Genomic DNA, 128,573 nt, shown 5'->3' on the forward strand with positions numbered 1-128,573 from the left:
TATCAATGTAACAATAATAACAATAAATAATTATTAATACTACATTATAATAGAATTATTTTAGAGTAAATATAATGGTAATATATATGTTACAATTTGGAATAAAATTATTAGTTTTATGTAAATAAATTTACAAAACATATGTATATATTTGATTAAGATGTAATTATTCTTATATAGAGGTATACTTTGTTAATACGGGACTTAGAAAATGTATAACTAATTACAATTTAGAATTAGAGGTTATTCTTGAATAGAGTATTCTTAAATAGAGGTTCTACTGTATATATAATAATTTAATAATGAAAAAAAACTTATATATATAATAATATGTGATATCATAATTATAGCATTTTTAAAAGGTATTATACCATTGGAATGTTTTTAAAACTAAATGTGTCAAAAATAATGTGAAAAAAAATAAAATAAAATATTATATTTAAAATGATGTAGAGATATAGAACATCTTTAAAAATACTACCAGTGAAGATGCTCTAATAACCATGCTTAAATAATATAATATGGATAAGGAAGAATCTAATACGGAATGAGAACTTTTCAGAATTTCCCCAAGTACACGACGTACTCACAACACACATTTACAAAATGCATATAAGTTGACTACATTCATTAAATCCCACCGTCCATTTTCCCACCATCAAATCATCTCTACCGTCAAATCTTCCACTCAATCAATATCAGCCGTCAAATTTCGATTCCATCTTTTGGTCCTTCCTTCCACTTTTTTTTTCCGGCATTCGGGCCCTCTACGGAATCCAAACTCTTTTATCAAATTTAGTTTAATTCTCAAAACAAAAAAAAAAGTATTATCTTTCATAGCTTACCCTCAAAAACTCGCTCTCTTTAGATGCCACGTCATCATACAATGGGTAATTACGTAATTAAGTCCTTAATCCACCCACAAATTGAAATTACCATTATAGCCCCCGAGGCACAGGTATATATAGAAACGCAAGCACAAATTTCAGAAACACGGCGTGAATCTGACGCTTGAGAAAACTCGTTTGAAATCGGGAATAGGAAAAGGTTTTTGAGGCGATCATACGATGTCGGCGACTGGCGGCGGAGCCGGCGGAGGTGGTGGTGGTGGTGGTCAGGAGGAAGACAAGAAGCCCGTCGACCAGACTGCTCACATTAATCTCAAAGTCAAGGGTCAGGTATGATTTTGAAATTTGATTTTTTTTTTGTTTTGTTAGCTTTGCATGCGATCTCTTTGTTGATTTTAGGCTGTTTGGATGTCGAGAAACCGCGGGAAATTCCGATTGAGGAGGTGAAATGATGTTGATTACGATTTTTTTTTTACTACTAATTTGTGTCAGTTGGTACAATGGTGGTGGTAGTGGGGTTTCGAGGTTTTAAGAGTGTTTTTGACTTTAGGGTTAACTAGTTGGACCATATGGTTAGGTTGGTTGGCCAAACATTGTGCGGTTTTAGTAAAAGGAAAAATTAAAGTTAGCTTATTTAACCATGAAGGGATTTTAGTTATATGGTCTGTTTGGGGAGATTATTTGAGATGTAAGTGAAAATGATTGTATTAGGAAAGTGTTATTTTCATTAATTGGGAATGTAAATCATCCTGAAAGGAGTAAAGGGTTGGAAGGAATTTGATGAAACAAAACAAGGAGGAGTTTTCCTTAGGCATGGTCTATACATGTGAAAAGAGGACACAGTTCCCTTTTTCTCTTCCCATTTATTGATCCAATGTGTATTATGAGATTGGGTTTTTGATTGGTCCTTAAATAACCTGTTGGTTTTGTTTCAAATCATTATATAGGATGGTAATGAGGTGTTCTTCAGGATCAAAAGAAGCACCCAATTGCGCAAGCTCATGACTGCATACTGTGATAGGCAATCTGTGGAGCTCAACTCCATTGCATTTCTTTTTGATGGACGCAGACTACGAGTCGATCAGACTCCAGATGAGGTAAACACTTTAGCTCATCATGAATTAGCTAAATCATAATTATACTGAATGTATAGTTTAAACACTGTATGATTTTGATCATTCAATATGGATATTGGGCTCATGGTTTATAATTGTTAATAGCTTGAGATGGAAGACGGTGATGAGATAGATGCAATGCTGCACCAAACTGGAGGGAGCCCATGAAGGTGTCTTCAACCGGCTGCGGACTCTGCTATGCCATAATTCGAAAATGGAGGTGATAGATTATTGCTTGCGGAATTCCTTATTTTGCTATATATGTCCAAAGTTACTGTAAATAAAAATGGATCTGATCTGGTGCATACTCTAAACTAGACTATGAAGTTTTTTATTGATGATCATCACTATTAATGGATTTATTATTATGCGTGGTTGTTTATGATTTTTGACCATTAAATATTGACAGTCTATAATTGTAGCGATCTATATTTGTTGTGACTTATGTTGTTTTGCTTATTGGTTCCATATCCATATTGGAAAAATTCAACATATGTTTGTTTTTTTCATATAAGCAAAAGAAGACAGAATCCAAATAGGTTTGGCATATAAATCATGGTAATAGTAAAAATCCAAAAAGTATAGAATGGATATTGGTGATGAAGTGGAAATGGCAATAAAATTAGCCAAATTTTTATGGGTGAAAAATACTGCAATGAGGAAGCAATGGGATTTTTTCTTTCTTTTTTTTTTTAACCAACAATAATGAGATTATGTAGCCAATAATATAATACGTAATAAATTGTGGCAAAACTTTCAAAAATTTTATTTTGTTAGTAATTAACCTTTAAAATCTATTTTTTCTTGTGGCGAAATACTAAAACTCATGTTTTTTTAGCAGTTTGTTGTATCATGTTAGACTGTCTACGTGTACAAGTTTAAGGAAATTAGGTTTTTCGTTTGGTTTTTTATTTTTATTCGTTTATTTATTTATTAAATTTAATTTTTATTTTAAATTAATTTATTACAAATTTAACTTTTTTAAATATATTTATATATACCAATTAAATTGTGTTATGTGTACATAATGTCTATGTGAACCGTCACTGTAGTATAGGGCTAAACATTGGGCGGGTTAATTGAATTTCAAGTTCACAAATTTTGAGTCCAAAAAAATGAATTCGGACTCGAAATAAGGCCAGGTTGGCGAGTTGGCAGGTCACAGGTTGACCAGGTCATTTTTGTAAATATTTACACATAGTAAATGTTGCGCTAAATTGCATCATACACACAATTGAAGCATATTTTTGTTCTAAGTTTAACTTCGTATCACTTATTCGTTCTAAAAATGACAATTGTCACATAGTATATGTTTTAACATTTTTTTTAAGACAAAAATTACATGAAAACTTAAAAAAGACAATTGTTAAAAAGTATATGTTTTAACACTTATTGCATGTTTACTTAAAAGGAATGTGAATGAATGGTATGGTATTGATTCCCATACAATTGTTTAGGGGTGAAAATCGGTCGGTTATGGTCGGTTTTTAAAATTTTATAACCGACCGGTCGGTTACGGTTTTTATTTTACGAAAATCGTAACCGACCGTTTAGAAATTATAACCGTATAAAACCGACCGTACGGTTTTTGGTGGTTTTCGGTTTGGCGGTTTTTGGCGGTTTTAGGCGGTTTTGACGGTTTTTTGGTTAAATTCTTTTTTTATTTCAAAAACCGAAACTGACCGCCATGTCAAAAAAACCGAAACCGAAACCGACCGCCAAATTCGGTGATGACGTGGAACCGAAAATTCGGTTACGGTCTGGTCGGTTTCGGTTTTTCAGTTTTTATGAACACCCCTACAATTGTTTACTAAATTTTGGAAAGGGAGAAACTAGTGGGACCCTCACAAATTAGAGAGAAAACAAAGGGAAAGGTTCTCCCCCCATTTTTATAGGGAATGCCTTTCCCTTTCCTTACTTAATTTATTTTAATTTTAATTTTATTAATTAAAAATGAAAAAGATAAATATACCCCTTAAAAATCTATAAACAGAAAATAATTACATGTTCTAATAATGGCAATTTTGTCAAATTAAAGCATTCCGATTACCTTTCCTAGTTATTGTAAACAAAATAATATGATTATCGTTTTCTTTCCGGACAGTTTAGTAAACATCATAATAAAATATTGTTTCCGATTATTTTCTATTTTAAACCGATACATTTCTCACATTAATTATTCTAATTCCAATTAGAGTTTAGTAAACGCGTCATTAGGGTGAGTTTGTTATGAGTTTTGATTCGTATGGGGATATGAGAAATTACTTGTGGAGGAAAATGAAACTGTATAAAGATATTCATATTACCCACTAAAAATTTATTGAGTCCACAATATTTTCATATAAAAAAATGCATCAAATAAGAGGTTCCGTTCAAATGTCTCTACATCCCAATATTACACCGACAACATGAAAATAATGAGATTTGAGCTACTCCCACATGGGAAAAGTAATACATGAAATATATATATTCAATCTTATATCTTATTAAATATTTATTATCTCGTAATGAATATTAAAACTTTAGAATTAATCTATAAATTTTGGAGTGCATATAATTAATAACATAATATATTTTCTTAAATTAGATTGCATTAGTTTTGACATGTTCATTATAAAGGAATCAAAACTCAAAGTCTAAAGGTAAAATTATTTGAAATTTTTGTGTGTAAATCATACCCAATTTAATGAAGCATGACAAGATTTCAAGTCTTAACAAGTATGATTTATATCATAATTTATCATGTTGTGACATAAGTTGTTGCTAAAAGAAAAAAGATTGTTAATGTGTTGAATTATAGAAAAGCACAATTAGCCAAATACTTGAATTGCTTACCCGATTCTAATTATTGTTCCTGTATATGAATAAAGAAGTTTTTCAATATTAAAACTGATGAAATCTCATTTTCAATTAACTATATCTCAAGAAAATTGAATGATTAATTTGACTATATTTTTTTATTGAGAAAGATATGGTTTGATTATAAAACTTTAAAGTAATTTTGCATCAAAAAGTGCATATTTAATTAGTCTAAATGCATATGTATTGATTAGTAGAAACATTGAATTTGTAGTTGGTTAGCAGGTGAAAGATAAGGGAAACTTACAAAAATACTGAATTTTTGGTTAACTTTTACAAAAATACTGTCACACGGAAATTTTTTCAAAAATACTGTGTTTTTATAAAACACCAGTAAAACACAAAGCAGTATAACTCAAAACAACAGTAGAACACTAATAAAATACCAGTAGAACACCAGTGAAACTTAACGCAGTATACTGCAGTATGAAACTTATAAAAAAATACAGTAAAAAAGTAAAAAATACCGCCTGGCAGTATTTTTATAAAAAAATGGTAAAAGTTAGTATACCATGTAAATTTCCCAAAGATAATGATATGTGGGCTTTTAATTCAAAATAAATAAGCTTGTTTTTTTCTGGGGAAAACCAAAATCAATAAGCTTTTTATGTATTGGTTAATTGAGAAATAGTTGTTTTCTAAAAATATTATCATGAAAACTTAAAACAAACAACACTTACACTGTATATGTTTGAAAAAAAATGATATCTGGGCACCTATAAATTGTACTGAAAATTCATGACTGGGACAGTTTCACATTTGGGTCATATACACTCCCAAGTAACATATAACAGTTGTTACTTCGAGAAGAAATCATGTGAAACAGGCAAAAAAAAAACAGAGTGAGAGACACTAGCAAAAAGGGTGCAAGAGAAAATGCAGTTTTGCCACAAGCATTGGATGAAATCCTCCATATTAAGCTTTGCACTGCCACATTGGACCGGACGATGGAAGGTTAAACGGTGTTCAAGCTGGTAACTGAAGCTTTTTATTGTTCTTCCAGCTGTGATAAAAATAAAGGCATATCAGATATTTTCAGCAATACAAAACCCAACCCAATACATTAAAGTCTAGGATTAGAGTATTCTGTTCACCTGTGGAAATAATAATAGAAGAAATCTCCATATAGCAGTGTTTGGAGGAGCCCTGCAATCCAAGCTGCAAGAAAGAAGAATCAAAGAAAAAGGGTTGGTTAATGAGGCTGAGAGCTTATTCAATAACATGAAAAGTGATATGGATGACCTTAAGTTTCTAAAACAGATAATTAATCTTCTTCAAAAGTTAGTAGTGGTGAGTTTCAGCATCATATGATAGTTGAAGTCAGTCGATATTATGTGAGCAACGGGAATGACTATTGTAAAAAAGGGATACAAAAAGAAATCACTCTCTTTCTAAAGCTATGGTTGTGTTTGGTTGGAGGTAATGAAATGGAAAAGAGCAATTTTTAATTCTATTATTTAGTTTGGTTGCATTTAAAAGTTTGGAATGACTTTTCTACTATTTTGGTGGAATAACTATTTCATTTTGAAACGGAAGAAAATGCCATTCTAATGCAAGATGAAGAAAAAAAATATATAATTTTATCAATTTTTTTTATACATTTTAAATTTTATTCCATTCTATTCCTTATTCCCTATTCCCTATTCCCTATTCCCTAGTGTTTTCATTCCTTCCAAACAAACACAATCCAAATGTGTAAACGAAGTCTTATAACATCAAATATTTGATCAACAGTTGTGGTCATTAAAGTAGAACACATGTGGACAAACACAACAGTACATTTTGTGTGAAAAAAGAGTAAGAGATAGAAAGAAAACGTACGAATCCAGTGAACATAGTGTGGCTCAGTGAAGTAGCGGTAAATCCAGTTGAAAATGTAGAATGCTCGGTATGCCCTGCATCAAGAGTCAACACAGAGATGGTAAACAAGAAAAAGAAACAAAAGTAGTACTTATTAAGCAAGCATAGAACAACCAAAACTCTTCACAATGTATAGCAGTGTTCTCCAAAAGTACATTGGAAATCTTAGCATACCCAAGAAGGAATATATATTGCCCAGTCAAGTTGTCAATATTTCTTGTTCTCTGTAACAACACCAGTTGAGGAAGAATAGCAACAGCTTCTAAGAACAATGAAAATGTCCACAAAACCTGAAACATAATGCAGAAGATCATTAAGAAAGACAAATCAATAGTAAGAATCAAAACATAACAACTAACCCATTGTGAGAACTAACCTCTCTAAAGGTGAACTTCTCATTAATGATCATGGCCAAGAGTAAGCATGGCACAATGAGGAAGTAATGGCGAAATGTATCTTGGTCTTTATCATAAGACCTACGTACAATCTTATGGCTCCTCATGTACCAAACAATCGAAAATGAGCTCCCCAAGAATACCAATTTCATAAAGGTATTGTATAGAGATATGAAATCCGTAAAGATATCCAAGTAACGAGTAGCAAAAACAATGGCATACAGTTCTTGAGTTTTCAATGAAACACCTGAAGAAAAATTTAAACCAATGTTAACCCCAATTCACAAAATTGTACATTTATGTTTAAGAATGAACCTCTCCTCTCAATTACCCTCCTCTAATTTCAGCATTCATAGTTTTTCTAAACCAAAAATGAAACCTAGAAACTCAGCTGGAGTAAAAGCAAATCTAGAGCTAAAACCTAATTCAATCTTCCACATCGAAACGGGTAACTATTCGTAAATGCATTACAGACACATTAGGTAAAAGTAGAGCGAAAATTGGTGGATATAGAATAAAGAAGGAATTGGATTGGATTGGTACCAGCACAGGATTTGATAGTGTGGATCTTGAGAAGCAAGACGAGGACGCTCGCCAAGTGGGTCATATCACCGGCGAATCTGAATATATTCATCTTCTCCGATTGAAATGGGATGAAATAGATCTCAGCTCCGATCAAGCTCGTTCTCTTCGGATCTGCTACAATTAAACAAACCCAGAATCGATTCTTCTTCCCTTTATTTTATATTTTATATTATATAAAAAAAAAATACAATAAAGACAATGAAACTAACTAGAAATAGAAAAGCACTTGAGTTTTCTTAATTTACATTTAATTCTATTTTATTTTTTTAGATTTGTTTTTAGACATCTAACGCTACCGTTAACTCGTTTTGTTTTGTTGTTCGTTTTACCACATTTAATATTATTTAATATTTTTAAGTCAATCTAGATCCCATATAATTATATACAATAGTAGATGTTAAATTTTTTTTGTTTCATCTAACCTAATTAATTTTAATCATTAGATATAGTATTTGATCGGTTTTATCTATTTAATGTATTTCATATATATTTATTGGTTTAATTTAAGATTATCAAATATTTTAGACTTAGTATTTTTTTAGATTAGATCAGATTCATTTAATATTTTAAGTCCAGTATAACAGTGTGTATTAGATTAGATTAGGTCATCTAATCCAAAAAAAAAAAAAAATTTAATCTAATTTTGATATATACACATATATTTTAAGTATAATAATATAAATTTAATTACTTATCCAAAATAAAATGAAAATACTAATTAGCTCGATTAGATGTTGGATGTATTAGATTTTTAGACATCCTATCTAATATATTGTGACAGTCAGTAGTCCCGTGATCCGTAAGGAGAAATACCGGGTAAGCTGTGCAATCCCACATCGCCTGGGAAGGTCAAGTGAGATGATTCTGAGATTGTGTAGGTATGAGACTACACAGTTGAAGAAAGATTAAATGGATTGATTGGTACTAACTATATCAACAAGGTGTATCTTGTTTTTCGGTAGCCCATCTCGAAAGAACTCCACAGTTAAGCGTGCTTAACCTGAGGCAATTTCAGGATGGGTGACCTCCTGGGAAGTTTTCCCAAGAATCGTGTGAGTGAGCACAAAGCACGCTGGAAACACTCGTGTTGGTCTGTAGGGTCAGTCGTCATTCCATGAAGCAGCCAGAGTGGCGCACTCGTGTATAAGAGTCATTCATTCCGTGGGTGTAAGGACCCAATAGAGGCTTGAAGCGGGGACGTTACAAATGGTATCAGAGCCTTGACCCAGTCGGAAGTGTGGTCGACGAGGGCGTCGGACCCCGTAAGGGGGGGTGATTGTGACAGTCAGTAGTCTTGTGATCAGTAAGGGGAAATACCTGGTAAGCTGTGCAATCCCACATCGCTTGGGGAAGGTCAAGTGGGATGATTCTGAGACTGTGTAGGTATGAGACTACACATTTGAAGAGAGATTAAATGGATTGATTGGTACTACCTATATCAACAAGGTGTATCTTGTTTTTCGGTAGCCCATCTCGAAAGAACTCCACAGTTAAGCGTGCTTGACTTGGGGCAATTTCAAGATGGGTGACCTCCTGGGAAGTTTTCCCAGGAACCGTGTGAGTGAGGACAAAGCACGCTGGAAACACTCGTGTTGGTCTGTAGGGTCCGTCGCCATTCCATGAAGCAGCCACAGTGACGTACTCGTGTATAAGAGTCATGATCTTGTGGGTGTAAGGGCCCAATGGAGCCTTGAAGCGCGGATGTTACATATATGACCCGATCCAATTGGATATTAAAATAACATCCAATCTGAGCCGATCATGATTAAATATCCAATGTTTGGCGGTAGATTATAATTGGATCGATCGATTGTCATTGGATTAGATCAATTTATGTACACACCTAGCTAGTAGTAGTAATTAGATGTAATTAAATGGTTGTTTAGGATTTTTAGCCCCGAATTATAGCATATGTACTATTGTCACTACTACAAAAAGTATAATTCACGTCGGTTTTTAAGTGTCACTTAAAGAATTTACGTCGGTTTATAAAACCGACGTATATACCGTAGTCGCAAATAGTTTTTATTAGCGTCATTTTCAAAACGACGCAAAAAACAATTTTCGACATTTATAAACCGACGCTAAATACTTACTTTTCTATTTTATTTTATGTGTCGATTAAAAAATGACGCTAAATGTTTCATGGCATTTTAAAACTGTCACAAAAAACTTATTATGTCGGTTCAAAAATGTCATATCAATTGTCAAAATACTTTTTTTTTTTACCTATTGCGTCATTTATAAAATGAAGCACAAGTGTAGGTAAGGAAAAATTGTAAATTTTCATGCAATTTTTCCCACTTGCATTATCAAATTTTAGAATAATTCTATATAATAGTAAATACATAATACAAAAAAAAGTTATAATAACATTTTTAAAACTTATATAAAATTAGTAATCGACTCTTTTAACTAATCACATAATACCAAAATTGTGTTAGTATACAAAATATTCCTTTTGTCATTTTCTTGTTAAGTACACTGAGTTGAGTCTCCACTCTGAAATTTCAGCTACAAATAGTAGGAAATCCCAAGATCACCAAGCATATGTAGCTTGAATCCAAGAGCGCGTCAAACACAGTGCAGGATGCAGTGTCAAAGTTGAAGAGCCATTAACTTGTATCGGCTGGGAACAGCTAGAGATTTCAAGAATAGCTCCAGTCATTATTAATGGCCATTTCCAGTGATTTCCTTCGAATTCTCCTCTTTTCTTTGTAGACAGTCCAACTTCAATCGATCTATCTCTTCTCTTCACATATATACAAAACATAACACAGAGAAAAAAATGAATGGCATACCTGTGGATTCAATGAATACTATCTCTTCTTTGAATAAATACTTAATGATAATCATAAGCTTATTATCTTAATAAACAATGAATGGCATACCTGGGGATTCAGAACATCCATCCGATTGATAATTTCATCCCAGCACAAAAAAAAAAACAAGTAGACAGTAAACATTAGTCATCACATTAATTAATATATATATAATACATTGAACAGCTTATAACATCGTAATATTTTTCTTAAAGCTGGATAAATTATACAAATGCATTCAAATCAAATCTCATTAATTAAAAAAACAAAAAACTTATTTTTGTATTATTATTATTTAGGAATTTACTCATTGATAATCTCTGGCTATATAAGGCAATGCACCAAATTACGAATATACAAGCTCTAAACAACTATATATAGGTGGTACTAGCTAGAATTCTAATAATAAAGTCTCACCACATTACATGAGAGCCCTTTTCATAAATATAATGAAGAGCACCAGTGGTTCTTTGTTTTTGATAGCCTATATTTTCTTAGTCTTCCTCTATAGGCAGGAGTGAAGTAAGTACTAAGTACTAATGAATTCTAAGCAAATATAAATATATCTAAGAATTGATCATGTATTTCATAATAAGACTATAATCTTTTAATAGTTTGTTGTGTTCATGTGTGTATAGGTTCACATAGTTTACATGGGTGAAAAATAACACCATGATCCTGAGCACGTAACCAATATGCACCATGAACGTATATGTATTTCATCAAGAATTTAATTAAAAGAAGGAAACTACTACAACATCAACAAACAATAATAACAATAATATCAGAAAATTAAAAAAGAGTAATGGAATGGATTACTAAATACTAGTTTTGATTGTGTTCCAAAAAAAGAGTAATGAGAAAAAAAAATAGGAAGAATAAAGTAATTATCGGCTAATGGCTATGGTATCAATTTTTCTAACTTAAAATTTGCAATTATTGAAATACGTTTCTCCACTTAAAATTCTATTAGTCTTGAAAAAGCAAAACTTAAGGTAAATACAAAAAGCAAAAGAACAAAAGTTGAAAGAAAGAAAAGAACCGAATAGTTGAAAGAAAATAATGAGGAAGCGTAATTATGTGTGTAATTAGTAGGCTTTTAGTATTTCTTCGATGTGGTCTACTCTATATCTTAAGATCAGCTAAGTGAAAAACTACTCCGTGAAAAAAATATGTAGTTATAGATTCAGATTAATGCAGTAGCTATATAGCTAGCTTATATTATTTATGCATCAAATATAAACAAGTGAAAAACTACCAAATAGGCCAACAATGTATTAACTAATATGGGACCAATTGTCCCCAAAAAATATGCAAATATATGGTAATTACAAGTGAAAAACTACCAAATAGGACAGCAATGTATAAACTATTCAAATTTCAAACACTAGTATAATTTTGTTTACCTTAAATCTTAGTAATATCAAAAGACAAACCTGAGAAATGTAGTATATTAGACTAAGAAATTATGAATTCAAACCTTATTTTCACTTGACAATTCGACGAATCTTTTACGCTCTGAGCAAGCTCCAACTGTTCATTCACATCAAACACACAACGATACAAGAACTACAATCAGATCAAAGGGATGAGAACAATACTTGCAATGATAAATAAATCTTATGCAAAAGCAGTTTACCTCAAACATTGAATGCACACCAAAACAAATGACTAAATTAAAAATTAAGCACATATCAAGAGAAATGCATGCATGGCTTATACAAAATCAGAGGTAGCATATCACAGTAGAATGAAACGTATATAATAACCAACTCAAAATTTATATTCGATATATATGGCTAATTGAGTAATTTTTCAACAATAATTAAAATCTCTGGTTTTACAAGAAATTGAAAAGCGACATAATGGGGGACTAACCTAAAATCAAAAGAAAGAAAAAAAAAATGAAATAATGATCTTTTGTGAAGGACCAGCACTCATGATCTACCAAATAATGATCCTCAATCAACATGAATATCAATAAGAAAAAGGGACCAAGGCTATTAAAAAATTCTTCAATACTTTATCAAATCGAAATTTCAAAATAGCGGAGAATAAATAGAGTAATGAGTAAACATTGAATTCCATAGAGTACTAAACTGAATCTATGGTCCGCCTGTGCCATCGACGACAAGAAATGGGCGTCAGAGATGGGTTGGAGATGGCAGAGAAGGAGAGAGGGAGAGCTTCAGGGTTTGGGAATGTTCTATAAATCTCTAAAATACTTTTTCTGCCCTATGGTTTTGGGAACTCTACAACTTAAAACATTTAACTGCAACAACAAACCCTTTTTAACTGAATTCATAAATAAGGCCCTAATAGTTTCTCAAGTCATAATGGAACATCAGCAAATAAATTTAAATTTAAGGTGATGGTCGAATTCAAATAGCTCACCACTATATACTACCTCTGTAGTTCCAAAACTAATATTTCCAGGATGTTTAATCTCAATGTTCTTATTATTGCCTGCAAGTTAGAAAATAAATTAATGCTATTATCAACACAAGCCAAACTACATAGGAAAAGTACGAATAAACAAGCGTAATATAACCTGAATCATTAAATAGACCTAAATTTAATTTCTCTAACTAGTATTTTCTTGATTATACAATGAGCTCATCTTATGTAAACATACAAACAACACAAACTTGAGAGAATATCTAATCGATATTACCCTGAGATTGAAGTACCCTTTCAAAACTCACGAATGTAATAGAGCCATCCATAAAGAAAGAGCTATTGTCAGACATAATCAAATCATCCAAAATTCTAACTTGTGCACTCCACTAAGAGGGCCTTCACCAATGAAGCAAATGAAATTCCTACTTCTAAGGTTTCGAAAAGGAAAAAAAATCTCATAAATGAACCCAAACAAATTATAGAAGTAACTAAGAGGAAGGAACCTTAATACCTGTGACATGGTCCTCTGTGAAGGCTACTCCAGCGGCGGCGGCAGACCAAGAAGCAAGGGACACAAAATGCGAGTTGGTTCGAGAGACGGAGTATGCGTTTAGGGTATATCGACAAAATAGCGAGAGAAAAATGTGAGGGAGGGAGAATCACGAGTGAGAGGAAACCAACTTTTAGGGATTACAGTTTTTGAAGTGGATGAGATGGGGTGTAGTTGAATCCACTCGAGCCCTTTGGTTCTCTTCGACTGGGCGCAGTATCAAAGAGGTCAGAGGAGCCGCCTGTTTCGCCAGAGCAAATTTGAAGAGAGTTAGGTTGTGAACAGTAGGCATCTGATTAGGTTTTAAGGATTTTACATTTTATTACGTCGGTTGCTGTCTCTTCTATTTCATTTTGTGTCGTTTTTAAAACCTAGCTAACACAATAGTCGAGTGTTAATAACAGACGTAAAATGAAAAGTAATTTTAAAATTTGTTGCTTTATTCTCGTCAGTTAATTTTTTACCGTCATTTTTTAAAAGACGCAAATAACATATTATTAGTGTCATTTTTAAAAAGACGGGTCAGTTATTTAGGTACTATTCACGTCGGTCAACGCTATGAACAGTAGCGTTGACCGACGTGAATAGTGTAATTTGTAGTAGTGTGTGCTCCCTGAATTTTTTAGCTCGTTACAAATGGTTAGTGAACTATTTACAATATTATAAATTAGTTTTTTTGTCAAATTTTATCACACGTGACAAAAAAAAAATGATGACATGATTACTTAATCAATTGTCACATCAGCACCACGTATATAATTTAGCACTAAAAAAATAAAAAATATACATTTTTAAAAAACCATTAAAATACATCATCAAAATCTAACTTTTTATATTTTACCTCGCATATTTACATTAAACCATACATATGGTGATCTTGAGGATGTGATACGATATTAATCTATTAATTTTTATTATGTTGCGTACTTAATTTAGTACCATAAAACCAATGAAATCTCATTTTAATCCACTTCATTTATCTTCCCTTTATCTTTTAAGATAGTTTTGCTCAAATTGTTTGTTTTAGGTCAGATGGCTTTATTATACGGTCTTAAGTTATTTTTGTGGTAATTTAGTTTTATATAAGTTACTTTGTTTGTAATGACTCATAATTTAATTTTATATATTTTTTGGTCAAATAATTAGCTTGTTGGCTAAAAGTCCATTTTCTACGATGCTTGTCGTATTTTGATTCAGATCAATTTGTCATTGGATATGCTAGATCAATTCAATCAGGTAGCATTCTACAAAATTTAATTATTGGATATGCTCTAAATATTTAAGTTTAACACTCGGTTGCAGATAAATATTTAAATTAATTTTTGACGGTAATAATGATAAAATTATATTTTTAAAACTTCGATAAATATTTAGTCGTTAAGTATCAAGTCAATGTCTACATGACAATTCTTGATTGATCTGTATCATTAAAATTTTATTTTTATTTAAAAATTAATTTAAATATACCAATAATAAAATAACACACAGATAATAACTTTACACTTAATGATTAAGTAAGTTTTACGAATAAAACTTAAATATTATTAATTATTACTGTCTAAAATTAAACTTAAATATTTATCAATACACTTAAAAATCAAACTTAACTATTTACCCCATAAATTACTCAAACAAATAACTAGGAAGTGTGGTAGCATAAAAGGAATTCACATATCACGTGACATGTGCAATGAATAATAAATAGGAAGATTGTAATGTTTTGGAAATAAATAAATTCAATTAAATCTCACAATATATTTATTTACAAGAGAAGTGAGAAAGAGAAACATCATATCTTTTGTCGGCAATTTAAGGAAGCCACCAATACATTTGGCATTATTCTATGTCTTGTGTATGGAAAAACACTTAAAAAAAAGACACTAAAAAACAAGGTGTGGCCTTTCTCTTCTCTCCAATTTTTGCTCATATTTAATTTTAGGCTAATTAGTAATTTTTCCTCCTGAACTTTAACATGTACCAAATCGTGTCCCTGAACTTTTTTGACCGTTAAAAATTTCCACCGAACTATTGAGATTGTTAAATTTAAGGATTTTTATCTAATTTCATTCAATTTTACTGTTTCAGTAATTGTTTATGTACTAAATTGTAACGTCCCCGCTTCAAGCCTCCATTGGGCCCTTACACCCACGGACTAATGGCTCTTATACACGAGTACATCACTCTGGCTGCTTCATGGATTGATGACTGACCCTACAGACCAACACGAGTGTTTCCAGCGTGCTTTGTCCTCACTCACACGCATCCTGGGAAAACTTCCCAGGAGGTCACCCATCCTTGAAATTACTCCAAGCCAAGCACGCTTAACTGTGGAGTTCTTTCGAGATGGGCTACCGAAAAACAAGATGCACCTTGTTGATATAGCTAGTACCAATCAATCCATTTAAGCCCTCTTTAACTGTGTAGTCCCATACCTACACAGTCTCAGAATCATCCCACTTGACCTTCCCCAGGCGGTGTGAGATTGCACAGCTTACCCGGTATTTCCCCTTACGGATCACGGGACTACTGACTGTCACAATCACCCCCCCTTACGGGGTCCGACGTCCTCGTCGACCACACTTCCGGCTGGGTCAAGGCTCTGATACCATTTTGTAACGTCCCCGCTTCAAGCCTCCATTGGGCCCTTACACCCACGGACTAATGGCTCTTATACACGAGTACATCACTCTGGCTGCTTCATGGATTGATGACTGACCCTACAGACCAACACGAGTGTTTCCAGCGTGCTTTGTCCTCACTCACACGCATCCTGGGAAAACTTCCCAGGAGGTCACCCATCCTTGAAATTACTCCAAGCCAAGCACGCTTAACTGTGGAGTTCTTTCGAGATGGGCTACCGAAAAACAAGATGCACCTTGTTGATATAGCTAGTACCAATCAATCCATTTAAGCCCTCTTTAACTGTGTAGTCCCATACCTACACAGTCTCAGAATCATCCCACTTGACCTTCCCCAGGCGGTGTGAGATTGCACAGCTTACCCGGTATTTCCCCTTACGGATCACGGGACTACTGACTGTCACATAAATCATACTCCCAAGACTTTAATATCTACCAAATCATGCCCCTCAAACTTTGATATGTACTAAATCATACCCCTTGAACTTTCATCCATGTTAGAATTTTTTTACTAAAATTAGACAAAAGTCCTTAAATTTAACAATCTAAATAGTTCAGGAGGAATTTTTAACGGCCACAAAAATTTAAGGGGCAAAATTTGGTACATATCAAAATTCGGGGAAAAAATTACTAATTGGCCTTAATTTTAAATCACCCATATTTTCATAAAGACATAACTGTTATTAGATTTCTTTAATCCTTATGGACGTGTTCGACATTAACATAACTTAGTAAATAAACAATAATTGATTTGTTAGTGGTGTCGTTGTGTCCTATTAACTTACTATTGACCGGTTTTTGCTTTCAAGAAAAATTATTTAATTAAAATGTTTCTTTTTTTTTTTGTTGGGAAAATAGAAAAATTATGACAGTTGGAGTTGGAGCTTGGAACACAGAGAAATAGACATTTAATACTATTATTATTAATATGTTTTTAGTCAATTGACATAATATTGTAGCCGTCCATTTTTAATGGGGTGTGAATTGAATTCTCAATATGTACATTTACCAATAATCCAACCAAAGGATCTCTCAAAAAAAAAAAAAAAAAAAAAAAAATTAATCCAACCAAAGAAATTAAAAATGATCGAGTTCCCTATAAGTGGCATGCGTTCCCCGATATTATTTTACACCGAACACATGAAGGAGAAGTAATCAACTAATCATAAGACCATCTCAAAATCAAAAATAAAAAAATTGTGTTAAATTTAGCATAAAAAATAAATTTGTGTTATATTTGGTTCACTATTTACAATTGTCTACAAAGTGTAAAATAAAAAAATAAAAAAATTAATTATATTAATAATCATTTCATATTTTATGAAGAATATACAAAAATTATTATTTTTTATTCTTTAAATAATGGCAATATAATAAATAAAGAATATAAAGTTTAGTAAAAATTAATGAATTATAATAATTAGTGGTATTATCGTAAATAAAAAAGTAACATTTATCGTGTACTAAATTTAACAAAATGCTATATCTTGTGCCAAATTTAATATACTTTTTAGAACATCATTAGAGCATAATTTTTCTTAGAGCATCTCTAATGGAGTACTAAAAATGTAGTGCATGGTTATATATAGCACACTTAACAAAAATTATTGCTTCAATAGTATTTTTAAAAGTGTGCTAAATTTGGCACATGCTAAAAATTGTGTCAAATTTGGCACAAGATATGGTATTGTATCAAGTTTGGCCCGCAATAAATGCTATTTTTTTATTTACTATAATGCCACAAATTATTATGATTCATTGACTTATCTAGATCCGATCTAATTATATATTAGATGTTGAATTTTACTATCCGATCAAATTCAATTAATTTCAGTCATCTAATCGATCAATCATCCATTGAATGTTGGATTTGATCGATTCTATCTACTAGATGTTTTTCATATATATATTTAGAGAAATGTTAAAGGGCACCAGTGGTGCCTAGCACCCTCCTATGTGTCAGTATTGCTATTGGTCCAACTAAATATCGGGTCCCACATAATTTAATATAATAATTTTTATGGAGTATCGCTAACCAATCGCAACGTGACATGTCGAGGATGTGCTAGGCACCACTGGTGCCTAATAGCAATGCTCATATATTTATTCGTTTAATTTGAGTTTATTTAATATTTTAGACCTAGTATTTGTTGGATCCATCCAATATTTTAAGTCCATTATTTATTTGATTCGATTGGATCCAAAAAAAAAAAAAAAGTAAAAATTTAATGTTAATTTTTATATATACATATATATTTTCTATATAACAATATAAAAAATGCTACTCCAATAATGTTCTAAAAAATGTGCCAAATTTAGCACAAGATATAGTATTGTGCCAAATTTGGCCTACAATAAATTTTACTTTTTTTATTTATTATAGGGCCACTAATTATTATGATTCATTGATTTTTACATAACTTTATCTTATTTATTTACTATATTACCATTATTTAAGCAATAAAAAAAATAAAAATGATGATGTTTGTACATTTTTAATACAATATTAATGATGATCAATATAATTATATTTTTTTTACATCAGAAGTATAATTATAAATAGTAGGCTAAATATAACACATATTCAATTTTTGTACCAAATTTAGTACAAATTTTACATTTTTCATTGAAGATTGTCTAAACACTCCTATGATTTTTTTTTTTTTTACGTAATGGATAACATGTACCGATATATCCATTTTTAGAGGAGACCATAAAATTTTTCCAATATTTATAATTAATTTCCCTCATTTAAATATATTTACTACAAAAAAAAAAATGAAAAAAAAGCTTGTGTTTTGTTTTTTTATTATTGGTACACTTGTATGACGTGGAGGAATTTCCAAACAACACGGACAAAAGAATTGGGCCAGGCGAGGCGAGCCCAAACTAAAATCTGGTTATTGAGCCCACAATGATAATGGGGTGTAGTACTCTGTATTTTCCACCACTAACTGAAGACACGTCAGCAGCGCAAGTTAATATATTACATAAGAAAGTGGATAAAGAGAGTAACCGGATGTGGGGACCACATGGAGCGTCTTCCGTCCTTTCTAACTGCACCGTCAAATCATGCACCTAATTGCCACGTGAATTTTCTTTATAATTAATTTCACTTCTCTTCATTTTACTATTATTTATTTTATTAATTGAAAATATATTCACAATTTCATAGTCAATAGCTATCTATCTATCTATATTGTCAAAAATTAAATAAAATAAGATCTTATCTTATGTTTAAATTTATATACCAAAAAAGTCACATATTATTAGCTCTTTCTTGATGTTGAATGATAGGTTTCAAATGTTCAAAAAAGAATGACAGTTTTCTTCGAACAATATTTTGTGCTATATAGTCAAATTTCACTGCCAAAAAAAGAATGAAAAATCTAATCAAAATTCATGCATTTTGTTTCACCTTATTATATAAGTAATTGAGTATATTTTATTATATAGATTTAAGAGAAAATAAGGTAAAAAATTATGGGAAAGAAAAATAAATTATTGAAGACATAATAACTTTGTTTTCTCAAATACATTTATTATTATTATTTTTGTCAGATCAAATACATTTATTATTAATGAATCTTTCATTAGTTTTTTTTGTAGAAAAAGGTTTGTACATTAGAAATCTTTAAAGAGAAAAAAAAGAGGTTAATGTATAGGAGAGTAGGGGTATTAATTATGAGCTACACAAACTATTTATTTTTTTTTTAAAAAATAATTTATACATTAAATATTATTCCTATCATTAAAAAATGGACTTGATTTGCATCGACCAGATAGGACACATTAAAAAATGTAATTATTTGTTTAAGAAATATTAAAGAAATTAACACCTATGTCACCTAATACATTTTTTAATATAAAAATATGGCAAGCAAAAAATTCTTGGACTTTATTTAAATCTAGGTGACATATAAAAATATAAATACTTATAAATCTACTCCCTTCTGGCTTTCCTAATTATATATTTATTTTCACATACAACTAATAAATCTTATATTTTATATACATATGACTAAATAATTAATTTTTTTTTATATAATACACCAAAAATTAGAAAAAAATTTATTGTCACGCAGAAACAAACACACTAATTATAGTTGGGGAGCCTATAGCCCCAGTAAAAAAATTAGTGAAAATGATTTAAATATCTTCCATTTAATTAAATAATTATACAACAAAATAGTAAAAAGCCACCATAAAATGATCATAGTTTTTATGTAATGTAAATATAAATAATTTTATAACAATTAAGCCGCGCAGGTAAAAAAATTCTATATCCGTCAAGATTGAACTTTTAAATTTACAAAAATACAGACTTGACTTTAGTAGATTGTTCGATATTCTCTTTTGATTATTTTATAGTATTTATATATAATTGTCTTGAAGTTGATTTTCTCATTATTTTTGGTTGTTTTCTAATTATTTTTCTAAAATTTCTTGTTATATTTTCGTAATTTTAAAACTTTAAATTTATATTTTTATAACTAAAAATTTTAAGTTATAAAATTGTAAAAAATCCCTATAATTTATTTATTTTTTTTGCTCTCTAAGACAAAATTTAAGTGCCCTAGTCTAAACCATAGTGTAAAATTATTACTATTAAATTTGATAGAAAATAATTATTTAGAAAAAAAAAAGATAATATATATAAGAGGAGAGTGATGGGTCCCTCACTCTGTCAAAGCCATGGCCATCGACTTCAATGTTTTTATTTTTTTTCCTATGCTTTGGGATATACGAAATTTCGTGTCTAAAATAAAAACAAAAATAATTTTACACTAAAAAATAAATTAAAATTAATTAATTATAATTATTAATTATTAATAATAAAAAAAAAGAAAGAGTGGAGTAACGAAATGGAGGAGAGGTGTGTGTAGCCCTTTTTAATGGTCTATTGTTGAGACTAGCACACATCTCAACAAGCCCAGTACTACCAGAGAAGCAAGAAAGAAGAAGAAGAAGAAGAAAAGAAGAATGAGATTATAAATACTCACTCACCAAATACGCCTTCTCCTTCCTCTCTAACGGCTATTTTTTTATCTTCTTAAGGAAAGAGGAGACCTTCAACTGTAAGAAGATTGACTTGACTCACTTCTCTTTCTTGGATTCACCCAATGGACTGCGATAACGACAAGTAAAATCCCTTTTCTTCTTTTTTGGTTTTTCATATCTATGATCGGTTTTCGTATCTGGGTTTTGCTCAGAAATGGTTTTTTTTTTTTATTATTTATTATTGTTATTGGTTGTTGTGGTTTACTGTCTGTACTTGATTCTTTGTGGTTTGTGTATCTTTGGTTTTGGTTTGTATTTTGAGTTTTTTTTAGTTAAATGTGTGAAGATGGTTTGGAGTGTTTGGACTTATTCTGCAGATTTATGGAGAATGAGTGTGAATGAATGGGTTATGTATGGATTATGATTACCCTTTTAATAAGCAATTTTTTGTAGCATTGCCCTTTTAATTTTTTAATTTTTCTTCTTCATTTTGGAAATGTCAGTACTGGATCCAATTTTCCACTGCTAATTTTTTTATCTTTTTTGTTATATATCTAATTTCTTATTTATTTGTGTGCTTTAATTACCTGAGAATGAGATGACTGGTTCTTCACCACTGAATAGTTATCTATTTTGGTGATGGTTTTCATTGTTTTTGCTTATTGAGTTTGATGTTGAATTTAAGCCTTTTTCATTTTGTAAGATTCACCAGGTGAAGACATATATATCAGAAAGAAATGCAGTAGCAGTAGCTGCAACTTACGATTCAATGAGCTATATTTGTAGTTTAGGTTCTGAGTTTTGTGTTATGCTCTTTGTCTTGTCCTTTTTAATTGGCTATGGCTTTCATTTATTTTGTTTTTCTACTTGTTTTCTTTATTAAATTGTTTGTTATCTCATGTTATGATCTAAATTGGGCAGAAGTGAGCAATGGGGTTGGGAAAAGGATATTCATTTCCAAAAGGATCCAAATTACGGTATGTTCAACAATGTGGCTTGAAAACTTACTAAATGTCAACATACTTTGGAAGATATCGGATTTTGTGTTTGACTATTTTATGGTGTGTGACTGATGAACAGTCATGTCTGAAGGCCTTTGGAATGGAGTGGCTCAAAATGGAGAAGATATTTCTTATATGTTTGATGAGGAAGCAACCCCAGTTAAGGCCTGTATGGATTTGGAATACCACGGTGACCACAACGGTAAATATCTATTCTTCTTGGTTTTCTTCCACAATGTGTATTGACATTTAATTGCAACTAAATGCCCCTATGTATGCTCTTTTAATGTTGGTAAGTGCATGTCAGATAACTTGAACAAAGAAGTTGAAAAGGAGTCATTTTCACAAATGAAGAGGCGCCGGATGCTACAATTTACCAACGAAGACATGGATAATTCCCTTCTCTGTGATGAGATTTCATCGGTCTTCCTTAACTCAAATGTTTGTTGACATTATCCCTCTGCTATGGATTGCTATTTTGAAAGCATTTTGAGTTACTACACCGAGCCATTTTTGATCTTGAACATATAAATTGAATAAAATATAATGCTCTCTTCATTTGTATTGAAATAGTTTTCATCTCAGACTGAAGTCGGTGTTACCACTTGTGATTTACAGTTTTCTTACGTGCTTATTTGTGGTGTATGATGCCCTAGTGTTTCTAAAATGTTAAACAAGTCAAGTTTCAAGATTTTCGTGGAAATTATGCCTTCTATTTGTTTAAAGAGATTTTTTAGGACACAAACTGCATGTTTTTGGTTCCTCCTATAAGTTTGTCTCATCTTTTTCTGCTCTTTAGGAAATTGATTCCCTCGAGGAGGCTCTACCCTCTGTTTCCGATTGGATGTCTGGATTCACAGGTTTTTTTTCTTTTCTTTCTGAATGCTATTCCGATATAATATGTACAAATTGTTTATATTAGATTTTCAACATCTAGTGTAACTTATTTCAGAAGAGACATCTGCGTCTGCCTCTGGATATGAAACACTGGATCATTCGTCGGATGAATGGATTACAGACTGCCTTAATGATAGTTCGATGCATTTGAGCTCCGATACTTTGTATGCTTCTTTCTTTGGATCTTGTTTGGATGTTTTTCCTTTCCTTGGCCTAAATCTTGTATGCATGGTTTGATAAAACTACTTCTAACTATAATGATGGCTGTGTTATGTGAAATTCAGGAATACTTCTGGCACATCTGATTTTCAAATTAATGTCTCAGGTACATGACACTTTGTCTTCTCTTTCAACTTGTACCTAAATTCCTTTACTATTCTTTTCCAGTCTGCATTTATCTCGTCGATGGCTCTCATGTGTACTTGGTTTTGATGTTGCAGAGTTTTGTGAGACTGCACCAGAGTATGAAAATAACTTGCCTCAACAGCCTGTTTCTACTCCACAGAAGATAGTTATCAAAGGTATGTCCTTGTTCTTGATATTTCTCTTGTTGTCTTATTTTTCTGTAACGAAAATCTGTTTGCACACCGCCTAGGAAGTATTGGTCATGAAAGAAATTCATAATGTCATTGTCAATAGATTTATGTTCTTGATTGTTGCAAATAGAAGGAACTAATATTTAGATGGTTTGTTTTCGTGTGCCTTAGGTAGAAAGTCTTTCATCCGAACTCCAACTAAGCTGGCTACTTCAGTGGCATACCCGTTTGCCTTCATTAAACCCTCAGGTGCCCATGGAGATGTAACTCTGAAGGATATAAACCAGAGAATCCGAACTCCACCACCTTTAAAGTCAAAGAAAACGTACGAAGATCCAACCATTCCTTACCCCACTTCAGCCTTTTCCGGTAAGCCTGTTGTTGGAAAGACTAAGATTCGTACCGAAGGAGGAAGAGGTAGCATCACAATTATGAGAACAAAAGGCTAAGCAGAGGTAGATAAATGTTCTTTAACTTTCTTTTTTGCGGCAACCTTTGCCTTACCCCTCCACTAAAATTATTGGGGTTGAGTTTTTATTCCAGGGCAGTCAGGTATAGGAGTTTTCTAGTGCAATTTTTTGTTGGAGTTGGTTTTGCAAATGCGTAAACGACCGACTCCGTTTATGCAACTAAGTGATGTATTAGGTGTCTTAAGTAGCTGTTATTATTTTTTACATGTTATGACTCTTGAGTAAGTATGAATCTCTATGCCTAGTAGATCCTATTTACTCTGTTTTGTAAAAAGAACATTGATACCGTGCGCGCTCTCCCGGCCGCGGCCGGGCCCTTAATTCCTAAATATAATCCTTATGTATTGGAGTTATTATATGTATATGAAAAGTTGTACTTGAGAGATGAGATGGAAGAAAATGCAACATAGACATGAGTTAATTGTTTACATGCATGTTTTGGTAATACTTTTACTTATTGTTTGGTATGTTATGATATGCACTTTAGTGCAATATTTAGGGGACTGATACTGTCTGGTAATTTGTGCAAAATTTCAACATTTTATTACAACTTTTTTCTCAACTTCTGCGTTCCGAAAGATATGCCGAAATATTTCTTTTATTGTCGTGGTCGTTATAGTTATGTTACCCCTTTAAACCTTTTTAAAATTCTGAATAATTTACAATATCAATTTCTGATATTTCAAATTTAAACTTGTTTTCGACACTCACAATGTTGTAACCTATAACGAAAATTGCTATAGAAAAAAAATATAATAAATTCCACATGTATTTTGGGTTTTGAATGTTGTAATAGAAGATTGTAAAAGTACATGATTTATTTTTCATTCACACAATAAAATAGTGCAAAATTTATAAGGTGTAGTCACATCTTATTTTCATCTGAGCTAAAAGTTATTACCTTAAGAACCCATACCATTGATGTTGAGAGAACAATGAAATTGATTATAGAAGTGTAGAAGAAGCAAACTAAGTATGAATGATATGATACCCTTTTTTAGTTGTTGATTTTTTTCTTCTTTATAACAAAGAAAAAGGTCAATAGTGAGTGAATAGGAATAGGATGATACTATACTTTTTTTTTGTTGGTATACATACCGACAGAATGCATTGGAGACCTTGGTGTGGTCTTAGTAGTCCTACCTAGTCCTAGGGAATGCTAACAAAATTTCAGGGCATGCTTGATTTTGTGGCAGCCTTTAAAATTAAAGCAAAAGATTTTGTGGTATCTAGTCTTCTTCACATGCCCTATTATCCTACTTTCAATGCTTATTAGTATTTTTATTTTCTACTCCTCATAATTTACACTTTTTTCTTAAGGAAAAATAAGTTGTTAAAAGAGTTGTACTAGTGGGAAAAAAGTGACAAAGAAGATGAAATAAGTGGTAGTTTTTTTTTTTATTACTAAATGATCACATGGAGATTTTTTCCTCGCTCTTTTAGTAATTTTGATAATCTCGGAGATTACTTGTCACCTATAAGGAATTTTTTGTTTTCCATATTAATAATTTTGGAGTTGGAAAATACTCATATTGATTTGTTAAAATTATGCAAAATAGTGGGGTGTACTTTTTTTTTAGGATAAATACTTATTCATTTACAATAATAGAATATATAGGTGGAGGAATAGACTCTAACTAATACAAGCTTCGTCCAACTCTAAAAGCATATCTAGCCAAGTCGTGAGCAACAATATTATTTCACGAAAGGTGAAATATATAATTATAATTTTGGGGTGCTATATAATTTTGTGGAGTGTAAATATTAGGTGTGTACATCAAACCGCTCAAACCGCCCGCACCGTAAAAACAATGCGGTTTGAAATTCTTTGCGTTGCGGTTTGAATTTTTCCCAAACCGCGCGGTACAGTGCAATTTGTGGTTTTGAATTATTAAACCGCGATTCAAACCGCACCGCACCGCATGTTTTAAAATTTTAATTTTTATATTTATTTAATTAAGCCCATACATATGAGCCCAACCCAAGCCTATAAATCTTAGGGCAAAATCCATAACTCTTCACAAACTCTCTCTTCTTAGCAACAAACCTAAGCCCATACATGTGTATTGAAATTTGGAGTTAGAAGTCTGTTTTATTTTTAATCTATTGCTGAAAGTATGTTAGTTGTACATTTATATTGTTGTTGGAATTTAATTGGTTTCAAGTTTATTATTTTGATTTAGGTGTGTTGTTGAAACTTTAAAAAGATTATTGACTTATTGTTGTTGTTATAACTTTTATTAGTCTCAAGTTTGTTGTATTTTCTTAAGTATTTTGGAATAATTATATTAATGATAGTTTAATTATTTTATGATGATTTCAAAAAAAAAAAAAATTGTGATAGTTCAAACCGCATAAACTGTAGAAAGCGCACCGTATCATTTTTTGCGGTGCGGTTTTTGCGGTTTTTTAGTATCGCGGTGCGGGTGCGGTTTGGAAAATTGGAAAAACCGCATGTGCGGGTTGGTTTGAAAAAATGGTTAAAACCCGCACCACCCGCACCGCGAACACCCCTAGTAAATATAACTCCCTTTTAATTTTTTATTATTAAAAGTTGAACGATAAATTTACCCTGAATAAAAAAATAAGGCTAATTAGTAATTTCTCGTCCCGAACTTTGACATGTACTAAATCGTGCTCCCTGAACTTTTTTGGCCGTTAAAAATTCCCCCCGAACTATTGAGATTGTTAAATTAAGGACTTTTGTCTAATTTTAGTAAAAAAATTCTAACATGGATGAAAGTTCAAGGGGCATTATATATAGTACATATTAAAGTTTGAAGGGCATGATTTGGTAGATATCAAAGTCTGGGGAGCATGATTTAGTACATAAACAATTATTGAAACAGTAAAATTGAATGAAATTAGACAAAAGTTCTTAAATTTAACAATCTCAATAATTCGGAGGGAATTTCTAACGACCAAAAAAATTCAAGGGGCACGATTTAGTATATGTCAAAGTTCGGGGGGAAAAATTACTAATTAGCCAAAAAATAATATTCATACATATAAATATATTATTTTATTAAGAGTAGTTTAGTCAAATTAAAATATTTCAATTATCTTTCCAAATTATATAAACATAACAATATGGTTTTGATTTACTTTTCCATCAATTTAGTAAACAATATAATAAAATAATAATTTCAATTACTTAATATTTTATTCTCTCTCCTTTATTCATTCTAATTATGAATATACTTTAGAAAACTTCATACTATCTAATTTGTTTTTTTTTGTTTGAAGTATTATTTCGAATTAATATAAGGGTAGTTTTATTTGCACCCTAAAATTTTATAAAGACACCTCATTTTAATAACTTTTATATATCTTCAATTTATACTAACATTTTAATTAATTTTTTCTTCCTTCTTATATTCTTAAAAAAAATACATACAAAATAAAAATAAAAATAATTTAAATATTTAAAAAATATATATATTTGAAAGTTAAAATAATTCTGAAAATCAACGTAAAATAACATAAAAAATATTAAAAGTTATTTTTAAAATTTATTTTATTTTTGATATTGGAGTGTACTTATAATTTTGTGGACTGCAAAAAAAACATTCTTTTTTCATTAAAAAAATAAAAATAGTCTTAAAAAAACGATAAATACTATTTTGAATCCTATATTTTGTAAAAGTTACTGATTGAACTATTTGTTTTGTTAAATAAAACTTTAGACCCTCTATAAACTTGTTTTCGACATTCACAACATTGTAACTATAACAAAAATTATTTAAATACTGTTTTTTATATTATAAATTATTAGGTGTTTGCTCTATTATATTTATTTTATATTAAAGTTCTTAAAATTAATTTAAATTTTTAAATCTAATTATTTGAATATTAAAAACTAATAATAATAATACTTAAAAAAAAAATAAAGATTAGTTTTGATTGATTAACTTTAACAAACCGACGAAATTATTGTGCGAGTTATTTTAAAAAATTTAATTGGGCGAGTTACAATTAAATATTTATAACCCATAATAAAAATATGTTATAACTCTTCCAAACTGATTGAGGTACACTCCTTTTTTGTATTATTTTGAAAAATAAATGATTTGAATTAATAAAATAAAAAATATAATTAATAACTTTTATAAAACATAGGATCTAAAATTATATTGGAGTTTTTTTTATTTTTACACTTCAAAGTAATTTTTTTTTTTTTTGCATTTTACGAAAATTCACAGAGCAATCTACATAGTAACTAACATAACAATCTAAATTGTACCAAAATCTTAAAAAAAAAAAAAACTACATAAAAACTATCCGAATAACCCAAATGTAAATTTTTAAAAAATTAAAAACAAAAAAATAATATATTCAATAATTCTCAAATTATATTTACCAAAAAAAAAGGTAGAAATAATTATGAAATTCCCATAGTGAGGATAGAGAAAGAAGGGAACCGTTCTTAAATTATTAAAATAAATAAAAAGGCGCGCAAAACTGCTATTAACTACTCACAAATCGAGAAACTCGCCACGTGTCACGCAAGTACAGCCACAATCATTTAAATATTTTTACAAACATTAAAATTAAACTGTTTTGCATAGTTTCGGAAAAGCTTACGTTCGGAATATTCCTTTGTTCCTTCTCAACATTCCCTCTCAAAACTCAGCTATGTCTTTTCCCAATACTTTTACTAACTAACCAATCCCATCAACACATCAATCAAACCCTAGTTATGGCTTCTCTGTTTCATGCCCTTCTTCTTCTCTGTTTTGCTTATGGTTTTGGTCTACTCATCACTTCTGTTCGGGCTGCTATTCCCACCACCTTGGAAGGTCCCTTTGACCCTTTTACCGCTCCTTTCGATACCAATTTACGCGGCAACGCTGTTGATTTGCCTGACTCTGACCCCCGCGTTCGTCGCAGGGTTAAGGGTTTTGAGCCAGAGCAGATTTCAGTCTCCCTTTCCTCTCATTACGATTCTGTCTGGATTTCATGGATTACAGGTTTTCATTTCGTTGAAATATATTTGTTTTGTTGATTTGGTTTTGTGTACTCATATTGTTTGATCATTTGTTCGATTGCTAATAATATCATAGTACGTGGACTAAGATTAATGGAACATTCTTATAACACTGTGCCAACTTTTTAAAGATTCGTTTTTTATTAATGGGGGTGTTTTTGTATGCTATAGTTTTTCTGGTAATAGTTTAGGCAAATTTGGCTTATAAAATTGTGTTGCTCTATTGTTGGTTTAGAATGGTCTTTCTTCCTTTTCAATAGAATCACATTCCAAATGTAACCGAATAAAAGAATGGAATAAAAATTGATTCATTTCCGATTCATTTTCAACTTAACATTCCTCTGACTCGCGTTCATAGCCGGGTTAAGCGTTTTGAGCAAGAGCAGATTTCAGTCTCCCTTTCATTTGATTACGGTTCTGTCTGGATTTATGGATCACAGGTGTTTATATTGTTTATGGATCTTAGTCACTGCTTTTGTTTGTACTTTTGTTGGCTTGTTGATTTGGTTTTGTGTACTCATGTTGTTTGATCATTTATTCGATTCCAAATAGTATTATAGTAAAAGGATTAAGAGTAGTGGAATCATGCAACACTTAGTGCCAACTTTTCAAAGACTCGTTTTTCTTTTACTTAATGTGCTATAGTTTTACTGGTGATAGTTTAGGCAAATTTGGTTTATTAAAGTTTTTGAGTGATTGAAGCTACTTAAATATGTGGGGCAAGATATTAGTGACTATTAAGGATGTTTAGTTAAAGGTAGTTGGGTCTTGGCTTATATATATAGACAGACCAACTCAAATCATTTCAATGAGGGTATGAGATGGAGTGTGAAGAAATGAGGGATGAACCAAGTTTTGACTGTTTAAGTACTTTGTCATTTCCATGTGAGTTGAGTGTTTTCTCTAATAGAATTAACTGTTTCTCCATGCGTCTCTCCAAGAGAGTTTAGTGTTTCTCCATGTGAGTTTTAAGTTTAATCCAAGGGAGTTGAGAGGATTTTGATGTACTATTATGAGCCGAGTCTTTAAGATTTCTTTGTTTAGTCTTAGTTATTTGTAATTCTATTTTTGAAAGGAATAAAGAAGAAAGCTTAGTGCTTCTTCCTCCGTAGAGTAGACTCAATTGAGTTTGAATCACGTAATCTGTGTTTTTCATTTCTAGTTTCAGCTGTGTAATTTGAAGATCCATTTGGTTTTGAATCTTGATTTGGTTCATGGTACATTCTCAGTTTAGTTTGATGCTATTGATCAGTATGATTTGTCTTAAATTACAACATAAACTATGTTGCTCTGTTGATGGTTTATTAAACAAGTTAATTCATTTTTGGAACTTTTTTTTTTTGTTTTTGTTTTTAGGGGAATACCAAATTGGTTTTGACATAAATCCATTAGATCCTACAAGGGTATCCAGTATTGTTCATTATGGGCAACTAAGATATCCAATGTCATATGAAGCAGAAGGCTATTCTCTCGTTTATAGTCAGCTATATCCTTTTCAAGGCCTGCAAAATTACACTTCTGGGATCATCCATCACGTTCGCCTAACAGGTTTTAGCCTGTTTTTAGAATATGAATCTTGTTTTTGAGAAAGAAAAAGAAACCCCTTTATTGAAGAGTTTCTCATTACTCTGAATCTGCACATATATAGGATTGAAACCAAGTACACGATATTATTATCGATGTGGAGATCCCTCTATACCAGCCATGAGTCAAATATACAATTTCAAGACTATGCCAATGTCTGGTCCCCGGAGCTATCCAAAAAGGATAGCTATTGTGGGAGATCTTGGTCTTACTTACAATACATCTACAACTATCAGTCACCTGATTAGTAGTAAACCCGATCTTGTTCTTTTGGTCGGGGATGTAACTTATGCAAATTTGTATCTTACAAATGGAACTGGTTCGGATTGCTATTCTTGTTCTTTCTCAGATACTCCAATTCATGAGACCTATCAACCTCGCTGGGATTACTGGGGAAGGTGAAAATATGTTTTCCATTCTATTTCTATTACTTGCCTTTTGAACTCATGCTTATTGGAAATTTGTTTTGATTTGTTGCCATGATGTTTCTTTTCAGGTTTATGCAGAAATTAGTTTCTAAAATTCCCATAATGGTTATAGAAGGTAACCATGAAATAGAAGACCAGGCTGAAAACCAGAGTTTTGTGGCTTACAGTTCTCGGTTTGCATTCCCATCTGAAGAAAGTGGTTCTTCATCTACATTCTACTACTCCTTTAATGCAGGGGGAATCCATTTTATCATGCTCGGGGCTTACATCGCCTATGATAGGGCCGGTAAGCCCAGTTTTTATTTATCCTCGTTTTGCTTGCACATTATTTGCATATGATTCTTGAGTCTACATTTTCTGTTTAAAGTTTGAAAGGCATATGCATAGCTACTGTTGGTTTTTATACTTTTCATTTATGTTGCAGCAAACCAGTACAAGTGGCTGGAGCAAGATCTGGCTAATGTGGACCGATCTGTAACTCCATGGTTGGTAGCTACTTGGCATCCTCCTTGGTACTCTAGCTATAAAGCCCATTACAGAGAAGCAGAGTGCATGAGAGTGGAAATGGAAGAACTACTTTACTCCTATGGTGTTGACATAGTGTTCAATGGACATGTAAGTCATCATAATCTATAATATCATTTGTGGATAAAAGAATTGAAACATATGAATTCAAAATCTAATAATTTTGATAAACAGAAAAATTAATGCAAGCACACTGCTTCAAGGGATGTTTTTTCTAATTTTCATTTAATGACAATGCATGCATGCATGCATGAATTCATCATTAATGTTTTTTTTCCTTTACATTTATTGCTTTTGAGAATACTGAGCTCTGCTATATCACCCAAAACATTAATTTTGACAGGTTCATGCTTATGAGCGGTCAAATCGCGTTTTTAATTATACCTTAGATCCTTGTGGTCCTGTGTATATAACTGTTGGGGATGGAGGTAACCGAGAAAAAATGGCTACTGAACATGTTGATGAACCGGGTAATTGCCCCGAGCCATCAACTACGCCTGATCCATACATGGGTGGCTTTTGTGCAACAAACTTTACGTCTGGCCCAGCTGCAGGAAAGTTCTGTTGGGACAGGCAACCTGATTACAGTGCTTTTAGAGAAAGCAGCTTTGGCCATGGAATCCTTGAGGTGTAATTTCTATTCTTCTGCAGCTTTGATACAAAATTTATGATCTACTTGCATTTACAATGTTGTTTTGGATAAGTTGATTCAAGATAATGTTTGATGATGTAGATGAAGAATGAGACTTGGGCTCTGTGGACTTGGTATCGAAATCAGGACACAGAAAAAGAAGAGGGAGATCAAATTTACATAGTGAGGCAACCTCATATTTGCCTTGGCCAGCAGGAGTCACCCGAACAGGGGCATTCAGACATTTGAAAGCTGACTAAACGATTCGGGTTTTTCCATTTCTTCACTCAAAGTGTTACAACTGACTGTTTAAGACTTGTTATGAAGAACCCTAATGCGTTGTGTTAACCTTTGCGGCATTGGGAGTGCAAGGAAGTTCAGAGTGGTTATAGATTGATACAGAGTATGTGAAAGACTCTTCAATGAAACTTTTACACTTTCATTCATGTATAACTGATTTGTATTGTATGTTGTATGAGTAGTCATGTATATTTAGTAAACAAAATATTAGTTTATTGGAAACAAGCATTAACTATTGTACAAAGGCTTGAGTGATTTGCATTGTATCCTGTAAGAGAACATATTACAGTTTATTGGAACAAATATCAGCTAATGTACAATTTTGTAATGTTGATTCAGATTTCTTTAGCGTATGTTGGCATTTGTTCTCTAATTGTGTATTAAGCTATAGTAGTGTCAAAACAATTAGGGCCCTATTGGCCTATACAAACACAACATGATTAACTATTAAATGTAATTGTTGTATAAACTGATACTAATACTACAATTTTAGTAAAGAGTCACATCACATTTATCTCCTTCAATGTTCATTCCATTCATCAGTTCTTAGAAGATGGCTGCTAGCCTTTGCAATGAAAAGGGTATGAACTAAAAGAGTCTTACTCGAACACCGACACCTCACCGTTCCAACTACAAGAAGCAATAACATTAGGCAAGATGGGGTGAACAGCAATGTCAACTGATGCTTGCTCATAAGCTTTGATTTTCCTCACTAGCTCGGATGATCTATAGTTGTAGAAGTATATAGAACCATCTGAAGAGCCAGAGATAAGTCTCTCTCCATCCAAGCTGAAATTGCACTTGATGGGAAATCCTGATACCCCATGGCTTTGATATCTCTTGTACTTGTTTAGCTTGAAAGGGGGACTTGAAGAGAATAGTGCAATGTAATCTCCGTTTGACTGGGCCACAAAAACTGAATCAGAGGGGTGAGACCTCACACAGGGACAGGTATAAGCTTCTACATAAACCTGATACAGCAGCACCTTAGTTAACACACATATATGGCAACTGAAGAAATGCATAATTCATTGAGATCTATCACAGCCAACCAAAAGAGAAAAAGTAATGAAATTGTAGGACACTGCTAATGATCTGCATACTGGTATGACATCACGCTATCCTCGTTTCATTTTATTGAGCCATCGCGGCTAACTAGAACTCAAAGTTAACATACTACTTAGTATAAAAGAGAAGGTAATATTCACATCAATCTCCTTGCCAAGACATCAGTAAAAGTTCTCTCATTTCATTCCTTTTAAATTTCTAACACAAATTGTTTGACTTGAATCACATTTGAACTATTCATGAAGTATGTAATGATTAATTTCATAGGTTTGAATTATTTTTTTGATCCTAGATAACATTATGAAAATCTCCCCTTAAACAATGCAAATGCTATCAACTATGATAAACTTTACAATTAGGTTATTAGTTTATGAAATTTATAAGAATATGTATTTATTTGATAAACTTCTAATGCCACACATTATGATCCTACTTAAAGGAGAAAACTTTAAGTTTTAGATTCATATCAGGCTATTGATTGGTACTAGTAATTTATATATATAGTTTTGAACCACTCACATATGAATAATGGAATAAGTCTTTTACCTGATTAGAAAGAGGAACTTGTCTTGAAACATCCCAAACTACAATTGAATTTTCACTAACATTGCTTCTTGAAATATCACTAGATGATATAATTTGTCTGCAATTTCGGGTGAATTCAACATCAAGAATAGGATCGTGACCTCGAGCAAATTCATGAACCGCCTTCCCATTTCTTATATCCCACAACCTGATGCGCCCTTGTGACCCTCCAGAGAGAAAGAGATTAAAATTTTCCTCATGGAACTTAACAACACCAACCATTTGATCTTCCTTAAAAACCTGAATCTCCACTCCCTTCTCTACATCAACCAACCTTGACGAGCAATCGAATCCACAAGAAAGAACAGAGAGTCCCTGCAAAGACCATTTCACATCTTTCACAGCTGCACTGTGAACGTTTAACTTCCTCGCTATCTTCTGATCACTGCTCCATGGGTTCCATATGCATATCGAGTGATCCATCCCAGCAGAAGCAAGAAGATGAGCTGTAGACTAACTCTAACGAACAGATCAATAAAGACAGCAATAAATGCTATTAACACATAATCACTTCATATAAATTTATAAAATCATGGAAGCAATGCACAACCGATATAGTTGAGCATATGCCTAAGCTCAAAACCAGAGCCTCCATAGTTTTAGGGAAGCATGAAACTTAGGGTTATCCTTGCATAGGTCACCTTATAGCTTCAAAGCACTGTTGGTATGACTCCTACACAAAGAGAAGCATTCCAAGTATGGTAGGTCCAATGTCCAAACTAATGACTATAAACTAACTTCATGGTCCAATTTCTACCCTTCTACAACTCTTCCTATTAAATAACCACCACACTACTAGAAAAAAACATTGAAACTCATAATGATAAAGAACTCAATTCAGCATATGAGCCACATGCATTTATACACATACATATCAAAGAGAATAATAGTAATGAAAACAAACTTTCCAACAAGGAAGAACTCACCATGATTTGGTGACCAATGAATAGCATTAACAGCTCTTGAATGGCTAGATAGAGCAATAGACACCCTTTGAGACATTTGGCCTCGTTGTTGTACACTACTCCTCTTATTCCTCAGCAATGACAATATATCATAACGAATATTTGAATCCAAAATACTCCCAAAAGCTAAAAGAAAAAAAACATTCAGCATACCAACTTTTTTGATAGATTTAATCACACCAAACATAGCCTTTATCCAATTACCAAAACGAAATTAAGTCTTAAAAGCTACTAAGTGTAATATAAAAGAGCAATTTGAGACAAAACACATAAAAGTTTCTTTTTTGATACAAAAACCATGCTTGAACTAAGAGATAGATAAGGCAACACAAAATTATACAATGATAAAAAATGGTGTGGGATTAAACAATTGAAGAAAGTAGTAGTTACCAGGTGAATTAGAAACTGGGTGTGGTGGGTGATGGGCCGCAGGGGGAGAGGCGAAGATAGCTCGCTCTCGCTTGGATATGTATCTACCGGGAATCGGAGAATCCAGTGGGGAGTAGGGTAATGGGGTCATTGGATTGTGGGGTTGGGACTGGGTAATTGGGATTTCGATTTTGGGTCGCTTAGAAGAAGGTTGGATGAGTATTTGGTGTTTAGGGGCATCATCATCGTCTTCGTCGGAATCATTGGAGTACGCGTTGCATAGAAGATCCATTAATTTACAATAACGAGAAAGGATTGTTTAGAAAATAGACATAGTAACACACTTAATATATATATATATATATATATGTATATATATATATTTTTGGAGCATTTTTACTAGCCATCAAGTTGCCTAACATCCTAGATAAAATAATTAACGATTTTTTATAATCTTTTTTAAACTAAAATAAGTGGTACCCGATATTATCTTATTGATATCATGCTTATCGGGTCTTATATCGGACTTTACAAAAAAAATTAAAATTATGAGGACCATCGTGCCCACTATTGGGCTTTATACCAAACTGTTAGAGATTTTATAACAATGGAAGAAAATCAAGATTTATTACAACTCTATTGTAAAATAATACAAGGACTAAAATAAGAGATTGATTAAATATATGTTACAATACATATATATACACTATATATTATATATATATGAAAGGTAGAAGAGAAGATTACAACACATGTAATATAATATATGTATATATAATAAGAGAATAATATATATATACACTCACTCACAACCTTGAGTGTAGATTAGTGGGGATCACCATGACTTGAACAAGGTATTACACCTTTGTCCAAAAGCTTATTTCCCCCTAACTCTAAGCACTAAGGGAACTCTCTAGGAAATAGCTTTGGGAATTATCAAGCCTTAGGGTTTTCTAGCAATGTGCTTTTTTTGATAGAAAACTTCATCTCTTACAAATGAGCACATTAGACCCCTTTATATAGTGTTTAGGTGATCACACTTAGAATTCAAACTCACCATCTCATTTCTCTCATATAATGAGCATTAATATAGTTTGTAACAACTATATTTCAAACTATTTGAATCCTATCATCAAATTGTGTAACATCTCTTTTATTACACAATATTATGATCAACCAAAAGAAGTTACAAAAGCAATTAACTTTGTAACTCTTCTCCATGTTATAAAGTGTAGGTTACAATTTTAGGTTAAATAAATTATATGTTACCACATTTTAATCTACATATTATTATATTAAAAATAATATAACAATCCCCCACTAGATTAAAATGTGTGACACACTTGTAACACACTTGTAACATTTATTTAATCAATCAAAATATTATATCAAAATATAACATTCCCCCACTTTGATTGAATAAATACACACTTTTAAAGAAGTCTTGCTTAGGTGCATTAGGTAAAATGTCTTTCGACTTGAATTTTACCTTAGTGTAGTTACCACAAAGTTTGATGAAATTTTGGTTGTCGTAGCATTGAACCATTATTCCTTTAGTACAAACCGGTGATAACACACACACCCTCGCTAATGCTCACTTGAGACAACATGTCTCGCTCTTGCACCGTTAATGGCCATGTGCAAAATTCCAATTCATGGACTCTCTAGAGAATACTCCCAATTCTCATAAGAGGCGGCACCACCTCTAGCCCATATAGGTGGAGTTTTAGTGTCTCACCACTCTTTAGACTCTTCTTAAGCTTAAGTGAGTTTTCTTAAGCTTAAGCTCCATTAAAAACCTTTTGGTTTTAACCCTCAATTTTCACAACATGTACTCATTCATAGATGAGACAATTGAGTACCATATTCACTCTATTGACTTGTTATTACCTATTGAACTTAAGACTAGATGTTTACTAGTGTTAAGATAGGTTACCATCAATGAGTAAAACACTAAGGGAGTTTAGGTCTCATCCCTCGAAAATTCATGCTTTAATCTTGTACGGAGATTAAGCGATTTGTTATAACCTCTCACTATTGATTCCATGTGAATCATGCATGCATGCCAAAATATAGTGTTCACTTTGTGACCACTTTTCTCCTTAAGTACTTAAGCTTTGAAAATTCAATCATAAAAGATTAATTTTCACACAACTCAAATTCTCAATAATTTTGATACCAAACATATCAAAAATACACCAATTTAGACACCAAACATGTCTAAATTTTCATATTTTATTTTTAGACACCAAGTATGTCTAAACTTTCTCATATTAGAGTATACACCCCCACACTTTCACATTTCATTATCAAGACAATATCTTGATTTTAAAATATAGAAGACCACTTTGTCTCTATAATTCTTTTAATTAACTTTCTTCTTGAAATTATTTTTACTTAACTTTGACACCAAAATATGTCAAAATTTTACATATACACATAGCCAAATTTGATTTAGAATTTGAATTCAAAATCAAATAAATTAATCAATAATGTCTCAACACATTTTGATTAAATTTGTGGCTCACCCCCACATTTTTACCATAATAAAGTGTATATAAAATATCACTTTTGTGTATTTTCCTCTTCAAATGACTCTTTAAGGCCATTTTAAAAATACCATTTGACATTTTTAATTTTCTCAACAAAACTAAAATATCAAACTCACATTACTACTCATAAAATAATGTGATTATTTTTACTCATAATTTTAAGGTTATCTCCTTATTGAGATTAGCCCAAAATTATACCAAAGTTAACAAAATTCTCATCAATTTTGTTTACAACTTTGATTATTTAAGATTCAAAATTGCTTCACTAATTTTTGAATCCATATTGATTCATTTACTTTTGAGTCCAAAATTGATCTTCCAATTTATGGCTCATTTCACAAATTTGGATCCACTTTTAATCCATTTGTTCTTGCTATGACAAGACAATTCTCATAAGTGTAACTCTCATATAGTTCACTTTTCTTATCTCAAAATATGAGATGATTATCTCTTATAATCCAATAAAAGATGCAACTTCTCAAAAGCCATCTTTTATTATCTCATAAAGTAAGATGTTCACCACCAAATTAAAAAAGAATTTAAAATATTCTTTATTCACAAAATAGATGATAATAATTTCCACATCAATAGCAATAAACAATATTATATTATTACTATCAACATTATTATCATACTATATAACATATATATTAATATAATATGTATGTTACTAATCAACATCTTATATGTAACATACACATGAGATCAATATTAAATTCACAATATATATGTTACATATCTCATATACATAACATATATACTATAATATACATATATATCATATACACATAATATATACATTAATTACACAACTATATATGTTACATACCTCACACATATATAATATATATATACACATTAATATACATGATATATATTATATACACATATATAACATATATTATGTATGCATGTCTCATATAAATACATAGAAAATAAGTATTTCTACATATTTAATCTCACAATATATATATTATGTCATATCTCATCATATATGTAATACACATAACTCATATACATGTTATATATTATATATCTCATATATATACACATACAAACATGTAATAAATTCAAATATCATATTATATATCACTATATATTATATGATATAAACTCATAATCACATATATGTCACATATATATAACTCATATATATTATATATATTACTATCATATAAAATAGTAAATCACATAATATACACCACCATACTCACCCATGAATGGTTTTCACATAAAATCTCTTATTCTTATATTCTCAAAATCTTGATTTATCACTTCTTCCATTGAAAAGGGATAAGCTTTTGATTGTTAGAGATTTTATAACAATGGAAGAAAATCAAGATTTATTACAACTCTATTGTAAAATAATACAAGGACTAAAATAAGAGATTGATTAAATATATGTTACAATACATATATATACACTATATATTATATATATGAAAGGTAGAAGAGAAGATTACAACACATGTAATATAATATATGTATATATAATAAGAGAATAATATATATATACACTCACTCACAACCTTGAGTGTAGATTAGTGGGGATCACCATGACTTGAACAAGGTATTACACCTTTGTCCAAAAGCTTATTTCCCCCTAACTCTAAGCACTAAGGGAACTCTCTAGGAAATAGCTTTGGGAATTATCAAGCCTTAGGGTTTTCTAGCAATGTGCTTTTTTTTGATAGAAAACTTCATCTCTTACAAATGAGCACATTAGACCCCTTTATATAGTGTTTAGGTGATCACACTTAGAATTCAAACTCACCATCTCATTTCTCTCATATAATGAGCATTAATATAGTTTGTAACAACTATATTTCAAACTATTTGAATCCTATCATCAAATTGTGTAACATCTCTTTTATTACACAATATTATGATCAACCAAAAGAAGTTACAAAAGCAATTAACTTTGTAACTCTTCTCCATGTTATAAAGTGTAGGTTACAATTTTAGGTTAAATAAATTATATGTTACCACATTTTAATCTACATATTATTATATTAAAAATAATATAACACAAACTTATCAGGCTATTTTCTTCAACCTTCAACTTCTTCAACATTAACCTACCATCGAACCTTATATTGTCAGGCGAAAATCACAAATTCTCTCTAAAATACAGATCCGAGCCTAAAAACTACAAAAATTATATATTATCCTCTAAAATGACTAAAAACATAGACCTAACCTTAAATTAAATTAGTTTAACCAAAATCATGAAAAAATAAAACGATTGCAGTTAAAAATTCATAAAAAAATTAGTGTTTACTTTGACGAACATATTGTCAGCGTTGGGTGGTGTGGTCGCGGTGGTCCATTGGTCATGTGGGTGGTGTGGTCGTGAGGTTGAGGTGGTTCGTAAGTCGTGAGTCGTGTGAGTGGTCTGATTGTGTGCTCCTTCGTGTGAGAGAGAGAGAGAGAGAGAGAGAGAGAGAGAGAGAGAGAGAGAGAGAGAGAGAGAGATAGAGTTGTTCAAATGGGAGGGGTAGAATGAGATTTTAGGAAAAAATAAATTACTCTACTAATATTATATAGCTTAGATTTGAGAGAATAGTTTTGGCTTAATAAATACATAATTAAATTTTGTGAGAGTACTTCTATAAGAATAGATAACACTTTTTGCATTTTTATTATTGTTCATAAATTTACTCCTACCAAGCTATTTAGTGGTTCAAAGATGAAATTACCTATTTGTATAAGGGTATTGATTTGACTTTCAATAGCTTGATTAATCTTTATTTGGTAGTTCTTTGAGGTCTCCTAATCTAGGACTGTTTTGTGTTATACTAGGCACAATATATTTTATAGTATTATATTAAGTGTATACTGTCTAATTGGTCTCTCTATAGTAATCTTTATTCAGATATATGTGTATTAGACTTTAGCTTAGTTTCATTAATGGATATTTAGATGGGATACTATACTTACTAGTACTTAATTAAGCTTTTATTGTTGAACAAATTGGAATTGGTATTTGGTATGAACCATTTGTATTAGCTTTCTTCGTTTACCAAAAAGGGTTTTTGTCCAAGTGTACTTCAAATTGTGTGTTGGATCCCAAGAAATAAATCAAGAAAAAATTATAAATTCCAACCCATTTATTTGATGTTTCTTTTTTAGACCACTGTCTTCTCAATTGGATCACCAAAATATTATTGGTGAGAATTTTGACCAAAGTTAGATTTTTTCTGTTTTTTTTTTTTTCATGTTAATAGTGGCACTTTTGACTCCCAAACAAAAATTGTGACAAGGTATGAGTTATCTTAACTTATATTGCAATAAGTAATATAGCTCTAAATACTTGTAAAACTATCAACCCAAGAATTTTTCAATTTATTATATATAAAGAAACTTATCTTCAAAAAGAACTTACAAAAAGAATAAATCATAGTGTTTGATTCATGAAGTTCAACTTAGAAAAACCACAAAAATGAATAAGATATTTGGGAGTTTAGATGAGATGGGATGAGATGAAATGATCATTATCTTATTTGGTTAGGTGTTTATTTGCTGTTCTTTTGTCTTTTATTTCATCGAATAATAATCATTATTATTATTATTATTTATTAAAGAAAAAGTTAATTTTGTATTAGAGGATAAAACATTTGGATGGGGCATCATATTTTTGGTTGGTCTGTTTAATCAAATAACATATAAATAGTAGACATTTAAATCAATTGGAAATGGGTCCCAAAAGAATGGGAAAATGATTCATAATTACAAAGCAGCTGACTTTGTAGCATATATAGCATCAACATTTCAGTGTGTTAATTGAAATGGTCCTACGCAGAGCACTTTTAATAATGCCTTACTCTTTTATACAATCCTCATCTATTATTATTTTATAGTCATTTATAAAAGGATAATAATGAGAAATATTTTCATAAAAGAGATATTAAAATGTAGATAATAATATCTAAATATTAATATGATCCCTCTCAAAAATATATAATATTCCAAATAGATAATTAGTAAGCTATTGTCAATTTGTCTGCACCATCAAAAGTCTATTTTAAAAGGATTACAAGAACTAAACATCCTATATTGACACATATGACATAGGGATATGAGATAAATGAGTTTATTTTAAAAAGTCTATTTTAAAAAATCAATTACTTGATGGAAAAAAATAGTTTATTGATGAATAATTTTCGATGAACAATCCATCAAAAAAATTAAGTTTACATGTACATAAAATAATAAATACCATAAAATAGTTTAAAACAAATAAAAAATATCATACAAAATAACCAAACTTAAAAATTTCCATATCTAAATAAAAAAATCTTTTAAAACCCATAGTGTAAATTCTTCAACATTTTTTAGACTCTAAAAGTCTTAAAGAGTGTAGTGCTCGATTTTAGGGTCTACTTAGGTAGAAGAGTTTCTCAACTTATAATAATGTATTGAGAATTGTTAAAGGATACTATTAGTGTCTAGCACTCTCTTCGGTATCATATCGCTATTAATATAATTAAATATCAGGTCCTATATAACTTAGGAAAATAATTTTTAAACAACATCGCTAACCAGTCGTAAGGTGCTACTTATGAGACGTGTTAGACACTGGTGCCCAATAATAATGTTTTAATATATTATAATATAATGTTGTTTTTCTGAAATTTCATAATCAATTCCCCTTATTTTTTCAAAGGAATTTCATGAAGAAGGAGAAAACATATCAAGTAACTTTTACTTTCAAACCCATGCAACTAGCTTTAAATATCCATACCAATATATCTATGTATTTATTTATTATTATAATTTTTTTTTTTTTTTGATAAAATGTATTTATTTATTTCATCAAGCCATAACTAACTCATCAACTATATGGTGATTCATTTTCTAAAATGTCAATTATTCAAATTCAAATATTTATCAAAGAAAAAAGTAACAAAGAAGAAAGAAATTTTGGCATTGATAATGCTTGTGAAATACATTGCAAGTTGAAAATTCAACCTATTACAATCTTTTATAATATATACTCTAAAGAATGAATAGATTAAATTCCAACCCCCCAAAATAAAATTACAAAAATGTTTAATAAAAAAAAAAAAATTAAAACCCACAAATTATTTTGGATTAATTATCAGAAAATATCAAGAATTTCCAAAATGAAACCATTGCAAAGAGGACAATTCCCTCTACTAACCCAAAGCTCCCTAGAACAGAGTCTACAGAAAGTATGACCGCAGGGGATAAAAGCCGCGCCCTTATGCCTTACCATGCACACGCAGCAATTCTTCTCAACTCCTCCTGTTCCACCACCTCCACCGCCGGCGGATTCTTCTTCTTCTTCTTCATCATCCTCTTCTTCTTCTTCCAATCCATTCTCATCTTCATCCTCATCTCCAATCATGTATCTCGATCCCACAAATCCCATCTGACGGTCTGTTTCTTCCAATAGGTCCATCAACGACATTCTCGCTGGCTGACCGGAATCCGTCTCCGGCGCCGCTTCTTCTTCAACCGTACCGGTTGTTTCCGCCTCATCAGCTGCCGCAGCGGCGGCTTCAGCCTCAGCCGCTTCTTGAGCCGCCACTGCTTCTCTCGCAGAAAGCGATCGCTCCTCCGCCAAAATCACCGAGAGTCGCCGCGAACCTTCGCGCATCGGCGCCGCCGGCTCAGTTAGATCGGCTACAGGACTGTTGCTGTTATTATTCTCCTCCGACATTGCCAGAGAGTAACGCGTGGAGTGGCGCCGGGAAATTTGGTGCCGGAGACTCGGAACATTTGGTTCTTCATTCTCTTCCTCGTTCGGAGAACAGTCGTACATGGCGGCGGCTCCGAAACGAGTCGAGCTTCGGCGCGAAATCTGCGGTCTGTTGAATCGACTACCGCCGCCGTTATCGGGAGACGACTCGTCGAGTTGAGTCATGTCGGTAACTGAGTCGACAAGGCTTCGTTCTCTAGCCGAGTTGTGGCGAAAAACTTGCGATCGCGAATTAGGTATGAGAATATCAGAAGTCGGAGTATGAACAGAGGAAGTCCAGGCGGCACCGGAGCCGGAACGCTTTAATCGGAGTCGATCCTTGAAAGATTTCCAGGATTTCTTATCTCTAGAAGCAGCGAATTCCTTACAAGAACCGGATTTAGGATCTTCGTCTCTGATAATATCTAAGAGAGTCCGAACCACGGGACCGGGAATAGGTGGTGGCGCGTGAGGCTGACGCGGTGATGAGGAATGTAGGGCTCGTTTTTCAGCGGTTAAGATGTCGTCTAGAGTTAAGCCTGTTAAATCTCGGCCGTCCGCTACTGCTGACATCTGATCGAAGAGAGTAGTTCTTGGGCGACCACCACCACCACACTCAGCCCTGTTATTAGTACTACCTCTTCTTCCACCTTCCATTTTAAATATTTCTCAGTTAATTAATTAATCAAATGTATATAGAAATAAATAATAAAAATCAATCCCTAGAAAATTGAAATTAAGAATCGTTAAACATGGGAAGAAAACTTTGAAGAGAACGGAAACATCTATGCTTGGTTTCCGCGATTCAGATTTCTCGGGAAAATGAGAGCCATAGCTTAGTTCTCTCTCGACCCCAGTGTAATGACTGGGCTCAAGAACCAAACATATTAGAAGCTTTGAGTCTCTTTATATATATACCCACAAATAATATTTATTCAATTTCATAAAAAAAAAAAATATAGGAAAATTCTCAAATACCCCTTCTTTAAAAAGGTACATCTATTTACTTTCATAAATTATTTATTTAAAATTGATAAAATTTTAAGAAATTCGTAAAAATTTAACATACCGAAAATAAAATTCAAAGAGTATGTTAAAACTTTTTTATTAAATTGACGGTTTGAATATTTATTTATATATTATAAATTATTTTGAATTTTTTAAAATTTTACAAGACTCCTTAAATAATTATAACGCACATAATTATAAAAAAAGTTAGACTAAAAATTTTTTATAGATTATATCAGCAAAACTATTTTAATGAGATAAATTGTAAAGGCTAATTAAAATTTTTGCCCTTTGAATTTTGACATGTACGTCCCTGAACTTTTAAGGTCGTTAAAAATACTTTTGAACTATTGAGATTGTTGAATTTAAAGACTTTTGTCCAATTTTATTCAATTTTACTATTTCAGTGATTGTTTATGTATTAAATCATGCTTTCCAAACTTTGATATCTACCAAATCATGTCCCTCGAACTTTCACAAGTACTAAATCATGCCCTCTTAACTTTCATTCATGTTAGACTTTTTTTTACTAAAATTAGACAAAAGTCTTTAAATCCAACAATCTTAATAGTTCAAGTCATTTTTAACAACCTTATAAGAACAAATATCGTAAGTATCCAATTGTAAAAGCATCCAAAAAAAAAAATATATTTACAAATATTTAAACTTTATTTTTGAATAATATATAATTGAGAATTTTTTAAAAAAATATATCATTGATACTAAATATACCGAATAAGAAAAAAAATATACTAAGGATCCTTTTAAAAGTAGAATATTAAATTACCCTATCATTTTTAAATAATAAAAAAAAAAGTTCAGATCTGCCAAAATGCAAAGCGAAAAAAGTAGAGAGTGAAACCCAGATTTTTTTCTTTTTGAGAAAAGAAAGAAAGAAAGAAAAAGGCATTGGATACCTTACCTGCTGTGGCAGTTATATACAAGAGAACAGACCTCAATTATTACTGATCTTAATCTGCAAAGCTAATTTCACATTAATAATTATTATATTTTTCTTTGAAGAATGAAGAAACTAATCATTCTCTTGTCGGAAATAACAAACAACTTCTAAATTTTCTATTTCATTTTAATTAATAAGAAAATAAAAGAAGAAGAAGAAGACAATGTATGTGTAGCCCAGGTGCTTACCAAAAGAGCCAGAGGGCAATGGTGGTGATTACAGGGTGGGTCTTCTTCTCTTCTCCTATATTTATATATAGTTTTTTTTTTTTTTTTGTATTGGTGGATCCTTCTTTTTGTTTTGTTATGTGTATTTTTTGTTTGTCTGGTCCTAATCTATGTGTGCTCTTGTGATGTGAAGAGACTTTCTTTTTTGGTATTTTTTGGGGTTTGGAATGTGTGTGAGAAAAAGAGAGAGAAAAATGAATGAAGAGTTGATGGAAGAACGACTTTTATGGAGAAACAATTAAAGGGTCCCTATAAGCCAAGAGTTTTTGGTCCCCTTTGTCTACGGGTAGTACATCCAAATTTTGGAATTTTACTTTCTATTTTATCTTATTTTTGGTTTTTGTATATGACCATTATTATTTCACTAAATTGGTATAAAATTTTCACATTATTTTATATTAATGGTACACTAAATTCTACATCATTAATGATATTGAATTTTGACTAATTAGTAATTTTTTTTCTTAAACTTTGACATGTAGTAAATAGTGCCCCTGAACTTTTTTTGACGTTAAAAATTCAACCCGAACTATTGAGATTGTTAAATTTAAGGACTTTTGTCTAATTTCATTTAATTTTATTGTTTCAATGATTGTTTATGTACTAAATCATGCTCCCCAGACTTTGATATCTACCAAATCATGCCCCTCAAACTTTGATATATACTAAAGCATACCCCTTGAACTTTCATCCATATTAGAATTTTTTTAACTAAAATTAGACAAAAGTCCTTAAATTTAACAATGTCAATAGTTCGGGAGAATTTTTAACGGCCAAAAAAGTTCAGGAGGCATGATTTAGTACATATCAAAATTCAAGAAAAAAAATTACTAATTAGCATTGAATTTTAAGTCTATACCAATTTGATGTTAATTTTTATTCAATCTAATCCTTATTTTATTTTAAAAATTAATCTTACATTTTAATCCTTAAATTAAAATCACAAAAGTAATAGTTGATTTAAAGCACACTAACATATATTTTTTTTTTTAAAACAAGAATCACACTAACATATTCAAAATACAAAATAATAATAACAAAAATACTAATATTAAATAAAATAAAAAAATACATTACACTAAGTTATAAAATTAAAACAACAATATAAATAAAAATAAGGATTTTTCTTCAGTTTTAACCAAAAAAATTAATAATATTGCACTAATACTTCTAGTTTGCCAAATAAACAAATATACAGCTCAAATAAAAAAAAATTACACAAATACTACTTACACACACCTTTAACCTAAGATCCATGCTTCCTGGGCAACTATCGTGCGACCACGTAGCAACCCAATGCAATCGAATCGAAAATTCCACCAGAAAGAGAACCACTATTAATTTCGGCTACTTCACCTGAGAAGACGACCAGAATCAATCAAAATTAGGCTATTTCGAATTCATAAAAAAAATGCAGAAAAACTAGTACGAAACTGAAATTCAACCGGAAATTCAGTTTAATTTGCATAAAACTAATGTTCTGACTTCAATTTTCAAATCCATGAAAGACAGATCTCAAAAAGTTGAACTGGAGGTCCCAAACAATCCAACTCAAGTATGAGATCTATTACTAATAAAATTACAATATATTATTTCTAAAGTTGATTTTTTTAAAAATCGGTATGAGCTCTGTTATTAATAAATTACAATATATGTTAATCATATTTAAAAAATTATTATAATATACGATTATCTATTATTTTGAGACTTGAAAACCAAATTACAGAAAGAAAAAAAAAAACAAAAGTCAACGACTAAATTGCCAAAGAAAAAATCTAAGAATAAGAACAACAATTTGTGTTCGCGGGTCATGTTCATGTCATGTTAAGACTCTATATTAGAGGTATATAATCGATCCAAACACGACCCGCATCAGGAACGGAGCTATTAAGCGACTACGAGGGCCTTTCCCCCCAAATATTTTTATTTTCAATTTTTTTAGTTATAAAATTGTAATTTTTTAAAAATTTAATTAAAAATTTATTTAATGGCCACCTTAAATTATTCTTTTTGCACTTTGATCCCCTTACATAAACTTTTTACATCCGTTTCTAACGACCCGTTTAATAATCATGACGAAAAATAAAATCTAAAAACAACTCGTTTATAAATAATTGATACGAGACGACTGGTGTAACCCTTTATAAATACATTTTGTTTAAATATATCAACTCATTAATTTATTAATAACATTTAACATGTTTATGATCAATTTATAACTTGTTAAACTACTAAAGTAATTTTAAATAGATTATTAATGAATTAATTTCGTATTAGTCATGTTAATTTAAACACGACTCATTTGTTAAATAAGTTAGATGAATCGAATATAACCCAAACCTACTAAAAAAACTCAAACCCATTAATTTTTATCTGAGTTTCGAATTAAAATAGGATGTCTGATCTGTTTTACTAGCCCTAATCTTATAATTATTATTTTTTTTATCCATTTACTTTCTCACTTTGCTATAATATTTCACAGTGTCAGTATAATAGTCTTTCGAAACTTCAATTTTGTTTCCACCCTAAACAAACTAAGAGTTACGAACACACAATTAAATTAAATGATATTCACCAACTTTTGTCTTCTTCTTATCTGAACATTTTTTATTAATTATTATCTTATTTGAATGTTGTAGCAGTTGAAAACTATCATTGAACTCAACTATATTAAAAATAACAATAAATTATTATAATTATATCCAAAGGTTGAGTTTTACGAAAGCTGTATTAATAAACACAAAATTTATAAGTAAAGTGTATAAAAGTATCAAGTAATAATACAAACAAAGACTATTTATTTTTGTTGGTTTAATATTTGTTGACCACTAGTATATGATCTCTACTTATCCAATGTAGAGTAGATGACTTCACATGCATCTCTGGCTTTTTCTTATTTCTTTTTAAATAATATTAAAAAGTATATATCACTATCAATATACGTGTTACATAAATGTACGTTATGTATATTAAAAACAATATATAAATTCAAATATATATAATAGAGTTTTTTTAGTTAAACCATCTCAACTATTATTCTATTTACACTTAATTTTTTAAGTTTAAATTTTGATACTATTAATCTATTAGTATATTTAAAATGTCATATATTTTTCACAGTTAACTGCTAATATTAATTACTTATGGGCTCGTTTAGTACTTCGTATAAGAGTCGTATTATATTAAATAATAAATAATAATATGTTTGGATTAAGTAATATATTGTATTAATTATTACAACCAATTTTTTTAATACAGTGTATATTGTATTATTTAATACATAATAAATGACCCGTATTAACTTGTATTATAATATTTATAAAAGATTTGGGATCAACACCAATCGCCAATCCGGACCTGGACCTGGACCCAGACTCGGACCTAGACCCAGACCTGGACCCGGGACCTCGAACCCGGATACGGACCCAGTACTCGGGACCAGTAGTTGGTGTTAGGATCGAGTGTATTAAAAATATATTATAACTTTACACAATCAATTAATACAAGTCAATACCAAACATTGTATTGTATTAAATAATACTAATTATGTGTATACTTTTATACATGCAGTACGTTTATATTAATACATTATTTAAAATTTATATCAAATTATTTCAAAATTTATAAAAAAAAATTAATAATTATATTTTATTAAAATATACCTACTTTTATAGGTAGATTTCTCAATATACTCTCACATTCCACTTAAGTCTAGCACATAATTTACATTAGTTTAATAGGTATAATAAAAATATCATCTATAAAAGTAAGTATATCTTAAAAAATATAAAAATAAATAAAAATTAAAACATATAAAATTAAATGGGTATACATATAATTTTGAGAAAATTTAATTCTATATTTAGTTAGCTTGCTTATTTTTATTTTTACTTTTATTTTTATATACTTTAAGATATACCAATTTGTATAGATGATATCCCTATTATAACTTTTAGATTTATATAAATTATGTGCTAGACTTAAGTATAAGGTGAAGATATATTGGGCAAATTACTCACAAAAATAGGTATATTTGAATGAAATATAATATGAGAGTATTTTTAATTAATAAATATAAAAAAAAAAGTATTCCTCAACTTATCCCAATAATTTTATAGGGAAACTTAAAAAAATACAGAAATTTGGGTTAACTTTTACAAATATACTACCACACAGAATTTTTTTCAGAAATACTGTGTTTTATAAAAATAACAGTAGAACACAAAACAGAACAACTGAAAACAACTAAAAAATAACCGTAAAATAACAGCGAAAACTTAAAACAGTATACAATATAAAACTTACACAGTATTTTTTTAAAAAATTTCATCTACAGTGTGAAAAAATAAAAAATTTGAGTATGTAAGTGTAAATAATCCAATTTTTTAAGAACAGTTCTCAACTTCTCCCAAAGCTCAGTATGTGTAATTGAAGGGAAATTTACATGGTATACTAACTTTTATTGTTTTTTTACAAAAATACTGTCAGGCAGTATATTTTACTTTTTTACTGTATTCTTTTATAAGTTTCATACTGCAGAATACTGTGTTAAGTTTTCATTGGTGTTCTACTGGTGTTTTTTAGTTGTTCTACTGCTGTTTTGAGTTGTTCTGTTTTGTGTTTTACTGATGTTTTATAAAAATACAGTATTTTTGAAAACTTTTTCGTATGAAAGTATATTTCAGTATTTTTGTAAATTTTCCTAATTAAATAACTTAGAGGCCCAGTCTAAATCCAACCGGACACACCTATTGAGCCTAAGGATTTCATGGACATTGGACACTAATCAGTACGTCGGCCAGACACCCTTCGATTTAACAAGCCATGAAACAAAATGAACGGTTGGATTTAAAACAGGCTGGCATAGACCAACCTCGTTGCCGTCTAGATGGAAATATATATTTTTTAATTTCTTCTACAAAATAAGAGAGAAAGAAAGAATCTCTGGGTTCTATTTGAATATTTTTTTTTGTTGGAATTTTTATAAAAAATACTGACAAAAATTTATAATTTCATATGAAATTTTTTATAAAAATATAATTTTTTTTATAAAATAACTGTAAAATAATAAAATAAAATAATGGTAGAACAGTTAAAAAATAATTGTAAAATAACAGTAAAAATTTAATACTATACATAGTATTTTTTTTAAAAAATAAAATATTTTTTAAAAACTATTCATCCCACAATAAAAAATTTTAAAATTTTAAAATTTCAATAGTGTAAAAATATTTTTCTCCTTAACTGAAGCGAACTCAGTAATCAAAGAGCTAAAGATCGGGAAATGGCTCAAGCTAGGGCAGGTCTTTTTTTTTTTTTTGAATGAAAGCGTCTTAGATTAATAAGAAAGGTTAGACCTCACGGTCATTACATAAAATGTTCAACGGTATGGTGGATAGGGCAGGTCAAAAAGTCCAAAAATCCGTCAAAGGTTTTTTTTTTAAAAAAAGTTTAGAATAAATTGAAGAATACTTCTTTTTTGTATTTATTAATCAAAAATATTCTCATGTTATATTTTATTAAAATATAACTAATTTTATGAGTGAGTTATCTAATATACTTTTACTCTCTAGTTAAATCTAGCATATAATTTAGATTAACTTAAAAGTAGACATTATATATAAAAGTATATATATCTTAAAAAAAATATGAAAATAAAAATAAAAATTAAAATAAATAACATAAAATAGATATATAATTTCTTCACCAACATTAAACAGCTATAAAATTCTCATACTATATTTTCTCCAAAAAAGAAAAATAAATTCTCATACTATTTTTGAAAGAACGATAAAAAAAATATAAAAAATAAAAGAAAACTAATAAACAAATCAACGGTTGGATTTGAAACAGGGTGTCCGAGATCAACTTGTTGCTGTTGGGAAAGGTTTAATGGTCAACCATTACCATTTGAAGACTAAAAAACTAAAAGAAAGAAAGAATCTCCTGGGCTTCTCCATCCAGTTAACGATCGATTCATCAACTACTGGTTTTCTCTTCTATCTCCTGATTTTCAGAGCTTAACACTTCTATAAGGTAATTCACATTCATTTCCTCTTCCTCTGTTCGCATTGGGAAGCCTTCTAATTTTGAAATTTGTTCATTTCTTTTGGGGATTGAGAGAATTAGGGTTTGGTTCTTTGGAAATTTGTAGGTCATGCATTGTGATGGAATGCCCGTAAATTTGGAATACGATTGGATAGCATAATTTTCAGTGGACATGTGTTTAAATTTTTCCCTGGAATCTTTTTTGGACTTGAATGCTAGTGCTTTTGAAATTCAATTAGATTTGCTTTTCATTTTTTTGTTTGATCACGTTCATTGTGTATGTTTTGCTGTGAAATCTGAGAAAATCTGTAAGTATTGGTCACTATTTTTAGTTTTGTATTTGTCAAGACATTGCTACATTATTAGCCCAGTAACATTGAAGCTTGTCCTTGGATCAACTGGGCATATCGTCAAATACAGAATATAGTAATTTGAGTTTTGATATTGAACAGATTTTCTCAAAGTTCCCTTATGATAATCATAGCTCTCTTATTTAAAGATTGGATCTTTTGCATTTATTGGAAAGATTTTGCTTTGCTGGTCGAGGGGAATTATTTCTGCACTGTCTTTTGTGAGATTTAATAAAATTCAGGCACCTGACATATCTGTGGAGATAAGACAATATAGCTAAAGTAGTGGTGAAAAGATATTTAATCTTCCATTCTTAGTTTATATGATGTTTCATATATATATTATCTATATGTATTTTAAATTTTGTAGATACTTGGATGGAAGAGGGAGATTGTTGCTATGAACTAGATTTCATGGGAGGATTTGTTGACAGCAGAGTGGTATTTGGTTTGATGGTTCAATAAAATTCACTTGAGTTACAGACTATATATACAATTTGTGAGTATTATTTGATATTTTTTCCCCACAGATTTTCTTTCTGCTTGAAAGCTAATTGATCTTAATTATCTTTAAATTTAGAGTTTGATATATGAACACACAATTTACACCAAAAATATTACACTTTCCTTTTGTTGTACATGTTCTTTCTTAGTAACCAAACAGATCTTTTCAGTATTTGGTTTGATTGTGATGTTTGTATTTTTCTTTTCAGAGAAAAAGGCCGCGAAAGGGATTGAACTGCAGCCAAAGCTGAATTGATGTATAATCTCTTTTCTTGATCTATAAGCTAATGTTACCAATTAACTAAACCTTATTGAAGATCAAGAAGAAGAGTGAATGAGAAAATGTCCGAAAGAGACGAAACGATAACAATGTCACAAACCCAGGAAAGTTCCATCTTCCTAACTCCCAAGATTTTCTTTCAATCCATCCAAATTTTCCTCCAAAACAAACAAATTTTCTTTTCAATTTTTACCCTCATAACCCTCCCACTCTCAGCCCTACTCTTCTCCCTTTCCCTCTCTTCCCACCCATCAAAATCTCGAATCTACCACCTAGAATACCTAGCAAGCCTGGCCTCAACTCAGTTCGAAGCTCGACACGTGTGGAAAGATTCCCGCGAAGACGCCGCATCGATCTTCCGCGCCAAAATCCTCTTTTTCCCACCTTGCTACGCTCTCTCCTTACTCGCCGCCATCTCCACCGTCAGCTCCGTCAACCTCGCCGTTAACGGAAAACGCCCCACTCTCAACTCCGCCGTTACGGCGTTTAAGTTAACGTGGAAGAGACCCTTCGTTACCTCCATCGTCGTCTACGCTCTCCTCCTCGCCTACGTCCAAATTCCCCGAACACTTTCCGCCGTGTTTTATTCACCTGCGCCGAGACTGTTCATCCTCACCGTCGGATCAATCGTCGAGGTTTATCTAATGGCGGTGTTGAGTCTAGGCATGGTGGTCTCGATCGCAGAGGATAATTTCGGATGGGATGCTATTCGGGTCGGGTCGGTTATCATGAGTGGGAGACGGGTTACCGGGTGGGTTTTAAGTGCTGTGTTTGTTTTTGTAACGGGGCTTATAGCGAGGGATGTGGAGAAGTTGATGAACGATCAAGATCCGTTTGGGAAACCAACATCGACGGTTGTGATTGTGGCGAGAGGTGTGGTGGACAAGGTGGGTCTGATTGGTTTGTATGGGGTAGTTATGCTATGGGGTTATGTTGTTACCACTGTTTTTTACTGCGACTGTAGAAGACAATACAGTAATAAGAGTGAAATTGAAAATGTAACACTTACAGTGTAGGTAATTTGCATTTTTTCTTTTTGAAAGATATTTCAAATTTTGTATTTTTTTTTTCTTTTTATATATTATTTTATTTTGGTATACATATCGAATAAGAAATTTGATGTATTTGCTTAGATAACGTAGTGTTGGGGAAATTTATTGTACATTATTTATATATAAAAAAACAAAACATGAGCTGAAGGCATATCCATCTATCTCACTGTATTTACTTAACTAAATAAATGTAGTTAAAGTTCAACTCCTTTGACATTTCTAAACTTTTTTAATTATTATTATACTCTTTTTCTTTCTATATTACTTATAGGTATATAAAATATTACATTTAAAAAAATTATAAAAGTTATAGGTAAAATAAAAAAAAAAATAGTATTTTTGTGAGATATTTTGGAATGGGCTATTTAAAAAAAAAATATTGAAAAACAAATGTAAGTTTTGATGAATAAAGAAATAGATATATATATATGGTATACAATTTTTTTAGGGAGAATATGGTATACAAATATAATTGTACTAAATATGATGTTTTTAAAAAACAATATAAATATGACATAAATCATCATACCATACAAAATTTAGAAACTCGTAGATAAATTTTACTTCTATAAAATCAAAACCTCTAGAAACTAGCTAAAAATAATTTTGTTAATGCGATGAATAAAAAAACTAGTTATGAATACTAAAACTCTTATAAGATTTGTGTATTATGAAACCGATTTTTCAGTCTAAGAAATTGGTTTCTACTTTCTAGATCTCCAACTGTGGCGGAATCTGTAAGATCTTTTGGGGTTTGGTGGTGGAGATCTCATATCAAGCGTCCGTTTGAGTCGTCGGTCGCCAAATATGTCGCTTGTGAACAGAGGTCGGTAGGTAGATTGTTGAGGCGTGAGGCAGATAGGGTATGGAGGAGAAGAAATAGCTTTGAGATTTTTTTAGTTTTTTTGAAATAATTTAGGGATTTTTACAAAAATACTGAATTTTATGCAAAAATTTATAATTTTACTGTCACACAAATTTTTTTACAAAAATACTGTCTTTTTATAAAACAATCGTAAAACAATAAAACAAAACAATTAAAACAATAATGAAAACAACTAAAAAATAAATAACAGTGTAATAACTGTGAAAACTTAAAACAATATTTTTTTTAAAGAAAAAAAAATTACCCCACAGTAAAAAAAGTTAAAAATTTTAATATGTGGTATAAAAACTCAAATAATTTATCTAAGCATCCAATATGAGCTTTAAAAATTAAATTTCCACATATATGTATACAAAATACCATAAAACAATGTTAAAATTAAAATATGCCACATAAAGTGGTCAAATCTAGAAGTACTATACTTTTGTAATAAAATTTTGAAAAAACTATAGTAAGTGTATTTTCTAAAATAGAGTATTTGATGGGAATACTTAACTCTCTTAAAGAAATTTTACATATATTTGATAACTTTTGAATGTAACATAATAAGCATATTGTGTCATACATAAAAATTAAGACATATTTCAAAAAAAATATATAATCCATATCTTAGATTATTTAAAAATCAAATAAAAAAAAGTTTTTTTTTTTTTATCAACCAAAAAGTAGCTTGCAAAAGCATAGAGTAGTGAAAAAATAATTTGGAATAATTACATAAGGCACCATTTTTTGTAAAATATTTACATTTCTACGTTCAAAGAATGTTTTTTTACATTTTTACGGTTTTCTAAATAATAACATGAAAACAACATAAAATCAACAAGAAAACAACATAAAAGTAACATGAAAATAACAACAAAAAAACAATAAAAAATAACATACATATAACAAAAAATTAACAAAATTTCAACATAAAAAAACCGTATTTTATGTAAATAAAATCAAAAAAATCGTAAAAATATTTAAAATTCCGTAAAACTGTATTTTTGTTGTTTTTGTGCATTTGTGAAATTAACTCAAATAATTTCCCCAAACTTTTTATCTCCTTTTATATGTTTACTTTACAAATTCTCCTTTTTAATGAGAATTTACTAAAAGGAGGAGCGAAAATATATTTTTTGTGATTATATTTTGGACATGCATTTTTTTTTTATAAAAAAAAAATACTTATTTTTAGTAGGGGTTTATTTATTGGAAAATTTAGAGAGATTACTATTTTTTTTACAAAATTTTAATATTTTTACAGCTTTTTTTCTTTTCAATTCTACAGTTTTTTTATTATTTTAATTAAAATTTTAGATTTTCCTATAAAAATATGAAAACAACGTGAAAATAATAAAATTTGAATTGTCTATATTTTTTGTAAATAAATATAAACTATAAAAATCTTTAAAATTTTGTACATTCCTATTTTTTTGTAAATAGTTTTTAACTTTTGTGGGTAGTTAATATTTATGAAGCTATCCCTTATTTACTTTTGGAGGCCCAATCTAAATCCAATTTGCACGTCGGCCCAAACACCATTCGATTTAAAAAGCCATGAAATAAAATGAACGATTGGATTTAAAACAGGCTGGCAGATATCAACCTGGCTGCCGTCAGATGAAAATATATATATTTTTAATTTCTTCTTAAAAAGAAAAAAGAATAAGAAACAATCTCTGGACTTCTGGAGACTTCCATACACAGAACGACTGGTTGAGAACTCTTCCTTATATAGCACTTCTCAACTCAGCCAACTCTTTCTTCATCTTTCTCCTCGTGTCAATCTCAGAATTTTGTAGAAGCGTTAGAATCTCGATCAAGGTAATTCTCGTTGATTTACTCTTTTTCTCATTTTCTATTGTTGATTTCTCGTCTCGGATCATTGATGATTCTTTAATTTTTGCATTGAGTTACAGGGATTTGTTTATATTCGGTTTGTGAGTATTATTTGGCTATTTCTGTTAATTTCGGCTCTATAATGACTCATATCCTTCGATCTGCGGTTACTTTTTATTTTTAATTTTTTCCATTGTTTGGAAGCTGAGAAAGCAGAGGAATTATTTTTTGAGTTAATTGTTCGTAATTATGTTTTAGTTTATATTTTTGTTTGTGTGTTTTTCTTTAACTGAAGCGAACGCGGTAATCAAAGAGCAAAAGATCGCGAAAGGGCTCAAGCTAGGGCAGGTCAAAAGCCCAAGAATCCCAAAAACGATGGATTGACCCCCGAACAACGCCGAGAAAGGTTTCACTACATCACTCTCTAATATCTCGTTACTTCTGATCTATAAGCTTAGCTTTATTTGATTGTTTTTTCTGAGCATTTTGTAGAAATAGTGATTATGAAAATTTTTGTTATCAAATTAATTTTCTAAAAAAGCTAACTAGGTGTTTTCCATGAACTTTATCATATAACAAATTTTTCGAGTAGTTAAAAATTTGTCATATAGATCCTTGGGATTCAAGGACTTTTGTTCATTTCTATTCAATTTACTAATGCGGCAATTGTTTAGTGGGATTTTAATTTGGTACATGTCAAAGTTGATCGGGATAAAAATTCCAGGTGGGAAACCATGTAAGAAGTAGCACTTATCTTTGTAGTGCCCTGGTTTTTGGCAGTGAGTGCAGTGTGGGCGAGGCCTTTTGTTTCTTGATGTTTGGTTTGCAGCAGGGGATGGATCAGGTACAGAATTGGGGGCAGAGTTCGATGTTGCAGCAGCAATGGTGGGAATGGTTCGAGTGCCCAGAGATCGTTGTCTCTCTTGATGAATTATCATAGAAAAAACTTTATTAAGAGAAGGACAAGGGTCAATGAGAAGTACCTGATCACGAACTGCATGATACGATTCATTGAGTCCTTTGAGAAACTGAAGGACTTGGTCATGGTTTTGGTGGTGTTGTGCTTGTGCAGCAGCAGCACAGGTGCATGGTAATCTTGGCCTTAACTGGTTGATTTCATCCCATATTGCAGTGAGTTTGGTGAAGTAAGTGCTGACAGAATCTTCACCTTGATGGAGGTATGTGAGATTTTCATTCAGCTCGAATATTCTTGGACCATTTCCTTGGTTGAACCGGTTATTTAGAACATTCCACATTTCAGCAGCAGTATCAAGATACATGATGCTGCTCTTGATTTCTGGGGAAACTGAATGGAGAATCCAGGACATGACCATTTGGTTACAACGAACCCAAGAACCGTGTAATGGATCTTGAGCAGGAGGTTGGGGAAGTGATCCATCAAGGAAGGGAGTTTTGTTCCTGGCACCGATTGAGAGTCGAAAATCGCGTTTCCATGGCTGAAAATTCTTGTCAGTGAGGATTGGAGTTGCAAGTGCAAGACCAGGGTGGTCTGCTGTGCTGAGAAAATATGGGGATCGAATATCTTCATATGCATGCCGATTGTTGAGTTCTTGATTTGAACTTGGAGCTGGGATGTCAACTCGATTGGGATCAGTTGCAGGTTGTTGTTGTGGTGGCGGAGCTGTGGAGGCATCGATCACAGGATCAGGATCTTGATCTGTGGTAGTAGCCGAAGATGTTGCACGAGTTCGCACCATTGTTGATTGAATCTTCAGGTTGAAGCTTGAAGATGAGGGTTGTTATTCGTCTGATACCATATTAGAACAGAAAGCAGAGAAAAGTAATTCTGTTTTATTGATTGTTTGAACTTAATGGTTACAAAAAAAGAGAATGCCTTTTATATACAAATTGATGAAACACAGCAGGACTAACTAACTAACTGACTGAAGTATACTAACAAACTAACTTAACCGACTTAAGGGTAATATGGGAAAGTCTAATAATTAGAGCCAAAATTTTGTTAGAGACCATAGATGTATCATTATAGTTGTTTTGTAACCATAAATTTTCATTGTGTAACCATTAAATTTATGTAGTTATTTTGCTAATTTAACATTTTTTAGTTTGACCAATTTTCTGTATTTTATCTTAATTTGTTATTTATTTAATTTATTCTTATGGGAATGGGCAGGGATGCAAAAGCACTTCAGGAGAAGCTAGCTAGAAAATCAGGGCAAGCTGGTGGAGGAAATAATGGTGTTCTTGGAGGGAAAAATTAGAGTGTTTATAGGTTAGATTTATGAGTATTGAATAGTCTTGGTTTTTAGTCATATAATTTATGTCATTCGAGATGAACAATTGATTGTATTGTTGGCCTTGTAAGGCATTGATGTTAATTGGCTATTAACTAAAACTTTTCAGTTCTTATAATAATATTTAAATATAATTTGGAATTAAATTCCTTTTGTGTCTATATTCTGCATACCTCTTTACTTTCATTCATACCAATTATCTTTAATGTTGTACACTTAGGAATTTGTCATTCTATGTTTTATGGTAATTATAGTACTAGAATTTTGGGGAAGTTGAGAATTCATATTTGTAGGGCTATAAGGTGTTTGAGGTGCGGGTAGTGTGGTTTCTGCAATTTTTTCACACCTTGATTTACTAGTGTCAAATAATTCAATAATTAAATATTATAATAAAACTTTAGAAGCAAGTGATGATTGATTTGGTGTAATATAATGGTAATAGTAATGTAATGGAATAGGAATTATAATAGTAATTAATTACTATGTTTGGTGTTTGGTTTGTGATTGGAATGAGTATTGTAAGTAAAATTATTGTGTTTAGTTTGGTTTGGGAATGTAATGGAATAAAATATATAAAATATTTCTATTATTTTTATTATTTATAATTATAAAATATTTAAATAAAAGGTAAAATAGATTTTTTTAATTTTTGTTTATTATAATATAATATTAATTTTGTAATAGATTGTAATTGTAATGACCATTACAATGGTTTTTTATTGTAATGAGGATTACCATATACAATCTAATAACTATTACCATGTAAACAACAAAATAATAGACATATTGATTACAATTATAATTTCCATTCCTGTAAACTAAATATACCTTAACAAGTTTGAGTAATACAATAAATCGACACAATAAAATTGCAATAGCTTTATTGCTACACGACTTTACATGTACTTATAGAGCTGTCTATGATGATAATAAATAAGTTGTTTATTTGAATCAAAATTTTGATATGTTTCTAATTCATATCTAATGGCGTAAAAGATCTCAACCAGTTTAGAAGCATTACTAGAATTAAGAGGCTAGTTTTATCTCAGTGATAGTGCCAACAGTTGGGGATTGTGAGATTTGATCCATCTACAAAAACAGAACTTAACCAAATTTTATTAAAGTTTTTGGCAGCTAAATTCTTTGAACTATCATTTTATTTGTATTTAACCTTTTAAACTTAAATTAAAATTTTTTGAACTATTGAACTATTAGTAAATTTAAGGCGTGACATCCATTTATTACAGTTAAGTGTTAATATAGACTGTTTATGTTTACATTTTTATACAGGTGATTCAATTATATTGAACATCTATGAAAATTATTTCAAAATTTTAAAAAATAATAATCAATCAAAAAAGAGATTAGACTCCAAAAAATACGATTAACATACAAACAAGATGCTTTAACTATAAATTAAACAACCCGATTAGCAGATTGTTTGACAAAATGTAAAGAAACATCACTAAAAAAAGTTATAGATGTTTACAATCCTCAATAATACCATTAAAAATAGATGACAAAACATGCTTGTACCAATACTAGACAATCACATTTGATAACATTGACACCCGAGAACTCATGCTTCAACCACGAAAGCACTTCCTTAATAGCCACAATTTACGGAATCTCTAGAAGAACTTGCCCAACCCACACTCTCGAAATTCCAGCCATGACCGGATCATGGTGATCTCGAAGAACCTCACCAAAACCATGCCTTCCCTCATTGTCAAACAACGCAACATCAATATTCACCTTGATTTTTTCATAGACCATAGCTCAGCCCCATCCGAAAGATACCAAGTATCAAACGAAGGAAACACACTTCTTTCTTGAGCTTCTCTCCATTGATCAAGAATGGTATGAGCCAAATTGACAACAAACTCTACACAATTGGTCCACAAAGAGTCAATTCCGTGCAAACCAAATTGCCTAAACCAACATTACCGCCTGAACACTTTGTTTCTCACCCTACCCTGAGAACAAGTACAAAATAGTCCCCAAACGACTCTACAACAATTGGAACCATAGCCAAATTCGCAACCCGCCAACAATTATGCAAAAAAGCACAGGAAACTAAACAATGCAAAATAGATTTACCTGTTCCATGACACACCGAACACAATCAAGAAACATCTACATGTTTAATCTTTAATTGAATTCTCATCGGAAAACAAAACACCCACTAGCCGCCCTCCATGCACAATTTTAATTGCCAAAACGTCTTTTAAAACGCCACAACCTTCCCGTCCACACTACCATCTCGGTTTGCTTGTAACAATTTAAAAACACTCTTAACTGTATACAATTAATTTTCATTTTAATTTGGTTGCACTAAAAGCATTAATGGAATAACTTTTCAGCCAAAAGATAAATATTCTATTTACAACAAGAGGAAAAAGCATTCTAATAACAGATGAAAATAAAATAAAATTATCAATTGTTTTATGCATATTTTCAATTCTTTTATACATATTTAATTTTATTCTATTGTCATTTTTACTCATTTCTTCGAGCTAAATGTACTTTTAGAGTCAAGGGCAGACTCACGTAGAAGCAAGACAGAACAATCGTCTCCCTGAAAAAATAATAATTAGGAAAAAAATGTATATACTTTTTAGTTAGTTACGATATATATTTGTAATAAAAAATGATACTTATAGACATAATATTAGTTTTGGTGTAATGATTAGGTTAGATGGTATATAAGATAGAGGAAGGATTCAAATCCCACCAACAATATTTTTTTTTCTTTTTAAGTTTATTTTTGCTCATGCCTTACAAAAAAAAATTAAGTCTGTCACTTTAAATCTTAGGTCTATCACTACTTAGAGTTAGAGTTGAAAATCCAATTAGTAGCTTCATAGGCACTTTGTATTGGTTTAGGCACTTTGTATTGGTTTCCTATTCCATGTACCATTACCAAAAGAATAATTATCTTTTTTACCCCCTGTACTTATGACACTATATTATTATGCCCCTTAATCTATTCAGCTTGTTACAAATAGTCCTTGTATAATTTTATATGCATACATTTAGTCCTTCTGTTTATTTTGTTTAAAAATACCGTTTGTATTGATGATGTGGTATTATAACAAAGGATAGAGTAGTAATTTCATCTCTTTTTAGAGGGAAAATTGACTATGAGGTGGCATAATAACTGACAATGAAAGATGATTAAAAAATAATTTCATAACCTTTTAAAAAAAATTAATAAAAGTAATTTTATTAAAATAATTCCAATCGTTTTTTAGCAATTCAAATTAGAAAAATGTGTAAAATTAGGATTCTACAGTATTTAAAGAGATGGATATCACTAGAAAGAACATGGGATTTTTGAAAAATTAAGGTAATGATATTCTATTTTTTGGGATGTTATTTTTCATTTTTTTTTTCCTGTGATTGTAATTTTTATGACTTGTAATTTATTTTCCTAATGGTATATAATTTTTCAACTACTATCTATGTATAATCCCACATTATTAATTTAACAGTTAACTTTAGTCAATTTTAACAGAATTAGATAGAAGGATTATACTATTCCAACTGATATATTTTAGGGGGTATTTTTAACTACACTTATAAATTAAGGGGCATCATAGTATAGTGTCATAAGTACAGGGACTAAAAAAGCTAATTATTCTTACCAAAATCTAAGCCTGCCATTTGTACTCATTGGTAATTTTGCTAGTAATGAATAACTCTCTTGCGTTGGACTTTAAAGTTATTAAACATATGTTCAACCTATGCTAATCTAATAAAACTTCTATTAAATATTTTTATGTTCTACATAATGCAACAAAATGAATATTAGAAACCTAACATTTCATTCATTTTCGTTTTTATGTAAATTTTTAACTACTTTCTATCATATTCTTGCTTTATCCTCTTCGATAACATAACCTCCTCTACCAACTCAGCCCCACCAATTACCATTAACATAGTCATAACCACTTTTATTTGCAAGTCAACACTAAAAGGGAGAAGAGAAGTAGTAGTACGAGCAGATTGTCGACGATAAAGGATTTGCATTCTCAGTTTAGGTCGTAGTCGCTCTATTGATGACTAATCCTTTTTTCTTCATCATTACATGAAGTTTTGTTATTCTTGACAATCAGTTGGCGCTGTTTATTATCTTTGACATGATTCATTATCACTAACACATACAACTTTTATTAATATAATACTGATCATAGCCCACAATTAACATTCATGTGTTTTATTATGGTATCATATTAATTTCCTTATTCTCGTTAAATATTTAACAATGAATTTATCTATTGTTTTTCAAATCTATCAAATTTGAATCATATAGTAACAATTTCTTTTATTTTTAGATGCTTATAGTGTTTCAAATTTTGTGCTTACAGTTATTATCTTTTAAATATACAGATATATTTCTCTCTCGTTCTTAGTCGTGGTAATTTATTATTATTTCCTTTTAGTTTATTCTTTTGAAATTGTTTTGGTAGTTAGTTATTTTTAGCAAAATTTCAAGTTAATTTATCATGCTTAAACGATTTCTTATAGTTAAATTCAAATTATGTCTTTGTTCGGTTTTATTTTTCAGTATTTGGTAAAGTTTTTGTGAGTATTTTGTAGCCTTAATTTTTTTGTTATTAATACTGTCTTTATTTGGTTTTGTTCTTTATTTTTCGTATTTTTGTAGCCATTAGTTTTTCTTTTTTTTTTTTTTTTTTTTGTAATGTGCAAATAATTTTTAGACTTCTAATTTGCTTAGTTTATTGATTTAACATGATTCTCATTATTTCTTTTTAACATTTTTGCAGGAGCTCTTGTTGTCATTTAAACAAACTATGTGGATATGTTGATAACGTCGGAGCAGTTTTTACTAGAGAGATTAGCAGAAAGCAGATTTTATAGTTGTAACTCGCATGTGGATTGCTTATTACATTCCTTAAAAGATCTTTTTTTTTTTGTTATTTAGATTTTTCTTAGATGATTTTGTTAATTAGTTATCAATTTTTTTTTGATACATCTCTGATTTATGTTCGTTGTATACATGAATTAGCAGTTCGTGCACGGTGCACTTATGGTGGATGATGAACTAATTTGGATGAATAATTTCTCATCTTTTTTCGATGAAGATGTAAACTCAAATTATTTTCAATAAATATTCATTGTTTAAAAAAATAAAAAATAAAAGAGTTACGCGTGCAACATTGTTTAAACCTTATTTTTGGCGTGTTAAATTTTTTTGAATTTATCAAAATTTTACACAATGTCTTAAATAACTACAATATACACGACTATAAAAGAAATTAGACTAAAAAATTCTCTAAATACCGAAATAAATAGGAGGTGCACCCCTTTTATAGAATTTTCCATAATTAAATATGATATTTTTGTTTGCAATGAATTAAATATGATATTTAATATCTGTTATTACAGTTTTATTTTTTTTGATAATTTTATTTTTATATATATATTTTTTTAAATAAATAAATAAATAATAATAATAATGAAAAAAAAAGCCCAAAATGATTGTCCAAAAAAATTGTTTGTTTGTTTAAGGCTTAAGGCCTCTTCTGCATCTTCTTCTCCATGCCCAGCCCACTACTCGCAGAGGTCTCGCATAGTTCCCCAAACGAAGAACGAAGAAAACCGAAACAAACATCATACGTACCAGAAATTGAACACAGATTACATACACACACATGTTCTTCATAGGGTTTCGCAGGTTGATTCGCCAACCTTTTCATGGCTGACATTTTCAGAGAGGTATTTTGTGCTAGGGCAAGTTCGGGCGTTTTCCATTTTTAAAGGGGGCCTTGTTCTGTTCTGTTCTTCGTCATTTTTTTTAAACCCTAGGAGAGAGAAACTGGACGGAATTCAACTCTCTATTCCCACCACCTTCTTGCCCTACCTTCCAATTTGGCAACTCTGCTTTTAATTTCAGGTGATTCCTTCTTTTTCTGTTCGTTGTTGGAAAACCCTAGAATTTTTAAATTTGTTCAATTATTTTGGGGCTTGAGTGGATTAGGGTTTTGTTCAACGGCAATTTGTGCAATCTAGTCGTTGGTCTCGGATTAGGTTATGCATTGTGATGGAATGCCTGTAACTTTGAATAGTAACAGTAGGTTAATGTTGTGCCTGTGATTGATACTTTGAAATGTGATTGGATATCATAATTTGTCGTGGACATGTGATTGAATTGTTCCTGGAAGGCTTTTGAAGTTGTATGTTAGTGGTTTTGGAACTCAAATAGATTTGGTCGAGTATACTGATACCAAAATTCAAAGGGATTCCTTGGCGGCAAGTCTATTGTTTGCAATTTTTGGTACAAACATATATGCTAGCTATAGTGGGAACTGTTTAGGTATCTTTTCCTTATTGGGAATACAAGTTATAACTAAAATGTGTCTTCACTATCGTTGGTATCTGTATATTTTACCTGCATTACGTTACTGTATCATCTTCAGTCTGCCTAGCTGACTATTTCTTTCTAATGCTTTTGCAATCAGGTCTTACATCATGTTTGCAAATTTTGTGGTGGAGAATTCGTTTTTCAAAAAATTAATTTAGTAGATTTTTCTTTTCTATCTCTGGGGTACGTTTTGGGATAGGCTATATATCATGATCGTTTATTTTTCTAAAAAAAATTATTTTCTTTCGCTCTTTTTGTTCTGTAGACACGCACTCACAAATATTAACTCCTGGATTTGCTTTCTAATTTGTAAGTTTTGATTTTTCTTTTTTAAATATATTTTAAACAACTTTTTAAACATGATCACTAAGAAATTTGTAACTATTAGTTGATTTGTGCTATACTGTCACTCGTTTTATCTGTGTCTTCGGTCAAGACATTGCTATAGTTGCCAAAACTTTGAAGTTTTTTGTTTTGGCTCAGTTAGGAACATCAAAAGAGATAGTATAAGTATAGAAAGTAATGTGAATTTTGATGTTGAACCCTTATGGTTGTCTTAGCACTAATATTTAAAGAGTGGATCTCTTAAAATTGTTGAAAGGCTTTTGCTTTGCTAGTCAGGGGAATAGTTCTTTTGTGAGATTTAATAAAATTCAGGCATCTGAATTATAATGCACGTTTCATTGAATTGATGCTCCCAAATATCTATGGAGATTATTTAATGTAGCTAAAATAGTGGTGTAGGATAGCTAACCTTGTATTCTTAATTTATATGATGTTTCTGATCTATTATTACGAAATTTTGTTGACAGATGGAAGGGGAAGATTGTAGGTGTTAGGACGGGAATGCATGGATGTAGCTCAGGGTATGCGCTCCCAGTAAATGCTGAAGTTGATTCCATGGGAGGAGTTGTTGACGGAGGAGTTGGTATTGGTTTGAAGACCTCTCCTCGTCGAGCAGCGATTGAGAAGGCTCAAGCGGAGCTTAGGTCTGGTGTTCTCTTTCTATGTTTGTAACGTTTATTCTACTTTCCAATAATTTCTTCCGTCTTCCATCAAGTATTTGATGAACTGTGTCTATAACAGGCAGGAGTATGATGTGCGTGAGGAAAGGAGAAGAGAATTAGAATTTCTTGAAAAAGTATGCTGATTTGATCAGTCAACAATTGTCTATATTTTCAGTTGTTTCCTTCTTCTTGTATATATATATATATATAAATATATATATATTTGTATAAGTGAAAAAGTGTTGCTTAATTGCTTGTTTAATTCAGGGTGGCAATCCTTTGGACTTTAAATTTGGGACCACAGCTTCTGTTAGTGTTCAGTCTACTTCACTTACTGATCAAAATCCAGAACAATTTGTGACTAGGTATAATTCTGTTTCCCTGCAGATGTTGTTCTTGAGCCATGCTATTTCTCTTTGTTAGTTGACTCAAGTTTGGTTTTTTTGGTTTTTGTTTTTTTTTTCTCTTCCCTATTTTTTTTGGTTATCAGTGAAGCAAAAGGTAGTTTTGCGTTGACTGCGTCACCACATGGAGATTCTGTAGATAGTAGTGGTAGGCCAGGGGTTCCTACAGTTAGTGAACCTAACACCGCTGATAATCTTTTACTCTTTGATGGTGACCATGGTTTGCCTGAAAAGGAAAGGAATTCTTTACGTCCTAGTCGGAGGAATAATATTGCCCCATCAGAACAATCATCTCAAATTGATGGGACTCAAAATGCCAAGGAATCAGAAGATTCAGCAATTGTTCGTCCTTATGCTCGTAGGAATAGGTCTAGATCGAATCGTGATGGTGCTCGATCAAGTGCAGTTGATATGGTTCAGAATCGGAGTGGTCAAGGATCTGTTTTACCTGTTCGTGGAGGCTTAAGAGATGCCAAGAGCAAGATTGGTGAAACAAATAATAGAAAGGAGCAGAGTACGCCATCTATTTCTAGCCTTAAATCTGCAAGTTCAAATGGCGATATTATTCCTAAAGCTGTTGTTTCCAGTAAAAAATTGGATACAGAATTGGATGGTGAGCGGGCCCCAGAGGTAAAAACTGGACTGGCTAAAGCTAGTTTGCAAGAAATTAAATCTGATGTCACACTTCCCAAAATTTCACTTGACATCCAACACAATCAACCTTCTCGAGCCACTGCTCATCAAATTCCAGCCGAAATTGTTTCTATGGAATCTGATATTGGAGAAAGGGAACAGCGGGTTTCAGCAAGTTTGGAATGTCCACCTTCTGTACCTACAATAAATACTGAACAGGAAACTACAACTATTCAGCCGAATGGATTTAGTGACTTAACGAGAGAGAACAACAATATATCAACTGAAGTTCAAAATAGCAATGCAGGAGTAGGAATGGAAGGTTTAGATTCTCAGTCTTCTTGGACCCAAGATAGCGTAGGATTAGATGTACATAAAGATAGTGTTATGTGTACCAATACTGATGTTAATGGGAAATCAATGGGGAATGCATCAGTTGTTGATGGGACAGCCAACCCGGATGATGCTGAAATAGTAATGGATAAAAATGAGATGGAAACAGTGAATGATGATGTAATCAATGATGACCACTCTTCTATTTGTGAAAAAGATTCTGATAGTGCTGCAGTCAATATTGATAAAGACAGCCAAGAAAATTTATCTGAATTTCCAAATGAAGTTAAGGTTTCAGCTACGGATGATGTTAAAAACAGCGACACTACGTTACCAGAAGCTGATGGAAAAGTGAGTGAATCATTAGATGATAAATCTGGCATCCAAAAGGAGAGCTCTACAGTAATTTGCGAGGTCCCCTTAGTTTTCTCTATGCATGAACAGCCTGGTACTGCCTTATCGGAGATGGATTCTAGTGTAGCAATTGGTCCTCAAACAACTCCTGTTAACAGCTTGAAAGTTCCGGACAAGGCACATGAAGATTCTATTTTGGAAGAGGCTCGAATTATAGAGGTTCTGGATCCTGTTGTACTTTGATATAGAAGTGTCTTTTTGGCAGTAACTTTTTAGTTTTTTAATTGCTAAGCTGTAAATTGATGACATGATGTGATATGTAGGCCAAGCGTAAGAGGATTGCTGAATTATCTGTTCGTTCTATGCCCTCGGAGAATCGTCGAAAAGCTCATTGGGATTTTGTCCTTGAGGAAATGGCATGGTTGGCCAATGATTTTGCGCAGGTATGATTTTTAGATGTGTCATGTGCTTGGTTCTTTTTGGGTATCTCGAATGTCATATATTTGTCAACTTTATTCATCCTTGTGTAAGAGGTTTCTCTTTTATTATGCTTGCCTATAGGAGCGCATTTGGAAGATAGCGACAGCTGCACAAGTATGTCACCGAGCTGCTTTTGCTTCTCAGTTGAGAGTTAAAGAACAACAGCAACGTTGGAGGCTAAAAGAAGTTGCTCATGCCTTGGCAAAGACTGTCATGCAATTTTGGCATTCAGCTGAGGCAATTATAAAAAGTGGTGACACCAGTGTTTTTTCAGATAAGTGCGAGTATAAAGTAGTGAAAGATGTTTCTAAAGAGAAGAATGAAGAAACTGACATTGTAGAGGTATGTTGCTTGAATTTTTTTAGGTTAATTTTTCTGTTAATTTGTTGATGGAAATTTATAAAATATTGGTTTTGTTATGTTCGTTCTTTTTATACGGTTCTTATAAAATATCAGCATTTATAAAATACTGTGAAATATTCAGATAAATTAACATTTATATGAAATGAGATTTGCATTTTATGTATTTCAAAACTTGTATTCTTGCCTTTGTTGACATTTGAGTTTAGGTAGCACCTTATTTGCTCCAAAGTGGGATATCTTGGGTAGACGGTAAGCTGTTAGAAAAACCTATGTCCCTTTTAAAGTTACGTTTGGAAAAAAAATATTTCTGAGTTTTTCTGAATTTGTTATTCTCATTCAGATAAGATATCATAAAACATTACTTGTGTCTATGTCTTATGTTTGATAAATGTCACTTATATCTGTAGTATGCATGAGCTGGACAGAAGCAGTCGATGATGTATTGTATATTTTTTCATACCTTCATATGCTATTATATTTGTTGATACATTTTCTGGTCTTCTGCAGGAGGAATTTAAAAAATTGGAAAATCAATGTTCCAGAAAGGATGTTTCGATTGCTTTGCAGGGTTATGCAGTGAGATTCTTGAAATATAGCAGTTCTTGTGGTCTCACACAAAAAGCAGAAGCACCAGCAACACCTGATCGGGTATCTGATTTGGGCATTCAGGATATGTGCTGGGAGGATCATCTTACAGAAGTATAACTAATTCTTTTCTGTTTCCCTTTTAGTGAATTTTCCAGAGTGATCAATTGTTATTGCAAGCCTGTTATTGTAGCTTTCTCTTGTTAAGTTGCTGCATCAAATGTTGGCTTTGCAGGAGAATTTGTTCTATACAGTTCCTTCTGGTGCAATGGAAATTTACAGAAAATCTATTGAAGCTCATCTTGTACAGTTTGAGGTAAATGTCAGCTCCTCTGTGTGGTTTTCCTTTTGCTCTTCTCTCTGGCTTGCAAAGGCGATCAAAGTTTGGCAGTAAGGACTAGTAGGCATCTTCATTTGAGAAAAGAAAAGAGAAACCCATGGAATGGAAGTTTCTATGGAATCTCAGATTATGTGAAATTCTTGTGTCTACATGATAGGAATATAAGTATACATTTTTAAATTATTATTATTATTATTATTATTATTATTATTATTATTATTATTATTATTATTATTATTATTATTATTATTAGCGCGTGTGTGTGTATATCTCTATTGAAACCATTGCTTAAGTATTTATTTTGTTTCTTGATTAAATGTATTTGGTTATAAAATAGCTGAATTAGCAAATTGAAAATTTCAGAAAACTGGAAGTAGCATGCAAGAAGAGGTGGAGACCTCTATGTACGATGCTGTATCAGGTATAGCTGATATTCTACAAGCTGCCTTGATGTGCACTGAATCTATTGTGGGACTTATTAGTATTCAAAATTTTAATTTGCAGACTATGGTTTTCAAGAGAATGCATATGCTGAGGATGAAGGAGAAACAAGCACATATTATTTGCCTGGAGCTGGTGATGGTATCAAGTCATCAAAACCTCCTCAGAAGAAAAAGAAAAATGTTGTTTTATACACGAGGTCATATGAACCAGGAGCTGATTTTACTTATGGTCAGAGCAACTCTGCAACTCAGCAGTCCATGTTGATGGGAAAGAGGCCTGCTAATCTCAATGTGGGTTCAATTCCAACAAAACGTATGCGCACTGCTACTAGGCAGAGGGTTATTAGTCCTTTTGGTGCTACACCTGCTGCAAATGTTCAGGTTCAGATGAAGACAGATGCTTCTAGTGGAGATACAAATTCTTTTCAGGAAGACCAGAATAGTTTGCTAGGTGGGTCCCAGTTCCAGAAAAGTATGGAAGTTGAGTCTTCTGGCAATTTTGATAAGATGTTACCGTATGACTGTGCGGAAACTTCAATTAAACCCAAGAAGAAGAAGAAGGCAAAGCATTTGGTACATATTTCAACATTCAGTCATTTTCTGTTTGTTTTGCAGCCTTTATCACTTGTCAAGTCACTTGCCTTCTGATTTGCAGGTGTCCGCATATGACCAGGGATGGCCGCTGGAATCTACCATGCCTGAACATGTAATCAAAAATATTGCTTAGAGTCATATCTTCTTACATTGCTTGTTTAATTTGTTCAATTAGCTTTGGTCTTGCAGTAGTAGGATGTACATATATATATAAATGATAGTGTAGCTCAAATGCTGTTATGATCTCACTAACCTTACTTCTTTGTCGGTTACATGTTTCACATTGCAAACTTTCTATAGCATTAATTAGATTTTTAATGGAACCATTTAATGTGCAGAGGGATCCTTCCAAAAAAAGGATGGGAAGTAATCATTTTGAATCTAATGGCACAAGTGGTAAAGTCTTTCTCAAGCTGGTATTTCTTTTAGTCATTTGTAAAACATTTTATTTTCTGTATCCTTTATGTGTAAACATTTTCTTTTCTAGATTTATATGCCCAACACAATGCCAAGAAGCCAAAGATACTGAAACAACCAATAGAGAATACTTTTGACAATATCACTACAATGGGTGGTTCCATTCCTTCTCCAGTGGCATCTCAAAATAATATATCTAACGCGACTAAAATTATTAAATTGATTGGTGGCACTGGTCGGGACAGGGGCCGAAAAGCCAAATTTCTGAAGGTACTTAAGGGTGTCGTGTTATGGGCAGTATCTTAGGAAATTTTATTTGTTCTGGTGATATTATTATTGGGTGCTTACCCATTTGATATCCTATGTTTTATAGAAATACATACTTGGTACCTTATGTTTTCAATATTGCTCTCATTCATTTTTGGTATCATGTAATTTAAAATCGTACATATTTGGTACCTACCTTGGACTTAAACTTGGTCAACAAATTTAATTAACATGTCTAACCATCCCTCAGTTTAAGTAGTTAAATTTGAATTTAAAACCCACGTAGCTGATGGCAATTTAGTCATATTAATGAAATTTTACTGATTAAATTTGAGTTAATGGTATCCAATATGTATGATTTTAAATTACAGGTATCAAATAACAAGTACCAAATGAATATTTACCTTATATTTTTTTTTAGCTTATTGTATTGTTGGTTTATCATGTACTTGAGCATTTGAACCTCCTGCAGATGTCTGTCATGCAGCCTGGTTCTGGAAGTCCTTGGTCACTATTTGAAGACCAGGTTAGTACGGATCTTTCTTTTGTTATATATATAAACCTTTCCTTTGGTCGAATTGTGTCTTAGTAAAATTATTGTTGTAGGCACTTGTTGTTCTCGTACATGACATGGGCCCTAATTGGGAGCTCATAAGTGATGCTATCAACAGTACATTGCATTTTAAGGTGAGAATGACCTACTTGTCTTTCGTTTCTTTATTTTTTGGCGACGTTGCAATTTTTTGTTGATTTTTTCCTCTTGGTTAATGTAAACTTTACTTTGTAAGTTTCTGTTATCTACATTCCCTGCCCCTCTTTCTCTTTTTATTTGTATTACTGGTTGTAACATGTCCAAGCTACACAGTGTATCTTTCGCAAGCCTAATGAATGCAAAGAGCGTCACAAAATATTAATGGACAAGGGGTCTTGTGATGGAGCTGACAGTGCTGAAGATTCAGGGTCATCTCAACCTTATCCATCGACATTACCAGGCATTCCCAAGGCAAGACTTAAAATTTACGAGTCAGACCATAATCACTGGGAAAATCATTATTATCATTTCTTAATTGGCTGTTGTTGTTGAAGCAGGGCAGTGCCAGGCAGTTATTTCAACGTTTGAAAGAGCCAATGGAGGACGAGACCCTCAAGTCTCATTTTGACAAAATCATTAAGATTGGTCAGAAGCTGCATTACCGCAAGGCTCAGGTTGTAATATTAATCGTTCTTTCATACAGCCGAATTTATTTGCTGTCTGTCCAACCATTAAAATGGAATTAATTTTTGACTTGAAAAAATGAACTTGATTTTTGATCTGGTAGCACACTTGGTTTTATTAAACGAGGCAAAGCTTCAAACCTGGGACCTCTTTTACCCCAAGACATTTAAAAAATGTTTTAGTACTCGAATATTTGAATTTTTCAACTTCTTTAAGTTTTAGACACAGGCTGCAACATTGACATGTTATATTATGATTTTGTGAAGAATGAAAACCAGGATTTGAAACAAATAGCACCAGTCCACAATTCTCATGTAATGGCTCTTGCCCCAATCTGCCCAAATAACCTTAGTGGAGGTGTTTTAACGTAAGTTGCTTTTCCTTGTTGCATGTTAATGGTATCATTACTAATTCCTTTCTTCTCTTTGATTTCAAAATTCTGACATGTCTTGGTACTTCTATTGATGACTCATATTTAATTTCTCATGTTGCGGAATGCTTATAATATTATTTTGTTCCCACTCTCTTGAAGGCCCCTAGATCTATGTGATACAACTTCATCAAACCAGGATGTTCTCCCTCTTGGATGTCAAAGTTCTCATTCTAGTGGTTTAGCAATACCAAACCAGGGTGCTGTTGCTTCATTGCTTCCCTCATCTGGTGTAAATTCACCCCTACAAGGATCTTCTGGTGTAGTTCTTGGTTCTAACTTGTCATCACCATCTGTTGCACTTAATTCTACTGTCAGGTAATATGATATCTTGTAGCTTGACATTACATAGATATTCGAACTTTCTTTTGATTTTTTTAAACTCTTTTTTGTCTCTTAAAATGTTTTCAGGGATGGTCGGTACAGCAATTCTCCAAGAGCTTCATCTTTACCTGTTGAAGAGCAGCAAAGATTACAACAATATAATAATGCAATAGCTGGTCGAAATATTCAGCAGTCCAGCTTGCCTGTGCCTGGTGCTCTTTCTGGAAGCGATCGTGGAGTTCGTATGCTATCTGGTGGAAATGCTATGGGCATAATGTGTGGGATGAATAGAAGCATGCCAATTTCTAGGCCAGGGTATCAGGGAATGGCTTCACCATCTTTGTTGAATTCTGGGAGCATGCTTTCTTCCAGTATGTCCGGGATGCCAAGCCCTGTAAATATGCATTCTGGAGCTAGTTCTGGTCAAGGAAATTCAATGGTTAGGCCTCGTGAGGCTTTGCACATGATTAGGGTGAGTTGACCAATGTATACTTTGATCACAGCTGCTTCCTTTTGTAAGAGAAGAGAATATGCTAGGTTTAGTAAAGCGGGGACAATGAAAAGATGTATTAGTCTTATGTATGGATTAACATACGCTACATGTCCGTGTTTGTTGTTTCATGCAAACTAATTGCTCATTGATGTTTCGCTTTAAGTTCTACGAGTCACTTACACGTGGTTTGCTTTCTTGTATAAAGTCTATTTTGTTGACTGTAACTCTTTATTTGACTATACAACCTTTTTATTACAGCCTGGTCACAATGCAGAGCATCAAAGGCAAATGTTGGTTCCAGAGCTTCAAATGCAGGCGGCACAAGGGAATGGCCAAGGTATTGCTGCCTTCAATGGTTTGAATCCTGCCTTTGCTAATCAGACAAATCCACCAACAGTTCCATCATATCCTGGCCATCCCCAACAGCAACATCAGGTTTTGCCACAACAGTCTCATGGACATAGCAGTAACCCACATCACCCTCCTAATCATACAGCGGGTTCACAGCAGCAAGCCTATGCAATCCGTCTTGCTAAAGAAAGACATATGCAGCAACAGCGGTATATGCATCAACAACAGCAACATCAGCAGCAACAACAGTTTGCTGCATCAAATCCTCTGATGTCACATGTCCAGTCACAGGCCCACCATCCGGTTTCGTCAACTCTTCAAAACAGTTCCCAAATTCAAGCACAAACTCCATCACAACCAGTGTCGATGTCCCCTTTAACACCATCTTCCCCAATGACAACCATACCAGCACAGCATCAGCAGAAACATCACCTCCCCCCTCACGGGCTTAGTCGGAATCCTGGTGCTAGTGGCTTGACTAATCAAATGGGAAAGCAACGGCAGCGTCAGCAACAACAGCAACAGCAGCATCTTCAACAAGCTGGTAGGCACCACCCCCAGCAACGGCAACATGTACAATCACAACAGCAAGCAAAACTTTTGAAGGGAGTAGGAAGAGGTTTGGTTCAGAATCACTCTGTGGATCCTTCTCATTTGAATGGCCTTTCTATTCCCCCAGGAAGCCAATCTCTAGAGAAAGGAGAGCAAATGACACAGATAATGCAAGGACAAAGTGTATATTCTGGGTCTGGACTCAATGCAATGCAACCACCAAAGACAATGGTTCCTCAATCTTCAAATCATCAGAAGCTCCTTGTTAGCTCGACTCTTCCTTCCACGAAGCAGCTCCATCAAATGCCTTCTCATTCAGATAATAGCACCCAAGGCCAAGTTCCACCTGTTTCATCAGGCCATGCATTATCAACTTCCCAACAAGTTCCAGTGGCAGTTATGGGTCCCAATCACCAGCAGCTGCAGTCACAGTCACAGCCACACCCTCATCAAAAGCAAGTCAATCAAACTCAACCGAATGTCCATAGAATTATCCAACAAAATCGTCAAGTAAATCCTGAACTGCCAAGCAAGTCCCAAAATGATCAAGCTCAAGCTGATCAGAAGCCTGTGAATAATAGTTCTCAGGTGGGTGCAAGCGTGGCAAAACCTCAATCATGTCCGGACTCAACTGCTGCAGTGCCTGTGTCTTCTGCCATTGGTACTCAATGGAAGTCCTCAGAACCTGCATTTGATTCTAATCATCCAAATTCAACCGTTCAAGCAGGTTCCACTGGGAGCCCATCTGTTTCACATTCACTTGTAAATGAGCCAACACCACCTACTAGTCAAGGGTTAGGTCCAAGACAGTTGTCTGGCAGCTTATCTTCTCATGGACATAATGTTGGGAGTCAGTGGCAGCAGTCCCAGCAGCAGCAGCAGCCTCCATCGCAACCAGTACAACAGTCTCCAACACTGTCAACTGCCTCTCAGCAATATATGAAACAAGAACAACAACAACAACAACAGCCAGAACAAAAGTCTTCTCAGAACCAACTGCCACTGCAACAGCAGCAGCAGCAGCAACCTCAGCAGCAAATACAGCACCTGCAAGGGCAGGGAAGCTTATATTTGAGGCCTGCGAATTCTAAACCAGAATGAAACAACCATATGAACTGAGCAGTTTTGACAGCATTCGGTGCTAACAAGGTTGGGCCTATTTGTCCTTGGTACAGCTGTGTACAGGTATTTTTCGGTTTACCTTACCAATTCTTTCCGCAAGACTAAGCTAATATGCGTGCGGACTTGTTAGCGCGTTACCTTTGTTGATTTCAAGCTTAGCATTAGTGAATTTTCTTGGTATATAGAAAGAAGCTGATTTTATGCGAGGCTTATATGCAGATGAAGCGAGTTATTCCGCAAGGGCATTGATGGATGGAGAAGCTGATTATTATTTGCAGGTTTCGTTAAAAACTTAACTGGGACATCCGAGGCTATATTGACAAGGGCATTTTCTTTTTGATTTGAAAATCTTGTAAATTACCACTCTAGAGCTTGGGAAGATAGAGACTGATATAGAGGTATGTGTACAGGGTCTCATCTCTCCTTTGGTTCTACCTTATTCACTTTTCTCCGGTCTCTCTGCCCTTATGCAGTTGGGAGACCGCTTTTATTATTTTTTCTTCTTCTTTTTCCTTCTTTGGGTAGATTAGAGGATGTATTATTACCCTGTCGGTTCGGTTCGAGGGGAAGGGGGTAGCAATCATTTTTATGGCAAAAAAGCCTCTGCAAATTTTGTGAATATTGGGTTTCTGGTGTATACACTGGTTATGGTTAATGTTGTTAGAACAGTCGAAATCTCTCTCAATGCCATGAGCTTTTGTGGAATCATTGTAATCTGTAACGGATTTCTCAGTTCCTATAATGCAAAAAAAGCCTTGGTAGCTAATCCATTATCCACCTTCTGTTTATTAAATTTGGTGTTATACTTCTTCATACTTACTTTTGTTTATGGCTCTCTCTGTCTCACACACACACATTTCATTTTTTCTAAACTTATTTTATATTGATTTGATTTTACCTTACAATCATAAGACTATTACTTCTGGTATATGATTAATTGATTCATTTATGTCTAGTGAAAATCTTGTTTGTTTACAGTAAAAAAAGGTACAAGTTTAGGTCATTAAATAAGTTGAGTGTATATTGTTGAGTCAGTTTGTAGCACTTAATGGCATTGTACATTGTTTGGTTGGCATTTATTACAAAAATCAATATCAAACATGTGAACATACTACAATAGGAGGGAATGGACTATATGGTGAATAAGTCTAAATAAGTGGATAGATTCTTTTTCTTTCATAACTAAATATGAATTAATCAATGCCCTTGTTGTACAAAGTACAAACAGCCAGTTGGTAACTTGGTAGACTATTTATGCTGAATTTGTAGGGTTTATGTGGATTACCAAAAAAAATTATAATAGGTGGTGTTTCAGTAAAATTTTTGTTATTTTATTCTTCAATCACAAAAATAAAAGTAAAATTTTATTTTTAAAAAATAAAATTGTGTTCTAACCACTTTTGTTTTTTAATTTTAATAATAAAAAATAAATGTGTTTTGTAAATTTCTTTTTCATTGGTTGATTTTATTTAAGTCGTGTTCGAGATTAGGACTAGGGTCGGGGTCGGGTAGGAGTTTGAGTCTGAGGTTTGTGTCAGGGTTGGGGTCGGTGTTCGAGTTTGGGGTTTGCGGGTCTAGTTCGGGTCTGGGGTCAAGGTCAATGTTCGGGTCCAGGGTTCGGGTTCGAGTCTGGATTTGAGTTCAGGATTGGGGTCGGAGTTCAGGGATTGGGGTCAGGTTCTTGGTTCGGGTTTGGAGTCTGGGGTCGGGGTCCCGATCCTAGTTGGGGTCCAAGTTCGGTTTCGGGTCTGCTATTTGGGGTCGGGGTCTGGGTTCAGATCAGGGCCTGGGTCGAGGTTTGGGTCGGGTTCGAGGTCGAGGTTTGAGTTCGTGTTCCAAGATCTAGGTTGGGGTCAGAGTTCAAAATATGATTAAGAAAAAAAATTGCTTAAAAAAAGGTAAATATCGGCATATGTATCCAAAGATTTGAGTTTGTAAGCTACATAAATCCAGTGATTGTTTTAGTGGCATAAGTACTCAATGTTTGTAAAACTATAATTTTTCTCTAGTTTTATGAGTATAGATTTTGTTTTGAATTTATTATAAGAAGATTTAAAAGCAACTGATATTAAATATTTTTATCAAAACCTAATAATTTAGAATTTGGGCTTTCTATGTCTCCTGTATAAGTCACTAACAAAGTCTGTACTGATGAAATTGAAAGAAAATCAAAGTTTTATAAACATCAAGCACTTATGCCACTAAAAAAAATTATTGGGTTTATGCCGCTTACAAATTTAAAATTTTGAGTATTTATGCTACTACTTATCTTAAAAAAAATTTGAAAGTGACTTTTCCTTGTTTTCAAAATTTTGAAAATTTTAATTCTTAATTAAAAAATTAAAAAGAAAAAACAGTTATGATTACTAAACGCACCAATAATATTATCCACATGTGATGTTGTGATTCAAATTCAAAAATGATAAATGCAATGCTTTAAGAAATTTTACAAATATAATATTAAATTAGGAGTGTTCATCAAATTCAATTTCTATTATTTTGTTCAGTGTATTTGATTCGTAGTGTTAAATTTTATATTTTGACTCCAATATGCACAATAGCAAAATATAATCCAATCCACTTATTTTAAATTAGTTGCTTTTTTAATAATTGATTTTTTTTTGAAAGAATATTGAATTATTTAATATTAATTAAAAAATATATAGATAAAATAAAGTATTTTATTATTATTTTATGTCTACAACAATAAATTCAAACAACAAAATCAATAATTACAAAATCTAAAGAAGAAAAAAATGTATATAGATAAAGAATATTTGGTTTTATTTTAAATTATATTTTATTGATATGTAAATATGGAATATACATTTAATATCTTAGATTTTAAATATTTTTGTAGAACATGTATTAGATTTTTATATTATTATTAGTTTTCTACTTTGAAATATTAAATATATATAATTTTTAAATAAATATAAACTAGGACAAGTTATTTTTACATATTAAATGTTGAATTGTGATTTTAGATTTTTCAATCACAAATGCATATATCTACACTGTGCAATTGGAATTGGATATATGATACAAACAAAATATCTTCATTCCCAATTTTCTCATAATTTATAATGGATTTCACCTTGCAGTATAAAGAGTTGTAAAATTTAATCATCTACCTTTTAATCATAGGACAATACAATTTAAGATTCAGTATTGTACAAAAGTTATAGAAATCAACTTGAGATGTTTTTTAGGATTTTTACAAAAATTACGATAAAAGTATTGTGCAAATAATTCAGTATTGTACAAATAATTTTTAGCACAAATTATTTTTTTGAGTAAATTCTATTTTGGACTCTGTGTTTTGCAAAAATTAACAATTGAACTCTCTATTTTACTAAATGATAAAATAGATTCTGAGCTTAATTTTTGACAATTTTTTTTTTTAATATAACAACTTTAAAAATACGAACATATACAGAAAATGTAAACAGTTTTGTCATAACATCTTTAGATCGAATTATTATTAACTTTTATTTTGACAAAAAATCAATTTAGGGTCCTATATTCTATTTTGGAAAAATACAGAGTCCATTTTGTCATTTAATAAAACAGAAGGTTCAATCGGTAACTTTTGCAAAACACAAAATCTAAAATGGTATTTACCCTAATTTTTAAACTCATGATATTATTTTGTAAAATTTTAAAAATTACAATTTTTAATTTATCATTTAACAAAATAAAAATTCAATTGTTATTTTTTTCAAAACAGTCCAAATAATATTTACTCTTATATTATTAGACACCTTTTTCTTTTTCTTAACAATTAAAAGGAAAATGTTGTTAAATGTTACCCAACCCAACATACTAATATACTATAAATAAAGGAATAATTACATAAAACACAATTTTTTTTGTTAAAAAAATTACATTTTTACGTTTAAAGATTTTTTTTTTTTACTTTTTTACGGTTTTCTATAGAATCAACAAGAAAACTATATAAAAGTAACAGCAAAATAACATCCAAACAACAACAAAAAATAACATACAGATAATAAAAAATTAACAAGAGTACAACATAAAAAGACTGTATTTTCTGTAAATAAAATAAAAAAAATCGTAAAAATATTTAAAATTACGTACGACTGTACTTTGTAATTTTTATTATTTTTATGTATTTTTGAAATTATCCCAAAAATAAATATGGGTAAATATTTATTGATTGGATTTTCCTAGTGTTAACTAATAAATTAGGGCTTATATGTTTTTAAATAGTACTCTAAACTAATTTTTTTTGTCAAAATAAAATTTAATAATAATCCAATCTAGAAGTATTATTATAATATATGTTTCTATTTAAAAATTATCTTCAAGTTAGTTATATTAAAAAAATATTTAAAATTAATCTTGAAATTCTATTTGTACCATTTTAAAAAGAGTTCTTTTTATGGCTAAACTCTCTTAACTATTATTTCACTTGCACTTAACTTTCTAAGCTCAAATTTTAGTGGTAAAACTCTTTAAATTACTGAATTGATAGCAAATTTAAGTTTAAGGTGTCATCTATTTTTTTACAGTTAACTGCCAATATGAATTGTTTATTTGTACAATCTTGTACACGTGTCACGTTTGTATTGGTACACCTAATATTATTACTTAAAACTTATAAAAAATTATTTTAAAATTATAATATATTTTTTTTATGTTTTATATTGTATTTTTATAATTTTATTTAATTTTAAAATAATTTTAAACTAATAATATTATGTGTACTAATATAAAAGTGGCACATGTATAAGAGTGTGCATATAAACAGTTCAGGGTGACACTTAACCGAATGGCACAATAAATTTACTAACTGTTTAGTAATTTGAAAGATTTTATCGCTAAAAAAATTTGAACTTAGAGGATTAAATACAAGTGAAACGATATTTACGAGGATTTAACCGCAAAAAACTCCGTTCAAAAAAATACCAAATCTATTTTATCATTATGCAAACACAAGGCCCAAAGTCAAAAAAGAGACAAATTTACAAAAATTACAAAAAGAGTACCAAACCAAAAAAAATCAAAGTTTGTCTTTAAAACATCTTTATTCCAATATCAATTATGAAGTGTTAAAAATCCATATAGAAAATAAAGAAATAATCTCTATTAATCTAAATCCATCAATCAATTGGTGTAAAAAGAAAAAGTGTTGAAATGTAGAATTATTAAAATTTTGATTATAATTATTATTATTATTTATTATTAATTAAAGTAATAATTATGAACCTTCAAAATCGAAAAGCTTTGGTAATGGAATCGAGAATTTTGTTGTGTGAACGATGAATCATTTCGATTCTCTTAGTCTCCATCTCTCTTCTACACCTCTCTGTATCTTTCATCATCTCCATTTTCATACTCTCCATCCCAACAATTCTTTCCGAAAATGCCCTTATCTCCGCCGCCAATTTCAGTCCCACCTCTCTCTTCCTACGCCGCCGTTCCAAAATCTCAGCCTTCGCTTCATCACCATCACTGTCCTCTTCTTCTTCTTCTTCTACCACTGTCTCCCTTGGCCTCTTCGTTACTGGTTCACCCCAAACCCTAGAAAAGCCATTAACGCTTCCTCTTTCTCTTTCTCCATCGCCAGCGAACCTATTCACGATCGCAGGTCGTTTCAGAATGTAATCGATACTCCGAGACTTGGTACGAATTACACTTTCTTCGTCGTCGTCGTCGTCGTCTTCGTCTTCATCATCCATATCTCGATCGCGGCGATAAGGAATAGCGATCATTGGCTGAGCTGAGATAGGCAAAGGACCACGTTCCAACCGATCCATTAGGTCAAAATAGGGCCAAACGGAGAGTCCAACGAGATTGACTCGATTCTTTTCAGATCGGTATCTCTGTCGAAGCTTCTCCATCTTATGTCGGCACTGTATAGCAGTTTTGGAAGGTTCAGTGTAATCGTAACCGCATCTGGCGGCGACGGTGACCGCGACTTCCTCCCATTGGCTTGATTTTAGAGGTCCTCGTTTGAGCGAGTACCATTTCTCCTCGTAGGCTTGGATTAGGTGGACCGTCTCTTGGTGTGTCCATGGGATTGGTTGGGGCTTCTTGCCGGGTGTTGGTGGAGGAGGAGTTGTTGTTGTTGCGGTCGCCATTAATGGAAGGAGTTTCAGATTTGGGATTTGAGAAAAACCTAAAAAAGAAAAGGTTTTTATATAAAGAAAAAGAGTTGTGTTAGTTGGGAATGGGAGTGGATGAGGAAGGTGGTGGTGGTGGTAGTGGCGGCGGTGGTGGATGGAGGGTGGTGTGGTGTGGTGTGGGCCCTATAATGGGCCCATGGCCCATTAGGTGAGTTGGGTTTTTTAACTTTTAATGGACCAGATCAGATTCAGATCATCAGAGTGTGACTCTACTCATTTAAAAGAGAAAAGAAGAAATGTTAGGTTAGTTAGACTAAACTAATAAAGGATTTGCAGGAAAGTACAACTAACTACATTGGGTTTTGGGCTTCTTTTACGTACTTACTAGTTACTACTCTGATGGGCTATTTTCATTATCTAATTAAACACCGTTATCGTTAACTAACTTGACGGAGACGTTAATTCTGTCCGTACATTCAGAACTGACTAATTATGAAAATCATTATTATAAGTTATAACAATGATGACAACTACGCCTAGAAATGTACTTCTGTTTTTAATCGATAATTACAGAATTTTGTGTTACGATAGATTTTTATCATCTGTTTTATTTTTTTTTATAATTAATAGTTGAAATTAGAATTTAAATAGTCAAAAATAAAATAAGGTGAAGTGTAGAAGTTTCATTTGAAAAACTAGTATTACTCTCTAATATATACTTTTGACCATTCGTTTTTAGTACCCAAATTATTTGATTTATATTTTCAAAGAAAATATAAAATTGTAAGAAATCCTGCTATTACTAAAATGCCACCCAACAGTCTTGTTGGATTGGTGTAATCTATATAAATTTCTTTTGGACAAAAATGTTACCACACAATTATTATTCTTGCTTCAGAGGAAGAAAGCTTTAAAAATGATTCTAAAACTTCACGTGGATATGACAACTTTCTCACTTTTTTCCTGTACCTGTACGGTGAGGAAAAAGAACCGCAATTTAAGGTAAATAGCTAACAGTAAAAGATGCTATTAAGTATATTGACTGAACATCATGATTATTAGATAATTAGTAATTAACATTATTTAATATCGAATCAAACAATAGTATTGGTGGACATTGTTCAATAACAATGGTTTAATGCTCTGTTTTAAGTCCAAGGATTAGAAATTAATGATAAAATCTGAACAAAATTCTGTTTTTTTGTCAACTTTCTATTGGTATATAAATGCATGCAAGGGTAAAGTTGCATGTTATGTATGTTCAAAAGAAAATAAACAAAAGAAGGAAGGATTATTGAATATGTACATCAAAATGGAAGATATTTGATTTTGAGCTATATCTTAGTCACACTCAGCTACGCCAAATCTTCAAGGTGAAAGAACCATCCGCTGAACAAGTTTTTTTTTTTTTTTTTTTATATATATGGTAGGTAAATAACTATATTTTTAGCTTTTATATATTCCCATTTAATGAAAAATCTATATAAGAACCTGTGAAAAAAGAAAAAAAAAATCTGCATCAGGGATATGGGCAGAAGGGAGTAGAATATTTAGCCTTAAATAATATTATGAAAAGAAACTTTACCTGAAATGACAACTCTTTATTTAACTTGGCTGAGTCATTTCACATCTCATTGTAATAGCATTTGTAAATCGAGAAGGCAGTGTGAACGGCATTCATTATAATGTGTCTCTTAATAAAGTTATTGTGCTCAATGCTCATCTTCCTCCTTGGGCCGGATTTTGAGTCCTACAATTTTTCGGCCAACAAGAGCTTCTTCCCTGTTACAAATGAAGGCCTTAAATTAATACAATGACCATATTTTTCAATGATGTGGTAAAATTCCTACTATTTAATGTGAACGAGCAGTTATAACTGGCACTCTATGCAAATTGAAATATGGATCTTACAGTGAAGCTGTCCTCTTGAAAACCTTCAAGTGATTCAGCAAGTTCTACTTGTTTTGATGCCGTTGCAAGTAGTGCCTACAAAAAAAAAAGAGCTTCATGTTGGTAACTTTATGCATCGAAAAGAAAGCATGTGGTTTATGAGCAAAAAAAGGTTATCTCACTCTTTTCGTCTTTTGTAAGTCGTATTCTATAGATCTAATTCGACTTAGTGATTCATCAAGCATATCCTCTTTCTCTTGAGGTATTCTATTAGGTTTGTTAAGAAGCTCGGTGACAACAGTTTCCAGTTGCTGCAGCCTCTGCCAGAGTGGATCCACTTCTGTAGCCTGTGCAGTGGCCTGCTCCTGAGAATTTGCATCTGCAAATGATGGTGTTGGGTTTGGGATATCTAACTGTCTCTCTGGTTGTTGTTGTTGTACTGTAAATATTCTTCCCAGCTTTGGGAAAATTAAATATATACACGCTAATATATGGACTATGAAGTGAAACGCTGAACTTGCTACATGAAAAACGAAATTCTTCAGTGGCCTTCTTGGAGCAGCAACATTAGTCATCAAATCATCTGTTGAAAGAGGATATCAAAACACCTTTAGATAAGAGCTCAGTGGAAAGAGGGAAGTCATAGTGAAATTAAAAGCAGAAGGAAAATATTAAGAAACTTTTCTCAAATTCCTTTCGAAGGAAAAAAACAAAAGCACACAGAAACATTGACATAGCCATTGCATGCATAGTCAGAAACTTTATAATCAATGAGATTACATACTTGACGAACTTGGACCAGCAACTTCGTTACTTGCAGAAGTGTTTCCTGGTTCAACCAGCCTGCATAGAGACGTGGAGTCACTCATCCTTTCCTGAGACAAAATTAGCTTAAACATTATGAAATATTGATGAAGTTGCTAAATATACCATTAGCACAAGAAATTGATAATGGTTTGGAGATATTCTTAAGGTATCCATTATTACAGGATATAAAGAAGAAAGGAAAGTGAAAAGCATAAAGATATACAACAACTTTACTTTGTCAGGAAGAAGCATTGGTTGCCTAAAGCCATACGCACTAGAACTCATGTCTGCTCCCAATCTGGAAGTGGATATTATTTCACCATTCGAAACCTGTACAAAAGGATGTAATTAAGAAAACGTAGGATTTTTTTTACGGATATCAGTTGTTGATTTATCAATTAATCACCTTTGAAGATAACAGCTTGACACCCAGATTTTCACTATCAGATGACCCTATAATTTTCCTTATATACATTGTCTCTCCAATGTGTACCAGCTGCAAAGATAAGAAATATGGAGAAATGTAAAATCATGAAGAAAAAAAATCCATAAAATTGTCTTTTTTGCCTTATTTCTTAAATATGAATAACGGAAAGGGTTATTTTCAGGCAATTTCAGCTTGACGCAAGAATTATACCTTCATAATATCTGGATCATTCCAAGGTCCTTTGTCCGATCTAAGACACCCACCATTATTTGGACATGAGCATGTTCCTCCCAGAAAATCTGGAAGTTGGCTGTTCAAGAGAAAGATGCTTAAAATAAACTTTGTAACCATATCAATAAATAAGAATAGTATGAAATTTATAAACCTAAACAACAAATTTTGTAATGCCCTGAAGCCACAACAAGTCAGATAACCAACCTTGAGTCAATAACCTCAAGCAGCCTGTTTCGAAATCTGTTTCCTAGAACCTTTAGAATCAAGTGAATAACATATTTAGATTACTTCATAGAACTTCTGAAGATAATTTGGAAAAAAATAATAATACTTTACTTGAAAGTTCCTACATGTATCTTTGCAGTAGTCTTTGGATCAAGAAAGCCTTTTGCAGTATTCCATAGCAATTTGAATCCGCCACCAGCATTGACTATGAACATCTGATGTAATGTCTGTAGAGAATGAACTAATATCATAAATAACTGATTAAATTCACACTGTAATTTTGTTAGTATCAAAAATAAATACGCAAACCACCTCCGGGTAGTTGTCACCATCAATTTTTTGCATGCGCATCACAAGATCATGGGCAAGCTTTCCAAAGCTGACCCAATTCTGTATTAAAAAGAAACAAAAGATAAGCCTACAATTGCACATAAACAAGGGTCCCAAAGAACCATAATATCTAAAATGCTATTTTCAGAAATTACCAGCCCCTGGACATCTAGTATTGTAGTTGAAGAATCTATATGTCTTTTAGCTGCAACAGAACAAGCAGGAAATCTCTCTCTAAACGCTTTTTCAAAACCTTGGACATGATATTTCAAAAACCGGTCTACAGTGGTGACACTCATTAATTTGCTCGGTTCAATTTTGCCGAGTCTTTCAATATAAACAGGTCGTCCCCCCTTATCTATACCATGGTAACCATGAGGATAGAAGCGCTGAACTTCTTCATATTCTTCGTATACAAAGTCCTACAGGTAAAAGCATTGTATTAGCACTAAAACATAGAAATATTACACAATAAGCAGATCACCACAGCAGAGGTAAGTCCCAAATCCTAACCAAGATTACATACAAGCAAAGGTCATTTTACTAAAACTAAAAATTACAACATATTAAACAACAAGGTTATAATTACAACAACAATAAATGGCTAATCCCAATGAAGAGTACAAGCATTAGCTAATAGTTGAAATAATACTTTTGCATTTTACCTTTACAATAGAATCTACTCCGTACTCTTCTCTCCAGTTAAGCATGTCCACCCACATATTGACAGTTTTGTCAATGTCAAACTTCCTTGCCTTCAAAAATCTGCACAAGGATCGCCGATATAATTGTATACAATCAAAAAGTTAGTGAGTGTCAGAGACCTCAAAACTAAAGAAAAAAAGTTCCAGCGTTGGAACAGTGAATTAATACAAAAGTGCATAGTTAAGGACCAGATACATGGTCATCCTCTGCAAAAGCGTATTGTTTGGCTATGTCAAGGGTCATGTTAGTGGATGCTCCTATGCAACCTAAGTCAAGCCAAAAACATAATCGAAAATTTATTTCTTGCAATCTTCTTTATTTGCAGGAATTTGCGCCTTTACTGCTATCATATAAAAGTATTGTGGTACTCAAAGAATCAAGATCAACAGTGTAAGTTAGGTCACTATCCACTCTCAAAGAAGAATTCTTATGCTCTTTCAGTTATAGGGCTACAAATCTTAATGATGTTGAAATTTAACAGAAAGCAAACATCTTCACTAGAAAAATCTACAATTCGTTGTTTCTGCTTTATAGTGTCATCACTCTCAAGTACTCCTATGCATCCGCAGTTTCACAAATTTGAAACGAACACCATCTTTATCTGTCGATCATTAGTGCGTTTATAAATTTCTTTTCGCAAAAGTACAATAGCAATCCTACCTCAACATTGTGTGGTAATCATCAAATCGTGATGGGAGCAGGTCCTTTGTAAGCAAAGTCTCACGAAACACATTCACAGCTTCTTCTTCCTCCGAATCTCTAACATCTTCAATCGAAATTGAAGCGTATCGACAATTTGCAACCTTTTTACCGCGCTTTCTAAGGGTCTGAGTCAATTTCATGGAAGCATTCATGGTCTTTTTCTTAAGAGATCTGCCACGCAACCTCCTCCTCTCATCTTCAGATGTTTCAATTTCAAAAGTCCTAGACTTCTCATCTTCTTGAGCAAAAACTACTTCTCCTGATTAAAATCCAAACAATCAAATCAATAACATATATTCAAACACATGAAAAAGTCAAAATCAAAGCTCAATTTTGTTAGTTGAAGCTTTCATATAGACATACCTGGCATTGTATCAAATGTGGATTAATATCAGGATCGCTTATTACATCTGAGAAAGGAAAAAGAAAAGTAAAACAATCGTGAAAAACACAATAAACACCAAACGAAAAATCCAGCGATTGATTATGTAACAAGATCCAGAATATTCTCAATTCAATACTAAACAAAAAACGACGAAAACCTCACCAAGATTGTAATCAAATCGAGTACAATTGAATACGACAAAAATCCGGCACCACGACTGGTTTGAAACAAATCTTGAATTATCAAAACCCGATCATCATCAATCCGAACCAAATTATGTTGAACCAACCACATTCGCAGAATGAAGCCAAAAATAAATCCAGATTCAGAGAATTGGATCCAATAATAATAATAAAAAAAATCAGTGAAAGAGGAAAATGAAGAGTATAGCAATAAGAGAATAAAGTGAGAATCGCATAAGCTTCTGACTAGAACGGCATTGATTCTCTCTCCTCGTTTCTCAACAAACTCCTGCTAAGAAATGATGAGAGAGAAACTGAGAAGAAGAGAGAATAAATAATAAATCATTTATATATGAAATGAAATGAAACTGATAGTGAAGAAAAGAAGAAGAAGAAGAAGAAGAGGACACGTCGTTATCAAAAGCGTTACAAAAGAGCTAAGAGACGAGACGAGAGAACGTAGCGTGCAACGGCAGGTTTTTAGCTCCGTCACCTGTTGGACTCTGCAGCTTCAATCTCCTTTTCTACTCCTTTTGTTTTTCTTATTTTTTATTTATAAATATTTGACATCGCTGTTAATTAACGGACAACGTTTGTTAATTAGGTGATGTAGGGTACACAGCTACACGCTACGCGCAGCCATTACCGCAAAAATAAGGTCATTTTACTGGGTAAATTAAGGTGGTACTAATTGTACCATTTTTTTAAACTAAGCTCCATATTCAAATTTTATAATTTCTCAAATTGCAACTGTATTGTAAGATTATTATTATACAATATAAAAAGTATAAAAAGTATACGGCTTAAATATGATGCAGTGGTAGTTTAAATAGTTTATATTATTATTATTATTAAATATTATAATAAAAATTTAAAAATTATTCTAATAAATTTAAACAATGCAAATAAAAAAATATTATTAAAGTTATAATATTGAATTATCTCTTAAACAACTAATGTAATATACTTATATATTACATATTTTTGTTCTTATATGAAAAAAAAATATTGTAAAAAATTGTAATTTTGTAATATATATAGTCCGGTGTGATTTGAACCGTAATTATTAAATTCAAAATTACAAATCGTACCACTGCTGTTTGGTAAAAATGCAAACCACAACAACATCGTATAAGATTTCAAACTGTATATTTTATGTAGTGCGGATAGTTTGTGTTGTGTGAGCTATTTGATAAACACCCCTTGATAATTCTATCATGCACCTCAAAATATATAATTATTTTGATACAAATCCTGTTTGTTTCAGTATTAAGAAAAGTTTTTTTAATCTATTATTTTTGTAATTGTTTACGTTGGAATTATTTGTAGATTTTTTAAAAAAATTTAAATAATTTATAATGCTGAAATATTAAAGGGTAAATACTATTTTAGACCCTGTGTTTTGCAAAAGTTACAGATTGGACCCTGTGTTTTGTTAAATGACAAAATGGACCCTGTATTTTCTAAAATAGTAAAAATAAGACCCTGAGCTTAATTTTTGACAACTTTTTTTTTAATACAACCAATTTGAAGACAATGCTTAATACGAACAGATACAAAAAATGTAAACAGTTTTGTCATAGCACTTTTAGATCGGATTATAATTAAATTTTATTTTGACAAAAAATCAATTCAGGGTCCTATTTGTACTATTTTAGAAAATACAGGGTCCATTTTGTCATTTAACAAAACACAGGGTCCAATTGGTAATTTTTGTAAAACAGAGGGTCTAAAATGGTATTTACCCAATATTAAATATAATATTTTATTACATTATCAGTAAATTTATAATACATCTCTAAAAATCGTTTTGATGCATTCTTGCATCTCCAAAAGTTATTCACTTTAATTATTTTTTTTGTGATCATGTTTATTATAGTTATTAAAATTATTTGTAAATTTTAAATAATTTATAGTGTTTAAAATATTTTAATTTAATTTTTTTTAGTAATTTCAGATTATTTTTCAAAACTATAATATACGTAGTTATAAAAATTGAATAAAAATTTGTTCAGATGCAGAAAGAGTTAAAAATTTTGCGAAAACGGGCTTTTAAGGTGGTGCAATTGAATTTTCCGTTTTTTATTTTTATTAATTAATAATTAATGGTGAGAGCCATCTAATTAAAATTAGTATGAACCTGTAGATTCTTGCCACATGGAAGAAAAGAGTCGGTGATTGTGTTTATTAGTGCTGATTCTAGAACATATGCCGTTTTTGTGAAATACAAAACTTTAGGTTGCCTTGTACGACTTGGGTCCCACAATTATTTTATTTTGTTATAATAATAATAATAATAATTGAAATAATTCTGTGGCTGCAAAACTTTTTTTTTTCTTTTTTAAGAATAATTCTATCATATCTAATTATCTAATATTGAAAATCTTGTTTCTTTTTTTCTACATTATTTGGATTTCACAATCCAAAATTAATCAAGGTTGGATAATATATTCTCTAGTAATTAAACTAATAATGATAACTTTCGATAAAAATACATAAATAATAATATATACACACATAATTGACGCATAAATTTATACATATTTATGTAATAAATAATTTTAATTAATTATTTTTATTTAAAACGAGTTTCACTTGTTATATAAGTATGTGTCCTATGTGTAAATTATATTTATATATATCATTACTCAAAATACACTTTTAAAGAAATAATTTTCTATCTTTGCTGTTAAAAATAAGTTATTCATATCTTGTATTTAAATGCAAACCAAGAAAATAGTTATGAACTCCAAAATAATTTTTTAATTTTTAATGTGAAATAGTTATTAATTGGTGAATAGTTGCAACATATTAGACGTTATTTTTTTTTTTCTCACCTATTTTATATTGTATTTTTTAAAAAAATATTTTTGTAAATTCACACGAAATATTCTCATCATGCAGTGTTGAATAATAATCTTACTTTTGTAGTACAATCTAGAATGTACTCATTATATAATACTAACAAACTTTTTTATTTTAATTATTAATGACAACTTATATGTTAACCATCAAAATTTTATAAAAATTAACCCCAAAAATGAATGACTAATAGAATTTAAATTTATGGTCGATTTTTTACATTAATGAATGACTAATAGAATTTAGTACGTACTTAATTAAAAAAGAAAATAGAATTATGTATTTATATTATAAATTTTTTTGAGAGAGTTAAAAAATAAAGGTAGATATTTATTCAAAAATAAAAAATAAAGGTGATTATGAGGGAAAAAAAAAAGAGATGCCACTAGCTAAATAAAGTAATCCAAATATAAGATTTTTTTTTCTATTTATTTTGGAGAAGATCCAAAACTAATTAGTTCATTTCACCTTTTATGTTTTCTTGTTAATATAATGAGTTTTTCTTAAAGCAATGATTTCATGACATCTTTCTCTAATAAACGAATAGGAAGTATTGACTAATAGGTTTATTTTAAAAAAGAAAAAAATTAAAGTTATTTTTCTTCTTCTTCAATATTCTTATGAAAAGGTGAAAATACACGTGCAAAAGAAAGAGTAATTAAAAGGTAATTACAAAAAGAGTTTTATTTGTACTCTAAAAACTTAAAAATACATATTATTTTAATTTAAAAAATATGAAAAATTAAATTAAAAATAATTATTGAAATTAACACACAATTATATGAGATTTTTTAAAAAAAAAAATATTAAAAGTAATTTTTATAAATTATTTTTAATTTAATGTTTTTATAAAATGTACTTATCGATACAAAAAAATTCTCAATTAGAAATTAATATTTTTTTAATATATGAACAAAGTAATAAACCCTAGAAATTAAATTGTAACAAATATTTGATTATGTAAACACTCTGTTATTATTTGTATTTATCGTTTTTTTTTAAGAAAAATATATCACTTTCATGTAATTATTTTCTGAAGTCAATTTTTGTTGTGAAGAAAAACAGTGATAATAATGTTAAAACAAGTCACATCACAATATAGATAGTACCAACCAACAAATTAACCACCAATCTATAATGAAGGTCTCTAAAATCATGTCTACTCTACCAGATACTAAAACAAAAAGTAACAATATAACAAAATTATTGTACTTTGAAAAAACACATTTTTTTTTAATTTATGGAGGCCAAAATTATTGGAGATTTCTACCAAATTAATAATGTTCATTTTTTAGGAGGAGGGTAAGGTTAAAGTACAATCATATATTAATGAAGTTCATTAGATAGGTAAAATGATTCCCTAGTTATAGGAAATTTCATTCCCTTCATTTTCAATATATATCATAATAACAAAATAAAGTAATTAAGAAAACGACTTTATCATATAATATTTTAAATTATAATGTGGAGAAGAGATAGTGACTTTGCGTAATCTAGAAACTTTGTTTTTCTCTTTGTTAATTATTATTAAAGTTTATTTTAAGCATATTTGTTCCTTTTTTGTAGCTTGTGAGTTGTGGTTACAATTGTAAAAATAAATAAATTAATTAAAACCTAAGCCAATTTTGACGAAAGGAGACAACTCAGACAAGGGGACAAGAGACACATAAAGTTTAGGAGTTAGATTTCTTTTTTTTTTTTTTGAAAGGTAAAATTCAAACTTTATTAACCTTCGAAATCAGTCACCAAAACAGGTAACAGATCAGTTGGAACATTTTCCATACTGAACATACAATCAGGATATAATAGTGACGCTCTAGCAAACTCATGAGCGACTCTATTAGCTGACCGTTTAACAAAACAAAAATAAACATTACTGAGATTAGCCAACATGGCTTTACACTCCTGAATCACACAACCAAATTGAGAAGATAAAATAGTCGAGTTCCGCAGGGCTTGTACCACCAATAAACAATCCGTCTCGATCCAAATTGGGTTGTAACTTTGATCTTTGAGCCAACTTAATGCTTCCCTAAAGCTCAAAGCTTCAGCGACAGAAGGAGCAATATTGCCGATGTGTAGTTTAGTACGACCCTCAATAAGCAAACCGTTGTGATCACGCACCACCAAGGCACAACCAAACCGATTCTGTCTTTCAAAAATAGCTGCATCCACATTGATCTTGATACTATTTTCCTGAGGTTTTACCCAACGCTCCATTCCATCATAGTCTTGAAGAGTAGACCATAATGACTCAATTTGAGTTTTTTGAGCGTGTTTCCATTGATCAAGATAGCTTTTAGCGGAGACAATTATAGCTGAAATATTGAACGATTTCCCTTGCCAAACAACATCGTTTCTCGCTCCCCAAACTGCCCAACAAATAGCAGCAGCCAAACATTGTTTCTCGGCTGCCAATTGTGTGAAATTGCTCACACACCAGTCCAAGAACACGGTTCCTGCTGCAATATCAGCAGTGCCTATGCCGACTCTTTCCCACACCATTTTAACCAGCCTGCGGTGAGAAGAACATGTGCAATTGTCTCGTCCATCTCCTCGCACAACGGGCAGCGAGTGTTGACAGGAACACGCTTAGAGGCAAGCTGAGAAAGGGTAGGGAGACAATTAGAACCGGCCCTCCACATCAGATTTTTTATTTTGGGAGGCAGTTTTAAGGACCATAATGCTTTCCAAAAATCCGAGGCTGCAATCTCAGTGCCTCCACCTCTCAGTTTCTGTTGAAGAACATATGCACTCTTGACCGAGTACATCCCATTAGCTTCCTCTCGTCCAAAACGCTTGACCTATCCGAATCCTGATGGATGCCTAAAGGAATTTGCAAGATCAAATCATGGTCTCTCTCCTCAAATAAATCCTTCAGTAACTCAATGTCCCATGAACTCATGTCCATGGTCAATAAATTATTCACTTTTGCTTGATGGAGAGCTGGATGAGAGGAACTTACAAAAGGATTATGTTGATCAGGCAGCCATGGTTCGTTTAGTACATCAATAGAAGCTCCGTTTCCCACACTCCAACGAACTCCCGCACGAACTAGAGCTTGAGCTTCCCAAACACTTCGCCACACAAAGCTTGGATTGTTCCCTAAAGAGGCCGAGAGAAATGTTCCATTGGAGAAGTATCTTGCCTTAAAGATTCGCGACACTAAGGACTCGGGTCTTGTTAAAAAGCGCCAACCTTGTTTGCCCAACAAAGCCAAATTAAAATCATGAAGATTCCGAAACCCAAGACCTCCATTATTCTTACTCTTACACATCCGATCCCAAGACATCCAAGGAATGCCTTTGTTTTCCTTCGAAGAACTCTTCCACCAAAATCTCGCCATGGAACTTTCTATATCTCTGCTAATCTCCAACGGAAGTAAGAACACATTCATAGCATAGCTAGGAAGAGCTTGCGCTACCGACTTGATTAACACTTCTTTGCCGGCACGTGAGAGAACCTTCGCATCCCAACCTTGAAGCTTTTTCCTAACTCTGTCTTTCAGAAATCCCAACACAGCGGACTTGTTTCTTCCCATTGTACTGGGGAGGCCCAGATACATACTCCTTTCGTCTGCTTGTGGCATTTGTAACAGAGTATTGATATCCTCCCGAACATGATTTGCTGTATTAGTGCTGTAGAAGATTGAAGACTTCCCCAAGTTAACTTTCTGACCTGAAGCACATTCAAATTGACGAAGAAGATCTTTGATGCGATTGGCTTCTTGAAGCGTGGCTTTGCAATACAGATAACTGTCGTCAGCGAAGAGCATATGAGACACTTTAGGAGCCCCATTCGCCACTTTACATCCATGGATAAAACCCAATGCCTCATATCTACTTATCAAAGCAGATAGACCTTCCGCACACAGGATAAAGATATATGGCGATAAAGGATCTCCCTGGCGTATACCACGAGATGGAAGGATCGGCCCCATTGTTCTCCCTCCATGAATCACATTGTACCTTGCCGAACCCACACACTTCATTACCAAAGAAACCCAATGATCCGAGAAGCCCATCTTTCTAAGAACTGACTCCAAGAAACTCCATTCAATGCGATCGTAGGCTTTACTGAGATCCAGTTTAAGAGCCATAAAACCATCCTTGCCTTTTCTTTTCCTTTTCAAGTAGTGGAGTACTTCAAAAGAAACCATGATATTATCAGTTATTAGTCTCCCCGGGATGAATGCACTTTGAGCTTCTGAGACAATTTGATCCATGTAAGGTTTCATCCTATTAGCCATTACTTTAGTAATGATCTTATATAGAACATTACATAAAGCAATAGGTCTAAGATCGACCATACTTTCAGGAACTTTCTTTTTCGGAATCAACACAACATTAGCATCCCCACAAGCTGAATCAAACTCTCCTGTAGTTATGAATTTCTGAACCACCGCCACAATATCAAATTGAACAATTTCCCAACATTTTTGATAAAAAGCAGGAGTCATACCATCAGGGCCAGGGCTCTTATCCGGATGCATACTGAAAACTGCTTTCCTTACCTCCTCGGCATCTATTGGTTGATGAAGGTCTTCATTGATCTGACTTGAGACCTTCCTTTGAATACACTGAATCACCATGTCACTGCCCAGGTTTGAAGCACTAAATAAAGATGAGAAGTAATCCACTACTACATCCTCAAGGCCATTTTCCCAATCCTTCCAATTGCCACTCGAATCCTTGAGTTTCGAAATTTGGTTAAAGCTTCTACGGTTGCTAGCCGCTCTATGGAAGTATTTACTATTCTGGTCGCCTTCCTTCAACCAAAATTGCTTTGCCCTCTGCTTCCAAAAAATTTCCTTTTGATCCAACACCAGAAAGAGTTCCTTTTTCTTCTCATTATAACGCTGGACCGAGAGAGCGTCCCTTTTGTTCTTCAAGTTTTTCAACTCAACACGGCATTGCTTGATTCGGATCTTGAAATTTCCAGTTATATTCTTCCCCCAAGTGGCCAACTTATCTGCGCACTGAGAAATCTTTTCTGCTACCGAGACAAGACTAGAGCCATTCCAACAATCCTTCACAATCTCAAAGCACATTGGTTCTTTCAACCAAGCATTCTCGAACCTGAAGCGCCTATTTGGAATGAAGACAACCGGAGCAACAAATTCAAGAAAGATAGGCGAGTGATCCGAAGGAGAAGTTTCAAGGTTGAGTAGGCGAGCTTGCGTAAAAGTTTGGAGCCAAGAAGTTGAAACAAGGGCCCGATCCAATCTAACTTCTATCCATCGAGACGTTCCCCTTCCTTTTTCCCAAGTATAAGGGTAACCAACCAAGTCCATGTCGTATAAGTCACACTCCTGTATAGTTTGTTCAAAACCAGAAATAAGCCAATTTGGATATGGTTGTCCTCCACTTTTGTCGCTTTGGCTAAGCACATTGTTTAAATCACCAATCACGCACCACGGGTCACTTGAATTGTTCAACAGAGATCTTAAAAGGTTCCATGTGTCCATCCGTTGTTGTCTTTGGGGTTCTCCATAGACTCCAGTAAGTCTCCATTTCGGGTTACCATCCACTTCTACCATAAAATCGATATGGTTTTGAGAAAAGCCAATTATTCTACCATCTTTATCATTTTTCCACAATAAAGCAAGTCCACCACTCCTACCTTGAGCTTCAACCACAAACCTCCCTTCGAAGCCCAATCCACGGCCCACAAAATCAATACGAGCTTTATTACTTTTTGTTTCACATAAAAAAACGAAATTGGGTTTCTTTTGAGACACTATCTCTTTAAGGAACTGAAAAGCCCGTTGGTTCCCAAGCCCACGGCAATTCCAGCTTAACACATTCATAATTCTTGGCGGGCCTGTGACACAGAACCCGCCCCAATAACGTTTTTTGTCCCTTCCAAAATACTCATGTTGTCACCATTCTCCTCATTCGGCCCATTAATCTTCATACCAGCCACACGTTTCCTTTTTGATTCAAGGATCAACAAATCTCCATCAATATCCTCAAAAGTATCCTCTCTCATGCCATCAATCAAGGTGCTTCTTATTGCTGACTTTCCCGAAATAGTACTCTGGGGTTGATCAACATTAATTCCCAAATCAAAGCCTCTAATTCCTCCATCCAATCCCATGGATCGTGCAAGAGGTTGATTCTTCCCATGATTTTCGCCCCCAATAGCTCTCCCTGGTGCTGGTTCTTTCTCGGCCGAGACTCCTCCCATTCCTTCACCGGAGCTCTCCCCTCGAGCCAATAAGCCTTGTCGAAGCCATTTGGAGCCGATTGTATGTTGTCTTCTTCTTGGCATGGCCTTCAACTCAAGGTTGTATGGTTTCTTAATCAGATGTTGTGGTGTATCAAACAAAGTTGGACAGAACTTTTCTGAATGTCCAAGGATTCCACATATGAAGCAAAATGTTGGAAGATCCTCATATTTGAAATTAGCATAACATAACTCACCTCCTTTTTTCTCTAGTTTCATTCTTCTTTTTAAAGGCAGATCAGTACGAACAGAGACACGTACCCGAAGATAATCACGCCATATTCCCATGAAATTGTTCTTGTCGGCTTCTATGAAGGTGCCGATGTAGTTCCCGATATCCTTGACCACCTTTGCAGACATAAAGCCAGTAGATAGTCCATGGAGTTGAATCCAAAAATCCAGTTTATTAAGCAATACTGATCGCGGATTCTCCCCCATATTCAGTTTTGAAAAGATCAGTGGCACCCTATCAAAAGTCCATGGGCTCCCCTCCACCACTTTGTCTACATCAATTTGATGATAAAACTGAAATAGATAAAGATTATCTTCCAATTCTTTTACAAACATACCTCTACCGGGTCTCCACAGTGATGCCATTTTGTGTTGCATAGCCATGAAGTCGAGGGATCTTTCAGTGAGAAACCGGCCGACTAAACACCATCGATCGTCGAAGTCTGATAATTCTCTATCATTTGTGTCATACAAGAGCCCTCCATCATCATCATCTCCACTCGTTAAGATGACAAAATCCTTATCGTGTTCAATATCCATCTCTCCACTTTCTGCCATGAACAGATCAAGGCAAAACAAAAAAACACTAACAGCCAAACTAACACTTTAACACAAACAGCAGGACAGCAAAACAGAGAAAAACGCAGGTCAATAGACCAGACTATATTCAAGCTTTTTTTTTTTTTTCTTTTATTTTTTTAATACTATCAGCACTTAGGAGTTAGATTTCTTAGAAGTAGATTCAATAGGGAAATTTGACATTTTATGCTAAAAGGTTACACATGGTTTTAAAATATTCCCCCTCACTACACATTTTTTAACTATACTTTTAATTCTTTTCTAATCCTAAAATACCCTTCTATCAAAACCAAAAAACCTCACCTTCATTTCTCTCTCCCTCTCTCATTCTCTCGTTTTCCCTCAGCCACCACCACCCACCACCCACCAAAACCAACCGGACCACCACCCACGACGACCTTAGCCGCGCCTCAACCACGTCGGACCACAACCACGCAGGGGGACCTCCAAAACCTTTATTTTTCTAACAAAAATCTTCATTTTTCTCACCCTAAAAGTAATGGGTAAGTGTTTTTTTATACAAAATATTGTTGGGTTTTATTATATTGCATGGATCTACACATTATTCGTTGTATTATGTCATTTTTGTGATCTGAAATGAAGGTATAGTTCGTACCTTAACGCTGATTTTTTTCTGGGTTTTTCGAATTTTTGCGATTTTGTACACCATTGTGCGATTTTTTGTGCGATGCCAACAGAAATCAGAGGTCAGGGATGACTTTCATTCTTTTTGGCCACATTAAACGATGTCCTTGCGATTTTGTGCGATGTTGTGCGATTTTGTGATTTGTGTGCGATATTTTTACATCATTATGCGATAATACTTTTGTTTTTTTTAATTATTTTCTTGTTGTGTTTTTTGTGCGACATTGTGCGACATTATTTTGTGCTTGTGCGATTATTGTGCGACATTATTTTTTTCTTGTGCGACATTGTTTCATTTTTTACTATTTTCTTGTCCTTGCTTTAAACTGAAAATAATAAAAAATGAAACAATGTCGCACAATAATCGCATAATGTCGCACAAGAAAAAAACAATGTCGCACAATAATCGCACAAGCACAAAATAATATCGCACAATGTCGCACAAAAAACACAACAAGAAAATAATAAAAAAAAATAAAAGTATTACCACATAATGATGTAAACATATCGCACACAAATCACAAAATCGCACAAAATCGCAAGGACATCGTTTAATGTCGCCAAAAATAATGAAAGTCATCCCTGACCTCTAATTTCTGTTGGCATCGCACAAAAAATCGCACAATGGTGTACAAAATCGCAAAAATTCGAAAAACCCAGAAAAAAACCAGTGTTTGGATATGAACTCTACTTTCATTTCAGATCACAAAAATGACATAATACAACAAATAATGTGTAGATCCATGAAATATAATAAAAACCAACAATATTTTGTATAAAAAATACTTACCCATTACTTTTGGAGTGAGAAAAATGAAAATTTTTGTGAGGAAAATAAAGCTTTTGGAGGTCCGACTGCGTGGTTGTGGTCCGGCGTGGTTGAGGTGCGACTGAGGTTGTCGTGGGTGGTGGTCCGGCTGGTTTTGGTGGGTGGTGGGTGGTGGTGGCTGAGGGAAAACGAGAGAATGAGAGAGAGAGAGAGAAATGAAGGTGAGGTTTTTTGGTTTTGATGGAAGGGTATTTTAGGGTTAAAAAAGAATTAAAAGTATAGTTAAAAAATGTATAGTGAAGAGGAATATTTTAAAACCGTGTGTAATCTTTTAGCATTAATTGTCAAATTTCCCATTCAATAAGGCCATTTTCATGCACGTGATGGTAAAAATAAAAACTATTTATTTATTTTTTTTTTTGAGTAAAGTGATGAATAGTAAAAAACTTCAACCACTCAATTAATGATTTATTATGGTGATGTCATACACGACCAAACCCAACTTATGCGTTAATTATTAGATGGTGTATACAATTTACTAATAATAATATTTTAATTATATGGTTTAGGATTCATTTGGTATTTTATATTGAGCATTAACCATAGAATAACAAGCATGTTTCTCTACCATTATATATGATTTTAACATTTATGGATACTTGCATTGAACATCAAACCTTAGAACAAGCATGTTTCTTGAGGAGGGAACATTGTACAAATCTAATCACATGAAATATTTTTTGTTGACTCAAACAATACAATTTATTATGAATATTACTAATCTACTAAATTGGTCAAACTTTAGTATACAATATACAAGAAAATTTTAATTTATAATAATATTGAGTTTTTATGTTATTTTAAAATTGCTTGCTCCTCCTAATAATTAATCATAAGGTGAACATATGAAAGTGACAATATACCAAAACAAAAAAGTTAGCCTAATACATTTGATCTTTCAATTTTTTTTATTTTTTATTTTTCAAATAAAGCTTATTGAGACTATAATTGCAACCATATGCATTTTGTACCGTTGGTTTTTTGGGCATCAATTCTTGTACATATAAATATCAATGATGGTTTTGATTATAGGTCATTTTTTCTATTTTATGTCTGCCTAGACAAAGACAAGGTGGGACAGATCCATTAAAAACAAAGCTTTAAAGCCTTTTGGCACCAATTTTATTTCAGATCACATATATAGAAAGGTTGAAGAGACATATATATATATATTTATATATATATATATTATATACACACATATTAAAACTAACAACACCCAACTAAAAATCCCAATTAATGTTGTCTGATATGTTAAATTTATAGATAAGTAATTCATCACCATACATAGTGTTACTGTATGATTTCTGAAAAATCTTCTTCATAGGATTCCCAAGGTTAAACCCTACAAAAAAACACAAAAAAGGGTTAATTCTAGGGGTTAATAATTATAGTGTTAATGAAGGTCAAATAGCTTACTACAATTTTGTTACTCCATGTTTACACTTTTGCCCTTCTTGTTTTTTAAGAATTTTTTTGTATTTTTCATATTTTTTCTTTCTAAGTTTTTATTCATTTTTGTAATTTTTCTAATAAAATTCCAGTGTTAATGAAGGTTAAATAACTTGAAAGGACTTACATAATGAGATTATGTTATGATATTAAAAAAAGAAAAAAAAAAAAAGAATGATACCTCTCAATTAAGATTAATAGTATAATTTGTTTTTAAAAATAATAAAAGAGAGATATGAAAATAACATAATAAATATGAAATATCTCTGCCTAAAATGGAATCATATCTCAATTCAAGGTATCATTCCATTTTCATATCTCAATTCAGAGAATCACAGGAATCGTTCCATTTTTTCATTATCTCTATTTAAAAATATATAAAATATATTGAATTGTTTTATAATATATATTTCACTAAATTTTATGATTTTTTTAAATAAAATATATTTAGACAATATAATATCCTATTTTTTCTTGAAATTTCAACTATATCTCTAATATTTTTATAAAATTATAGTACCTATATTTTCATTCATTTTTCTTATAAAGAATTATTTCATTCTTACTTTCAAGGATATGCAGAATCTCATTTCACCACCATCTCAACTCTATCCAATGAAGATAGTATAAATATATAATCTCTGTAAACATGTCAAATAATGTTTTGTTTCTTCATTGTTATGGAAACATTATTAAACATACAAACTTACTGGAGACTCTATCAATCTCTTCTTTTTGTTTTACTGGGAAACTCTATTAATCCCTTATGTTATTGAGTTTGGCCAAAAAAATCTTGCCTCATAGCTAGAATTGCTGTACGAACTATTTCGAAACATGCATAGATAGATACTTAAGAAAGTGCAATATTCACTGCTAAATGTAAAGAACTTACCTTAGATGTTGAAGAATTTACCACCCATCTTCCTGTTTTGCTTAGAAAAAAGTTTCCTTTTTTTTTTGTTTTTCACTTGTCATGGCCTTCCTCATTCGCGATCTCAAGTCTCGAATTTCAATGTTACAACTGCAAACAAAGAGTTCTTCTCAAATCAAAATGAAAGGTTTTTGCATATCCAGAGCTGGTAACCAACTTCCTGTCATAGTTCATCCAAAGCAACAAGGTACATAATCCACTTTCCAAATCTGCAGGTTTTTTTGTCTCTTTGTTTTCGGGTTAGAATATCAGTCCAGTTTCGTTCATTGTTAAGTTCACCAACCAAATTAGATATTGTTATCAACATGGTTCTTAGGTGTCTCGTTTTTCTGTAGCTCATCTCTGTCACAATACAATATTTTCTCATCACCAGTACAGTGTTCGGTTGCTTCGGCTTCTTTTCCTACTAAAAGTACTGTTTTGTCAACCAAGTCATGCCCAATAGGATCGATTTGCTCCTCAACAATTGGAACCTCATGGATTGAAAGAGAATCTGCATCATTTTCCATGTGGTTATAGCCAGAATCAGCATTGACTGTCATTTGGAGCATTAGTTGTGAATCTGGACTTGAATAATGTGAAGATAAAGGCCTTTGTCCCCATTCATCCATTGTCTCGCTAAAATCACCCTGCGATTGCTCGTCTCCTGTAAAACTCATACGCCTATATGTCTCAACTTCTTTCTCCAAGAAAAGATTCTCCCTTTCCCTCTTCACAAGAATCTCTTTCAAAATATCCATCTCTTCTTCATCATAAGCAAACCTTTCCTCTATCATTCTCTGAGATTGTCTAGCTTCGAATTCTATTGACGCCTTATCTTTTTGAAGCCGTGATATCATTGCCATTGCTTCGTCCGCAGCACTTGCAGCAGCGGCTCTCTCTTTCTCCAGTTCAAGGTAAAGAGCAACACAAGCAGCTTTCTCTTCTTCAAGAGCTCTCTCCAAAATCCCAACTTTATCAAATTCAGATACAGCTTCGTCGCTCTTTTCTTCGGTAACATTAATGTGTTTATCAGAGCAAACCGGATGCTCATAAGTGTTGTTACTATCACCAAATGATCCACTCAATTCAAAACTATGGCAACTCTCCTCACCTTTGTAATTTCCAATTGGTGCATTTACAACATCTAAACATGATCACAAGTATCAGAAAGAATTAGTAACAATATGTGTTGCGGAAGAACACCAACTAACAGCACTCAAACATGAATTAAGAAGAGAACTAAGCAAACACCAATTCAAGAAAATCAAGAACTAAACCAGAAACATATTCCAGATGCAACAACACAATACGCAGATGGAACAACACGACATCATTAAACCCGAAAAAAAAAACAACTGAACAAATCTTTATTCCTTTAATCTTCAAGTTACAAACATTACAAGCTACAATCTCCCTCTAGCTCACAATGTAAAGTGTTTCTGTTATTGTTATCATTCTCAATGGACAAGAGGTAGGATAAGGAATAAAACAAAAATAGCCATCATTAAACATGTTAATATCTAAAACCCAAAAAAGTTTTAATCCCCAACCTACAAATTCAAGTTCCAAAATACAAACCATTATACAATGTCAAAGGACTTAAAGCAATTTTGACCTAAACAAAAATTTCCAATCTTATTCATGAACTTCAAGTTTCATTGTCAACCCATTTTAAATGTAGAAGAATCTTAACCATTTGACTTATGAAACAAAATTTTCAAACCTCTTAACAAAAGCAAATAAGAAAGCATTAAATTTAGCAGAGAAAAACTCTAAACGATTCATATTCAATCAGTAATCACTACTAATATTCTACTAATAATCACACATGAACAAATTGAGATATTTGATTCTTTACCTTGGGGACCAAAAGGGTCAACACTAGCAACCGAAGAGGACAAACTCTCATTTGGAAAAACAGGGGCAAATTTTCCATACCCAACAAGAGTAGCCCTCCTACTACGCCTACGAAATCCAGTCCTTTGCTTTAAATTCACAAGCTTTTTTCCTTTAGAATCAAACCCATTTTCTCTATCAACCAGATTTTGAACTCCACGGCTAGAACAACATGCTTCGCTTTCCAACTCAACAAACCCATTTCCACTATTTCGTGGAGACCAAACCAAATCAAAAGGAAATTTACTCCTCACACTCATCTGAACATCGTAGATCTTTCTAATTGGCCAATCGATAAGCAAATTGTGCCAGCAATAACACCCATTTTGGTACCCTAAAACCCCACTACAAGGACATGGCAATTCCAACCCAAACATACTCCAAAAATTAGATGCAAAGAACATAAAAGTCGATATGCATAGTAGAATATAAGCAACAAAAAGATCAATAAAGGCTCTTATTAAACCATCTAAAGTCCATGGACGAGATTCCTGAGAACCAGAACCCATACCCCTCCTTCACAGAGATCAAGATCCCACCCAGGTTATTGAAAGACTACCCACCAAAGTATGAAGCTTTTGCTGATTTGGGTTACAAAGATTCAAGCAAAATTACTTCGAGAAATCGTGTTTGAGGAAAAAAAACAAAGAAATTTGTGTTACAGCAAAATAAGGAAAAAAAAAAGGTACAAAGAGTTTGTTAACAGTGATCGTTATCTACACAATACATGATGATTATTGATTAATACGAAAGCCTCGAAAAAGTAAAGAAAGATTCTTTATAATATGAAAGTTTCTTAGTTACAAATTAATTATATAATAATAATAGAGAAAAACTACAGTTAGTATGAAAAAAAAAGCTTAAAGTAAAAGGAAAGTGGAATTGAAAAACTTGTAGTTGAAATTGAAAACTGAGAAATGGTAATGAAAAAAAAAAACTATTTTTTTTAATTGAAAAAATATTAAGAAGAAAAAAACGCCATGGATATAGTAGCATGACTAAGATCAAGCTCGGTCGGTTTTTTCGAGCCTCTTCTGTGGAAATTTTACACGTACTTTGTTGAAAATTTCGAGAAATTGGGACACGCTGAGTTTATGTTTTATGTAGTTTACTAGTCAGAGGTCGTGACGGCGTCGTTTTAATTTACTTTTGATTTTTGTGTTCATTTTTTTGGGAAATACCCGCCGTGTGGTTTAACCGAAAATGATGTTCGCGCCTAAAGTGGTCACACGTGGACAAGCTGGTTAACTAAAGAGGTCAATTCCCACGCGCTCGTTTGAAATGTGGCTGACACGCCCCAAGCTAATAGTTCAACTTGATGATCAAGTGGTTATTGGATCACATTTAATATTTATAGACTTATGAAGATCCCATTTAATTATATATTAGATGTTAGATTTTACCATTTGATCCGATTTAATTAATTTCAGTCATTCAATTGATCTGATATTTATTAGATGTTAGATTGAATCGGTTCTATTTTATATATATTTATTGGTTTAATTTAAATTTATTCAATATTTCAAACTTAGTATTTTTTATCGAATCGTGTCATTTTTTATTGGTTTAATTATTAAAAAGTAATTTGTGGTTTAAATATTTAAGTTTAATTTGGTTGTAAATAAATATTTAAATTTGATTTTTTGTGAGAATATTACTTAAGTTATATTTTTAAATCTCTGTAGGTACTTAGTTGTTAAATATTAAGTAAATTGTCATGTGGCAACTCCTGATTGGTCCAGATCATGAATTTTTACTATTTTCTAGAAAAATTAATTTAAATATACTCATAAAAAAATAACACGTGGATAATGACTTAATATTGGTCAGTACCTATAAAATTACAGAAATATAACTTATGTATTATTGTCACCAAAAATTAAACTTATATATTTATACTCAAACTTTTTTCCATGTTAAGAATATTCTTCAAATTATTTAAATTAATAAATCTCTCATTCGGTTACTCTGAGTTTTCTTTTGGTATAAAATTGGTGATGTGTAGTCTCTATCATAACAAACTAGGCACATATTTAATAGACCATGACTAATGAGATTGTTCTTTGTAAGAATTTAGTTAGAGAAAATTTACCTAAGGAAATATTGAGCTCCCAAAATTTCTTCCCCCAAAATAACATATATAAGATAATTTATGTTATAAACAGTGATTTTATTATATGTAATTTTGTTTTCTTTTTTTTAACTTATTATATGTAATATTTTAGTGCTCTTGTAGAAATGAAATATTTGGCTGTATTCAAAGTCACATCTCACATCTAATATATGTGTTTGACACACATCAAAACTCACAACATGTCATTATCAAAAAATAAAATAAATAACCTTACAACTTGTTTGGTAGAAGGTATTAAAGGAGGGAGTTATTGAATATGGTGGATTGGGCTTATCCACCCAAAGCTTATGTTTGTTTGGTATTGAGGGCTTATACATAGGGGTGTACGTCGGTCGGTTTAGTCGGGTTATAGCATATTTTTATTAACCCAATATAAATATCGGGTTGCAAAATTTAATCGTAACCCGCCCAATGAAAATTTAGAAAAAGTTCAACCCGCCCAATGATTTTGTCGGTTTGGTCGGGTTAACCCGTCCAAACCGTTCTTCATTTTTTTTTTATAATTATTATTGTTCGTTTCTAGAATTCAAGTAACAAAAAAGTTAAAAAAATAAAAATATATTATTTATATTTCAAGTTAAATAATGCTATAGTTTAAATTAATTTTAAGAACTTTAATATAAGATAAATATAATTGAGTAAACATAAAATAATTGAATAAAATAATAAAAAAAGTGATAATATAGTGTAGATTTTAAACTTTAACTTCAATATCCAAATACATTAAAAATTATTAACTATAAAATCTAAGTTTTAAGTTAAAAATTAAAATGTCCAAACTTTAAATACAAAATAATTTAACTAATAAATGTAATTTATATGATATAAGATATACACTTTTATTAAAAAATATATAAATCGGTTTAATTCGGTTTATTCGGGTTAATTGGGCGGTTTAGAATAATTTGTAAACCACCTAATATATTCATTGGGCGGGTTGGATTTTCATTATATTATTTCGGGTTGTATTTTTTGTCGGTTTATTCGGTTTGGTTTGGGCGGTTTATTCGGGTTGAGCGGTTTGTAAATTTTATTGAACACCCCTACTTATACACAATTCATTCTTATTATTTTCCTATTTTCCTATTTTCCTATTTTCCATCTAATCTTACCAAATAAGGTGTTAATGCTAAAGCTATTACTCTGAATTAGACCCTCTTGCATACCTATTTTATGTTTGGTAAGCTACTGACATAAATTTTAATGCTATTAGACCCACCTGCATTCCTATTTTATGTTTGGTAAGTTATTAACATAAATTTAAAACTTATGTTATTAGACCTTACATTCTTACTTCATGTTTGGTTAGATTGACATAAATTTTAAAAATGTAGTGGATGTTTGGTTAGGAGAAATAAAAATATAGAGTAAATATAAAAATAAAAATAAAGAATGGAATTGAATGAAATAAAATAAATTTTAAAATGCATGAAAAATTATTATTTTTTTCTCGTCATATTTTAAAATTTAATAATCGTTCCACTAAATTGTCATAGTTTGAAATATAATTATTTTTTTATTTATAAACTTTTAAGAGCATATATTTTTTCATTTTTAATTAATAAAAAAAAAATAAATTAGTAAAGATAATACATAAATATTTCAGAGAATTTTTCCCTTTATTTTATCTCAAATTGCAACATTTAATAAATAAATGAATAAAAATTAATACCATATAATTTATTATCATCTTCTTTTAACATGTGATTATAGTGATACCTATATTTGTAATAAGTTAGAGGTAGCATCTACCGATGCACATGAGAATTGCTAAAAAGTATTACTGAATTTTTGAATAAAATATTCTTAGATTATGTAATTAGAAAAGGCTAATTAGAATTTTCGCCTACTGAATTTTTACATGTACCAAATCATGCTCTATGAACTTTTCAAGCCGTTAAAATTTTTCCCTAAGCTAATTAAATTGTTAGATTTAAAGACTTTTATCAAATTTCATTCAACTTTACTAATATGACGATTGCCTATGTACTAAATTCTGCCTCCCGAACATTCACATCTACTAACTCATGTCTCTAAATTTTTAAATGTATAAAATTGTGCCTCCTAAATTTTCATCAAGGTGAGATATTATTTAATAAAATTAGACAAAAGTTCTTAAATTCAATCATCTCAATTTGAGAAAAAATTTTAATGACCTGAAATTTGTTAAAAAATATATAATTTAATACATGTGAAAGTTGCAAAATTTTAAATTAGCCAAAATGGAAGTTCCCTAAACGACAAAACTCTTTTGCGTTGAAGAAGTTGATTTCATTGGCATAAAAAAGTATATCCATGCGATGCGGCCCTAACCCATTGGCCATTCTCACATTAACTAAACCCAACCACATGGAACAACCCAAGCCTAATACTCCTCCTCCGTACCATTATTCACTCATTCTCATTCTCCAATGCAGAGCTTGAATATGTCTCCAATGGTGGTTTTCACACATGGGTCATCGATATTCCGACCCATGGTGACTCCCATCTTCTCTAATCGATCAACTGTTAGCCACTCAACTTGTTCCCTTGTCCGACTTAGATTGTTTACAAGAGAACGTGGATGTAGTAAGCTATCTCTTCAATCTTTTAGACCACAAACTACTTTCAGGTAACTTTGTTTTAGATTAGTTGTTAGTCTTTGATGTATTCTGGTGTTTTAGATTGTTTAATGTTATTTTTGTTATTAACAAATAAGAATCCATACAATGGCTCTAAGCTTCTTTAAGCATTTATAAAGATTGTTTTTAGAAGTGTTTGTGTACAAAATAATAAGTACTTGAAGCTTTTCCAAATTTTTATAATGGAAATGAGTATGCTAATGATGAGATAGGTGTGCTGTTTTTGGATATCATAACTTTGTTGTCTAGATTTCCCTGGACAGTTTTATCTCATGTGTCCGGCAATAGTTATATTGAGACTCATGGTTTGACCAAGTATATTCTTAGGATAAACAATGATTATGCTGATTTGAAGAGGTTCATGCACCGATTGCTGATTTTGTCTTCTCAAGAAAAATCCAAATAGAAAAAATAAATAAGCTATATTTGAAACAAAGACATAAGCTTAGCAGGGTCGGTCAATCACTTTTCAACCAAAAGAGTTTTATTGGGTTAACTCTAATCTTCTTAAGAAAACATAAGTTTTATAGTTTTTCTTAATGGTTTCCACCATTTTAGCTCTCTTTCTTGTGATCATAAATTAGTGGGACAGAACACCACAATGCTTTGAATGAACAGAACACTGTAACATATTGAACAAATTTCACATGAAACTTATTTTGTACTATTTAGAGAACTGCAACTATCAGCTGCTCATTCATTTCATAACTCAAAAATTTTGATACAACTTTCATTTTGAAAACTCAGGATAAGGAGTCATCAACAGGATGATGCCGAAAACTACCGGGCTAAAGTCTCTAAAGAGAATGCAGACATACATGATATACTTTCTGATGAGGTCCTTGGAGACATGACAGATGCTAGTACTGATTTTGAGTTTTCATTTCTGGCTAAGATAGCCATTGCACTGGGCATAGCTGCAATATTCACACTCGTCTCTATTGGGGCAAAGCAGCCTGCTATTGGTTCCTCTCTTGGATTTCAGTTTCTTTCAGATAGTTCATCCTCTTCAGTAATGGCCACTGCAGCAGCACCTGTTGGATTCACCTTTAAAGCTTTTGGATACAGAATAGTTCTGCCAGAATATGCTCCAGGGTATGTATCAAGAAATGAAAATGTGTTAAAAGTTTCATGCTTTTAGCTCCTATGATTTGCATTATTACTAGTTTGGACTCTATGTTTTGTTAAATTACATTTTGATCTTAGATCAAAATAGTACTTGAACTTGACTTCAATTGAAATAATTTACAATATAAGATCAAGTGTTAGGTCATCAATGATGCAATGAGTTCGCATAAGAGAATAGGTGGCTGAAGAGTAGAAAGATTTTATTTGAAATTATTTTGAACAAAATCGGGTTTAGGGTACTATTTTGATCCATTTTGCAAAACACGGGATCTAAATTGTAAAACATGGGGTACAAAAATGTAATTGTCTAAAACACAAAAGCCCAAAATGGTAACATTCCTTTGAAATATGGAGTTATTCTCACTTTTATCTCATTGCAGGTGGATTTACTTTTGGCTGCTTATGGCTGCAGCTTGTGGTCTTTTCATCAGTGAAGAAGCTTTAAATATCTGGGTCTGTCCTCTGTTCTGGTACTTCTGTTTCACAAAGCTCAAGAAATTTGTCTTGCTCTTTTTAGTGAAATTTGTGTGTTTCATGATACTTCCTTGTATGCCTTAATTCATATTTATAGTAAATGATTTAGGTTGGGGTATCTATAGCAAGGATGCTAACTTTGGATGGGTCATGGAAGTCTCTTGCTGAGTCCTTCTCTAAGAATGCTGGATACATAACTTCGACGATTTTTTGGGTGTACTGGTTAGTTTCCTAATGCCATTAGTTCTTTCTATTAAATATGTTTGATGAAACTTCACTTGTAGCTCTGTAGACACTTTAAGTGATTTCATATTGAAACAGCAATCTGACTTGGTATAGTTATTAGGGGAGTATGCATTAGTGACTTAATACCATTTTATTTCGGAAAGCTTTTCAAACAGTCTGGGGCATCTGATGATGTTTGTTCAAAGGTTTGTTCTGCTTGGTTTCAACTTCTATTCTCTTACATTAATAATGTATTCTAATCTTGATGGTTATTGCAGTTAGGGATTGGCAAAGAGAAAGCTTTGAGCATAACTCGTGCCGTTAAAAAATATGGCAATCTCATTGGTTTTGGTGAGCTTTCAGTTCTTTGCATCCTTATAAGCTTTTTGTTCTGTTTTCAGTTGTCAAAGTTCACAAGTTCAAAAGAAAAAAAAGGGAAGAAACTATAGACATTGAAACATGTTTGTTCATTTATATGGTCTGCAGTTGAACGATTTTCCATTGGAGTAAGAAATCCTACAGCATTTTTGGCCGGTGCATCGGTTAGTGATCAATGACTAAACCATCATTCGAGCTTGTTTTTATCTAGTTTTACAACAAATATTTATTCTCATCCCTTGTGATTGATGTGTTTTTTCTGTAAGCAGGGGATATCAGCTGAGTGTTTCTTTGCAGGAGTTTGTGGTGGTGGTTTGATCACTCTTCCAATTCAGGTCAGTCTATCTCTGATTAAAATCCATTGCGTCAGATTGAATATATGAAATGACTAATTTATTGATAGGAATTTCAACATAAAAATGGCTATTCAGCCTTCTCTATTGACACTCAAACTCAGAAATACAAGCTCGAGGATCCCTTGAGCCTCCCAATGAATTCTAACGAATTCCCACTATTACAAAATAATTCCACACCCCCTACTGACACCATTATTTTATCCTACATTTGGTGGAAAGATGTAACATTCCTGCTTCAAGTTTCCGTCCTTACACCACGGAATGATGACTCTTATACACGAGTACGTCACTTTGGTTGCTTCATGGAATGACGACTGACCCTACAAACCAACACAAATTCCAGCGTGCTTTGTCCTCACTCGCATACTTCCTGAGAAAATTTCTCAGGAGGTCACCCATCTTTAAATTACCCTAGGTCAAGCACACTTGCCATGTAGGATTGCACAAGTTACCCAATATTTTTTTTACGGATCACGGAACTACTGACTGTCACAAAAGAATAATACATCATTAGAGTTCAAAACCGAGAAGGATCATTGAAATTCAATTGCAGACAGTTTTTTATTCTTATGTACTGTCATTGTGCATTTACTCCTTGTCATGAATTGAGAACTAACAACCATTTCTTCTCTTTCGAGCACAGCTGGGGATAGGTTTCTTGATGAGAGAGCGGCCTTTGTTTGCGCTTGCTACTGTCGCAACAGTTGTGGTATGAAAATATAACTTATCTAATAAAAAGCTAAAACCATGTCCATAAAAGTTTCAATTATGTGGAGATATCTGACTTGTGTTTTGTAATCAAATAGGGAATTTGGACTGTATTCCCATATGCGGTGGCTGCTTCAACAGCATTGTTCCTTTTCATGCGACGACGGTACTCCTCTAGCTAGATTAAACCTAATACACAATTTTTGGACTTCCCTTGAATAGAGAAGAGACCATGATATTATAGAATAGAAAGAAAATCAACCACATTTATTTTCGTTATAGACTTTATAAATTAGGAAAGAAAATTTAGTTCTGTTAATGGAAAATTCAAAAACACTTCTGCATTAGATTTTCACAATCACGCAAATATTTGAATGTAAGATATTCTTATTGCTGCTATAAACAGAATGTATGTATATACAACATTTATAATGGTGCACAACTTATGCTGTAAACTTATAACTAAGTTAACTCATGAAACTCGTAAAGGAGAAGTTGCTATGGACGTTAAGAAAGTGTTCCTTACCATTTAACTTCTCTTGGCTAGAATAATTTTGTGTGTGTGTTTCTAGCTAGAAACATAGAATAAAATAGATTAGATGCCACTATTAACCTATCACTGTGAACAATTAGAAAAAGTAGAAGAACAAGAAGGTATAATAATGAGCATTGCTATCACGTACACTACCACAACGTGACGTTTTACAAATGGCTAGCGATACTCCATAATAATAATAATTAAATTTTGTGTGATCCAATACTTAATCCTACTAATAATGATATGATATATTAGGTAGTGTTAGATACTAGTGTTGTCTACCTAAATTCTGAATTTTACCACCAAGAGAATGAGAAACAATGCAAATTACTAGAATTAAAAAAACCAAGCATAGATGGGTGTGAGGAGTAAAATGGTTATGTTTGTTATTATCACAAGAAGAATGGTCACTAGAGAGTTATAACTATTAATTTTAACCAACTAAACTAATATAGGAAAGAAACTAAGTCTAACTCACTTAACTTGTGATCATCACAATGTACAATGTTTGATAGAAAATTAGATTCTGGTGTTTGATTTCCAAGATTGAAAATTTTCAACGGGAGGAAGTTCTATCATTTATTCTTTCATTCTAATTTACTTTTTTAACTAAATATTTCTCAAATTCTATAATCTTACATTTTCATTTGAGTAATGGGAAATATATACATTGGCCACTTCAACATATTAAGAGTAATAAGGATGTGGGACTGATTAATTACTCCATGGAAAGGCATGTAGTGTCCTTAATGGTAGTGAGCTTATTGAATTTGCTCTTTCTATTTTTTTAACTTATTTTTCAAATTTACGGTTTGGATTTTTAAAGTGGTTGCAGTGCTAGTTGCAATAGGGGTTTATATGTGAAATTCCGTAAAAATGCAAAAAAAAAAAAACTGTTTTGAAATGTAAAAATGAAAAAGTTCATATATTTTTTTTCTTTTTAAATTTATTTTTGTTCCCTTCGCTTTTTTTTTTAAAAAAAAAGAAATTAAGCCCCTTTAAATCTTGAGTCCGCCAATGTATGCGACTATGATTGTCATACAATGTAAATCTATAGTCATTTTTACGACTATAATAATTATCGCACATTATATTTCATGGAATTATTTTGCTAATAATTTTTTTATGAAAAATTATTTTAAATTTCATAAAGGCTATTTTAACAAAACACTTTACCAACCTTCAACAATTGTCTCAATTTGTTTATGTTCTCACATGTCAATTGGAAAGTGCCTCTAACTGCATCCGTTGGAACTTCCTTCTTGCTCCACGGTATTAAGCTTCTATTGTTAGGTCCATTGTCTAATTCTCGAAAATGTTCAGCTATGATTGCATCAATCCCTTTTGAGTCCACAATCATGGTTCTGTCAAAAAAAGGTTTCAACTCAAAATCCTCTTCTTGTTGCAATCGACATATATGTGTCCATGTTTTCAAAAACATGTGTACTGATTTTCCATCAAGTGCAGCATGGTGATTAGCCATTCCAATGGAAAATCCATAGTTGGGGAGGAACAAAGTGACTTGGAATGCTAAGATTGCGGCTCGTTCGCGAGACGCTGCCAAGTTGGGGATGAGAGGATTGTATTCTGTTGCTTCCAAGAGTTCATTTGTGCTCGATAGACGGCGAAAATCAGCGTCTATCTCAGCCACACTAAAGGAAACCGCGTCGTCCTCGTCGCCTTCATTGTAAAGAATGAGAGGTTTGTAGGAGGATTCGGGCCAAATGAGGTTACCAGCTAGTGGGAGGAAGTGTTGGAGGGTGAGAGATAAGGAGTGTTTAAGAGCCTTGGAACAATGTTTGAATGGAAAAACAAAGTTGTATCTGTATTTGGATCATCTAAGGTTGGAAGCTCATAGAAGAAAATACCTTGAAGTGGTGGAAACCTTAGCCAGATTAGGTCCAAAAAAGTAAGAGGGAGAGAGTTTGGAGAGGAGGAGTTGTGTAGCTCAGAGCTAGTTGTTGTATTAGCAGAGGGAGGAGCTACCTTGTACTCCTTTATTATTTTCACCTTTGCCATTTTTGATAACAAGAGATCAAGAAAGAAAGAAAGTGAAGTATATATTTGGAAATGGTTCTATAATTTGGCCTAGTTTTATTTTATAGAAGAAAGTGATAAAAAACACTAGAACCAATAATGAAAAGAGTAATTTGGGCATAAATAATTAAGTTTAATTTTTGTTCGTAAATAAATATTTAAGTTTAATTTTTTGTGATAATAATACTTAAAGTTATATTTATGTAACTTCGTAAATATCTGATCGAAAAATCATTATACATATATGTCATTTTTTTTTGTATATTTAAACTATTTTTATTTTTTTAAAAAAAATAAAAAATTTAATGATATAAACCAATCAAAAATAATCAAAAATTATCACGTTATAATTTACTTAATATTTAACTATCAAATACTCATGTAGAAAGTTATAGAATTTTAACTTACACATTATTACTAACCTTCCATATTTATTTGTAACTAAAAATAGGAAGAGTAGATATATAATAAAGAGCAAATGATATTTGTGGACAGCAAGAGAAAATAGTGGTTTAGTTTTCTTCACCTACTAACTGCAACACAATAAATTTTTAGGACCACAACTCACTAGAAACTAAATAACAAAGAAAAGAGTATGATTATGGAAGTTGTATTTGCACTCCAAAAAATAATAATTACATTTTTTTTTTGAGAGAGTGAACAAAATCACAATATGATAATTGTCGATGCAGAGAAACTTCCAGTCAATAAGCTAATTGTCTAGCCAAAGATATACAGAGTCAGAATATGAGTCACTACAAACAAAGCGACTATATAAGACCAAGTTATCTCGAAAATTTAGACAAAACAATTTAAGATCACCTTCAAGAGACATTTGATGTAAACAGTCGCCTGGACCAAAACTACCTATAATTAAATAGATGTATAAAGGTGGATTAGCACACTATACAATAATAATGATGTATAATGGTAAATTTTTAAATTAAGGATAAACTGCAATTATTATTATAACAAGAAAATACTTATCTTTGAAGCCTTTATATTAATAGAGCTAAGTCTTCCAAAGTAGAACTACACTAGCCAATATAACCTACATCATACATAAGATTTAAGAGATTAATCAAAATAAATAAATCAAATCCCATATAAAATTAACTATTTTAAAAAATGTAACAAAATTCAATTGCCTCACAAATAAATGATAAGAAAATAATGTTATAAAATGATAGAAAAAAATTTCTCCAAAATTAATAAAATATAATTATAAGCAAGATTTAAAACTTATGTGTAAAAATCTACAATAGCACTCTTTGAAGTTGAATCCATGCGCAAACGAGCTAACAACAAACTAATCAAATAATATGGTACAAAAATGCCAAACAAAATGGCCTAAACTAGCCAAAAAAAAATGGCACAAACTAAAAAACATAAACTATAAACTATTCCCACATAAAAAGAATCTAGATAATAAATAAAATATAAGAATATTTTTAAAAAATACGATAGTTTATAAAAAATCTTTATTAATCTAATTAAAAACTAAATGACAGTTAATTAAGAATTGAATAGATTTTTAAAACAAATAATAAAATATATAAAGTAAGAATAATTTAAAAATTAAAACCTAATAAAATATAATTAAACACATTTAAAGATATAAATATTAATAAAAGATAGGGAAAATATAATAATACTAATAAAATTTAAAATCTACCCAATAAATGCTCATCAAAGACAATAAACACATAAAATGCCGCCTAAAATAGATAAAAACAATTAGAAAATTAAATGACATACTAAAATTAAGAAAATAAGAGTAATAAAACTTTATTATAAATGACAACTAAAATAAAGGAATTAAAATAAAATTGTAATTAATAAATACAAAAGAATGACAAAATTTACGCCAAAAAAATCTCAATTTATTGTGCCACCACATTGTCATCGGAATTGATGTTCCGTCTCCTTTGGCATTTACTTTGTTGATTGTCTCTGATGGATTCAAGCTTGACTAACAAAAGATACTATTTTATTGTCAGTCAAGAATTGAGAATAGAAAAGGCAAAAGAAACTAATTATAATATATGTTAACTATATGTGAACCATATAAAAAACAAACACTTTTATTAGAATTTTGATAAAAATCACTCAATTATTAGAGATAAACATAGACTTATCGGAATTGTGAGATTGTGGTCGTGCTAATGACAATGGACAAAACTATTACGGTGTCTTCGGAAGACCGACTATAGGGACCCTCGACTGATTTTGGGTGCGGGTACGACGGTCTCAAGGTAGAATTTTCGGCAGGGAATAGGAGAACAGATAGCCGATAATGGTTCTCCAAATTTACCTTTTTAATCGCTACTTATCTTTCGCATTCTTCTTTCTTAAAATTAAGAGCATTACTATTAGGCATCAGTGGTGCCTAGCACCTTCTTGACATGTCGCGTTCCGATAGGCTAGCGATACTCCATAAGTTATTATATTAAATTATATGGCACCCGATAGACACCACTGCCATTTAGTATTTTCTCTAAAATTAAATTTAGATAAAGATAGAAAGAGAGAGGTGGAAGAAAGATAATGAATTCATTGAATCAACGGGAACTACTTATTACAAATAAAGGCACATAATCAATACAGTATATCTTTCCGTAGGTAAATCTAAAATAACGTATTTTACTTACACTATGCCTAACTTTCAATTGATATAGGGTAATTTCATCCCTACTGACACTAATATTACCAAACACCCTTTCAATTTCAACCCGAAGACTAATAATAATAATTACATTTTAATATTGAAAGAAAAGTTAGTTTGATTGTATTTGTATGGCGTTTTATGTTTATGATAAAGCCAAAACACATCTTCATTATCAGTGTGGTATTACATTTTCACAACCACACAATACTAAGCACATTGCTAAAGTGTATTACACATTTAATAGTAGATAATTTATGCTGTAAACTTATAGCTAATCTAACTCATGAAACTCATAATAAAGCAGAAGTTGTTAAGGAGATTAAGAAAGTATTCCTTACTAAATAATTGTTCTTGGCTCTAATATACTTTTGTGTGTATATGTGTGTGCATACCAATTTAAATATATAACCATAACATTAGAGATCACATGTCATGAATAGATGCAAGATAAAAACAATTAGAAAATTAAATGACATACTAAATTTTTTTTTGAATAAAATTCAACTTCAATAACTCAAGAGCAATCGCTCAAAAGTACAATTTTAAGTTCCGAAGGGACATAACATACGATCATCAAACAACCGAGACTGACGTGCAACAATATGTGCAGCTCGATTAGCAGAACGTTTAACAAACTTTAACGAAACATTAAGAAAATAAGAGTAATAAACTTTATTATAAATGAGAACTAAAATAAAGGAATTAAAATAAAATTGTAATTAATAAATATAAAAGAATAACAAAATTTACGCTAAAAAAATCTCAATTTATTGTGTGATAACTCTATGTTATAGAGTTAATTTTTATGCTTTTAAACTAAAGTATTGTGAGGAGAGTAGTGAAAATGTGTTTATTTTGCTTAATTTTAATTAGTTTTAGTGTTATTTTCTATTTAGTAATCTAACCTTTAAGTTTTGTAAATATTGATATTGTTGGGTGTGTTTTTCCAATTAACTGTGCTTATTTTGTTGAAAAATGAGGAATTAAATTGATAGGTAAAAGTAAAAGAAGCAAGGAAGAAAAGGAGTACAAGCTGAAACTGGGCTGATTGCTGAAGCAATGCTAAAGCAATGCTGAAGTGAATTCAGCATCCTGGCAGTGACGTGGAAACACGAATTTCACTTATCCACCTCAGCAACTTCGGTCCAGTCACTCAAATTGCACCAGCCAGCTGACGTGGAAGAAAGGGGTCTAACCCTAGTGGGCCAAAGTGGAAAAGTTTGGGCTTCTATTTTGGGGTATGAAGTTTGTACCCTAAAAACCCAACAACAAAAAGAGAAGGAAAGGGAAGTACACAATAATCATCTTCATCATCTTGTATGTACAGTACGGGGCAGCTGCCATTTTTCTATGGAGGAGCTTTAATTGCAGCAGGAAGTACAACAAAGAAGAAAGAAGAGGGGACCGAGCCTAGTGTTTGAATTTTCTTTTACCCTTTCTTGATAGTCTTCTTTATTTTTTTCTCTTTGTTATTGTTGTTTGTACTTAGTATCCAAAACTTCTTGAGATTGTAAATTTGGGCAGCAGCCATGGATGAAGTGTTTTTAGCTTGGATTTTATCTTCTTATTTGAATATGAGCTAAACTTTTGAGGCTTGAATGACTATGAACTTCTAAGTTGGGTATGATTAAATTTTAAGCTTACTTTAGCATTTGTTTGCCTTTGTTCATTCAAGTGAGTCTCATTTTAATTGATTGTTGTTTCTTGGCCATGAATAACAATTTGCTAAGCTAGATCTTGTACCGGAAAGGCTAGATCTAGTAGTTCAACTTGAATGGAGCAAGTGAAAACCTAGATTTAGGCTTTTCTTTATAAGTGGAATAGGAATATTTCATTTACCTTGCATAACTTACCAAATGAATGTTAGAATGGTGTCCTGCTTGCTGGTTTGATATAGGAATATATTGAGCTTAATGGTAGGATTAAAGTTGTGAGTGTTGGAAAATTCTCACAAGCCTAAAGGAATTTGTTGTTATCTCTGTGCAGAATGCTAGAGTAATGCTGAACCAATGCTGTACTGACTGTAAAAAAACCTGACTAGAAGGAATTAGTTATTCAAGCCATTTTTACCATACTACAACTTTTATCTTGCAACCAATTTTTTTTTTCTTAGCAGCAGTAGTTTAATTCTAACAAGATTAATTCATGTCAATTTTAATTTTGAATCATTACTCAACCATTTACATATTATTTCTTTTTATTTTAAGTTGTAATTAGTTGATTTTATATCAAACTTTGTTTGCAATCCCTGTGGAGACGATCTTACTTATCACTTTATTACTTGTGTGACTGCGTATACTTGCGTATATAATTTTCACAACAAGTTTTTGGCGCCGTTGCCGGGGATTGAAACTAAAAATTGTGTATTATCAACTATTTTGCAATTTATTTTCTGGTTTAAAGTTTTAATCCTATTTTGGTGCGCTGAATTTTTCTTTTTTAGGTGGAATCTAGTGTATGAACGAGCAAGAAGAAGACCTTGAACTTGCTCCTATTGACCCCGAAATTGAACGCACTTTTAGGCAAAGGAGGAAGGAACAAAAGGCTAAAAAACGCTGCAATATGGCCGATGGGTTTGAAATTGGGGGTGCTCATAATGAAGCCAATCCTATTGCTTTGGCCGATGATAGAGCCCGAGCAATAAGAGAGTATGCAGCCCCTATGTTCAATGAGCTAAATCCGGGTATTGTGAGACCCGAAATCCAAGCACCTCACTTTGAGCTCAAGCCCGTCATGTTTCAAATGCTCCAAACGGTTGGTCAATTTGGTGGGTCGCCAACGGAAGATCCTCACCTCCATATTCGCTCATTTTTGGAAGTGAGTGATTCTTTCAAGTTACAAGGAGTAAGTGAAGAGGCTTTAAGATTGAAGTTGTTCCCATTTTCCTTGAGGGATCGGGCTAGAGCATGGCTTAACACTCTTCCTCCCGATTCGGTGACTAATTGGAATGACTTGGCTGAAAAATTCTTGAGAAAGTACTTTCCTCCAACAAGAAATGCAAAGTTTCGAAGCGAGCTCATGTCTTTTCAACAATTGGAAGACGAGACTACTAGTGATGCATGGGAAAGATTCAAGGAGTTGTTGAGGAAGTGCCCACACCATGGTATTCCTCATTGTATTCAACTTGAGACATTTTACAATGGTCTCAATGCGGCCTCTAGGATGGTGTTGGACGCTTCGGCTAATGGAGCCATTCTTTCCAAGTCTTACAATGAAGCTTTTGAGATTTTGGAAAGGATAGCTAGCAACAACTATCAATGGTCAACTAATAGAGCTCCTACAAGCCGAAAAGTAGCGGGTGTTCTTGAAGTAGATGCTTTGACCGCTCTAACCGCTCAAATGGCCTCAATGACCAACATTTTGAAGAATATGAATATGGGAGGAAGTGTACAACTAGCCGCTGCCATTCAAAGGGCAGAAATCTCTTGTGTGTATTGTGGTGATGGGCATACTTTTGAAAATTGCCCTTCAAATCCAGCTTCGGTTTGCTATGTGGGTAATCAAAACTTCAACCGCAACAACAATCCATACTCAAACTCCTACAATCCGGCATGGAAGCATCATCCGAACTTTTCATGGGGAGGTCAAGGGGCAAGTTCAAGTGGAGCACAACAAGCACAAGGAAAGCAATCATTTCCACCGGGTTTTTCTCAACAACCAAGACCTCAACAACCTCACCAACCTCAAGGCTCTCAAACTAGTTCTTTGGAGAGCTTAATGAGAGATTATATGTCCAAGAATGACGCTGTAATTCAAAGCCAAGCAGCATCTCTTCGGAATCTTGAAGTTCAATTGGGGCAATTGGCCAATGATTTGAAGAATAGACCACAAGGCACTTTGCCTAGTGACACCGAAAACCCAAGAAGAGATTGCAAAGAGCATTGCAAAGCGGTAACCTTGAGAAGTGGAAAAATAATTGAGTCAAATGTGGCTGCGGCGGAAATAAAGAGCCCTCTTCAATCCAAAAGAGGGGGAAATGAAGAAAAAACCAACAACTTCGGTGTTGAAATTCCCCAAGTAGTTCTGACATCCGGTCGGCATTCTACGCGAGAAAAGTCTTTGCAAAAGCCACCGCCACCATTTCCTCAACGGTTCAAGAAGCAACAAGACGATGGTCAATTCCGGAGATTTCTTGATGTTCTAAAGCAGCTCCACATCAATATACCTTTAGTGGAAGCTTTGGAGCAAATGCCAACTTATGTGAAGTTTTTGAAGGATATTTTGACAAAGAAAAGGAGGCTTGGCGAGTTTGAAACGGTCGCTTTGACGGAGGGATGTAGTGCTATGTTGAAAAGTAAAATTCCACCCAAATTGAAAGATCCGGGCAGCTTTACAATTCCTATTTCTATAGGGGGTCGAGATGTTGGAAGAGCTCTTTGTGACTTGGGAGCTAGTATTAATCTCATGCCTATGTCTATTTTTAGGAAGTTGGGAGTTGGAGAAGCAAGGCCAACCACCGTCACTTTGCAATTAGCGGATCGTTCCATGGCTCATCTGGAAGGAAAAATTGAAGATGTGTTGGTACAAGTGGATAAGTTCATTTTTTTGGCCGATTTCATTATTCTTGACTATGAGGAAGATAGGGAAGTTCCAATCATTTTAGGGAGGCCCTTTCTTGCCACGGGAAGAACTTTGATAGATGTTGAAAAGGGAGAGCTTACCATGAGAGCTCAAGATGAGCAAGCCACATTCAAGGTCTTTCATCCTATGCGTGCTCCGGATGCAATAGGAGAATGCTTAGCAATTGGAGATATGAATCCTAACAGGGTTGAGGAGTCCAAATTCAAAAATAGTAAGAAGGTGAGAAAGAAGATTCCCCTTAAAGAAATTGCTAAGGATCACGAGCCGCAAGAAAGCAAAGACAAAACATCATTTGACCATAAAAAACCACCCAAAAAGAAGAGAAAGAAAAAGAAGTTTAGTAGAAAATTTTGGTCTCAAATGTTTGAAGTTGGGCAACAAGTGATTTTTGCTAACTCTTTAACGAAGGCTACTCATGGACGACTAGATTCAAGGTGTGATGGATCTTTCTTGGTGGTGAGAGTGTACCCCGATGGGGTGGTAGAACTACGTGATGCACTTTCAAGAAGAAAATTTTTGGTGAAAGGCCAAGGAGTGAAGTTTGGGAGTGGTGAGGTTGATCGAGCAAAGACCTCCATCACATTGGAAGAGGCTTGAGGAAGAAGGGTCTCGGGTTGTCATGGCTGTAGTGAATCACATTTGGGCAACCTAAGAGCGGAGGAACAAGATTATATTTAGTTATATATATGCTATGTAATAAGTTTGGGGTGTGCCACCCCTTGAAAAAAATATATATGTATTTACAATTAAGTTTGGGGTGTGCCGCCCCTTGAAAAAAAAAAGAAATAAAAAAAAAAGAAAAAAAGAAAAAGAAAAAAAAAAGAGGAAAAGAAGAAAAAGGAAAAAAAAATTAGTATATACATACTTATATAATTACATATATATATATAACTTTTAATTTCCTACATTTACTAATGATTTTGCTGTAGTGTGGTGATCTTTATTGCTGGTGCAAAGCAAGGAATGACAGAAAAAAGGGGCTGCTGCAATATGGTGTGAGCAAATTTGTATGTTGAAGCAGTAGGTCCGAGTACAGCATTGGATCAGCATCGCTTCAGCATTTTGAAGCAGAGACTCTAGTGGGGAAGAGTTCAAATCTTGAGGGAGTTTTCTTTTTTTCCTTAGTTAAGTTGTTATTGCTGGTTGTGTTTGATTGTTTACTTAGTTTACTTTTATTGTTGTCTTTAGTTGTGTGAGTAATAAATATTATGTGGATTAGATGTGTATTAATCATGTTGTTTTGTCATGTTTGTTACGTTTTGTTTTAGCTTGCAAATGAGAAAAATACTGCTTGTATTTTCAGCTTGGTTTAGGATAGCGCTCGATGATGAAAAATATCCATTTCCCTCCATTTGTGGAGTGCCTTGGTTTGTGTGTTGAAAATGCTAATTTTAAGTGTTATTTTTGTCCAAATGCTAGCCTATGAGGAATGCTTTCAACAATTGTGTGCTTGTGTTATTCCACCATACCTTGAGTTTTTAGAATAGCTAACACTTTGAGAGAGTTTAAGCATCTAGAATTAGCTAGTGTAATCCTTGAGGAGAAATCCTGGCGAGCTTTATAGCTTAGAAATGATTTAGGCCATCTTTGGACGTTTGAGCCTTTCTAACCTTCCCTATAAAATCAATTTTTCTCTAGTCACCCAAGTTTGAGCCGTTTAGCCTATTCTTGTTGTGCAACCCAATCATACATCTAACGCCAATCCTAATTTGCATTTCCACATATATCCTAACTTAATTGCTCACTTGTCAAGAGCCAAGTTTCACATTAAGTTTGGGGTGAGTGCGGTGAGTGTAACTTGTGGCGAGCTAATTCAAGGTTATACTTTTAGCCACATTGGGGACAATGTTGGATTGTAAGTTTGGGGTGGGGGAATCAAAAACTTGTTGTGAAAATTATATACGCAAGTATACGCAGTCACACAAGTAATAAAGTGATAAGTAAGATCGTCTCCACAGGGATTGCAAACAAAGTTTGATATAAAATCAACTAATTACAACTTAAAATAAAAAGAAATAATATGTAAATGGTTGAGTAATGATTCAAAATTAAAATTGACATGAATTAATCTTGTTAGAATTAAACTACTGCTGCTAAGAAAAAAAAATTGGTTGCAAGATAAAAGTTGTAATATGGTAAAAATGGCTTGAATAACTAATTCCTTCTAGTCAGGTTTTTTTACAGTCAGTACAGCATTGGTTCAGCATTACTCTAGCATTCTGCACAGAGATAACAACAAATTCCTTTAGGCTTGTGAGAATTTTCCAACACTCACAACTTTAATCCTACCATTAAGCTCAATATATTCCTATATCAAACCAGCAAGCAGGACACCATTCTAACATTCATTTGGTAAGTTATGCAAGGTAAATGAAATATTCCTATTCCACTTATAAAGAAAAGCCTAAATCTAGGTTTTCACTTGCTCCATTCAAGTTGAACTACTAGATCTAGCCTTTCCGGTACAAGATCTAGCTTAGCAAATTGTTATTCATGGCCAAGAAACAACAATCAATTAAAATGAGACTCACTTGAATGAACAAAGGCAAACAAATGCTAAAGTAAGCTTAAAATTTAATCATACCCAACTTAGAAGTTCATAGTCATTCAAGCCTCAAAAGTTTAGCTCATATTCAAATAAGAAGATAAAATCCAAGCTAAAAACACTTCATCCATGGCTGCTGCCCAAATTTACAATCTCAAGAAGTTTTGGATACTAAGTACAAACAACAATAATAAAGAGAAAAAAATAAAGAAGACTATCAAGAAAGGGTAAAAGAAAATTCAAACACTAGGCTCGGTCCCCTCTTCTTTCTTCTTTGTTGTACTTCCTGCTGCAATTAAAGCTCCTCCATAGAAAAATGGCAGCTGCCCCGTACTGTACATACAAGATGATGAAGATGATTATTGTGTACTTCCCTTTCCTTCTCTTTTTGTTGTTGGGTTTTTAGGGTACAAACTTCATACCCCAAAATAGAAGCCCAAACTTTTCCACTTTGGCCCACTAGGGTTAGACCCCTTTCTTCCACGTCAGCTGGCTGGTGCAATTTGAGTGACTGGACCGAAGTTGCTGAGGTGGATAAGTGAAATTCGTGTTTCCACGTCACTGCCAGGATGCTGAATTCACTTCAGCATTGCTTTAGCATTGCTTCAGCAATCAGCCCAGTTTCAGCTTGTGCTCCTTTTCTTCCTTGCTTCTTTTACTTTTACCTATCAATTTAATTCCTCATTTTTCAACAAAATAAGCACAGTTAATTGGAAAAACACACCCAACAATATCAATATTTACAAAACTTAAAGGTTAGATTACTAAATAGAAAATAACACTAAAACTAATTAAAATTAAGCAAAATAAACACATTTTCACTACTCTCCTCACAATACTTTAGTTTAAAAGCATAAAAATTAACTCTATAACATAGAGTTATCACACCCCAAACTTAGAGTATTGCTCGTCCTCGAGTAATGAAAAACACAAAGAACTAAATAATAAGAACAGAAAATGACAGCGACACTAACACGCTTGCAGTAGAGAAAATCTTGCTTTTTCACACTTGGTCTAGGGACGAAATTTGCTCTCAGAATTAGACGAAATGGAAATGTAATTGGTAGTAGTGAATATGCCTCGAACTTGTGTGTTTCAACAGAATTTTGCATGCTATTTATGTCCTTAAAACTTATCAAGAGTAATTCGATCAAATAAGTGTGCAAATACTTCCCACCAACAACTTGAATTTCTATAACAACCACCTTTGATCCTCAAGTTTAAAGGTTTGCTTCCATAAGTTGAATTAGTGCAATCCTCTCCACTAATGTAGCTTAGCTTTGCAACTTAGATCAAAAGGACTTGACTAGGCTTGAATGTTAGGCTTGGGTTAGGGTATGGTATAGGATGTATTTAAGCTAGCTCAACACCTAACCACTTCACTTGTCAAAAACCGAGTCTCTTCCGTAATTTTTTTTTTTCTCTTGACCCTCTTCCCTAATTCAATACTCACAAGTACTTGATATTAAAATTGACTTCTCTTGCTATGTTTATTCTCTTCTTTTTTATTTTTCATTGCTGATTTTTTTTTCATATATTAGAAAGACATTTATTACTATATTATACTTATATAATAAATAGCAAGAGAAGGTTAATTGAAAGTTCATACTCATATACTCATAACAAACTTTAACGAAACATTAAGAAAATAAGAGTAATAAACTTTATTATAAATGAGAACTAAAATAAAGGAATTAAAATAAAATTGTAATTAATAAATATAAAAGAATGACAAAATTTACGCTAAAAAAATCTCAATTTATTGTGCCACCACATTGTCATCGGAATTGATGTTCCGTCGCCTTCGTCTCCTTTGGCATTTGCTTTGTTGATTGTCTCTTATGGATTCAAGCTTGACTAACAAAAGATAGTATTTTTATTGTCAGTCAAGAATTGAGAATAGAAAAGGCAAAAGAAACTAATTATAATATATGTTAACTACATGTGAACGATATAAAAAAACAAACACTTTTATTAGAATTTTGATAAAAATCACTCATTCAAACAACAAATAACAATAATAATAATAATAAGCATATAAAAACTATATTTATGTCTATTCTATATAAAGTTTGCCTATATAACAGAATTCTTGATTTTTAAGAAATTTATGGGTGACTTCTTTTTTTAAAAAAAATTTATTCAAAAATAACAATTTTTTTAGTTGACCTTAATCCCCAATTTATTAGATATTTATTGTTTTAACCATAAAAATATTTTTTTTATTAATTTTAAAATAAATAATTATTAATCGTAAAACCCTATTGAACTCACCCAATTCTTTCTAAATATGAATTTCCCCACGCAACCACACAGTGCGATAACAACTTCAGAATTCTTGGAGATGACTTCCCCTCCGAGAAAGGACTTCCCCTCCGAGAAAAGACTTCCTTTGATCTTTATGACAATCTTTTATTATTTGCTTCATTCATTGATTCAATTCTTGTCTCATATGCAGTGTGTGAGTGAGTGAATAATGTAGAAACATGATTCCTCCCTAATGGAAGAGACCAATGCCACCTCCCTAATGGAAGCGGCTATTACCAGCGACGGTGGAGAATTTGAGGCGTCTCGAATTGGAGAATTAAACTTCCAAGATCGTCGCCTTCTATTTTCGTCTCAACGCTTCCGAGTATCACTCTCAAGGTTCATTCACACGTACTCTCTAATTCTAGCTTCTTAAGGGCTCGTTTGGAACGCCGTATTAGGTCGTATTGTATTGTATTATATTGAATTGAGTTATATATCATATTTTTATATAATACTATGTTAAACTTTAATTTATACTAAAATATTATATATTTAGGTGTCCATAAAAGTTAATACCACATATAGTTTTACATAAAAATATTGCATAAAATACAATTCAATATAATACAATACAATACGACATAATACAATACAATACGACCTAATACGGCGTTCCAAACAAGCCCTTAATGTGGTTAATTTTTGAAAATTAGCAATTTACTTTTTACAGAGATTAGTTTTCTTTTTCTAATCATAATTGTATCAATTTTGTGATTGATTGATGTGGCGAAGTTTTCTGATTTAGCATTGCTTCTTATTGATGAAAATTATGTTTTAGAAATCTTCAATTAAATTACTCAGTTATTTTGCCAATTTTTGTTTCTAGATTGATTAATTTTACAGTATATTATATATTGTTTATATTCATACTAAGTGAATCATCTTAGATTATTTATCTGATGATGAATTTATTTGATTGTTTCCCTTGATGCTAAATAGTCAAAAGTAAGATATTTGGTAAAAAGTATCATTATTAGTTCAATTTGGTTTGGTGAAAACGGCTCATATCGTTTTACATCTCTTAGGTGCGTTTGGTTGGAGATAATGAAATGGAATAAAATAGAAAGGAAACAATTTTCATTCCATTCCTTTGTTTGATTGCATTTTAAAGTATTGGAATGACATTCCAATGGAATGCTCTTTCCACCATTTTGGTGGAATGGCTATTCCATTTTAAAAAGGAAGGAATGACCATTCCAATATAACAAGAAAAAAAATTTAATTATTTTTTTATCAATTTTTTTTATGCATTTTAAATTTTATTCCATTCCTATTCTTATTCCCATTCCCATTACTATTCCTATATTTTCATTCCTCCCAACCAAACGCCTTCTTAGAGTGCATTTGAGTACTTTTAAACTCTTGTCTCAATAGTTGAAATTTTATTTTTCTTGTTCTATATAAATATATATATTTATATGTATATAATTATATAAAGTCATACATATACAAATGTATTTATAATTCTTCTTTTCCATAAGTTGCACTCTACTATTTTTGTAGAAAAGAAAAACTAATATATGTGCAATATGTGACAGTGTTGTTAGAATACAAAGTATCTTTTCTTTGACTCTGTTTATAGCAGGAGGTGTTTTAACCACTTATTGGTTTGGCTTCATATCAACACCAGGGACACTTCAATTAGAGGTTTGCTTAAATGTATCAAAGTAGATTGTCAAAATTTAATAGTGTGTTTATTGCTATTATTCTAAAGCAGATTGTCAAAATTTAATAGTGTGTTTATTGCTATTATTCCAAAGCAGATTGTCAAAATTTAAAAGTAGTGTGCTTATTGCTATTATTGTAGCAAAAAGTTTATTTAAGTTGTGTTTATTATTGTAGCAAAATTTAGTATACTTATCATAATTTTAAGTTGTGTTTGCTTTATTATTCAACATTAATTTTTAGTTTATTTTTAAATTAATTTAAAAACAATTTGTAGTTAGATTATCAAGATTTTTTAAACACTAATATATTGCATTCAGTATTTACTTTTACTTTGTAACACCATTATTTAGATTAATTAAATATACGTAAAAATAATTTTAAATAATAACTAATAATATTTTTTCTT

General features: G+C 32.0%; 12 protein-coding genes, 2 long non-coding RNA genes, 1 other non-coding gene and 1 pseudogene across 22 annotated transcripts; 7 read left to right on the top strand and 9 right to left on the bottom strand.

Annotated features, from left to right (window-relative positions):
- Positions 1-973: 973 nt before the first annotated feature.
- LOC115714821 (small ubiquitin-related modifier 1) lies at positions 974-2,345 on the top strand. The gene is made up of 3 exons (XM_030643587.2): positions 974-1,178; positions 1,796-1,945; positions 2,069-2,345. The coding sequence occupies exons 1-3, from the start codon at positions 1,068-1,070 to the stop codon at positions 2,129-2,131; spliced, it is 324 nt and encodes a 107-aa protein (XP_030499447.1). The 5' UTR covers positions 974-1,067; the 3' UTR covers positions 2,132-2,345.
- Positions 2,346-5,456: 3,111 nt separating this feature from the next.
- On the bottom strand, positions 5,457-7,962 carry LOC115714825 (ER lumen protein-retaining receptor). Its single transcript, XM_030643591.2, has 6 exons — positions 7,621-7,962; positions 7,059-7,324; positions 6,857-6,972; positions 6,644-6,717; positions 5,917-5,980; positions 5,457-5,825 (listed from the first exon to the last, which is right to left on the bottom strand). The coding sequence occupies exons 1-6, from the start codon at positions 7,709-7,711 to the stop codon at positions 5,789-5,791; spliced, it is 648 nt and encodes a 215-aa protein (XP_030499451.1). The 5' UTR covers positions 7,712-7,962; the 3' UTR covers positions 5,457-5,788.
- A 2,085-nt stretch (positions 7,963-10,047) lies between these two features.
- Positions 10,048-13,795, bottom strand: LOC133037411 (uncharacterized). Of its 2 annotated transcripts, none has more exons than XR_009687527.1 (4): positions 13,396-13,788; positions 12,879-12,950; positions 11,965-12,017; positions 10,048-10,414 (listed from the first exon to the last, which is right to left on the bottom strand). It is a non-coding gene; the product is annotated as an uncharacterized LOC133037411 (long non-coding RNA). The 2 variants fall into 2 exon arrangements; XR_009687528.1 differs by lacking the exon at positions 10,048-10,414 and adding an exon at positions 10,425-10,989 and having other exon boundaries at positions 13,396-13,795.
- Positions 13,796-20,919: 7,124 nt separating this feature from the next.
- Positions 20,920-24,406, top strand: LOC115715160 (protein XRI1). The gene is made up of 9 exons (XM_030643981.2): positions 20,920-21,216; positions 21,996-22,051; positions 22,155-22,277; positions 22,383-22,516; positions 22,875-22,935; positions 23,028-23,136; positions 23,257-23,297; positions 23,413-23,493; positions 23,680-24,406. Exons 1-9 carry the CDS (start codon positions 21,197-21,199, stop codon positions 23,955-23,957), a joined length of 903 nt encoding a protein of 300 aa, XP_030499841.2. The 5' UTR covers positions 20,920-21,196; the 3' UTR covers positions 23,958-24,406.
- Positions 24,407-28,531: 4,125 nt separating this feature from the next.
- LOC115714277 (purple acid phosphatase 15) lies at positions 28,532-32,746 on the top strand. Its single transcript, XM_030642914.2, has 7 exons — positions 28,532-28,948; positions 30,322-30,513; positions 30,614-30,947; positions 31,046-31,263; positions 31,402-31,592; positions 31,846-32,130; positions 32,236-32,746. Exons 1-7 carry the CDS (start codon positions 28,678-28,680, stop codon positions 32,380-32,382), a joined length of 1,638 nt encoding a protein of 545 aa, XP_030498774.2. The 5' UTR covers positions 28,532-28,677; the 3' UTR covers positions 32,383-32,746.
- On the bottom strand, positions 32,625-35,832 carry LOC115714278 (uncharacterized). Its single transcript, XM_030642915.2, has 4 exons — positions 35,442-35,832; positions 35,013-35,177; positions 34,048-34,532; positions 32,625-33,404 (listed from the first exon to the last, which is right to left on the bottom strand). Exons 1-4 carry the CDS (start codon positions 35,710-35,712, stop codon positions 33,033-33,035), a joined length of 1,293 nt encoding a protein of 430 aa, XP_030498775.2. The 5' UTR covers positions 35,713-35,832; the 3' UTR covers positions 32,625-33,032.
- Positions 35,833-42,879: 7,047 nt separating this feature from the next.
- On the bottom strand, positions 42,880-46,067 carry LOC115714219 (uncharacterized). Of its 5 annotated transcripts, none has more exons than XM_061114955.1 (3): positions 45,834-46,067; positions 45,607-45,660; positions 42,880-44,326 (listed from the first exon to the last, which is right to left on the bottom strand). In XM_061114955.1, exon 3 carries the CDS (start codon positions 44,247-44,249, stop codon positions 43,074-43,076), a length of 1,176 nt encoding a protein of 391 aa, XP_060970938.1. In that variant the 5' UTR covers positions 44,250-44,326; positions 45,607-45,660; positions 45,834-46,067; the 3' UTR covers positions 42,880-43,073. The 5 variants fall into 5 exon arrangements, with proteins under 5 accessions (XP_060970938.1, XP_060970940.1, XP_060970937.1 ...); XM_061114957.1 differs by having other exon boundaries at positions 45,602-45,660; XM_061114954.1 differs by having other exon boundaries at positions 45,607-45,668; positions 45,834-46,055.
- A 5,615-nt stretch (positions 46,068-51,682) lies between these two features.
- On the top strand, positions 51,683-54,184 carry LOC115715077 (uncharacterized). 2 transcript variants are annotated; one of them, XM_030643872.2, is made up of 3 exons: positions 51,683-51,908; positions 52,641-52,769; positions 52,984-54,184. In XM_030643872.2, the coding sequence occupies exon 3, from the start codon at positions 53,117-53,119 to the stop codon at positions 54,068-54,070; it is 954 nt and encodes a 317-aa protein (XP_030499732.2). In that variant the 5' UTR covers positions 51,683-51,908; positions 52,641-52,769; positions 52,984-53,116; the 3' UTR covers positions 54,071-54,184. The 2 variants fall into 2 exon arrangements, with proteins under 2 accessions (XP_030499732.2, XP_060970639.1); XM_061114656.1 differs by having other exon boundaries at positions 51,753-51,908; positions 52,027-52,769.
- A 2,325-nt stretch (positions 54,185-56,509) lies between these two features.
- On the top strand, positions 56,510-57,218 carry LOC115715231 (uncharacterized). The gene is made up of 2 exons (XR_004011195.2): positions 56,510-56,798; positions 57,109-57,218. It is a non-coding gene; the product is annotated as an uncharacterized LOC115715231 (long non-coding RNA).
- A 7,380-nt stretch (positions 57,219-64,598) lies between these two features.
- On the top strand, positions 64,599-76,948 carry LOC115713979 (chromatin modification-related protein EAF1 B). Its single transcript, XM_030642476.2, has 23 exons — positions 64,599-65,006; positions 66,287-66,463; positions 66,561-66,615; positions 66,749-66,846; positions 66,972-68,424; positions 68,529-68,648; positions 68,767-69,027; positions 69,556-69,747; positions 69,869-69,949; positions 70,337-70,394; positions 70,478-70,989; positions 71,072-71,122; positions 71,349-71,406; positions 71,498-71,697; positions 72,167-72,220; positions 72,301-72,381; positions 72,560-72,697; positions 72,784-72,900; positions 73,177-73,277; positions 73,443-73,658; positions 73,752-74,136; positions 74,416-76,245; positions 76,402-76,948. The coding sequence occupies exons 2-22, from the start codon at positions 66,321-66,323 to the stop codon at positions 76,159-76,161; spliced, it is 6,120 nt and encodes a 2,039-aa protein (XP_030498336.2). The 5' UTR covers positions 64,599-65,006; positions 66,287-66,320; the 3' UTR covers positions 76,162-76,245; positions 76,402-76,948.
- Positions 76,949-81,416: 4,468 nt separating this feature from the next.
- LOC115714907 (trihelix transcription factor ENAP1) lies at positions 81,417-82,289 on the bottom strand. The gene has a single exon (XM_030643665.2). It carries the CDS (start codon positions 82,287-82,289, stop codon positions 81,417-81,419), a length of 873 nt encoding a protein of 290 aa, XP_030499525.2.
- Positions 82,290-83,356: 1,067 nt separating this feature from the next.
- LOC115714905 (phosphatidylinositol/phosphatidylcholine transfer protein SFH9) lies at positions 83,357-88,687 on the bottom strand. The gene is made up of 16 exons (XM_030643664.2): positions 88,142-88,687; positions 87,958-88,004; positions 87,553-87,853; positions 86,853-86,952; positions 86,343-86,609; positions 86,170-86,247; positions 85,983-86,084; positions 85,837-85,886; positions 85,609-85,708; positions 85,378-85,467; positions 85,206-85,301; positions 84,949-85,039; positions 84,347-84,747; positions 84,186-84,260; positions 83,860-84,056; positions 83,357-83,765 (listed from the first exon to the last, which is right to left on the bottom strand). Exons 2-15 carry the CDS (start codon positions 87,962-87,964, stop codon positions 83,994-83,996), a joined length of 1,821 nt encoding a protein of 606 aa, XP_030499524.2. The 5' UTR covers positions 87,965-88,004; positions 88,142-88,687; the 3' UTR covers positions 83,357-83,765; positions 83,860-83,993.
- An 11,934-nt stretch (positions 88,688-100,621) lies between these two features.
- LOC115714029 (uncharacterized) lies at positions 100,622-104,901 on the bottom strand. Of its 2 annotated transcripts, XR_004011018.2 has the most exons (3): positions 103,759-104,901; positions 101,880-103,044; positions 100,622-100,880 (listed from the first exon to the last, which is right to left on the bottom strand). XR_004011018.2 is itself a non-coding variant. In XM_030642541.2 (2 exons), the coding sequence occupies exons 1-2, from the start codon at positions 104,303-104,305 to the stop codon at positions 102,206-102,208; spliced, it is 1,386 nt and encodes a 461-aa protein (XP_030498401.2). In that variant the 5' UTR covers positions 104,306-104,864; the 3' UTR covers positions 100,622-102,205. The 2 variants fall into 2 exon arrangements, 1 of the variants encoding a protein (XP_030498401.2); XM_030642541.2 differs by having other exon boundaries at positions 100,622-103,044; positions 103,759-104,864.
- A 3,329-nt stretch (positions 104,902-108,230) lies between these two features.
- Positions 108,231-112,262, top strand: LOC115712161 (uncharacterized). The gene is made up of 10 exons (XM_030640408.2): positions 108,231-108,541; positions 109,299-109,646; positions 110,060-110,132; positions 110,263-110,375; positions 110,500-110,584; positions 110,657-110,729; positions 110,865-110,920; positions 111,026-111,091; positions 111,756-111,821; positions 111,919-112,262. The coding sequence occupies exons 1-10, from the start codon at positions 108,342-108,344 to the stop codon at positions 112,000-112,002; spliced, it is 1,164 nt and encodes a 387-aa protein (XP_030496268.2). The 5' UTR covers positions 108,231-108,341; the 3' UTR covers positions 112,003-112,262.
- Positions 112,263-113,517: 1,255 nt separating this feature from the next.
- LOC115713857 (malonyl-CoA:anthocyanidin 5-O-glucoside-6''-O-malonyltransferase-like) lies at positions 113,518-114,419 on the bottom strand (annotated as a pseudogene).
- A 5,644-nt stretch (positions 114,420-120,063) lies between these two features.
- LOC115715422 (small nucleolar RNA R71) lies at positions 120,064-120,170 on the bottom strand. Its single transcript, XR_004011293.2, has one exon. It is a non-coding gene; the product is annotated as a small nucleolar RNA R71 (small nucleolar RNA).
- Between the last annotated feature and the right edge of the window lie 8,403 nt (positions 120,171-128,573).

The sequence above is a fragment of the Cannabis sativa genome, chromosome 4, assembly GCF_029168945.1.
Source record: "Cannabis sativa cultivar Pink pepper isolate KNU-18-1 chromosome 4, ASM2916894v1, whole genome shotgun sequence".
In the NCBI taxonomy this organism is placed as follows: Eukaryota; Viridiplantae; Streptophyta; class Magnoliopsida; order Rosales; family Cannabaceae; genus Cannabis; species Cannabis sativa.

What these genes read in the sequence shown, in the direction of transcription:
- LOC115714821 (XM_030643587.2), top strand. Translation starts at nt 1,068, where the DNA reads ATGTCGGCGACTGGCGGCGGAGCCGGCGGAGGTGGTGGTGGTGGTGGT. An exon ending in ATCTCAAAGTCAAGGGTCAG is followed by an intron (nt 1,179 to 1,795) that starts GTATGATTTTGA and finishes ATCATTATATAG; the next exon opens with GATGGTAATGAGGTGTTCTT. An exon ending in TCGATCAGACTCCAGATGAG is followed by an intron (nt 1,946 to 2,068) that starts GTAAACACTTTA and finishes AATTGTTAATAG; the next exon opens with CTTGAGATGGAAGACGGTGA.
- LOC115714825 (XM_030643591.2), bottom strand. Translation starts at nt 7,711, where the DNA reads ATGAATATATTCAGATTCGCCGGTGATATGACCCACTTGGCGAGCGTC. An exon ending in CAATATATATTCCTTCTTGG is followed by an intron (nt 6,718 to 6,856) that starts GTATGCTAAGAT and finishes CTCTTGATGCAG; the next exon opens with GGCATACCGAGCATTCTACA. An exon ending in TTCTATTATTATTTCCACAG is followed by an intron (nt 5,826 to 5,916) that starts GTGAACAGAATA and finishes TTTTTATCACAG; the next exon opens with CTGGAAGAACAATAAAAAGC.
- LOC115715160 (XM_030643981.2), top strand. Translation starts at nt 21,197, where the DNA reads ATGGACTGCGATAACGACAA. An exon ending in ATGGACTGCGATAACGACAA is followed by an intron (nt 21,217 to 21,995) that starts GTAAAATCCCTT and finishes TAAATTGGGCAG; the next exon opens with AAGTGAGCAATGGGGTTGGG. An exon ending in CCAAAAGGATCCAAATTACG is followed by an intron (nt 22,052 to 22,154) that starts GTATGTTCAACA and finishes ACTGATGAACAG; the next exon opens with TCATGTCTGAAGGCCTTTGG.
- LOC115714277 (XM_030642914.2), top strand. Translation starts at nt 28,678, where the DNA reads ATGGCTTCTCTGTTTCATGCCCTTCTTCTTCTCTGTTTTGCTTATGGT. An exon ending in CATCGCCTATGATAGGGCCG is followed by an intron (nt 31,264 to 31,401) that starts GTAAGCCCAGTT and finishes TTTATGTTGCAG; the next exon opens with CAAACCAGTACAAGTGGCTG. An exon ending in TTGGCCATGGAATCCTTGAG is followed by an intron (nt 32,131 to 32,235) that starts GTGTAATTTCTA and finishes TTGATGATGTAG; the next exon opens with ATGAAGAATGAGACTTGGGC.
- LOC115714278 (XM_030642915.2), bottom strand. Translation starts at nt 35,712, where the DNA reads ATGGATCTTCTATGCAACGCGTACTCCAATGATTCCGACGAAGACGAT. An exon ending in CCCAGTTTCTAATTCACCTG is followed by an intron (nt 35,178 to 35,441) that starts GTAACTACTACT and finishes TTTTTCTTTTAG; the next exon opens with CTTTTGGGAGTATTTTGGAT. An exon ending in TCATTGGTCACCAAATCATG is followed by an intron (nt 34,533 to 35,012) that starts GTGAGTTCTTCC and finishes GTTAGTCTACAG; the next exon opens with CTCATCTTCTTGCTTCTGCT.
- LOC115714219 (XM_030642811.2), bottom strand. Translation starts at nt 44,333, where the DNA reads ATGGAAGGTGGAAGAAGAGGTAGTACTAATAACAGGGCTGAGTGTGGT.
- LOC115715077 (XM_030643872.2), top strand. Translation starts at nt 53,117, where the DNA reads ATGTCCGAAAGAGACGAAACGATAACAATGTCACAAACCCAGGAAAGT.
- LOC115713979 (XM_030642476.2), top strand. Translation starts at nt 66,321, where the DNA reads ATGCATGGATGTAGCTCAGGGTATGCGCTCCCAGTAAATGCTGAAGTT. An exon ending in AAGGCTCAAGCGGAGCTTAG is followed by an intron (nt 66,464 to 66,560) that starts GTCTGGTGTTCT and finishes TGTCTATAACAG; the next exon opens with GCAGGAGTATGATGTGCGTG. An exon ending in GGGAGGATCATCTTACAGAA is followed by an intron (nt 69,748 to 69,868) that starts GTATAACTAATT and finishes TTGGCTTTGCAG; the next exon opens with GAGAATTTGTTCTATACAGT.
- LOC115714907 (XM_030643665.2), bottom strand. Translation starts at nt 82,289, where the DNA reads ATGGCGACCGCAACAACAACAACTCCTCCTCCACCAACACCCGGCAAG.
- LOC115714905 (XM_030643664.2), bottom strand. An exon ending in ATGGTGACAACTACCCGGAG is followed by an intron (nt 86,085 to 86,169) that starts GTGGTTTGCGTA and finishes CATTCTCTACAG; the next exon opens with ACATTACATCAGATGTTCAT. An exon ending in TCAAGCTGTTATCTTCAAAG is followed by an intron (nt 85,302 to 85,377) that starts GTGATTAATTGA and finishes CCTTTTGTACAG; the next exon opens with GTTTCGAATGGTGAAATAAT.
- LOC115714029 (XM_030642541.2), bottom strand. Translation starts at nt 104,305, where the DNA reads ATGGGTTCTGGTTCTCAGGAATCTCGTCCATGGACTTTAGATGGTTTA. An exon ending in TGACCCTTTTGGTCCCCAAG is followed by an intron (nt 103,045 to 103,758) that starts GTAAAGAATCAA and finishes GATCATGTTTAG; the next exon opens with ATGTTGTAAATGCACCAATT.
- LOC115712161 (XM_030640408.2), top strand. Translation starts at nt 108,342, where the DNA reads ATGCAGAGCTTGAATATGTCTCCAATGGTGGTTTTCACACATGGGTCA. An exon ending in CTGCCAGAATATGCTCCAGG is followed by an intron (nt 109,647 to 110,059) that starts GTATGTATCAAG and finishes ATCTCATTGCAG; the next exon opens with GTGGATTTACTTTTGGCTGC. An exon ending in ACGATTTTTTGGGTGTACTG is followed by an intron (nt 110,376 to 110,499) that starts GTTAGTTTCCTA and finishes TATAGTTATTAG; the next exon opens with GGGAGTATGCATTAGTGACT.